Source organism: Archocentrus centrarchus, chromosome 13, assembly GCF_007364275.1.
Source record: "Archocentrus centrarchus isolate MPI-CPG fArcCen1 chromosome 13, fArcCen1, whole genome shotgun sequence".
Lineage (NCBI taxonomy): Eukaryota > Metazoa > Chordata > Actinopteri > Cichliformes > Cichlidae > Archocentrus > Archocentrus centrarchus.
The window spans coordinates 25267436-25391727 of NC_044358.1; the positions used below are offsets into that span (position 1 = coordinate 25267436).

At 41.0% G+C, this 124292-nt stretch overlaps 3 protein-coding genes across 4 annotated transcripts; 2 read left to right on the top strand and 1 right to left on the bottom strand.

Annotated features, from left to right (window-relative positions):
- The first annotated feature begins 979 nt into the window (after positions 1–979).
- On the top strand, positions 980–35914 carry npas1 (neuronal PAS domain protein 1). 2 transcript variants are annotated; one of them, XM_030744713.1, is made up of 12 exons: positions 980–1086; positions 10469–10636; positions 12138–12376; positions 22268–22335; positions 24044–24133; positions 30406–30580; positions 30720–30835; positions 31268–31464; positions 31625–31731; positions 31927–32074; positions 33376–33488; positions 33593–35914. In XM_030744713.1, exons 2-12 carry the CDS (start codon positions 10542–10544, stop codon positions 34690–34692), a joined length of 2448 nt encoding a protein of 815 aa, XP_030600573.1. In that variant the 5' UTR covers positions 980–1086; positions 10469–10541; the 3' UTR covers positions 34693–35914. The 2 variants fall into 2 exon arrangements, with proteins under 2 accessions (XP_030600573.1, XP_030600574.1); XM_030744714.1 differs by having other exon boundaries at positions 30723–30835.
- Positions 35915–39992: 4078 nt separating this feature from the next.
- tmem160 (transmembrane protein 160) lies at positions 39993–49828 on the bottom strand. The gene is made up of 4 exons (XM_030744480.1): positions 49510–49828; positions 49314–49338; positions 42097–42189; positions 39993–41347 (listed from the first exon to the last, which is right to left on the bottom strand). The coding sequence occupies exons 1-4, from the start codon at positions 49729–49731 to the stop codon at positions 41031–41033; spliced, it is 657 nt and encodes a 218-aa protein (XP_030600340.1). The 5' UTR covers positions 49732–49828; the 3' UTR covers positions 39993–41030.
- A 16580-nt stretch (positions 49829–66408) lies between these two features.
- On the top strand, positions 66409–79370 carry egln2 (egl-9 family hypoxia-inducible factor 2). Its single transcript, XM_030745454.1, has 6 exons — positions 66409–66669; positions 67363–68805; positions 76815–76934; positions 77223–77359; positions 78362–78429; positions 78548–79370. The coding sequence occupies exons 2-6, from the start codon at positions 67597–67599 to the stop codon at positions 78598–78600; spliced, it is 1587 nt and encodes a 528-aa protein (XP_030601314.1). The 5' UTR covers positions 66409–66669; positions 67363–67596; the 3' UTR covers positions 78601–79370.
- The last annotated feature ends 44922 nt before the right edge of the window (positions 79371–124292 follow it).

The window sequence follows — 124292 nt, forward strand, 5'->3', positions numbered from 1 at the left end:
TTTTTCCGGTTAGAGTAAAGACAATGCACTGTCCTCCTAAGTGACAATAACAAGCTGTGTGTGTGTACAGGACGGGAGTCATTACAATATGTTTGGATGTGATGGAATCTCCCACTTGTTTTAGTCATCCTCTCCATCTTTTTCCTTCTCCGTCTTGCTTTCTTTTTTTTTTCTTTTTTTTTACTCTGGCTGCTAATCAGCATTTGAAAGGCAGCTTTGACAGTGAGAAAGAAAGTGAGGGGGGCACATGGAGGTGGGGATAAACGAAAGCATGAGACACAGCGAGCTGGGGGGAGAGCTAGCCAGAGAGAGACTGAGGCGAGGGGCTGTACAAGCATGCCTTTTATATTTACTAGTGACTGAGAGGGGGAGAGAGAGAGAGGGAGAGAGAGAAAGGGAGCAGCTGAAGGCAGAGACAACTGGTGTGCACGGCTTTCCCAAGAGGAAATGAAAAGAAAGAAGCTCAGCGAGGAGAGTGAATGAGTGAGCGGGAGAGAGGAAGGGTGGGTGGGAGGGAGCATGCCGGCTGGAGAGAGAGAGAGAGAGAGAGAGAGAGAGAGAGAGATTCTCACACTGGCTGTGTCCTAATCCGAGTCCATCTCAAAGAAGCAGCGGAGCAGAGTGTTAGTGAAGTGAGTCTGAGAGCCAAGGAGAGCTACATCAGCCAGCTCACTCCACTCACACAAACACACAGACACTCATTCTCCCTCTCTTTCTCGCGCTCTCGCTCTCCCTCTTTCACAAACACACACTCTTGCAACGGGAGTCCACGATGTGTCCGGCTGCACGGCCACGGCTTTTGTGAAAGTGAGGGGATTGCCGCTGCCCCTGTCCCAGCCCCCTTGGCTCACACACTCAGTGTTTGTTTGCCGTGTTTAAGCTCGAGGTGCTGGTGGAGGTGGTAGAGGTGTGGAGGGAGGGGGCACTGCCAGGGCAGAGCAGGGGCACCAAAAGGGAGGAGGAGGAGGAGGAGGAGGAGGAGGAGAAGAAGAAGAAGAAGAAGAAGAAGAAGAGGAGGAAGAGGAAGAAGGAGACAAAGTGGATCAGGTCAACAGCGGTAGATTGAATGTTGGAAATGCCTGTCAGGTGAGTAGATAATGGCTCTAACAACTTACAGTCAGAATACACATGCATGATAGTACACACACACACACACACACTTTCTCTCTCTCTTGTAGGATATTCGCACATGAGACACACACACACACACACACACACTCATTGGTCACACTATAAAGTTCTGTGACTAAAAGACATTTATTAAACATATGCTGTCAGTTTAAAATTAGATAATTTTGATCTGTCAATCTGTTGTTATTAAAATTTGAAATCTTCACAAGATTCAGTTTTGTCAAAGTTTTATTGTTTTTAGTTAAATCTGCTCCTAAAGTACTCCCCCCCACCCCTTAGATAAAAGATAAGCGTGGTGGTAGCCATGATGATAACTTTTGTGGCCAGTCTCATTTAGGACAGAAATGTTTTGCTTGCTTTCATTTATGTTGCTAAATTACCAGAGATATTATTATTTAAATAAAAAAACAGAAAAAGGACACAATGGTTAAATCTGACCTTACCCTTTCTACTGGTGTCTGTTTTTCCTGTGTCAGCTTGTTAAAATATACATTTATTTGGAGAAAAAAAACACAGAAATGTGCTTACTTTTTCCAAAAAAAAGTGTAAATTTATAACATTTATTTTGAATTAATATTAATAGGCATCATTTGATCAGATGAGTACTGTTTGCTTTCCTGAAACATTTTTTTTCCCCACAAACTTCTTCATCAGTTTACTTAAGCTGGCAGGCATTTGTCAGATGAGCCAAATAATCACGTATGTTTATGTTTTGTGCTGAGTGCACCTCTTTCTGATAGAATTTGTGTGCTTGAGTGTGTTTGCGTGCGTGCGTGTGCGTGCTGTTTGAGATATAGAGGCAGAGAGTGAGCGGCTGCCTGCCCGTCTCCACCTGCAGAGGCAGAATTGGTCACAGTTTACTGGCTTGGTAACATTCGCTGCCTTCAGGGTGTTTGCAGCAGGTGGTCCAAATTGGCAGAATGACTGTGACAAACGCACAGTGTTCACTGCTGCCGTAAAGTAAATAACAAACTATCACAGAGTGTTTTTAGTTTCGTTTTTTTTTTTTCATAAATTTTCTCTTATTGTGCTCAGAGGCTTGTCTCTAGAAGAAAAAGTCAGACTACCAGAACGAGAAATGCGCATTTATGAGTATGCGCGTCCACGGGCAAGTATGAAAATGTGATTTGTTTGATTTCCTGCCAAATTCTGTTTGTAAATCTGCATTCGTCCATATGTTGATATTTGTCTTGAGTGTTTATTTTGTATACTCTCCTTCAGCATCGCTCTGAAATCAGTGGCATGTGTTTGCTATAAATTGTGCTCTGTTTCGTACGCCACCTACAGCATCATTTGCAGCCACACCTGCTGAGATTGCAGGTGCTGCAGATAAATTCCAAGCAAATAAGTACATTCAGTACAGACTTCCTCATTCAAGTGCCAGGATGAGGTGAGCAGTGAGGGCAAAAAAAAAAAAAAGTTACCATCCACATTCTTGTGTAATCTGGCAGTTTTCCCCACTTTTTCAAATTTGCATATGGTTAATGTTTCTGCTTAAGTGTCGGCATTTGATGAATAAAGACTGGATTGGAACACTGACGTGATACAGGGTCAGGCCGAGTCATCGCATGAGCATGGTACAGTTTATACCCTGACCCACTGAGCCACTAAGCCTCTCCATCCGTTTCAGTTCTTGCATGTGCAGGATGCTTTGGTCATGACCTACCTTCGGGCCTTTTTTATTAGTCCCAGACGCAGGTTTCTTCTTCGGCTTTTGCATTTAGGGAGCTGCAGTTCATGCCAATGGGCAACTGTGTGACAGGACCTTACTCGGATTACTGTGTGAAAGTGGAAATATTGGTAAGAGCCCTGTTTGAAGACTGCAGAAAAAGGCTGAGGGAAATGTCATAAAGGTAGTTCGGGCTGTTCTGAGATTACCTATTTTTCTGCTCACCAAAGATCAGTGCTGGTGTGCGTCTTTGATGCTTTTCTTTGTTCGTTTTGCATAAGCAATGATCACACGAGTGGATAAAATTATTCATTTCAGTAGTGCCACAGCAGGTAGGCGTTTTATGAATTTATCTTGGTTAGTAGACAGAGGCAGGCAGTCACTTTTTGTGACTCATTGACAAGTTCTCAGGTAGACAGACACCTCGCCTCGCCCTCCCGTCCTCTTTCTATTCCTCTCTTGATATTTTTGTCTCTCTCTGTTGCTCTCTTACACACACACACACACTAACGTGGTCAGTGTGTGGCGTGTTGACAGACAGCCGCTCACACACTTCCAGCTCTCGTCGTGCGTGCATGTGTGTGTATGTGTGAAGAGCATTGACAGACAATGTGTGGGTCTGTGACAGAGGGTGTCAGCGCAGTGTCAGGGAGATGTGTTTAGTGTCACACTCTGCTGACCTGATCTCCGGTCGGACTGTCCACTCCGGCCCCGCTGTGGCTCCTTACATAACCCCTGCTGTCATTCACACACCAGCCTGAAGGGATCCACCATTCTTTTGTGCGCAAACACTCGCAGATACAGTTATTTAGTGATATGCACACAATGTATAAATGTCCACATTTGCAGACACTTTCCCTCTAGATTGAATATCAGATCAGGTGCAGGCTTCAGAACTTAAATCCTTCTCATGATCAACCTTTCATTTCTTTCTTCAAAATCTGTACTTTAAAGTATAAGTAGAGATTACATAAAATATATCTGGAAATGTACAAAAAAGCGTGTGTGGAAGTATAGCATGAGGCCAGTGGGTATCCTGGTTTCTCCAAGTGTGCTGCCAGACACCTACACATCTTGTGTAAGTCTTATCAAGAGTTTCACACTGCTCTGAACTCTGACATTTGCACCATGCTAATTGATGTGTCTGTATTAGCATGTGGACCTCTCTACGCTGGTGTGCAGAACGAGAGTGTGCTTTCAAGTCCCGGTTTTGAGTACACACATTGGTGTATTTGTGTGTGCGTGCTGGAGAGATTGAGTGACCCTGTGTGCTGTTCTCTGGCCTGTGGTTATTTGGAGGTCAGTGCTGATGTGGTCTCTGCCTGCGGGAGTGGATTTACCATCTTCAGCCGTATAGAGAGCTGCATCCACTTGGCTGACTTTTCCACAGCGAGAGGGAGAAGTTTCTGAATTCTTTCTACCTTTGGTGTTTGTTCACTATTAGCTTAGATTTTGGGGGCGCTTGAGAAAAAGGAAACGCTGCAGTATGTGGGAATGTTATCAGTATTCCCCTTACATAGAAGCACACTGACATTCTTTTTATAAAAGTATTTAAAGTCTCACTTTTCACCCCAAGCCTTCCCTAGCATTAATGTTGGAGTATTTAACCCCAGAATAGACTGCATTTATTATTTAACCTTGTGCTTGGGGGGTTTCTTTTTGAAGCATATAAATCATAAAGGTTGAAGATGGTTAACTTAATGATAGACTGACTTACTTAATATGTTTTTTTACTGCATTTTTTCCCCAGACATTTATTTTTTTTAATGTTTTGTACACCTATATATACTTTTTAGTTGCTCTGGTGAGCTATTGAAATATCGAGTGTATCAAATTGAAACTTTTTACCAATAGGAGAGCTTAACACCGGAATGCAACATTTTGCTTCAGCTGTAGGTCTAAAGTATGTGGATGTGGTTCAGAAGCAGCACATATGCTGTAACCTGTTAGACCTACATACTCAGTAGACAGCATGCCTTTTTCATTAATTTGATTACTGAGAAAGGAATTGCATTCAGTTCTTCTGATTTAAAAAAAAAAAAAAAAGAAAATCTGCAGGACAGTCTACAGGGAATGTATAATTTTTGCTGTAAATATGGGTTTTAGTGTAATGATAGCTTCAGCTTCATTTTTGATACAGTGCAGGTGCAGTGAAGCACTTCTTTTGTGTACACCAAGGGCCAAGGTAGATGGTAATTATGACAGGCATGGATTGGTTTTTGTGTATCTTCACACCTGTGAGGAGTGGACATCAAAGAACATTCCACCAAAGCCTTCTGTAATAAAAGAGGAGAAAGACAAAGATATTGATTAGGTTGAACCCCACCCCCCCCCCCCCCCCCCCCCCCCCCCCATCTATGTCTTTATCTGTCTATCATTTCACTTCCCCTCTCTCTCTCTCACTTTGTGATTTGCCTCCCTCTGCCTCTACTTATGCTCTCTCCACCCCCAATGCCCTCTCCATCCACCCCCCATTCTCTAATCATTTATTTATCGGTGATCTCTTTATTCTGTGGGCATTCAGTTTAGGAACAGTCCATGCTGTGTATAATGGTGTTTCACTCTCACACACGTGCGCTGCCGTTATCTTCATGCCTTTACACCCGTTCCAAACACTTTCTCTTCCTCCTCATCACCGCAGAGATACCTGGGGGCGGGTGGGGTCATGCTGGTCCAATCTAAGGCCGTATTGATTCCATTAGATAATTAATGATCCAGCCAAGGGCCAGGGAGGAGCAAAGAGGAGGTTATAGGAGAAGGATAGGTGGTGAAGATGATGGGAGAGGTGAAATGGGTGGTGGGGGTGGGGGGGCTGTTTGCGGACACCAAGGCCCTTGAGAGTTGGAGACAACCTTGGGTTGGGAATCATCCAGAGTCGTCAAGGTCAATCGGAGCCGGAGCTTGGATACGGAAGCAGAATGCCGAGCGAGTTGGAATATGGAATGCTAAGCGAGACAGGAGGGAGAGAGATCTTCATGTCCAGAAGCTGTCGATTGATCAGCAGCTGAAAAATTGTACATTAAAAAGTCTTTTGACTTCCAAATCCTGAGGTCCAACCAGGGCCGTAATGCATGATAAGTAGTTTTCAGCCCTCCAACCAGAATACCAAACTTCATCTCCCCAGACGCTCCAGACACTCATTTACAACTACTCAACAACATGAAAGGCAAGATAGAAAACTAGCTACATCAAATATTCTGTTCATGTTATTTCCAACCGTGTTTTCTACATCTTCCATGATATTGAACGTTCCCAATTTGATAAAATTTTATTCACAGGAATACTTGATTGCTGTTTTACTGTGTGTGTGTGTGTGTGTGTGTGTATTCACTTTTACCTTTAGACTTGGATAAAGGAACAAGAGAAGAGAGCTGTCTAGAAAGCATTATCAGTGAATTTTTAATTGCACGAAAACTGGACTAACTACATCTTAAACAGACCTTTTTTTTTTGTTTTTAGTATTTGACTGGAGTAAGCTTTTATACATTGTGGGCATGAAAATAGTAGAGATGGAGAGGTTGAAAGACGAGACAAGACGTAACCTGAACCAGGCTTAAATTTAAATGTCAACACAGCACAGAGGGGAGAAAAGTTTTTCCAAAATAACTTGTGAGCACATAAGATAAGAGCTGTCATGTTTCACAATTGTCTGGCAATTGTATATCACAGGAAAATTTCACTTTATTAAATGGAAAAAAAAATCTAAAGGTGCAAAAAGCATTATTCAGAGCTGCTGGCTGTCGCAGTAGGGCAGAAGGATGCATTTAATTTGCAAGACTTTCATCGGGGAAACTGAGGTTCCACTTCCTTCTGGAGCCATTGTTTTATCACTTAATTTGGTTTTATGTTATACTCTGAGTTTTGTTTTCACTCACTGCTTGGCTACAAAAACTATGGTTAAGTCAACAAAACTCCTTGGTTAGATTAGGAAGAGATCCATATTTTGGTTGTAATGGATTTTTTAAATCATTAAGCACATTAGAAGATCCTTCTCCATTTTCTGAGTTCCAGGGTGACGAGGCACTTCACATCTTTGGTTGCCTGAAAAGATTAGCTGATTGCATTTGTAAAACATCACAAACAAACATAATGAGGGAGAGTTTTGTTTGTCTTTACATGTAATTGAGAATGCAGTGTAGCTGTATGAGAACATCATTTTTAGGAGACAGTACACACAGTGAAACAGAAAGCAGCAGAGAGTGGGAAAACAGTAGTGAAGACTCTCACTCTGAGCCAAAATAAAACAAGTGCACTTAAATAAGGCAATTAACACAAATAAAATCGTGTTTCGGAGCACCGGCTGAATGCTCTGGGTTACACTCTGCCATCTGACTCTTGTCTCTTTATGAACGGGAGGGTCTCACATGCGCTAACATTCACACAACTCAGCAAGGGAGAAAGTCCAGAGCATGACTTTCATTCTCTAAGGACACCACCACTTTACTACATGTTTACATAGAAAATAATTATTTGCTACTATGTTAATACTCAAACCTCTAAGATTGAGCTCTTACACATTTCTATGATATTTTTTGAATCCTAATAATTTGTCAAAAAATCCTCAGGAACCGTTGTTTTATTTTAAACTATAGATTGCATAGGCTTGGTCCTGCTCTTCTCCGGTTGCATGAGTGCAGTGTGCATGTAGTCTCTAGTGGGCAATGAGAGCTCCTCTGCCCTCCACATTCGCAGTCTTGGCCAGCCTCTGTATTGGGCCCCAGGGGTTGGGGAGATGAGGCATAAAACAACCATGTCTCTACCTAGGGGAGCTGATGGCATGGCAGTGGAGCTATTGTCTGTCGGCGTGCTGTTTGACTTAAATGTGTTCATTTGCCTGATGTCCCTGGCTCCCCACGGGGAGGGGCGGCCCGGGGAAAGGAGGGGCACGCTAACGAACCTCTGACAGCTGGAGGCCCTAATTAAACGTCCCTGCTGAAAATAAACAGAGCAGGAGCCAAGCAAGCAGCCAGAGAGAAGCGCACTGCAAACAGCGGCTGTGAGCGCTCGCTGCAGTGCCCTCCTCTCTGTTGCTGCTGAGGCTGTGCCAAGAGTGCACGGCTCTATAGGGTCGGGGTCTCAAACACACACACTCAGGCTCACACACACACCACACTTATGAATATGTAGCACTGCAGCAACATTGTGAACACCTGCGGTCACACTTGATACAAGTTGATCTCTACAGCTGTGGGCACAGTATATTTTTTTTTTACTCCCAGTGCTCTCAGAAGTTACACTTTTCTCTTTCATAAATTTCCCACTGCGCCATGACAGAATAAGTTGACTGGCTTCTCTCGAGTGGGGTTGTTTCACGCTCTCTGTCTAGATGACACTTCTGACATTCAGCCTGTTGTGCTGCTAGCTAGCTGGAGCATTAGCAGTCAAAGTGGCGGGGTCTATTTGGGTGAGTGCATTAATGGGCCGCCCAACCTGCGACAAGGTTATGAGGCTGATTGAATAAATACTGTGGAGGCCCCTGTCCATTACGCCCCTGTGTCTGCCCAGATAGAGAGAGATGGAGAGATAGTTTGAGACAGAAAGATGAAAGGAGAGATTAGATAAGCACAGATAGGGTCAATTAAGAGATAAACATACAGGTATAGGTTGAAGAGAGGCTCGTGTCTGTGTGTGTGTGTGTCTGCACGAGGCAGTGAAAAATTTAGAGTAAATTGTTTCCTGTCTGTGTCTCCTTTTGATCTCTTTGTCCTACTGTACACGGTCCAATTTGGCATGTAGTGCATTTATCCTGGTGAGGCAGAGAAGGTGACAAAGGTGAAGTTGTTATACAGAGGTGCACTGCCCTCTGCTCGACCCTGTCTTCTCTTCAGCGGACTCTTGGAAAAGACTGTCAGTGTTGCAGGTTGGCAACTTGAGAGTATTACCTTGTGAGGTTACCTATGTTGGAATAAAGCTGGACCCTTAAAACTTAAGGCTAGGAAGATTCTGCCAATGTGAATACCCAGGGAAGATGTTAAATCTGGAAAATTAACCAAATTGATTAAATCTGCAGCTTTATTGCTGTCCTGCTGGCTTAAATTTACTTAACATGGCAATCAATTTTAAGGCAAATTGCCTAGATTCCACATTAAAGGACTTTGAAGAACTGCAGCAGATACTGATAACTAATCAGGCACTTAACATTAGAAGGGCACTAATGTATGAACAGGACCAGTTTATTTTTCCATATATTTAAATAAATACAGATTTCCCTTCTCGACTTCTTCTCTTGGACTGCAGTAATATAGTGCAGGTTTACAGGTTTAATTAATTACAGCCACATTCAGGTGGTCAGTCCCACTTTAATTCAGATTGAAATATTTCAGCAGCAGTTACATGGATTGTCTCATTCATGGTGAAGAATAATGCATGCAGATTCTGCTGTCTTCTTACTTTTCCTTTTACTCTTCAATACTTTTCAGGCTCTATTACTGCATGCTTCGTGTACATGCATTGCACATTTGTGAAGAAAATATTCTTAGTAGAACTACCTCTTCAGTTCCTTTGTAATATCGACCTCAGAGCATGTGTGAAATAGAAGTTTTACATTTCTGCTTCACTGTTTCTGCCTAATGCAGAATAAAACTATTAAAGTTGATGACCCACTCTTCTCTTTCAACAACTATTCTGTCTTTGTTGAACTGATTATTGACTCCTCTGCCTTTGAACTCTGTCCAAATGCATTAAATGTTGGCTGTTTTTGCCCAGATTTGCAAAATGATATCTGCCAAACCTGCCGAGCTTCTGCTGACCCCTCTTAGCCAAGGTCAGCATAGCCATGCTCAAACTCGAGACATAATCCATTTTCTTTTGCCCTGGCACAGGCTCTACTGACATGATTGTGCTGACCCAGCCGGGCCAAAGAAAGAGGAAGTGAGAGAGTGAGAGGCAGAATGAGAGAGAGAGAGGGCATCACAGGCCCAAGGGCATGACACTGGGGTGCTTGGGGCCACACCAGCCCTTTAAATGTCAACACAGCACAGAGGGGAGGGGAAATGGTGAGGAGCGGGGCTCTGTTTGAGGACAGGAAGGAATATTGGCAAGTTTTTGACTACAGGAGGGTGTTAGAGGCTGGCACAAGGCAGCAAAAGATCTGGAATGGGTAGCGTGTTTTGTCTTCAGACATATTTGGTTTAAACTCTAGTCACACACAGGTCTGAATATTCTCTCTGGGATGAAGGAAGACATTTTGAGATCTGTGATTTTCAGAGTAAGTGTGACTTCAAAGGAGGGTTAGTGTTTTGTCTTATGTCTGTTATCTTGGGAACAGCCCTTGACCTTTATGTGGGGAAGTACACACAGTACCTAATTACTCTGTGTCAGTCTTTCTTTCTTTCTTGCTTTGCTTTCTTTCTTTCTGAATAATCACTCTTGCCTTCCGTCATTTTCACATACATCAAGTAAGGAATCACAAGATGGGATAAATTTTCACCCAAGCTTTTTGATGCAAATTATAGTCAAAATCAAATTAAAAGCTCTGAATGGAAAGTGTAAAAAGAGAGAGTCATCTTTTTTTTTTTTTTTAAATAGGAAAGGTTTGTGCCCTCTTTACGAGTTTTAGAAGTATTTTGTTAGTGGTTATTGGCTCTCAGGTTCTTGATAGTAATGTTTTTGACTCCCCCCCCCTTTGGTCTCTTTGTCACTTCTCTGCTGTCTCTTATGAAACTCCAGGTCTGAGTCCATCACGTCCTCAGCCAATCAAAGCCTTCGTTAACAGCGGCGTCGGCACGTGATTGGAGGAAGGATGGCAACCATGCCATTTGTTAGTGAGGGGAAGTGTGTGAGTGTGGAGTGGGATTTCCTGCAAGGACTGCTGGCCAAGCCTCCCACCCTGCCCTGGTGAGACATGACACACACACACACACACACACACACACACACACACACACACACACACACACACACACACACACACACACACACACGCTGATACTGTATAAGCCTGCGTGCATGCCCATGAATTAATCTCTGCAAGATGAAATCCATGCATTAACACCCTTGCACTCACTGACAGCATGAAGAAGCATTTTTTTTTTTCACCAGTGAAACACAATCCAGAAGCATACATCTGTTCTTCTTAGTGCTACATATAACCTGTATTGTTGTTCACCTGCCAATCCTGTCAGAGCAGTGAATCCCCTACCCTTTGTGGAAGATTAAGTAAATTTGGCTGGAATTATTAATGGGAAGTCATTTATAGGCGGATATAAAAACTAAGCAGAATCAATGTGTGTGTATTGATTGTTCTCAGTGGCCGGGGTCGAGGCAGTATAATAATGAGATGTTACACAGGCTGGCAGCATGAGTCCACACAGACACACACATACACAGTCACAGACAGACACACTGATTTCACTTATTAGAGACTAACAAGGAGAAATGCAACAGCTGTGTCAGCTGATTAAGACATAAACATATGTAAGCACAATATGTGCAGTGCTTTTCTTTGTTCTTTTCTTCTGTCACACATGTGTGCACACATTCACCCACACACACACACACACACACCACCGGTGGTCTGTCTTAGGATGAATATCAACAACACAGACACGAGGGAGAATGGCTGGTTCTCCTCTCTCTCGATCGCCCTCGCTCTCTCTCTAACACACACACGTACACACGCTTTATCCCAGCGCAGCACCGACACAAATTGTGAAGTGGCTGTGACAACATAATTCCACCACTCAGGCCCCATTGAGGAGAGTCAATACCCAATCACAGAGACAGGCTACCTGAGCCCCGGCCCCCCTCTGTCACTCTGCCCCTCCCTCGCCTATTGATCCCTCAATCATGGCTTCAGCTCACTAGCCCGGGACCAGATGAGTGGGGGCGCGGGGGAGAGGGCGAGAGGGTGAGAGCGGGGTGGGCTGTAGAGAGCGAGGGAAAGCAAGGAAAAATAGGCAGTGAGAGATGGTGTGTATGTGTTCACATATGGATTTTGGAGCAAATGGCATTATTAGGACTCCGCTCGGCCCGATAAAAGAAGCGAGTTTGTCTGTAATTACCAGGCCAATCTGCGAGAGATGGGTCAGAATGGAGATTGTTTCACTTGAATTGCAGGAGCCATTCCCATTATGTGTATTTATGAAATGAGTTTTTCGGACTGATGCTGAGGTCATTTTTACAGAGCACGAATCAATCAACAGGTGGTCAGCAAATGGCCATTAAGTGATAGCCCAACCAGTTTTTCTTGTCTTGCACCGTGCTGATTCAGATTTGTGTGCCCCTCTGATCTTTTCTTGCTTTGTTTGTGTGCTTTCATTTTACTACTTTTGCCCTCTACATCACTTTTGCACCTGTCCCGTTTGCTCCCATACCCCCTTCCCTCTCCACCCCTCAGTCTCCAGAACTTGCGTAAAGAGAAATCTCGCAATGCGGCTCGTTCTCGGCGGGGGAAGGAGAACTTTGAGTTCTTTGAGCTGGCCAAGATGCTGCCGCTGCCTGGGGCCATCACAAGCCAGCTGGACAAGGCTTCGGTCATCCGGTTGACCATCAGCTACCTGCACATGCGCACCTTTGCGAGTCAGGGGGACCCACCCTGGAGCCCTCTGCTGGAGGGAGACAGCAACTGCAGCAAAGGTGAGCAATAAATCACCTGAAAAGAAAGATGGCAAGGAAGGTGAAAATTTTATGTTTTCAACTAAAGCAAATGGGTACCATAATTAAAAATGATTGTAAATGTGGATTTTAAAGGAAAATGAGGCAAATTCTTTTGCACCATGCTTAAAAAATGAACTTACAAACAACTGTTTATGTTTATTTGATTTTAACATCAAATGCAGTCTGTTGGCAGTAGGATACAGGAGCTATCCCAGATGGGCTGACCATTAGAGCTGTAGGCTCAATGTTTTACTTTTTATTCATACTTTACTTTTTCTTACCAAAGTTAAAAATTTCTGAGAGCCTGGCAATGGATGGGATAAGTATTAGGCTTTCAAATGGGATAGCAAAATTGACATACTAGTGAATAATTCCCTAAAATATGATAATCCAGATAATAAATTGTTTAGGGCCTTTTTGAGGGTCTGGTCCTTGAATTTAAATTTTAGATAAAAAAACAAAAAACAAATCCTGGCTACCAAAAATATCTTTATCATTATTTAACTGTTGCTACTTCTTTTGGGTATTTCACAAGTAGATTATTGTTATCTGTTAACAAAATTCAGCCTTGACAAAAGCAATGTGCAAATATGCAGGATTAAATTAAACATGGTTTTGCGGACCCCTTTCTGCTGATGATTTCTACATTTCAGACAATAATAAAATTATATAGCTGAGATAAATGTGCTGCTGTGTTGCCAAAGGACGCAAACCACTAAAATTCATATTTCAACTCACTTTTCTCTTTCAATCAAAAGCAGACCTCAGCTGTCTGCTCTGCCCACGTCCTCCTACCCACAGAGACACCCCATGCCACAAAAATTCAGTTCGGATTAGGGTATTTATCCAGCCTCCTATTAGCAATAGTAATTACTGCCAGTGTCTATGTGAGCAAACTAGCATATGCTTTTCTTTTTTTTTTTTTTCCTAACACACATGCAAATAATTACATAAAGACTTTAAACAGGCAAGTATGAGTATGAATATAATTTATGTTTTGTGTCTGTGTACACATGGATGTTACTCATGTTTTGGATACTACTACGGGGACATGTTTTCCTTCTGTGAACAAAAGCAAATTCCCTATAATAATATTTTTAAGGTGAAGACATATTTAAGGGGGAGGTCAGGTTCAGGTTTAGGATTGTGATTGGACATGTAGTAGTAAGCTTAGAGCAAGACTCCAGGAACTTATTGTAAGTCAAAACGATGTCATCTTCAGTCACAGATACACAACTGTATGTTTGTGTGTGTGTCTGTGAGTGTGTATCTATTAGAGAGAGAAAGAGAAAGGGAGAGGGTACATAATAAAAAAGAGGGAGGAAACTATTGGTGCAATTTGTAATTACTGAAATTAACTATATAACGAGGACAGTGTAATTATATAGCCTGTCTAATTGCCACTATTACTGAGGGGAAATGATGCAGCTACAGTACAGATAGACATGTGTGTTTTTGTGTGTGTGTGTGTCTGCGTCTGTGCTTGCTCCTGATAAATATGAGGAAATACAAACAAAAAAAGCTGTTGTTTCTGTGTGACTACATGTGATGTGCTTTATCCACATTATGCACTGCATTTTCCTGATGGGGTGAGTATCAGTAATGGTGCCAGTACTGTGTGAGTGTGGACTTTCAGTAAAAATACCAAACCACTACTTTTCTCAGTATCCTTTAAGGGACGCCGTAGTAATTTTTCATATTAAGGTCAGTGTAGTTTTCAGTAGCTCCATGGTGGAAGGTCCCACGTTTGAGACCGGGAGAAGACACAAGCCCAGCCTCAGGGAGTCACAAGCTAGTGTACTCCCAGTGTCACTCCCAAGCCTGGGGAAATGGGATGCTTATGTCAGGAAGGGTATCTGATGTAAAATCGGTGCCAAATGAAACATGTGGCTCCATCTACTGTGGGGACCCCATGGGAAATAAAGGAGCAGCTGAAAGTACCTTTAAGGTCAGTGTGGTTTTCATCTGGAGGATCCCTCACCCTGTGAAAACACTCAGGTAATGTCTTCTGTTTGACTTGGAGACTACAAATTTATGACAGTATGACTAAGGTGTAGAGTTAAAAACAGGCTTTTTTACCAGACAGATTCCCTAATGAAAGATTTAAGATAGTTGCATTGTGGGAAGTACAGCCCAATACTATGTAGGTCCCACAGGGACATGGAAACAGGACCTGCAGGGCCATGACATGTTGACCTGAGATGTAAGCAGATCCTTGTGGGTCTGTGGTTTGTGGATCGTGCTTGCTCCTACACAACCTCTGGATGCTCTACAAGGTTGGGAACTGGGCAGTTTGGAGGCTGGGTCAGCCCTTAGGTTTGAGGACCCTGAACAAGAAACCATTCTTGAGCAGCTTTTGAAGTGGTGCGTATGCTTGGCGTACAACAATGTTTAGGTGCAAGGTATGCCAAAACCAAGGCCTCACTGTGAGGGATGTGGAGCATAAAAGTGTGGAGTCAAATGTAGGAGGTTGGAGGCAAAAACAAAATTAAGCAAAAACAAGCTTTTAATGCTGTATCAAGATCACAAATAAATGAAAACCATGGGCACCAACAGCCAACCATGCACAGCAAGGGGAAAACCATTCGGCTGCACATGAGAAACTTGCACTGGGAACAAAACAAATGGGCAAACAGGACTGTTTATACACAGAGGCCTGATTGGGGAATGACAGACAGGAGGGTAATGAGGCACAGGTGAAAGTAATCACAAAGAGGTGAAGACAAACAGGGCAGTTAAAGGGAGACGAGCAGAAGACAAAACAGACACAGGACACAAAAGAAAAAATTTCAAAGTAAAACAGGAAATAACCGAAGGAGACTGATACAGATATGAACGCTAACACTTAACAAGATGTACAAGACAAAGAAACACAAAGTGGCCAAGGCTTATAGACAGGAACGAGACAGAGAGAGGCACAAACGGAAACACAGGGAAGACGATTGCTACAGCTGCTACTCCAAATAATATACAAAATGTGAACAGAACACAAGATATCACAACACTGTAATCTTACGTGAAACTAAAAAATGAAACCAACAAAAGACTCAGCTTAGAGTGCTGGAACGGCAGCGGATGAACACAAAGCCAAAAACTGCAAAGAAACTCAAAACCCTGGGACCAAAACCAGACACCATCATACTCACAGCAAAATCTTATGACTGATGCTTTTGATGTTTAATGTAATGCTGATATCTGTCTCCTTTTTTATTTTTTATTTATTTTCGATTTGGATGATGGTAGAGACTGAAAATCAGTATATCAGTCTTGTGGAACGCACCTATTAACTTTAATGCTCAACAGCTTCTTAGGTAGCACCATGGTCATTGTAGCTTAAACTCAAGAAAAATGTTGCAGCATTAAAGTCAATAACTAAATTATTTACCAAACAAAAGTAGCATGTCTGAGCTGCTAAGTTTACATATTTGTAACTTAAAAGTAGCAAATGATTTTGAGAATTGCGTTTGTATGATGCAGTTTTTAGTTTTGCCCTAAGAATAATTCACTTCACATGTAAACAAATTGCACCTGCTGCTTTCTACACCCTAAGGGGCAACGTTGCAGCCTGAGTCTGACCTACAGTCATAGCATGTGAAAACATATATTGCTATGCATCAGCCCATTGTGGTACATCAATATCTCATCATCCTTGCTGCACGGGACAATCTGAATGTCTGAGTGATATTCATATACTAGCACACGTACACACAGCCGTAGCCTTGACTCCACACATAGTAAATTGTTTTTCCTCAGTGTTCCTGACTTTTTTTTGGCCTTGATAGAAAATGCCTGCTGTTCAGAATAGTGGGTGCGCAGGTAGTTGTGTTCCTTGTCCTGTGTATGAACTGGAAGCATGCTGAAAAGATAGATGTGAGGTATGCTGTTTACACTACAACGAGAGGCACTTTTTTTTACAAATGTGAGCAATAACGGTAAATACGAGTATATAGAGCCCTGCAGAAGCCCGCTGCGTGAAGGTCAGGAAAATTGTGAGGCAGCTGAGGGCCTGAATTATCTTTCACATTCTAACCACTAGGTCAAGATCTGATATGTTAAGTATTTAATTAAATGTTTGGAGATTTCTTACAAGCAGGTCACACAGTCTCCACAGGGCCTACACTGAAAATGCAATGCTAATTTGGACATCAGTTTGAACAAGTCTACCCACAATGCATTGGCAGGGTTTTAAGTGTGATGCATGACTTTAATTCCGTTAGTGGAATGTGGTCAGAGATCCAGCTGAAAGGGAGAGGAGGCCAGAGAGGAGGGGAAGGAACAAATGTAGAAGGAATAAAGACAGAAAGAGAGGAGGAAGGAAGAAGGAGAAGAGTGTGAGGAGAGAGGAGAGGAGAGGTGGGGGGTGAGTTTGCATTCCTCCACATTCCCTCTTGTGCGTGGGTTTTTGGATGGGCAGCGGAGAGGGAAGGAAGGTGGAGGGTGGAGGAGAGGAGAGGGATGGAGCGCAGGGGAGGGGCCGGAGTGGCTTTTGTCTGCTTCCCACGTTTCAAAGCCAGTCTTGAAAAATGAATAGACAGAGGAAAATCAATTGCATGACCTTCACAGAGAGAAAGAGAGAGAGATTGAGAGTGCGCGAGAGAGGGGAGAGAAGGAGGAGAGAGACAGATTATGGAAGGAAAGGAGCAAATGCAAAGGAAAGGCTGAAGGCAGAGAAAGTAAAATGACCCATGCTAAATGTTGAGGTTTGGTATTTGTGCACCTGTTTGCACAGCACATTCAAGGACTATTTGAGATCATTTATATTTCAAACCCTCTATATTAAGTACATTTTGCTAACAGGGAGAGTTTTTTTTCCCACACTTCCCTGTCTTTTTCTTTTTTCTTAAGAGAGGTCTGATTTATTTTAACTAGCGCTATTCCTAAGCTTTCTATCACTTGTGATAAGATTTTAATCAACCACACTCAATCAAGAAAAAGCTAAGAGTTTAACCAGATTCAACTAGTGAAACCAAAAGCCGGTGCTTCAACAATCTATTCACTGGACAGAAAAGGGCACCTGTGTCGGGTTAAGTAGATTAGAAATGAAACAAAAGTCATTCTGTGTATTATGATGATGTGCCATTTTTAAAACTAAATGAGGGGATTTAAAGTAATTTAATGATATAAAGCTTTATTTAATTTTTTAAAACTCTGACACACCCTGTAATACACTATCTACTTCAATAAGATTAAACCACCCACAATCACAGGCCAATATTCATTTTTTTTTTATAAGCAAACAAACAAAAATATAATGTAAACAGACATTTAATAACTAAAGAATTGTTACTGGGATATAAATTAGTTCAAAATGATCTTTTCAAAATTAAGATTTCTGTGTGAAATTAAACTTTCTAGTTTTTTCCTGCTTTGTTTTTTATTTTTAATAAAGCAGAAAAAGAAAAAATCTCAACCTGTAACAGGTGTGCACGGCAGCTGGAGAACCCCTCAGTCTTTTACAAGGTACAGTGCAATGACAAGTCACTGCCAGCAACAGGGCCAGCTGAAGTGTTTTACTGTCTCAGCTAGTGAGGTCAAACACACCTCTCTCCTCCCCAGCGCTGGTGACATTGACTTTTATTCTGCCTCCACTTGCTCTCTCTCTCTCTCTTTCCTCATTTCTTTCATTGCCTTCATCTTCCCTCGCCTCCCTTCTGTCTCCCCCACCTCTTCACAATCTCCCTGCATCTGCCTCCCCTCTAATTCACAGTGTTTAAAGCAGCCCGGGCTTTTAAGGGAAGTTAATTGCACTCAAATTATGTTCGACCGCAAAAGGAGCGAGGGAGCGATGGAGAAGAGACGGAAAGATAGAGGACAGATAGAGGGAAGGAGGGAGGGATGGATGTCAGCGTGAGAAGATAATTGTGCCGGAGAAGGACGCTGCGATTAGGGTCACTTTTTCTCTCACTGTCTGTCGAATGGCTGAAACATCACATTTGGATGGTAGTAAACAACTTGGCAAGTGACCGCGCTCTTGTTTTGAAAGGGTGAAACTACGGTGGTGGAGCCAAACTTGAGAGACAAAGATGAAGAAGACAGAGAGAGAGAGGAATCTGAGAGAGAGAAATGGGGGGGGGGTTCCACTGTTTGGTTCCCATGGTAACATCCTAACCTGGTTAAAGAGGTTGACATTGTGGGGGTGGAGATGGTGTGTCTCCACCCCCGCATGGGGATACTTGTGTGTGGCCATTCCTCTGGACTGAACTGGGACTAAATTATGTATTAGACAAAAGTATAATGAAAATCATTCAAATTTTTCATTCAATCATTCAAATCTTTTCTGCTTGTGAAGCGCTGGGAAGTCCCTGCGAGTTGACCTGTGAGTCAAACTATAATTAACGTGTCCGTTCGCGCCCTGTCCCATTCTGTCTCTTATTCCCACAATGAAATTAAATCGCTTAGCAGGGAGCTGGGAAGCTAATGGAATGGAAGTGCGACAGAACGGCTCGATCAAAGGTGCACAGCCAGCTCTGTGTCCCGATCTACACACAAGTGATGGTGTTTATTCACTCAAACCCATTTAAAGGAAAATTGCAACTGAATACAACTTAACAGAAGTCATATTTTTAGCCTTTTTTGGTAAAAACTGAAGAAATTGATGAGCTCAACGAGCTAAAAAAAAAAAAAGAGCAATCATACTCATTTTAGTTTGACACCCTGACACCTGGTTGGACTGAACCCTTTGTGCTGCATGTTTGACACGCCTGATCTAGACCACTTTTTGAGTTAGAAGGTGAACTGAAGTCCTGTTTCTTTCCAATGCTTCAGCTAGGTCAGTTGTCACAGGTACAGGAATTCTGGCACATTAAACCTTTATTAGACTGAGTGCCACTACTTATTGCTCAGTGCCACCACTTTCTTTTTTGACTGTAGGTGCTCCGTTTGGGGCAAAATTCTCCAGGTTATATTTCTGCTTAAACAAGCCACACAAGGGAACAATGTGCAGCTGTTAGATCTGTACGAAAGAGTTGAGATTCACACTAATATTCCAAGCACCTGTCTGACCATCACCAAGTTTGACTACAAATGACTTTGTTGGGCACTCTAATGAGCTGTTATTTCTAAATCTATATAAATGAATAGCAATTACTAATATTTGCAGTGCTAAATCACTGCTTTCATAATCTGGCTACATTGTTGATTTGTCCTTCTCTTCTGAATTCGTTCTATCGATATGTTGCATACACAGCAAGTTATTTTTTTCTAGTTATGAGGCTCAAAAATCACATTTAAGTTGTTAAAAAAAAAACTTTATTGTTTGAAATGATTTATAATGACATAAAATATTATAGAAGCAGTAATATTAAAGTATACACAGAATAATGCAAACGCCCTCACTCACACACAAGCACACATACAGAAGTCGGGGTTCACAGTATCACTACAGAGGGATCTTTGTTCTCAGAGTGTGATACCATCACCGCTGTGAGACTCCCTCCCTTCACGTGTGCAAGAATACACCACACACATACACACATGCATGCTGTGTGCACACACACACACACACACACACACACACACACACACACACACACACACACACACACACACACACACACACACGCACACATCAGGTCCAGTGTTTTGGTTTCCTGGTTGCCCTATTGTACCATGGCAGTCTTTAATAAATGGTCCTCTGTGTATTTGTGTCTGCGTGTGTGCGCAGGGGTGTGACTCATCTGTCAGCCCCGCTGGCCTCATGTCACATTCAGCGTTTCCTTCGGCCCACTGACACTACTCAGCACAACTGATCACCCACCATCACCTTCGCTCCTCCAGGGTTCTGTGGCATGAAAGCCAGAGCAGATGCCCCCCCCCCCCCCCCCCCCCCCCCCCCCCCACACACACACACACACACACACACACTCACTCATAACAATCAAAGTGTGTTTGTCTTCTTTTTTGATTAATTCTTATATGGTTACCATGGGGGTTTGCTTCCTCCAAGCTTCCTAGCACTACGGCTGCATCGCTGCCCCACAAGGGAACCTGCTAGGCAGGCAAAGAGCGAAATGGGCTCCCCATCCCCCTCCAGGCAGGGACTGACTAGGCTGAAGGGTCCCAGCACCAGACCCCCTTTCATAGCCCTGAATGGACTTGCCTTATTTAAATTCACACTCTGTCGCACAGGGGGACCCCAATCTCACAATGCCACTGTGGCTTTGTCCAGCAACTCTGTATTTGTGTGTGTGTGTGTGAGAGAGAGACACAGAGAGAGAGAGAGTTTGTGTGTGTGCACGGGTATTTGTGTTGTTTAATCGGAGAGCATGTTGCTGCTGTGTTGGGTGTGCATGAGAATTCATTGCTGTGTGTATTCCTAAAGTGTGTGTATGTGTGTGTCTATAGCTCTAATGGAATACCTCCCTCTTCTATTCAACAAACCCACATCACAAGCAGGCAGCTAGGCAATATATATGTGCGTGTGATTGTATATGTGTGTGTGTGCGAGTATTTGTGTGGGTGTGTGTCTGTGTGTGTGTGTGTGTTCCGACCCTCCCTCTGTGTTCAGTTGTAACCCACAGCAGCGCTTTCATTTTCCTGTCATAACGTGTATTGATTTCCTGCAGCCTTGCAGCGACACACACACACACGCACGCAGATATCCTATGATCCTTAAAGTCACGCACACAGACTCACACAAATACAAACATTTATATGCTCTTATACACATACATTTTGGGTAGACACACACACACACACACACACACACACACACACACACACACACACACACACACACACACACACACACACACACACACACAGTTTGTCTCCATCGGATGGGGAACATTGTGTTCAAAAGCAGCCCTGTTGGCGTGAGATTAGTTTTCACATATGGTCCCCACTTTTGCAATCACACACTTGCAGGTGCATAAACACCGTCACACACTCCTTCTGACATAAAACAGTAAATACACCTGATTGCTAAATTAATCTTCCACGTCAGTGCGGTCCGCCTTCATGCCCATGTTTGCTTTGGAGAAAGTGATCACTCTCTCCTTCCTTAAGGTTTTCTCATTTTCCCCACCCTCTGTGCTCCTCTCATACCTATCTTCACCCCCCCCCACACACCCCCTTCCACCTAACCACCTCCAACTCTATTTGTATTGTAATTGCCTTGGTAAACAGCACCACTTTGGCACTGAAGCAGCTCTGATAGCTTGTGTTTGGGATGCATTAAGAGTGGTGATGCAGACACTGTGTGTGTGTGTGTGTGTGTGTGTGTGTGTGTGTGTGTGTGTGTGTGTGCGCGTGTGCGCATTTGTTTGTTTGTTTGTCTGGCAGAGATTGAGTGGTGTGCGTCACACGCACCCCACCTTATGTGCAGTTTTTTTTCTTTTTAAGCCTGGCAAATTCTTCTTTTATTTTAATTGCGTCAAGTTTCACTTTTAATTTCAGTGAAGATTTTCAGAGAAGGCGTGAAAGAGATGCCATGTTAATGCAAATTTCTCTATTTACAGATCAATTTGTGTAATTACTTATTTGTCAAAGCTGTATTAACCCATTAAAAATGCAGTATTGTGCCTTAAATCCTGCAAGCAGTATGATTTTCGTACATATTAAGATGTTTTTTTTTAATTCAGTTTTGAGTAATTAAGTTGCTTCCAAAACAATGACTAGATTGATCAGTAGACAGTGATATTTGATCATTACTGTCCAGTACCAAACACGGAAGTTAATGCATATATTTTTTTTTCTTCTGACATTTTTGCATGCCACAGCAACAAAACCACTGTTAAGACATGTGCTTTACCTGCAATAATGCCTGCTCATGATCAGTTAACAATATCCGCTTACCTGCTAGAATATCAACAGGTAGTGTTGCTGTCAGTCAGCATCTGATGATGATGTTTGTCTCCTTTCCCTCTGCAGTTAGACGTTCATCTCATTCTCTGGCTACTGACATGTTCGAGCAGCACCTCGGGGCACACCTCCTGCAGGTAACGACCACAGCACCCACACCCTGCTTCTTTTACGGCTCTGATTAGGATTATATAGTAGTAACTACATGTGTATAGGTATCTTTTTACATCTATGCTTAAGCTTTTTTAAAATTTTTTTGCAGAGAAGCTTGCGTTTTTTTAGATGTATCACAAGTTCAAGTTAGAAATGTTTATTCTTCCTAGCAATCACATTTGTTTAATTATCCTGCTGTAGTAAATCACTGCTGTGTATGATCACAGCTTGCACTGGCTCAAGTCTTTCTGCCTTGACTCATATTTCCAGGCAAATTCCTAAACATATTCACTCTCAGATACAGACGCGCATTTCGTAAACCTCAGATGCTGCCAAAGAATACCTCCCTTTTGCACTAACAGATGAATACAGCCTGAGGGGTACTCTGGGGCAGGAGGGCTGCTGGGGTGACGAAATGCAGAATGTAGGCAAAGACTCAGAGGAAGAGCAAAGAAGGTAACACTGCAGATTGTACTTTGGATGAAGCTTAGGGAGGGAGGTGGTTAGAAGAACAGGTAGGAGTGGGAACAGGTGGAGAGATAAAAGGAGAGTATAGAGAAGTGAGAAGGTTGTGGTAAAACAAAGAAACATTACATATGTCTGGTCTCCTCTGGCATTATAAAGAGGAAGAGAGGCTTAGGAAATGGCGCTGATAGAAATCAAATTAACGCTCCAGAAAAACTGTATGATTCTTCCCCTCCCAGTCGTTCTCCCACCGTAATAGCCTGATAATTGCACTTTAGTTCTCCGACATTCATGCGGCTGGTTTCTCCTCGCCGCGACACACGACACCCCACACCCCACACCCCACACCCCGGCCACACATTTGCATACTGGATGTGTCAGTTGCATAAATTACCACCGCCACTTTAAGCACTAGGCCGCCAAAATAGCAATCATTTTTCTAGAGCAAAGTGGTCCTGGTCTGTGTGCATGTGTGTGAGGCTGAGGCTGTGTCAGCTCACTCCTGGATGCTTGTTATGACGATTAATATTATTCTCTGAAGCAGTCCCCTCTAATGGGTTGGCTGTATACCTTTCACTTCTCATTAGAATCACTGCAGGCCATAATGACTCTGGTTCTATCTGTGTCCGTGTTTATTTGTGTGTGTGTATGTGGCTGGAGATCCAGGATGAAGCTTTGACTCTGGGTTTATTACGGCTGATTGAAACAGCCCTGGTCTATAAGCTCAGTTTCTCATGTCTCTTTGCTGAATTTGTTTACGTATGCCTCTGTGTGTTCGTGGACGTCCACACATGCGTTATGTCTGTCTCTGTTTTTATTCTCCGTTTGTTCGGTCGCGCAGGTCTCGCTTGCAGCTGTTGTGTGTGTGTGTGTGTGTGTGTGTGTGTGTGTGTGTGTGTGTGTGTGTGTGTGTGTGTGTGTGTGTGTGTGTGTGTGTGTGTGTGTGTATGTGTGTGTATACCCGCATCTATGGGAATTGTTTTACATCTATTCACATTTATGCGTGTTATGTGCATTTTCATGTGCGTATGTGAGTGCGCTCACAAATTGAGAGAAGAGGCCGAAGGGTGATGGGCTGTTTGTTCTCTAGCTCATTGTAATTTGTTCGATACGCGCTAATTGCTCTAATTTGTCTGTCTTGTTTCTGTTTGCCTTTATGTCTGTGTCTGTGTGTGTGTGTTTGTGTGTGTCCCTGGGTGTGGTGTGTGTGTGTGTTTATGTGCACAGTCTCTAGATGGCTTTGTGTTTGTGGTCAGTCAGGAGGGACGGTTCCTCTACATCTCAGAGACAGTTTCTATCTACCTGGGACTCTCACAGGTAAGACAACCTCATCTCACTCTGTTTATGTCTCTCTCTCTCTCTCTCTCTCATACGTGCGGGCGCGCGCACACACACACACACACACACACACACACGCAGGCACACACACACACGAACACATAATCCTTTATTTACAAGTGCATTTGCACACATGTGCCTGTCTTCTCTTTATGCTTTCATATCCCTTCCCAGGAGTGTATGTGTTTGTGCATGTGTGTGTGTGTGCGTACGTGCGTGCGTGCGTGCATGTGTGCGTGTGTGTGTGTGTGAGTGAATATCTTTGACTTCCCTCTCTGTGCTCATCTCTGGAGTACAGCTCTCACAGGGGCAATGCTACTCTCTCTCTAGCTCTCTCTACCGTCCTCTCTCCCCCTCCAGGTGCTCACCTCTGTTGATTGCCTGTGGCCTCTTGTACTGTGAATGTTAAGTCCTGCCATTTTGCCCAGATGCATAAATAATAACAGTAATTACTGGCCTAGCAATCAAAGTGTCGCCCCAGCGCGCTGGGCCTGTCTAGGGGAACAAATCGATAGGCATCTTAAAAGCCACATTGATTGTAGGGAGGGGGAAAAACACCAAGGGGGATGGGAAGATAGATAGAGACAGCCAGAGAGAGAAAGAGGGGGAGGAAAGGAGGAGAGGTGTGATAAGAGAGAGATGTTTCAAACTAAGAAGAATGGGTACAGCACAAGTGAGAGAGAGAGAGCGCGAGACCAGTGCAAAAATAATAGATGAAACTGAGGTTTGTTTGTAAATGTATATTGCTTTGTTTAAGCTCAGTTATTAATAATTTCTAATAATTTTCTTTTTTTTTCTTTCTCTTTTTAGTACAGTATTCACATGTAAGATACATTTATTACTCCTTGGTCACCGTTATAATTCCTATCTGTACTGGCTGTTAAGCTAACACGACAGCAGTGTAAGAGATGGAGGGAAAAAAAAATCCACAATCTCTAAAAAAAAAAATTATATATAATATAGCAGATAAATCAAACGGGTGTCATCAAAAGTTATGAAATCTCTGTACTTTAGGAATATAATATAGGTAGTAGTTTTTGCTAAGCAAAGGCAGAGGGATACTTCCTGAGACCTACATTTAGTTTTGCTAACAGTAGATGACACAGTTCAGAATATATACATATATCTATACACATGCAAGAGGATAACAGGAGTCTTGCCATTAGTATATTCAGCTTAGGTTTTAAATGTTGGCTCACTGTTTCATCTAACTGATTGCATACCATTAATTTATTGTAGCATTGCCATATCTGATGGATATTTTGTACTTTCTGTCTGTATTGTGCAGACTGTATAATTCTTTAACTGCATACTGAAATTAATTGCTTTCAGTCTTTTCTAATTGCTGCATATGCCGTGAATGTTATTACATTCTTTTACGCTGATACGACTTTGTTAAGGTGTACTCAAGTCAGTGGTGTGCTGTCCTCTTTCACTGATGGTTTCCATTCTGCTTAATTTTTGACCTTGGTCAGACCTTGGTATATTTTCTTGCACCTGCACCTAAAACAGTCGATAGTCAGTCATTCTCTAATGTTAATTAGGCAACTTGTAGGAAAAAACCCAAGCTGAGTTTTTTGCAGTATCTATGTCATATTCTGATAGATCATATGTCCTGGTGGTGGTGCATATCACGGACAGCCACAGGCCATGATGCTTAGATAAAACATATTCTTTCAACTTAGTTTCACTCTGTATTGTATTTTTCTTCCTCGTCCATGCCACTCCTGCAGAGGTGCTATGCCTTAAAGCCAGAGGAGGCTTCTGAAGGAGATTGGAGTAAGGAAACACAGGTTCATCCTTTTGCACATCTCTCTCCCATCTTCAGTGGGAGGATTTAAGATGTGAGGAAAAGACGGAAGTGAGGGAAGCTAGAAGACATGATAGCATAATAAAAAGCACCCATTGCTCTTACAGCTAAGATCGATTCACAGCAAGTAAGGAGAAGAACGATTACAGTGCCTAATTACTCTTTTAATGTAGGGCAGACTCTGGAATGGGGGATTCAATGAAGGTTAGTACAAAGTAAAATAAAGACACTGAGTTTTCGAGTCATCTTTGCAAACACACACAAACATAATGCATATGTACACACTCACTTCAAGAGATGGCAAAAAAAGTGAAGTAAAGAAGACAGAACAAAAAGGGAGATACAGAGGGAAACAGCGAGAACCAGACAGACAATTACAAGAGAGAAAGAAAATAAAGCAGAGGAATATGGGGAGAGACAGTGGTAAAGAGGAGCGAGAGAGTCTGAGTGTGTAAATAGAGTTTAAATGTGCAGTAGGAATGAAATTCGCCTTGGGATTGCCTAGGTAAACAAGGCAGCCGAGGCTTTGGTGGAGATGCTAATAAAACAGAGCTGTTCTTATCAGCTGAGCAGATGGCCTAACCCATCACATCTCCTCAAACAGGGCCTAAGCCATCAGCATTCTAATGAAATTATTTATGATCAAAGATTACGTTCAAAACCTTAAACATACAACGCCACGTTTACCTTCCCAAAAAGATGAGGACAGCCAGGCACAGAGCAGGTTTATGATCAGAAAGACACAGCCAGAAAGGGCAGATAGACGGGATTTTGGGGGGGGGGGGGGGGGGGGGGGGGGGGGGGGGGGATATACAGTGTGTTTATGGACACAAGCAATGAGATGGAAAAACACACAACAGGAAAGAAAGGGAAGGTGGGAGGGAGAGGACAAAACACTTCAATATACTTTGCTGGTGAGTGGAGGCAGACACAGGGGAGAGGGGAAGGACAGACATACAATGTTCTGAGTGAAAAAGTATAAGTGGTTGTTTGTTTTAGAGGGCATGTCACCCCTGTGGACTGCCCCTGCCCCGCATCTCCTGTCCCCCCCCGTCTGACCCCTCTGCCCTGGCTTACACCCCGGGCCGCTCCCCTGACAGTGGGGTTGCTTAGCCGACTTAGCCCAGGTCAGGCACCTTGACCAAGGGCACAGCCCTCCGCCCACTCCCCTGGCGCACAGGTATCTTTTTTTTTTTCACTCACTTGGTTTTCAGGCCTGGACGCACGAGGGATAAACCTGGGAGCGACACATAGCAGATGAGGGGGAGAGAAGATGAGGAAACAGGAGAGGGGGAAGGAAGAATGGATGAAGAGACAAAGGATGGAGAAGATGAGGAATCAGAGTGGGAGACATGAAAAAAGATGGAGGAGTAAGAGTAGGGCCAGGAGGAGGGGGGAAAAAAGGGTTAAACAGGGTAAAGGGAGGAAGGATGGTAGATTGAGGGAGGAGAGAATTGATCTGCGAATGGTTAGTATGCAGCCCCCACTCAACCCCCACCCCACCCCCCTCTTCCCCTCCCTCCCTCCCTCCTCTCCTCTCCCATCAGTCAGTGAGGGCTGAGGGCTGAGAGTATGTTGTGGACCACTGCCCGGATGCCTCATACATATTAAAGCCCCCTGCTATTATTTATATCATGTCTCTCCTTCCCCTGCTCGCTGCCCCTCATCCCCACCACACCACCATACATACATGCACGTGCATCTCTGTACGTACACACACACACATACACACACACACACACACAGAGGTTCACACAGATGCGCTGACAGACAACTACTCGCACAAACAGTGACACACAATGACACACGGAGACATAAAAACAGACAGTCTAGTCACATACGCAGAGAAACAGAGGCACGCCGTGTGCTTGCATAGGCACAAACACTCACGCTCACACACACACACACACTCACAGAGATTTGAATGATCTCCGTTCCTCCTCATGCCTCCCTTTGCGCCACATTCTATACCTGTTTTTATGTCTGAGCCTGACTCATCCTCTCAATTGCTTCGTCCCTTCCTCATCTTCTCATTTCTGTCTCATCTTTTTTCAATCTCTCCCTCCTGCTTGTGATGGAGTGATATTATTCGGATAGGTCTTAAGCCTGGTAAAGCCCATAAGGACCTGTTTGCCTCTCTACCTTGTTTTTTCAATACCACTGGACTGAGGGATTTTGTCTCTTTCAAATGGCTGGTCCAGTGCTCTTAGCAAAGTCAAATTTAAACCTTGAAAATAATAATTTGCCTTGGAAAAAAATGCTAATCATTAAATGCACATTGGATAGATAGGTAAACAGACAAGAGAGGTCCCGATATAATCAGTAATATGAAATACTGAAAGCAAGGCTCATCCAGTGTTTAATAGACCAAACCCAGTCATTTTCTTTTTCAGATATTCATCCATGTAATGGAAAACTGCAAACTCTTAATTTTAAAACATTAATGAATAAAATCGGTTTTGATGTCAGAATCAAGAAGGATGCAACTAAAAAGTGCTGACATTATATCAACATTGAAGAGAAGAAGAATCGGTAAACAAAAACACTGAATTTGGGGGGGGGGGGTGTCTTAAATATTCTTGATTTAAAAAGAGTTCACTGAGGTACTTGAAAGTCAGCTAGTAGAGTGCAATATGGGCTGTTGGTCAATACACTTACCACCTTAACTTGTTAAGATCTGGAGGTCATAAGGGAAAATAAGTAAACTAGACCTCAAGCACAATCTTAAGAACTGAAAAGTGAAAAGATTTTGCCAACTGAGGGACACACACACACACAAACACACACACAGTTTGCTGTGTAGTACTCTGCTGGCTACTACCAGAGCCTTTTCTTATCACGGTGGGCGCTGCAATCCAATGTGCTCTTGTATGATGCATGAGGTTAGCTGAGAAAAGAGACATTTTTTTTATGAAGGAAAAAAAATTAAATTTCCCCGTGTTTAAAGGGATATATGTATTTTGATTATTCCCCTTTTAATATACACTATGCAGTATTTGAATCTTGTGTTGCTCAGTGGCCTAGTGGTTAAGATGCAGCAGATTTCATCAAAGCATTTTCATTTCACTTTAGTCTAATTTTTTTTTCTCAGTATCATTATCATTGTCTTGATTGCTGCTATCAGATACTGGCAAAAATTTATAAGAAGAGCATTATATTTTTTAAATGCTCAAATATATAACCAAATATGTTCATAGGTCAGCATAGTCAGCTATTTTTACATGTTTTCAAAGTCTGGCAGTAGTGCAGTAATTTTTAGAGTCTTGTAAGTATGTAGAGCAGTCACTCCACATGGTGCCCACCAAATTTAGTATTATAATGTGTTTATTACATGTGGTGCAATTGCAAAGTATGGTTGCATCTCCCCAGAAATTAAGGCCTGAATGTCTGATGCTGAAAAACATCAGGGGTGATAAAACTTTGTCTGTCCTCCTCCCTCACTCAGTGGGATTTCCTACATCTTTACCCCTCTCTGTTCGCTCATTGTCGATTGCTCTCATTCCCCTGCTCCCGCCTTCCTGTTCCCCTTCTTCCTCTCCCTGGCTGTGATGTCCTTGAGGGCCTGCTGAAGCTCCCATAAAGCCTGCAGTAAATGGCTCTAATCCGGTAATAAATGGCTGTGTCCTACAGACAAGGGTGTGAGGCTGCTGCAGCCACAGCTTTATCAGATGGAATACTATTGGTGCGCGCATACGCGCACGTGCACGCGCGTGCGCCACACACACACACGTGCATGCACATATTCACAGATGTAATAGAACCTGCAGAGATGTGTGTAAGCATGCATGCTGTCTCTCCCCCCCCCTTCTCTCACACACACTCACACACATGCACACACACTTATTCATGCAGCTTCAGATGGAATCACACCTTCTTCAATTGTGCCGCTTTTATGGATGCCATGCAAGAGCAGTGCCATTATTGCCTTTAAATGATTAGAGATGCGACTATGATGCATTATGATGATAGGATCATATAGAGCTGTATGAGCTCTTGCACTGCTCTTTATGCCTGCCTGGATAGACTGTAACTGAATGAAGGAGCCGGGAGGGACACGGGGAATAAGAAGTATAGTAATGTGACCTTTGGAGATAGTTGGAGTTCACCTGTTTTTAATCAGCAAATACAATTGATTTTTATCTCCCCCTGGTTTTATTTGTGTAGTACTGTAGTCACTGGATCCTCTGAGACAGGACTTAAGTGTGTGTGTGTGTGTGTGTGTGTGTTGGAGGGGTGGCAGGTGGGGGTGTCTTACAAGCTCACATTCCTTGTTGAGTTGTAACCCAGCACGGCACTTTCATTTTCCCGTCATAACATATATTGATTTTTTTTTTTCAGTGCACGTGAGTGTGTATGTGTATTTGTGGGCGTGTGCCCGCTCACATATAGTTATTTTTGTACAAAGTGTCTGGTTTTGACAGGTATGTGTGCTTTTCTTCAGGTGGAGCTGACCGGCAGCAGCGTGTTCGACTACATCCACCCAGCGGACCACGTAGAGATGGCAGAGAGACTGGGAATCAGGCCACATCTGCGGGCCGAGGCTGGCTGTCACACTGCCCCTGAGAGCGCTTCTAGCTCTGCATCCACCTCCTCCCTGGCTGGGACCCCCGAACCCGGTACTGTTATGGCAAGAAAGCAGAAAGAAAGAAATTTCTTTTATATTTTTTTCTTTTCCTCAACAAGTCACTATATTCAAATGGCATTATTAAAATAAAAATAGCTGTGGAGCAGGTATTGATATTTTCTTATCCTCAGCAGCTCCGTCCAGTCCTCATTCTCCTGCCGATGATCCGCCCGAGCGTGGCTTTTTTATCCGCATGAAGTCCACACTCACCAAAAGAGGCCTGCATGTCAAGTCTTCTGGATACAAGGTATCAGAGGAAATGATTTACCATAATCTGAAAACATTCTGCATTCTGTACCCTACCTGCTTGTGCTTGGGATAAAATAACAAGCAGACCTGTGCCATTATGGTTTTGTGCTGCCAGTGTTTCACAGCACTGAGAAGCTGGTCCTTTTCTGTATATTTTATGGCTGTGACCTTATTTCGCTCTGAACTGCTGCACATAACACAGTTTACTGCCCTCACTGCTGTAATACCAGAACTACTGCTTTGAATCTTTGTAATGGGTTTATGTTTATTGCATATTGATAAATGTTACATTTTCTGAATCCCTCTGAATTTATTTTTTAACTGTCTTGCAGTGCATCATACAGTTCAGATTCTGCCTGACCTTTATAAAGATCAGGCAGAATCTGAACTGTGTATAAAGAGTGTGTAAGAAAGATATTCTGCTTGTCAGGTAATCCACGTGACGGGACGAATCCGCTGCCGCCCTGCTCTCGTCCCGGGCTCCGCCCGCTCAGTGCGTCGACCGATGGGTTTAGTTGCATTGGCGCACACTCTTCCACCCTCCACGCTTAATGAAGTCCGCATGGAGAGCCACATGTTTGTCTTCCGAGTGAACATGGACCTACAGGTCACATACTGTGAGAACAGGTAATTCATCTATTCTTTTGCCTTTTGGGAGTGCTCCCTCTTTCATGCTTTTTCATGAGTATTTGGCAGAGTACCCAGCCAGTTGGTGGTGTTAGCCTACACATCTGCTTCTGTTTGGTTGACAAATGTGTGTTTTTGTTTTTTCTGCAATGCTTTACAGGATCTCTGAGTATATGGATCTGACTCCAGCAGAGGTAGTGGGACATACCTGTTACCATTTCATCCATGTAGAAGACCTGGAGAACCTCCGGCAGAGCCATGAGGACTGTGAGTCACATCCATATGGATATATATAATATATGATATTCAGACCCATCCGCCTTTTTCTTCACAGTATCTGAACTTGGGTGGGCTCCTATTGAAATCTCCTTCTGTACCGTTGTTATAGGCGCCCTCTGCTGCCACCATCATGAACTGTCAAACCAATAACAGGTTTCTTTTCTTCCTATCTTCCGTCCTCAGTGCTAAGGAAAGGACAGGTAGTGACGGGTTATTATCGCTGGCTCCAGAGGAGAGGAGGGTACCTGTGGATCCAGTCCACTGCCACTGTGTCCATCAACCACAAAGCCCCCCATGAACGTAACGTTATCTGGGTTAACTACGTCCTCAGGTCAGTAGACCCAAAGCAAAGCTAAAACTCGTTCTACACGAGTGCTGTTAGGAAGTCAGTTTATGTATGCAAGCATCACACTGTGTACAGAGATCCTTTGAAGGGATAGCTGATGAAATGTGGGGGGATTATTGGGAGAGGGAGGTTCATTTATTCCAACATGTGAGAAAACTGGTAAGGATACACACGAAACATCAAAGCAAAGCATAAAACCACTGTCTAATTAATTTAATAGTTATTTTTGATTGTGTTATAAATCTTGAAAGATTGCCTTTAAATATCATCATATTCTTCTTATTCTTTAAATAGATTTTAAGATTAATTTGAAAATACTAATATTTCTGACAGTTTCTAGATGTCATGACCAACATGCAGGAAGTTTACAACTTTACAAATCGTTCCTTATTCAATAGTGAAATGTTTATTTTATCTGTGTATTTGTGTAATTTAAACTACTAAAATACCTTTAGCAGTTTCTTGGCTTCCTTAGCATTACTTTATGCATTATTCTGTTGTTATTTAATGTCATTACTGTGAATGAGCAGATGCACTGTTCGAAAAAAGCTCCAAATCAGATTAAGCAAATTTTAAAAACCCATACCTTGATTTCTTTTTACATATAAATGACCTTTTAGATGTAGTATTACCTTTGTTTAAGGCTTTGTATATTTATTACACAGACGTTGTACACATGGCGCGAGCGAACATAAGAGAATGCATGCACAGCAGCACAGCAGTCAGACAAAAACAAGAGGAGTAGGCTGAATTTCAATGCTAATTGGACTGAAGCTATATAATTACAACAAATGGATGTCAGAATTTTGGGGCTGAATGGTGTTTTAGTTAATTAGTGCTGTAATTACAAGAGCTCATTAACTTCTCCAACAGCCTCCTCCTTGTCTGAGCTTAACTGTGTATAGGTGGGCTGCTGAGTGGAGCATTTGTGTGCGTGCGTGTGTGTGCGCGCACGTGCATTTGTGTGTGTCTCGGAGGGTGTGGTTTGCCTGTGTGTCTGTTTGCATGTGCCAATGTTTGCATGTGTGGCAAGGGCTGTTGGAAGGGCCGAGTGTGTGTGTGTTAGGTGGAGGTTAGAAGGGTGTGAGGCAGTTTGGCTATTGGAGGTAGTTATTAGGCTGATTATATGTTGTTTCCATCTCTAGTATTCACTTAAATCAGCATGGTACTACTGTTTTTTTTAAAGTGTAAGTGGCTTTAAGTGGTAGATGATCATTTGTGTATACATCCAGCTTTTCACTCTCTCCCTTTCTCTTGTTTTTTCATTTTTACATCTATCCATCCAGTCGAACAGAGCTGCCCGACACTCCTCTGGATCTGCTGCAGCTACCAGAGAGCGTAAGAGCAGAGCGACTTCGAGTCAGCTCGTCCCCCACCGGCAGCTCCCCACAGGCCCGAGGTACAGCACTATACAAATTGCTACCTTCCTATGATGTCCACTGACACATTTGCCTGTATCTCAATCTTTTCATAAAAAAAAAAAAAAATCTCCTTTCTCCTCAGGCTCACAACCAGTGAAGAGCTCAGCTGGAAAAAGTGACCCTGACACTAAAGGCAGAGAAAAATTCACCACCTCAGCCATTCAATCAGAGGACAGGAGGAAGCGCCTGCTGAGGTCCGACCCGGAGGGTGCACCTCCCGAAACCCGTCGCAGACTGGAGGAGCTCCGTCACGTGGAAGAGAGTGTATCAGCCTCCTCAGACCTGGCGAGCGAAAGCGAGGGGGAAGAGGAAGATGAATCCGAGTGGGACCAGGGGGGCGACAGCGACAGATTGAAACGGGAAGACAGTGGGGGAGGAGGTAAACAGAGCAGAGGAGGAGACACCCCGACGAGAGGGGAGAGGGGAGGGAGGGTGCACAACGGCCGGGCTGTAATCCAGCAACTGAAAAGTGTAGTGACTCCATCTCCCTTGCCAGGAAGCCCAGGCATCAAGACTGAGCATGAAGCCCTGACCACGGGGGGGCGCTGGGGATCACACACGCAAACGTCCACCTCACACACACACACCACCCAGCCCCAGCCCTCTCATGCACACACACCATCCAGCAGCCTCAACGGTGATAGCCCCACCACTCCGATCCCCGACTCATCTTCCAGCAGTGAAGCCCCACCAAAGGGGTTATTCACACCCCCGTCCCCAGCTTTGTCCCCTGCCATGTCCGTCTCCTCCCCGTTACCCCGTGAGGACAGGGCTGTACCAGGGGTGGTCAGTCGGAGCAGTGGTGGTAGTGTAGGTGCAGGTAACGGTCCTGACTTTGAGCTGCTCCAGAGACTGGCTGCTGGTGGTGCAGCGGGCCGGGTCCTCTTCCACCCCCTTGCCCTTGGCCCGCAGGGCCCTCAGAGCCTCTATGCCCCAAGCACTATCCGATACGCTCCACCTGAGCTTCCTCCCTCCCACCACCACAGCACGGGACACAGTGATGGCCTGCAGCTACGCTCGGACCATCACAAGGGACCCCCACCGGCCTTCTTCCCCCACCTACAGCGGCTGGCCGGCCTTCCACCCTTCAGTGGTTTCTCCCCATCTGACAGCCCTTTCTCCTCCAGCCTGCCCTTCTGTATGAATGGACTGAGGGGGGCTGCGGGCACAGAGGAGGACTGAGTCTCAGAGGAGAGGATGTGAGAGGAGAAAATAAACTGAAGGAGAGAGCGGAGTGACAGGACAGAAAGAGAGACATTGAAAAGGGCAGGAGAGACAGAAGTGGCAGTACATTAAACCTCTGAGGACGTTACTAATTGGACAATGAGTTGAATAACTGCAATCTAAAGTGTGTGACAAGCCGCTGCCATAGGAATTTATCGTGTCAGCCTGTTGTGTACAAGTGACAGTGACTCTCAGAGAAACCGGGACATGGAAACTTTTGACTGGTTGTCCCTCAAGACTTTTCCTCTCCGCAACAATAACAAACTCTGCTCTGTGACTTTCTCTAGATGACTGTGTTGATTTATGTGTCTCTTCCACTCAGAGAAGCCATATTGTACATAGAGAGAAAACCATGACGACCCTCAGCTCACATCCTCTTGTCTGTCGCTGCACATTAACCCAGTTAACCCTAAAAGCAGTAGGAAGAGATGGGCACTTGTCTGTAGGAATAAAAGTAACTTTGGAATATAAATTTTTATTATTGCAGTATTATACAAATCATCTCTTTCAGTGGGCTCCAGGTGAGAATTTGATTATAAGGTTTCATTTAAAATAGCTGGAGGCAGCCTTTTGGTGTTTTGTATTGATACTTAAAAATAATAATATAAACAATAATATAAAAAAAAAATCCAAGTATTCATCAGTCAGCCATACTAAAAGCACACTTTTGGGACAAAAGTATGATTAATGTAGTCCCAGACATTCCATTATATATAAGGGAAGAAAATGCAATGCAGACAGGATGCTATTTGTGTGGTTTGATTATAGGGAGGTAATTTGTTTAACTGATTATTACTTATAGTGTATCATGTATGATGTTTGTGTATGAAAGCCATATTCTTTTTTTTAGGTTTATATTTTTGTTCACCAGATGAAACTGATGGAGAAATGGTTTGAAATACAACAGTTTTAGTGGATGTATAATCATCCAAATATCTTTTTATGATCTTAAAAAAAAAAAAAACTGAAAATATTTTGGGAGGGGAAATTGTGCTGGACAGAAGTGTTTTTATCATTTAAACATGTTTTTTTTTTGTTTTTGTTTTTTTTTTCTGAGCACTTACTGAAATTTGTTCTGGTGTGAACTCAAAGCACTTCATGGTTCGGCGTGTGATCCTGTTAAAACAGAAAACAATGCAAGAGCGGCCACTAATATTATAGCCTGACCACAGTGTGTGTGTGTGTGTATGTGTGTGGGGTGGGGGGGTGGGGGGGGGGGAATAAATGCTCATTTGGAAAGGCTGGTAAATAAACAGACCACATGTGGTCATTAAAATGTGACCGTATGAGGTCAATAAAACAAAACAGAATAATTCTGATATTGGTTTCAGTTCAAATAAGTTGACTGGAAATCAAGTTTCAAATGAAAAAGTGAGAAAATGAAACACTTTAAATTTCAGTTTCATAGCAGTTGATTGATGCTCCTCTCAGGAAAACAAAACACTTTTCAGCATGAAGTGAAATATATATATATATATATATATATATATATATATATATATATATATATATATATATATATATATATATATATATATATATATATATAATTATACTCAAAACTAAAATGTTACCCAGCCAAACATGTGAAAAACATATAGAATAAAATGTAACCACTATAAGCAATGAAATAAACTGTGAGAGATAAACATTAAAAACATTCTAGCACTTTGTAATAAGGTCTTCTGATCTGCCATGTTAGCCAAATACATGTAAATTTATATATACAGCAATTTGTTGAAAGCCAAGTCTTCTGGCACTTTTTTTTTCCTTCTAAATTGAGATTATGATCGACAGCCTGATCTGAGGGTTCACTTTATGAAATCGCTCATATTGTCATGTCTGACAGGGGGGGAAAAAAAGAAGGGGGGTGAAGGGTGCACTACACACCCGTACTACAAATATGTGTAAGCGCACATATTCTCGGGTGTTTGCTGGTAATAAGTGTGTGTGGATACGTGTGCATTTGCTTGTTTGTGAGTGTGTGCGTGTGTGCGTGTGTGCGTGCGTGCGCGTGCTTGTTTTAGGATTTTTCTTTTTGTTTTGTTTGGTTTTTTGTTGTTGAATTAAACGGCTAACCCCTTGCCCATCACTGTGAATCTAACATTATCCTCCCATCTTTGTGAATACTCCACCCACTCATCAAATAAAATGGACAAATGTAAAAATAATAACAGTGATACAGATGATGATAACAATAAAATATTCCAGTAGAGGAGCACAACTCAATGTCGGTTGTTTCTTTCTTGCTTTTGCATTCAGATTCAGCAGTTATATTTGAAATTTAATGATGCTTTCGGTTTTTACATATAGTTCCTTAAGGTTTTGTATGTGATTTAAACAGATAATTTGTGACACCAGTTTCCTTTTGCACTCAGATTTGTTATTAATCAGTTAACACATATTTTATTAAAAGATTAGCAATATTTAAAAGACAAATGTCTCAAGTGTCACTGCGAATATTTGTTTAAACAGTATTATCAGCATAGCAGATGGGCAATCTTACATATCCCTGAAATAGATAAAATATTAATTATTCATATATATAATATATATATATACTTGAGCGAGGACATCACTCAAGTGTTAGTTGCTTTGAAATAAACACAGAAGCACAAAGAGTACATGGAGAGTCTCTCACTTATAGGCGTTCATGAATTACCACGTGTGTGTACATTGGTGGTTTGCTTGCATGTCTGTGTGTATGTGTGCGTGTCTCCATAAATTTGTGCGTGTTGTCTGAAGCAGCCCCAGGGAGGGGCTCTGACATTGAAGACGGGTTAAATCCTGTTTTACATTCAAGTGGCAGGCCCTAGTTCATTAGAGTGAGGATCATTCCTCCTCAAGACCAAAGGAAGCGCATACTAAACAAGAGCAGTTGTTGGGGAGAAAATGCCATTGTACGTGCAAAACCGTATGTACTGTATAAGTGTGTGTGTGTGTGTGTGTGCTGATGTGCTGTGAACTGAGTTACAAAATAACCTTTCTTTATCTCTTCTTTTTGTTCGCGTAACATCTTTATATAGGGAAGTAAAGGTGCGGCTTCTACAGATTAAATCATTGTGCGTTATTTGTGTGTGTGTGTGTGTGTGTGTGTGTGTTTGCACGTGCATGCGTGTGTGCACGTGGTGGTGTGCATGAGCATAAGTCAAGACATTTCTCCTGACTGTCTTCTACTCAGCCTGTCACTGAGTCACCCATACGCCCTCTCTGTCACTAACTTTGATGGCTTATCTTACCCCTTGAATTAGAGTCGTGCTCCTTGGGGAAATACCTTAGCACATGTAAATGCATTTGAAAAAGTACAAATATGGAAAGGAATAATAGCGTGAGGGATGGATGAAGACAGCCAGGCAGTTTCCATCTGACACGGGCTCACTACACTTCTGCAGCTCTTTCATTCCCTGATCCTTTTCTACCTCTACGATTTTCATCTTTGTCATTGTTTCCCAACAATCTCGCCTTTCTCCTCTCAGCCAGGAGAAGGCCAATCCATACTTAATGCAGTTCTCGAGGCAGATCCTTTGATCCGTACATATGGCATTTAACACCTGAAAGCAGATGAGCACTCTGCGCTCAAAATAAGCAGAGGTTAAGACTCCAACTTTCAATGCTGAGAGTGTAGATGGGAAGCTAAGGTTTGGAGATGTATGAGGCTAGACCTGGACTTTGGGCTGTGTTGTGCTTGTGTTATGGTTCCTATAGCTGCTCTGGGTCTGGGGTAGATGGTGTTTATCAGTGAGGGCGCGTCTCCTGCCTCTGGGCGCACTGCCCTTTAGACGCGCCAGGCCTCAGGAGCCTCCTGCATGCCAAACAGACCTGTGCAGTCAAATGCAGCCACGGAGGAGCGAAAAGGAGGAGAGGAGGGAGGGGAGGAGAAGGAGAAGGGAACGTGAGGAGGAGTCCAGAAAGAAATGACTTGAGGGTGAAAGGTTAGAAGAGGATCTGAGGAAGAGAACTGAAAGGGACTCAGGGAGGAGGAGGTGGGGGCGCTCGTCACACTGCTGCAGCAGTCATCTAGCCCAGTCGCACCCTGCATGTGAAGCACAATAGCTCCAAAAAGCCCTGGGAATCTGCGAAGGAGAGGTGGGAGGAGAGGAGAGTGGGAGAGGAGGAGAGGAAGAGAGGGTGACTGAGGTGAGTCTCAACAGCAACACTGTGTGTCGATGGCTGGGAGATATCACAGACCTTCGCCCTAACCCAGTCAGAGATTGTAATCACAGACAAAGCCCCCCCATCACTAACACTCCCACACACACACACACACACACACACACATGCAACCACATGCTGCCCATTTGAGTTCATATATTCATGCATGCTCTGCGATGAACAGCTCATTATAAAAATTATTCATGTACAGCATGTGTATGTGGACAGTTTGTACATCTTTTGACTCCTGCTGCAGGGAGAGTTAACTACAGACTCTGACAGCACTTATCCATTACACTGGGTGTTGTCTGCATAAAGCAAAAAAAAAAAAAAAAAAAAGGTATACATGTCAAGATTTATGTGCTGATAATGCCGATAATTTGCTACTGCTGAATATTTTTGATCTCTTAAGATGCAGGAAAGAGATGTTTACAAATTTCTCCATTTTTTTCATGTGTTTGGGTAAGTATTTAATCATGGTGTGTGTGTATTCTCTGTATTAGTGATTTTACAATATGTCCCCATGTTTTTCCCGTTAATCCTGAAGTCACCAGGGTCATGTCCTTCAGGGGATTTATAATTTATCAATTGTATCACATTTGAGTTGGCTGATCATTTAAAATAGAGACGCAGTGGGTATTTTATGAGCGAATTCCTGTTTTGAAACCCTCCTTCGACTGTGTTTAGGCCAAAGAAAAGACAAAAAAAAAGAGGAAACAAAATGCAAAAAGATGATTTTTTCACAGGGTTGGGGCCTTTAGCACATCCCCCAGATGCTGAATCACAATGTGACCTGGCAACTTTAGAGGTTGCGGTAATGCCTTCGGCCCTTTCTCACGTTCTGAGCAGTTTTTGGGGCCTGGCAAAAGGGTAAAAAGCTGCTGCTGCCAGCACATACTGTGGCATTACCTTGTAATGAGATTATCAATGTTACTTACCTTCCCTGCCTTTGTTTTTCACATTTTTCCTGCCGTGAACTGAATGTTGTGTTAAAAAGCAAAGAAAGAAAAAAAAGAGAAGTGGTTCTCAACTATTTTGTCCTATCACGCTTAATTTTTTAACACATATACATAAGGCTTATTGAAGGGGCCATCATTTGACTCAACAGATTACCTCTTTGCTTTATTACTGGACATACAGAAGAATGCACTGTTTCTTATGAAAGTAGTGCTTTAAAAAAAAAAAGTAAACAATGGCGAACCTCATTTCCACATCTGCATACACACTCTTATATGATCAACAACCCTTTACATCCATTAAATAAGCAATTATAGTGATTACCAGATGGTGGAATTCACTTAGAAGGTTTATGGTTACAGTTTGATACTGTACACAAATATCAGCAATACAGAGCAAAAATTTATATATATAAAATCACAGGAAAACCTGTGAAAAATATGTTTTGCTTCTAAAAATCTAGAGTTCCTAAGGTGACAAACTAAAGCTGACAAAAGTGCTATTGCCCTCAGAAAACAAAATAATAAAAACTGGAAAACCAAATGAGAAGCCCTCAGTGAGTTTTAATCACAACAGAACTACAGCGCTGAAACACGCAATCTTTCTACTAGGTCTCACAGTATATCGCATCCCGCTTGCTTATATTCACATTTTCATGAAAACTTCAAGTAGTCACTCACAATTAATTACACTGTATAAGACAAACAGCATCCAACAACAGTTGGCTGTGAATGAGGCTGAAAAATGATATCGGGATGCGAAAGTATACATGAACAAATATACGGTGTTCTCGGTGAGTCTTTGCAGAATGTGTGGATGTGGAAAACAAAAAAAAAAAAAAGATATGAGAAAAAGAATTCATATAAGTCAAACAGACTGATAATGTAAGAGATTCAGCACTGTTTATATGTAATGATAATAAAACTTAGAAAAAGCTGATTTATTTCCCAGAATTGAACGTAGTTAAACTACCAAATTATCAGTAATTTTTTACAAATTCCCGAAAGGCTTTCTCCACCTTAATGACAACAGACAATAAGATTGCATCTACAGACTCACACACGGCCTGCATATGTAGGCTGCTTATACACACATTTACACAAAATCCACACACATAAAAATATGGGAAACCCTGAATTGGAGCAGCACATATGCACAGCTTTCCACTCTGCATTCCTGGAAGCCCTCTACTTGTTTTGCCCCTTGCTGTCACTGTCCTCACTGTCACGGGAGCCCCGGTAGCCCCGGTGTTCGCGCCTCTCCCGGCACTCCCGGCACTCCTCTTCGTCCTCTCCCTCTTCTTCCTCGCGGATGATCTCCACCTCCAATCGGCCGATGTAGAGCGATACAGCACAGAGCCAGAAGAGGGCGGCGCTGCCCACCACGAGTCCGTGGAGCAGCAGTGCTGGCACAGACAGCATCATCATCCTCCGCAAGGCAAGAAGGCTGCCAATGTACGAGGCACCGCCAAACGACACGCACACACCTCCCAGGATAAAGAAGGCTGAGGAAAAACAGATTGACATGGTATTATTGTAGAAACCCAATTAATTTCCTCAAAACTCACTGTAATTAAAGCTGGCAATGAGGCACGCTGAATCGACTTTTCCTTTTAATTATTTAGATGAAAATAAAAGATTAAGCGGAATATTTTCAAACTTTTCAGAAGTTATACAAACTGTTCCCGTGATTTACTATTAAGAATACATCAAGTACGTCAGTGGGCTTTTATTTTGACATAAATAATACCCACTCATATGATTTAGTACCATGGCTCAAAAGGTTTGTTTTCAGAGATTTTCAAATATTAATGTCCATCAGCTGTCAATTAATATTGATTCGATGAAGGTCTTGTTTAATAAAATTTTAAGCTCCTAATCTCACATGTCAGTCACTGATTATGTTGGTTACAGCTAGCTATCAAGGATTTTGACTCGTTTTAAGTCAATTGCTGAAATCCTTGTGTAATTATTTATTTTAAGAGTGCAGCAAGCATCCATTACAAGGTTTTCTACTTCCCAAAAAAATAAATAAAATAAGAGCAGAATGTTTACAATTTAAGATTGAAAGTTAAAAAAGATTTCATAGAGAACCACTGATTTTAAAAATCTCCTTGATATTAAATCCACCTGTTTTAAAAAATTTAGAACTGCGCCGACTGTTTGTTACTTAGCTTAGATTACAAGCCTGTGTTACCAGCAGGTTTAGGCTTAAGTGTTCTGGATTGCATAAACACATAAATCTGTCCTGTACCATATCCCGCTTCACGTCCCACGTCACTTTGGACAAATGCGATGACTCCGATCCCAGTTGCCAGCAGACCGTTCCTGAACCACGAGAGGAACCCTGCAAAATGACCAAAGCCAGAAATAAACACCTGACAGGCTACAGAGAACCAGAATCAATCACACTGTTTACTGTACCTGCATGCTACAGTCTAACTACTGGCCTTACAGCTGCCTCAGTTTAACTACACCTTTCATTAGATTTTGCATTTTTGAGACTTGGATATAAAGGTGTGAATATACAGTCACAGGCATAAAATGTGTAATACTGTATAAAGATTTGGATGTTTAAAAAAAAAAAAAAAACATATTTAAGCAGTATGTTTATGATAAAAGCTGGTCTGTGTGAAAATGCTGCTCAGATCATAATACAGGTGCTGGTCATAAAATTAGAATATCATGAAAAAGTTGATTTATTTCCATAATTCCATTCAAAGAATGAAACTTGTATATTATATTCATTCATTACACACAGACTGATATATTTCAAATGTTTGTTCCTTTTATTTTTGATGATTATAACTGACAACTAATGAAAACCCCAAATTCAGTATCTCAGAAAATTAGAATATTACTTAAGACCAATACAAGAAAAGGATTTTTAGAAATGTTGGGGCTCCTTTTGCCTGGATTACTGCAGCAATGCGGCGTGGCATGGAGTCGATCAGTCTGTGGCACTGCTCAGGTGTTATGAGAGCCCAGGTTGCTCTGATAGTGGCCTTCAGCTCTTCTGAATTGTTGGGTCTATCGCATCTTCCTCGTCACAATAGCCCATAGATTTTCTATGGGGTTAAGGTCAGGCGAGTTTGCTGGCCAAGTAAGAACAGGGATACTATGGTCCTTAAAGCAGGTACTGGTAGCTTTGGCACTATGTGCAGGTGCCAAGTCCTGTTGGAAAATGAAATCTGCATTTCCATAAAGTTGGTCAGCAGCAGGAAGCATGAAGTGCTCTAAAACTTCCTGGTAGATGGCTGCGTTGACCTTGGACCTCAGAAAACATAGTGGGTCAACACCAGCAGATGACATGGCACCACAAACCATCACTGACTGTGGAAACTTTACACTGGACCTCAAGCAACGTGGATTCTGTGCCTCTCCTCTCTTCCTCCAGACTCTGGGACCTTGATTTCCAAAGGAAATGCAAAGTTTACTTTGATCAGAGAACATAACTTTGGAGCAGTCAGCAGCAGTCCAGTCCTTTTTGTCTTTAGTCCAGGCGAGATGCTTCTGACGCCGTCTCTTGTTCAAGAGTGGCTCGACACAAGGACTGCGACAGCTGAAACCCATGTCTGCATACGTCTGTGCATGGTGGTTCTTGAAGCACTGACTCCAGCTGCAGTCCACTCTTTGTGAATCTCCCCCACATTTTTGAATGGGTTTTGTTCCACAATCCTCTCCAGGGTGCAGTTATCCCTATTGCTTGTGCACTTTTTTTCTACCACATCTTTTCCTTCCCTTCGCCTCTCTATTAATGTGCTTGGACACAGAGCTCTGTGAACAGCAGCCTCTTTAGCAATGACCTTTTGTGTCTTGCCCTCCTTGTGCAAGGTGTCAAAGGTCGTCAGCAGTCTTCCCCATGATTGTGTATCCTACAGAACTAGACTGAGAGACCATTTAAAGGTGTTTTGAGTTAATTAGCTGATTAGAGTGTGGCACCAGGTGTCTTTAATATTGAACCTTTTCACAATATTCTAATTTTCTGAGATACCGAATTTGGGGTTTTCATTAGTTGTCAGTTATAATCATCAAAATTAAAAGAAATAAACATTTGAAATTTATCAGTCTGTGTGTAATGAATGAATATAATATACAAGTTTCACTTTTTGAATGGAATTACTGAAATAAATCAACTTTTTCATGATATTCTAATTTTATGACCAGCACCTGTAAGCATCCCAACTTCTAGCCTCCTACATTAACTGTTGACATAAACTGTAGTGTTGTCCCAAGATGAGGACAGAGGAGTTGGAGGTCGTCAAAGATGTCAATACCCTTCCTTACAGCAGCAGGAATGGGAGGGATATCACCCAAACATACTGTGTAGAAATACACAAAGTCTTGTCTTAGATAAAGTGAAGACGTGTGTGTGAGCTGGGACATGATCAAACACTAACTGAATAAGGGCATCAAAGCCTTATCATGGTCCATCTTCATTCAAAAGTGCAACAACTAATGAGGTCTCTACAACAGTCATGCAATAATGAATGTCAGTTTGCAGATATAAATAGGCTGAATAAAATAACAGAAATGTAATATAGTATAGAGCCTTACAGGACAGGACCATAAACTGCAGCTGAATCAGCACTTAATGATGAATTTCATTGTAATTTTGGGCTTTTAATTATTTCTTTGAACTCTCTATTTCCAGGAGGAGTGATTGTAGTGTACAACGACTTAAAAAAAATAACAATTGGGTGCATAAGTTTGAATTCCTTTTGGATTTCCTCTAATCCACACAGGGTCAAATGTATACACACAAGCTCACATTTGACACTGCTCCAAAAAAAGAAAAGAATACTTTTAATCAATAGCATTAAACCAGTTAAACTTCTGAGATACAGTTAAACTTCTGGGTAAGTTAAGTAGCAGAGGGGGTTGTTCATCACTTTCAGCTACTTAGATGTCAATGAAATTAACCACAGGTGCACTAGAGGTCCAACAATGAGACAACCTCTAAAACAGGAATGGTTTTAGAGGTGGAGGCCACTGACATTTTTCCCTTGCTCATCTTTTCTGACTGTTTTTTCACTTGCATTTGGCTAGGGTCAGTGTCAACACTGGTAGCACAAGGCGATACCTGGACCCTACAGAGGTTGCACATGTAGTCCAACATGCACATGCCATTGCCAGAAGGTTTGCTGTGTCTCCCAGCAAAGTCTCAAGAGCATGGAGGAGATTCCAGGAGACAGGCAGTTAGTCTAGGAGAGCTGGACAGGGCTGTAGAAGGTCCTTAACCCATCAGCAGGACTGGGATCTGCTCCTTTGTCCATAGAAGAACTGGATGACTACTGTTAGAGCCCTACAAAATAACCTCCAGCAGGCCACTGGTGTGAATGTCTTTGACGAAACAATCAGAAACAGACTTCATGAGGGTGGCCTGAGGGCCCAAAATCCTCTAGTGTGCCCTGTGCTCACTGCCCAGCACCATACAGCCTGAATGGCATTTGCCATAGAATACCAGAATTGGCAGGTCGACCACTGGCACCCTGTGCTTTTCATAGATGAGAACAGGAATATCCTGAGCACATGTGACACATGTGAAAGGGTCTGGAGAAGCTGTAGAGAACATTATGCTGCCTGTAACATTGTTCACGGCTCAGTGATGGTCTGGGAAGGAATATCCACAGACCTTTAAAAGCTAGGCCACAGAATACAGGCTATGGGAATGTGGGCTAAGTAACAGCACCCTGACTGCCATTAGGTATCAGGATGAAATCCCTGGACCCACAGTCAGCGCCTACACTGATGCAGTAGGTCCTGGGTTCCTCCTGGTGCACAACAATGCTCGATCTCATGTGGTGAGAGCATGTTGGCAGTTCCTGGAGGATGAAGGAATTGATACTATGGACTGGCCCCCACACTCGCCTGACCTAAATCCAATAAACCACCTCTGAGACATTATGTTTCAGTCCATCTGATGCAGCCAGGTTGCACCTCAGACTGTCCAGGAGCTCAGTGATGCCCTGGTTCAGATCTGGGAGGAGATCCTCCAGGACACCATATGTTGTACTTGATCCATTCCACAAACAGTTTTGAAATGGATAAAGTAGTTGAAAAATTTGGAAGTAGTCCTTCTCCCACACACTTTGTTCAATGTACCTGTACCACTGATACAGCAGTGGTACAGCACCACTCCAAACCAAATTTATTTTTTAATGCTGACAAAGAAACTATCAATCATGATCACTAATGGGAAGTTAATAAGCCTTGGCCTTCTCAAGTGAAAAGCCATTGTAGAACCTTCTGGACCACTTATTAAAAGATTTAAATGAGGTTATGCTTATATATTTGAGCCTGCATGTATACTTTTGAGCCTGTATGATTTTATGTTGGATTTTCTCTAATCCAAACTTATGTACCAATCCTTGTTTTTTTAAACTGTTAACTGGCAACGGCCCGCCCGCGGGCCCTCTGCAGCGTTTTCCGACTTTGAAGCCTCATAGTGTCACAGTAACCTGCAGTTCACCCTTACGATGCTTTTACATGACAGACTAGACCCTCAGAATTGGATTGACACCTCATTTAGCCAATCATGTTATGAAATGGATTTTCCAGAGCCAATAATAACCAGACAGCATCATGTGACTTTTCTGGACATGCCCTCAAATCTTCTCCAATTGTTCTGATTGGTTGACTCTGACCCAAAATCCAAAACCACAGATGAACAGCCAATAAAATTCCTGACACGTGGGTATTAGGGTTTAATCCCGGGATCCGGGATTCCCGGGAAATGCGATCAGAACCATTTCCCGTTTCCCGGGAAACGTTAGACGGGAAACCGGGAAAAAAGTCGCGCGCGTCGATTTGACTTTCAGAAAGAAAAGAAAGCTTCAGAAAGTTAAATTTAAGGAAATATTGAGAGAAGGGTTCGTTTAATGCGAAAAGCATTACTCTTCATTTCAGGCACGTTCAGCCTCCGTTTAAGGCTTCAGCCTTCATCTCAAGCGTTTTAATAGAGGTATTAAACAGTTGTACTTTTTTCCTCTTTAATTTGTTGAAATCGTAGGCAATGTGTTTACCCTAAGGTATTTTGTATTATATAATTCTATATTATTATATATTGTTATATTGCATTATATAGCCTATAAAATATGCCTGCCCTGAACAATAAAGAAATATCTGTTTAACTTCGAGTGTTTCTTTTCCTCGTTTGCAGCCGCTTACTAACAATCATGAATTAGGATACGGGCCTAATGGGTGAAGAAATGATCATGAAATAGATTGCTTTAACATATTTCGCTTTTAAAATGGAGTTGAGTAAAATGTATATTTTTTAGGCTATAAGGATTGGCCAGTTTTTCAATAGACGATTCACAGCGAACCTACTTTAACCCTCAGACACGGTGTTATAAATTTGCTGTTGCCAGAATGGCAATGACCAAGTCGTAGTGCATTACTCAAGGCCCTGTGTTATGCCATATTATAGTGTAGTACGGTAGTTCACTTTTCAATGACTGTTACAGCGTTCCACTTGTGGAGATATAGCGCAACAGATGTCGCCACGACAGCGTGGCTGAGCCTTTATCAATGCTGTGGAGATGAACCGTATTGTTTTGCACCAGCAGTTGTAAAATATCTTGGTATAATTCCATGTACAATGGAGGAATATTCGAATTATATTTGTTAAGGGAGTGTGGAGGAACGATACAACACCGCATAGCTCGAGCACTCCAATGTCCAGATGTAGGTTTTATTGCGTTAATCAAGCCGACGTTGCCCCCTACTGGGCATAACAGGACATAGCTGGAAAGCTACCTCTACAGTATCAGAATAGGTTAAGGCCGACACAGGCTACAGAAGGCCTAATTAAAATAAAAAATAAACTTTTTCCCGGGATTCCCGGGAATGGCTCGTCATTTCCCGGGATTTGATTCATGTCATTTTCGGGAAAAATATTAAACCCTAGTGGGTATATGGCGCTATGGGGTGTGTTTTCACATGAAACCATAAACCCCCTGCGTAATCAGTGCGTCCTCCGTGCGTGAAACTGAGAAGGAACTGAGAGTGTGTGCGCCTTCGTGCGTAAACGATGTTTACAATGCTTTTTCTCGCCAACGGATTGTCAGAATGCATCAAAAACAGACTATATTTATTCAACAAAGTGACTAAATGACTCACGAGAGTGGATTATAATTTATTAGAGGATTCTGTCGCTGATTCGACCGGTTTTACGGAATCCCGTGAACGAACAGATGTACTCCGACGGCGATCCATGGTACGTGTTACGTATTATTCTCAGCTCGTCCTCGTATTATATGCCGTTTAGATGTAAATATGTATGTAATGGTGAGCTTGGCATGCACCGTTACACAGAAAATATCACCGTACGCTGTTGTTACGCCACTTATATTCTGTATGTGTTTTACATTTGGAAATTTACAAGAGCAGTGTTGGGGGCAGGGAAGGTTGTTGGTCTCGATAAGGCTTTCACGGGGGTCATTATAACGTTTATTATGGCAGGATGAGGAGGACAATGGCTCAGAGCTTTTTTTGACCAGTTACGTGTCTAAAGTTTTACAAAAAGCTTTATGCTTTGTGTAAGTACTACTGGGAGGATTGTGTTTTTTTTTTTTTTATTTTATGTGAATATGTAGTGTTTACATTTACTTTTGATCAATATACAATTTATTTATTTTGGGTGTGTGAAGGAATCACTGAAAATAGACTGGGGGGTTTTTGTGCATGAAGGCCTAACATTTTCCTTCTTTTACAAATTAGGTCAACCTCTGATTTATATGTCTATAATTATAATTAATTTGTACTATCAGTAACTTTGTGTATAGCAGAGGATTCCTCATGGTAGTATCTTTGATTAGAGCCCTCACTGATGACTGTATGTTGAAGCATTGAGGAGTTACAGCCATTTGAAGTTTGTATAACAAAGGCTGCTAACATGTGGTACTTGGGAATCTCCAAATGTCTCATGTGAGACCACGCCTGAGATCAACACACAAAAACCTTTACCAAACAGTAGGTTTTTGTGCTATCTTGATAAAATTTGAAATACACGGTAAAAAGACTTCATTCTACAGCTTCATTATATTTTCCAATCCATACCTTCTACAATCAGTGTGTAGTTACATGAAAACAAACAGGACAAATCCAGGCGAGGCAAAAATTGTCTAATTTTTCTGTGTTCCAAACTTAATAGCTACATACTCATTACAGTTACAGCATGTTTGACTGCAGAAATGAAAAATAGAGCTTGTTTTCTTCACAAAGAGACCAAGCTTTTGCATGTACTCCAAAGAGTTCAGGAACAGATTTAAGCAGCTGATTTAATTTTGGGTATGCTTTTTCAGGCGTTTTTGGTGATGTTGGAGCGGCCAGAGCGGGTTTTAAAATCATTAAATGTGTGTGCTATACAATCATTCCAGCCTGGAAAGAGAACAGTTCCAAGAAATCATTAAAAGTTTGTGCTGGACTGCAACCTGTATTAATGCGCCAATGCTGCAGCAACGTTACCTGTTTCATGGGACTTTCTCAGCATCTGAAAAATGAAAGAAGAAAATCTGTTAGCAAATTTTACTTTCTCATTAATTTAAAGTTACATGTAGTTCAAAACAATTCAATTTACTTCCTTCAGATTAAGAAACAAAGAAACTTCCACTTAAGCAACAGCAAAGCTCCGTGCTTCCTGCAGCATTAGGACTGAACTCACCAAAGCGTCCGCTTTATCGAGGTCTGTGAGCTGGTACTGCTGCTGCTCCGGCCCCCGGCTCTTCCCCCACGGTCCCTTTTCTACGACCCATTGCCGGGCCGAGCCGTGCAGCCTCCTTAGCGTGACGCCAGCGTCCGGCGGCCGGATCTGCTTCACCAGCCGGGCGTAGTGACACACGGCCTGCGGCAGCTGTCTTCTCGCGAACAAACTCAATAAAGCCATTACATCACTAGCCGCTGCTAGCTAAAATATGAGCCGAAAGAAAAAGCACAACACGACCTCGGCATGCCCTGTGACCCCTCACACAGTCAACAACAAGCCGGAAGAGTCTCCGGTAAAGGCGCAGGACGATGCAGTGAAAGGTCGGAAAAAATAAAAACAGCGCCATCATGCGCCGGAAGAGAAGATAGCACGACTTGAAAATAGACCAAATTTAAATTAGGTAAAGAAAAGAAAAATTAAGAAAATAAAAGATTAGCATGTTTTTCTTTTCTTTTCTTTTCTCGCTAGTGTTGATGTCGACATTTACCCTCGACATCCAGTGAGACGACTTACAACTGCACATTTACGCCACACGAGGGAGCCAGAAGACAAGCTGACGTAAAACCATTGCCCTTCTTATTTATTTTTTAATCAAAGAAGATTGCAAATACTTCAACCCAATACGAAATAAAATTCAGCCACTTAATAATCAGCCAGTGTCAGAAAAGTGTCTGAAAAATCAAACACATGAATATGAAATACATTAATCTTGCCTGTGCAGGAGAACATGCAGAAGAAGAGCATGCTCAGGTCTAAGCAGGTCTTTTAACTTCATCTGAATTGTTGAATGATCATAGCACCAATGATAACATTGGCATAAAAAGGACCAGGAAATCACTGAAGTCGAAAGAGGGGCAGAAGGCAGGCTTGTGATGTGAGTTATGAACTGTGACCAGGTTTTGTTATCGTTATCCTCTGACCCTGGAACAGTTTTTTAACATCTTTGTGCCCATATTTGTAAACTTGCATGCAGTCCTGTGAAAAACTAAGTACACCCCTCTCCTTCATTCATTAGCTGTTAGTCATTGAGGTTTGCAGGCATTTGTTTATGCACAGTCATAAGGTCCTGCCACATCATTTCAGTTGGGTTGACACCGGGACCTTGACTCGGCCATTGCATTGATTCGTTTCTTTTCCAGTTATTTTGTTGTAGATTTGCTGCTGTCTTTGGGATCATTGTCTAGTTGCATGAGCCAGTTTCAGCCAAGCTTTAGCTGTCAGACAGATGGCATCACATTTGACTCTAGAATATTTTGGTATGGTCGACTCACTGACTGCAAGGTGCCCACATGGCTGCAAAACAAATACAAATCAGCACCCGTCCACCACCATGGCCAAACATCTTCATTTGTCTAGGCAGTTTGGGTCCGTTCGAAGGATATTATTCCAGAAGTCTTCACAAACCGAAGTTGTGCTGCCATGTTCTTTTTAGAGATAAGAGGCTTTCTTCTGGTAACCCCTCCAAGCAAGTCACACTTTTTCAGCCTGTGGAGTCTGATATGGAGCTCTTGGAGTTTTTCTTTTGTTGTTGCACTTTTGGAATGAGTTTATTGGGATTTCAAGTTCTGGGAAACCTGTGGCACAACTTGGCTTTTCTCAGGATTGCATAACATCTTGTGAAAACTTTCTTTTTCACATGACTGTGGTTCAGCAAGTGTCCATTATAGCAAAGTCAAGTTCATTAAGTTTTTTATAGACTCCAGAAATAGGCCATGAATATTAGAGGCATTTAATTCCAAATCAGCCTAGGCCTTCTGTTCGAGTGTCTCCCATTTTAATACAAATTTATGATACAGTGTTTGAACTTATATAATGAGTGTTGTGAAATTTTTATCTTTATATAATAAATAAATAATTTTCAAGATATATTTTTTTGAAAAAAATGATCCCTCGCCCTACTTTCAGGCCTTTGTTTTTGGGTTGTTTTTTTTTTTGCACATTGAAATCTGAGGCAATGTTTGAACATGGATATCTCAATCCTCTATTGAGGATAAAATCCTGAAATTTTCAGGTCTTTCCAGCCATCAAAATATATCAAGATCTGTAATTTGGGACAGACACATCAAAAAATGTAAGCGTAACATAACAATTTCTGTATGGTATATAGTTACGTTTCACAATATTGCAAAATGAAGCATGTAGAATACTTTTTAACATGAAATTTTTAGTCACAAAAATTCTGGAATTTCCAGATGGTACTCTAATTATAACTGAAAATGAAAAAAATGCACATATTTAACAAAATTCTTTTATTAGAGGACTTTGTTCTGTTCCAATGAGACTATCTGCTGATATTTTGGTTTTTGTGGTACAGCAGAAATTGGGTCAACAGACCATTTCTTAAAAAAGATTTAACTTGAAAAGTATTTGATATGTGAAGCTAAAATTTCACAGAAGTAATTATACAAGCTCAGACTTTGGACCAAACTTTTTTTTTTTGGTTCAAATCAGAGACGGTTGAGCAGAAAATCTTCTAAATCTTTCTTGAGTTGAGATGGAATGACCCATTAGTGAAATTATTTCTCTTACAAGCAGATTAAAAGAAGACAAACAGTCAAACAGAGAAATCTAAAATTTAAAGAAACCTGAAGGAAACATTCAGGAATTTCTTAATTCAAAGTTAATCTTATAATTCTTCTCCTCTGTTTAAAAATAGGGTCAGATACACACAAATCACCCTACATACCATGCACCTGTGTTTGTGTGTGTGTGTGTGTGTGTGTGTGTGTGTGTGTGTGTGTGTGTGTGTGTGTGTGTGTGTGTGTGTGTGTGTGTGCACTCAGTGAGGATGAGTGGACAGCTTCTTCCTGTGCGTCTTTTGTCTTTTTTGACCTGCTGGGACCAGAAACCACACCTATCGTACCTGATTGTTCAGCACAAGCAGCATAAAGAGCTGATGGGAGTTTGTATTTGTATTCCTCTGCGTGTGTGTGTGTGTGTGTGTGTGTGTGTGTGTGTGTGTGTGTGAACATGTGTGTGACAGCCAAATCTTTGATGTAATTCTGCAGCTGACCCTGTGGTCATTCTCACGCTACTTTGCCTAACACAATGGTAGATTGATGTTTGTGTAAACATATACACAGAGCACTTACACATAGAGCTTTCAGTGAAATTTTCTCTATACCGAAGCTGTAGATTAGAAAGAATTACAGTTTTTCATATTCATTTGTATGCACATTATGTCAACAATAGGTGAGGTAATAATGATTATATTGTATGCATGCTGCTTTCTGGGCAATAATGGATAATGTAGTGTGTAATGTAAAATATTTACAAAGCTCTTATATGTACAATAAGTATATTTTCAACAAAATCATGGGATTGTCTGTACACAAAAATAATCATCTTACTTTTTCCTCCACATCCAATTTCAAGTTTTGTTTTTTTCTCAGAACTTCACAAAGAAAATTGCCTGTAATCCTTTCTGGCAGTGTCGAGGTTAAGCTATATTTTGTGATGGAGCAAAGGCTTCTGTATGTCTGTGAAGAAATGGAGGAGAATGCACATGTGCATGACCCCATTTTCAGAAAAGTTGGGACAGTCCGGAAAATATGAATGAAAACAGAATTTAATGAGTCTTTTTTTCCTTCTTTCAACTGCTTCCTTTAAGAGTCACCACAGCCAATCATCTGCCTCCATCTCACCCCATACTGAGCATCCTCCTCTGTCACACTAACCCTCTGCATGTCCCCTTCACTACAGCCATGAATCTTCTCTGTGGTCTTCCTCTTTTCCTCCTGCCTGGCAGCTCCATCTTTATCACCCTTACTCCAATATTTCCACTGTCCCTCCTCTGCACATGTCCAAACCATTTCAGCCTTGCTTCTCTAATTTTGTCTCCAAACTGCTCAGCATATTTCTAATTTTGTCCCTTCTAGTCACTCCCACTGAAAACATCTTCAGCTCTGCAACTTTTTGTTAGAGCCAGAATTTGATGATAAGCATTTAAATTTATTTTAAAAATTTAAATTTGTTGCCAGCAACACCTTTAACTGTGCACTGAGAACAAATGGAGGTTCCTCTACTCTTTAAGGATATCCTTAATTTACAAATAGAATATCAAATTTTGATTCATCAGGGCACACGAGACAATTTATTATCTTCACCTCAGTCTATTTTAAATGAGCTTGGGCCAAGTTGGGTCTCTGGATCTTGTTTATATACAGTATGTTTTTTCTTTGCATCACAGTTTGAACGTGCATTTCTGGATGCAGCGACAAATTGTATTGACTGACAATTTTTTTTTAAGCCTATGCAGTGAGATATATTAAAGAACAGTGTCTTTTGTTATTAATGTGAATGCCCAATGCATGCTTTGTGCTATAGAAATTGTTCTGATATCAAAATGTCCAGATTTTTCTAGAGAATTATGCTATAACTTTTCTTTTTTGTGACCTTTATGCTTTTTAAAATATTTAACTTTTTATGAATTATATTTTTGCCATTTGAAATGAATAGAGAAAGTTTGAAATCCTCTTCAAACCCACCCTACTTTGACAGTTAACTAGTTCAGCAAATTTTGAACTACAGAAAAATTCAAACTATAAACGGGTCCCAAGACCTTGAACTATTCAGGTATTGCTCAGTTTATTGATATCTTTTATGGTTTTTAAACAGTGACAGTTTAAGTTTGATAAAAACTTTCTGAAATTTCAATAGTTTTCTATGGTGGGCCTTTAAAGTGGTGACATCATCAGTCACCGAAGAACCTGAGCGGTTTTAATTTTCAGATTTTTTTTACCCCAACCAATTTTGATCTTCCCCCACAATTTATACTTCAAATTGATGCTATGGTTGTGCTCTTTAAGAAAATAACCCTTTCAAAACTTTGTCTTTTTCAGCTGTTTTGATTCAGGAAATTAAGTTTCAGCTATTTTTAAGCATTTCTAGGCATCACAGCTCAAATCTTTCAGCATTCACATGCTAGAAAAGGCTTTTTTCCCCCCTGTTTTTGTTTTTTAATCTAGTGCTGCCACATTAGTTTGCATACAACAGCACAGGACCAAGTGCACAACCGCAAATGCAGTGCACGATCATACTTGAGTGATTAAATGCAGATGTTGATGAGCATGTTATGTTGTTCTGCCCAATCAAGTAGGACAAAATAAAACAGATCATATTTTTAAAGAGGAGATTTCAAACAAGCTGGAATTTAACAATAGTCTGCATTTCTGTCCCTTAGGACATACCTGAGTCTTGAGTGCTCCAAAACAATGTAATGGCTGTCATTTTTAATGCTGTTTTGTGGATTAACTTTATGTTCAAGGTCACGTTTGATGCTGTAAAAATGAACATCATAGCCAAAACTGTTTTTACAGTTGATCCTCCAGTTCCTCTGCCTTACCCCTTCACTAACCCTTCTCACTTTTTGTCCTTGCAGCTTTCACTCATTTCCCCTCATTGCCCTCATTTCCCAAGTTTTACTCGACAGCCACATTCAGCCATCCTTCCTATTCTATTTTTATCCAGCAGCTCTGAGGTCTTTTTTTGGTTACATGCAATATTTTTCTTGGTTTCTTGTTTTGTTTGTTTTATTATGATATATTCCTTCTTCTATCTTGGAAATCTTTGTCTTCAATTAACTCCTCCTGTCAGGCCAGCTCATTTCACACACATTTGGTCTCAGCATTTTTCAGATTCTGTCTTCTAGTGTCCTTTTACCAAACTGCCTACTTTGCATAGTCTTCCACTTTATTCTCAACTCTCTCTAAATAAATACAACAGAAATTGTCTGATACTCAAGTCCCACTATCTATTTTTAAATTGCATTTCATCCGACTGGCGTGACCTTCATCATTTGTGCTGTCGTGCGTCCAGCAGCGTTTGGCTCCCCTTTCTCAGTTTTGCCGGCTTGTACAAGTGAAACAAACACAGAGTTTAACAGTGTGTAGGCTTGACCAAGCTGCAACCTACTGGGCTAAATAATAAACCCAACAGAAAGTTGTGTGGCTGTCTGCCAAGTTCTGACCATATTTGTTGTGTTGGTGCCTTTGAGAGCATTTTTTTAATGCTGTTATCTCACAAATAATATGTCTTGCTCTGTGGCTAACTCTACTGTCAGAGCCTCTGAGACATCTGTGCTCAGGTTTTCTGGGTGACTGAAAATTTTGTATTAATTAATTTAGATGTTCATTTCAGGAGGTATCTGTGTTTGTGTAATGCATACTATATATACAAGTCTGAACGCATCTTGCTAAATAATTTTGCACTCCACTCATTCATCCAACTATTGCCTGCTGTTGTTCCAAAATAAAAGATAGCCCCAACTGTGATGCCCTCCATTTTTATATAGTTTATGGCCTTGTCATATTTCATAAAAAACATAAAACAGTAAAGACAAAAACATCAAAATAATTTTAGACTAAATTATTTGGTGTAAAATAAGTTTGCATTTACAGCAGAATTGTTGAAAAGCTGTATCAGATTTTTTTTTTTTTTAAACTGAAAGAACATCAGAACTAAAACAAAAAGCTTAGACAGTCTTCTCGCAGGCCTCAGCTGTGCGTTAACGCTTTGCTTTCTTCCTGTAGCAAAGATTATAGCAAAAAGGAAATAAAGAGACAGATAGGTGGATGGAGGAACAGGAAAGGGGGAGATGTGTATACGTGCAGAGCTGCACTAGGCTGCGTTACGCAGTCTGGGGGATTCCAGCCAGCTGCACTGGGAGCACTGACCTTGGCAGCCATTACTCTGTTTTTCAATCGCCAGGACAAACCAGTGCTAGGTAGAAGTGTCAGCTGGTCAGACATATGATTTACTGACATTTACTGAGAAAGGTTGCAGCTTAACAAGTCAGCGCGCACGTAACCGACTCAAAAATAAATCAGATATCTTTTCTGATTGTACTAATGGGCTGTTTTTCAGCCAGATTATTCATTTCTGCCTCACTTTGTTGCGTAAGCACTGCAATGCAAGTTATAAAATACTCTGTGCCACCGCTACAGGATACAGGATGGGAAGCTGTCGGGGTTATTTAATGGTGCAGGTGTGTGAATGTGTTTGTTTCCATTCTTGTTTTTTCCCCTTTCATTTTGGTGCTCTTTTCCTTTTGATCTCCTGGGAGCCCTGATTTTATTTTGAGGTGAGTTGTTTTCTCTGACAATAACTTGTACGCTGATTCATGGAGCCTGCATGTGTGGTTAATCTTTTATGTATGTGTTATATCACCGTCGTCTGTATGTCCTACAAAGTCAGGGTTAACTGTTCAGACTCCAAAAGCAATGCAGGAACTTACTTCTCTTTTATAGTCAAAGCCTGACAATGATTCATCATTCATCTCTCACTGCTATTAAAGCAATTCTTACAGTAATCTGACTGCTCTGGTTGCTTGCCAGCAGCAAATCTTGGAGCGAGTGTGTTATTTTAGTGTCAACTCTGCTCCCAGTGTAGGCTGTAAGATTTGAAAATGAGCTAAGTCACACACTGACCTGTTAAGTCCCATTAAGCACATTATCTTTTCCTATGTCTATAAGATTAGAGTTAACCTTTGAACAACAACGCTCTCACGGAAAGTCACTCTCTTCCCATGATATCTTGATTTTCCAAATCAACATCAATAAAATGTGTCACATCTCCAGACCAGCAACAGCAAAACATATCGATGGGCTGGTCAATAAAATGACCTTTCACCTTTACATTGTGAGAACTGTGAAGTGATGAACAAAAACATGAGCTACAGACAACAAGTGGAGCATTTCCCAAACACGTGTTGGTCTTCATGCTGATCCTAAAATATTTGTTCTCATTAAATATCGTGAGGCAGCTTTTTATAGAGTTTTACTTCTTGTGAACTTAGAACAGACAGTTGGATTCACGTCATGAAGTATTTATTGGACGCAAAAGCTTTTAGTTGCATTCCATTACTCAAAATATTACATATCAGCTGTTTTTTTCTTTTATTTTGCCTGCCTGATTTTTTTTTTCACTACTCCATGTCTTCCTCCCCCATGAAGTGCTTAAATACATTTAGATAATTTTGTATTTTGCCTTTCTTTCAAAGGAGTAGATGAGAATATAAAACAAGCCTGACTCAGTCCACAGGTTACAACCCCCCCAAACGCCACACAGAAAGGCCCAGGCCAAGGTGGACTCAAACCCAGACCATCTAGCTGTCCTTCTAGCTGGGAGGCAGCAGTGCTAACCACCACGCCACCTCACTAATCAACTGTCTTTTATTTTTGTGGGATTAATGTGGACGCAATGTCCTGAAATACAAAAAAATATGGTTTTAGGAGGGTTTCGTGTCTTACTTAAATCTTCTCTGCCTGCCTAAAAACCAGAGCGTGATGTTGAGCCTTTCAGTATACACAGAGAGTAGTTAATTTAATATAAGCTTATCCAGCTTTTAACAACAAAGGACTTGACTGTTTCCCACAAAGTTAAAACTAAGCTACTAAAACTGACAGTAACTGACTTTGTTTATAGCATATACAGAAGGCTGCGTGTGCATGCACACTGTTATGCATAAACATACATAGGTATACAGTCACATGAAGAAAGTCCTCACAGGACTCTACACAGTCCTGGGAAAACTAAGTACAACCCATTATTCTTGATTTACACTGTAAATAATGTTTCTCATCCCTTGTGTATATAGTGCTCTTGTTGTGTACTTATTCTTGTTGGCTTTTAAACCGGGACCTGTGTGCAAATTTCATTTCACCTGTTGTGAATACATGTGTTGGATTGACATTAAAAACCTTTAAATCCTTGAATCTTTATTCAGTCCAATTTTAGTAGCATTAACTTGAAGCAGTCATTTTCTGTATGACTTTATCAGTCTTTCCCATCATTGCGGAGGAACTTTGTCCCACTCTCTTTGCAACATTACTTAAGCTCATTGAGGATTGCAGGCATCCATTTATGCACAGCTCTCTTAAGGTCCTGCTAAACTATTTCAATAAAATTGAGACCTGGACTTTGACTGGGCCATTGCAACACTTTGATTCACTTTCAGCCATTCTGTTGTAGATTTGCTGCTGTGCTTGGGATCATTGTCCTGTTTCATAACCCAATTCAGCCAAGCTTTAGCTCTCGGAGAGATGGCCTCACATTTGACTCTAGAATACTTTGGCATACAGAAGAGTTCATGGTTGATTTAATGGCTGCAAAGTGCCCAGGTTCTGGGGCTACAAAGCCCAAATCATCACTAAGGCCTGCAGAGTCTGAGATGTAGCTCCTGAGATTTTTTTGTGGGCTTGTTTTATTTCTGAGCATTGCACACTCTCATCTTGGTGTGAATTTGTGAGGATGTGCAGTCCTGGGAAGATTCAAGCATTTTGCCAACACACACCTGAATCCTCCAGACCAGCAAACTGCCACAACGTCTGCTTTTATAAACGTGGTCACAGTTACTTATAATCAATAGGTGCATGTGATTAGCAGCACCTGGCTGCTACTGACAATCTTGATTCATATAGAAACAATAAGGGTGTTTTTCACAGGAATGCACAGAGTCCTGTGAGTGCTTTCTTTTTCACATGACTAAACTGAAAATACTGTGCTGCATAAGCTCTATCATATTAGATACACACATGAACTTTACCACTACTCGGCGTTTAAAGAAGACAATAATCTACATCTTACTATTCATCACTAATTGAAGAAAATAAGAACAACCCCAGGTTTCTTTTCAGCACTGTAGCCAGGCTGACAAAGAGTCAAATATTCCTTTAACCTGAACTAGTGATGACTTCATAAATTTCTTAACAAATAAACCATTTTAACCATTAGAGAGAAAAAAATATTAATAACATCTCAGAGATGTATCTTTGTGTATACCTACTTTCAGTACTGCTGGTATTTGTTTAGACTGTTTCTCTCTGATTGATCTTTCTGAGTTAACTTCAATAGTTTCTTCCTCCAAACCATCAACGTCTTTATTGGACCCCATTCCTACAAGACTTCAAAGAAGTCCTACTATTAATTCATGCTTCAATCTTACATATGATCAATCTATCTTTTTTTAAGTGGCTATATACCACAGGCTTTTAAGGTGGCAGTAATTGAACAATTACTTAAAAAGTCATCACTCGACCAAGCTATCTTAGCTAATTATATGCTAATCTCCAACCTTCCTTATATCTCCAAAAATCTTGAAAGAGTAGTTGTAAAACAGCTAACTGTTCATCTTCAGATGAAACGGTTTATTTGAAGAGTTTCAGATGGGATTCAGAATTCATCACAGTACAGAAACAGCATTAGTGAAGGTTAAAAATGATCTTCTCATGGCCTCTGACAGTGGACTCATCTCTGTGCTTGTCCTGCTAGACCTTAGTGCAGCTTTTGATACTGTTGACCATAACATTTTATTACAGAGATTAGAGTATGCCATAGGTATTAAAGGTACTGCACTGAAGTGGTTTGAATCATATGAATGAAAACAGAGGTTAATTATGGAGTTCCTCAGGGTTCTGTGCTAGGACCAATTCTATTTACATTATACATGCTTCCCTTAGACCGTATTATCAGAAAGTATTGTATACATTTTAATTGCTATGCAGACGATACCCAGCTTTATCTGTCCATGAAGTCAGATGACACACATCATTTACTTAAACTACAGGAATGTCTTAAAGACATAAAGACCTGGATGACCTCTAATTTCCTGCTTCTAAATTCAGATAAAACTGAAGTTATTGTACTCGGCCCCACAAATCTTAGAAACATGGTGTCAAACCAGATACTTACTCTGGATGGCCTTACCTTGGCCTCCAGTAACACTAAGAAATCTTGGGAGTCATTTTTGACCAAGATATGTCTATCAATGCACCTATTAAACAAATATGTAGGACTGCTTTCTTGCATTTGGGCAAAATTAGAAACATCCTGTCTCAGAGTGATGCTGAAAAGCTAATTCATGCATTCATTATGTCTTGGCTGGATTATTGTAATTCATTACCATCAGGTTGTTCCAAAAGCTCCCTGAAAATCCTTCAGCTGATCCAAAATGCTGCAGCGAGAGTACTGAGGGGGACTAGAAAGCGAGAGCATATTGGCTTCTCTTAACTACTCCCCCTGTTAAATCCAGAATTTAATTTAAAATACTTCTTACATACAAAATATTGAATAATTAGGCCCCATAAAGACATCATAGTATCGTGTCACTGCAATAGAGCACTTCGCTTGCTTACTGCTGGCTTACTTGTGGTTCCTAGGATACCTAAGAGTAGAATGGGAGGCAGAGCCTTCAGCTTTCAGGCCCTGTTCTGTGGAAACAGCTCCCAATTTGGATTTGGGAGACAGACACCCTCTCTATTTTTAAGAATAGGCTTCAAACTTACCTTTTTGATCAATCTTATATTTAGGGCTGGATCAGGTGACCCTGAACCCTCCCCTAGTTACACTGCAATAGGCCTAGGCTGCTGGGGGGTTCCCATGATGCACTGAGTGTTTCTTTTTCATTCACCTCTTTTCCCTCTGTTTATTCACCACTCTGCATTTAATAGTTAATTATTATTCATCTCTGGCTCTCTTCCACAGCATGTCAGTGCCTGAATGAATGTCAGTGCCTGTAAATGTGCTATTTCTGGTCTGTTTATGGCATCGTAAAACTAAATACAGTGCATTAAAATGCCATGACATGTGCTTGTATGTGCATTTACATGAAATGCTGATATCATCCCTAGCCTTTCACATGATTGCTGTCCAGATCCATAGACTGATATAGCGCTGCACTTGGAACACAGGATCTATGTGTCATGCCAGTGCTGTGTCAATACACCCTACCCGTAATCCCTCAGGGTGAGGAGTTAATCCAATGCCCTAACCCTTGGCCTGGCTTTATAACAAATTATCTCATTTCCTTTTGCTCTGCAATTAGATAAACAATAATAGGTCAAACTAAATTCAAACTAAATTAAATTCAGGTAAAAATGTCAACCAAATCTTTATGAATGCAGATTAAGAACACTAATAACCGAACACAAAGGACAGACTTTGCAATTATGTGCGTAAGCCTCACTCTTGTGTGTATGGGATATGAGTCTGAATTCATGCAGATATACAGTGCTGTGAAAAATAATTTGTCCTCTTCCTGATTTCTTAGTTTTTTGCATACTTCTCACACTTAAATGTTTCAGATCAAACAAATTGTAATATTAGACAAAAGATGACTTGAGTAAATACAAAATGCAGGTTTTAAATTACGTTTTCATTTAATAAGGGAAAAAGCTATCCAAACCTACCAAACCTACCAGGCCCTGTGTGGGAAAAGTAATTGCTTTGGCATGGCCTTAAACAGGCCATTCATGCTGGAAAACCCTCCATTGTGGCTGAATTAAAACAATTCTGCAAACAAGACTGGGCCATAATTCCTCCACAGTGATGTGAAAGAGTCATTGCCAGTTTTATCACAAACACTTGATTGCAGTTCTTGTTGCCAAGGGTGGCACAGCCAGTTATTAGGATTAGGGGGCAATTACTTTTTCATATAGGGTCGAGTAGGTGGAGATGTTTTTTCTTCCTTAAAATTGTAATCTTTTAAAAACACCATTTTGCATTTACTCGGGTTATCCTTGTATAATATTAAAATTTGTTTGATGATCTGGAAGATTTAATGAGAAATCAGGAAGGGTGCAAATACTTTTCATGGCACTGTATATACTTGAGATATATATTAAAGTTTATTTATTCATTCATTTATATTCACCTTATCATTGTTGTTGTGACAGCCGTTGTTTCACTTTTTTAAATAGAAAAGTTTTAATTAACGTGAGAGACTTATTTTCCATATTACAAAGTACAAACTCTATAGACACTGAGCCTTTAATTACTGATGTTCTCATTTTAGACCATCATTCTATTAAAAACATAATATTACATGGACATTTTAAGGAAGACAATCTACAGTATGCAGAAAAAAATAAAGTGAGCATCTGTGCAATGTCATACATGTTAAAAAGTAATAACACGATTATTGAGATAGTCAAATGAAACTAAATACATTTACTCAGGTACTTTGCTTACTGTATGCATTTTAATGCATTTAATTCTACTTCATAACAGAACTCAAGCAGATTCTGATTTTAATAATTATATAAAAAATTATGAATCATGAATCATGGATGAGCCTTATTTTGTAAATATTTGTTCAACCTCAACAAGTAAAAAATTCAAGTCATTCTATTAATATACAGTTCTGTTGAAAAATATTTGCTCCTTCCTGAGTTTTTTACATATATTTGTTACACATTTAAGTGTTTTGGATACAAAGATAACCTGAATAAATACAAAATGCAGTTTTTAAATGATGATTTCATTTATTAAGGGGATAAAAACTATCCAAAACTACCTGATCTTATATGAAACCTCATACCTAATAACTGGTTGTGCCACCCTTGGCAGCAAGAACAGCGGTTAAGTGTCTGTGATAACTGGCAATGAGTGAAGGAATTTTTGGCCCAGTTTTCTTTGCAGAATTGTTTTATTTCAGCCACACTGGAGGGTTTTCCAGCATGAATGGTCTCTTGAAAGTCATGCCAAAGGATTTCAATCTGATTTAAGTGCAGACGTTGACTAGGCCACTCCAAACCCTTTTCTCTTGTTTTGAGCCATTCAGAGGTGGACTTGCTGGTGTATTTTGGATCATTGTCCTGCTGCATAGCCCAAGTGCACTTGAGCTTCAGGGCATGAACTACTGGCCGAACATTCTTCTTCAGAATTTTCTGGTTGAGAGCAGAATTCGTGGTTCCATCAATTAAGGGAAGTCATCCAGGTCATGAAGCAGCAAGGTAGCCCTAGACCAACACACTACCATCACCATGTTTGACTGTTGGTATGATGTTCTTTTTATGAAATGCTGTGTTAGTTTTACTCCAGATGTAGCAGGACTCAAACCTCCCAAAAGTGATTTTCTCCTTGGAACTCTACATGGATGCCATTTTTGCTTGTCTCATTCTTACTGTTGAATCATGAATACTGACTTTAACTGAGGCAAGTAAGGCCTGCGGTTCTTTAGATGTTGTTGCTGATGCTTCTTCTCCCAGAGTTTATATGGATGACATGATGACAATAACAACAACAAAGCCATGCACAAATGTCTCCTAGAAAAACTCCAGGAAAACATCAACTGGGCATGAATGAAAATCAATTCTTGCAAATCCTGCAGCATATCCATTTTCAAGGCCAACTCACCAATGAGAGATTTTGCATCAGTGGGGAGCCAATACCAACAATCCTAGAGAAACCATCAAAAGCCTGGGACAATGGTATAATGCAGTTCTCAAGGTTGGTGAACAGCTGGAACAACCCAGGCAAAATATAATGCAGGCCTCAAGCAGATCAATGGAACTGCACTCTCAGGGAATCTAAAGTTGTGGTGTTTCCATTTTGGTCTCCTGCCCTGCCTCATGTGGCTAATTTCAATCCGTGAGGTCACATAATCATATGGCAAGTGGCTGGAGAGACTGGTGAATGCTCAACTGAGGAAGTGGCTCAGGCTGCCGAGATGCCTGAGCAGTGTGGGGCTGTGGGAATGGAACGCTCTCTCTGCCTATTTCAAGCTTAGTGGAGGAGTACAAATGTGCCAAAGTTCGGCAAATGACACTCACTTAATCCCGGGATTTCCTGATATGAGGAAAGCAGCTCCTACCTTAGCAACAGGGAAGATGTGGTGGATGCACAGGCTGTGCTCAGGCACCGGGATATAGTGGGTCATGTACAATACGGCGGTGGTTTTGGTTTAGGAAGAACAACAACACCCACATGGCAAACTGCCACACCGACTGAACACACATGGTGTTGGCAGAGGTATGACACCAAGAAGAAGCAGCCAGGTGTGCCAAAGCAGTCTCCCAAGCATAGCAAAGCCAGTGGATGAAGTGGGAGGGCACTGAGAGAAAGAAAATCATGTAGCGAGAGATGTGGGACATGGAGACCAATAGGCTAAGTTTTATCATCAGGGCCACATATGATGTTCTTCCCTCTCCAGCAAACTTAGATCTTTTGATTGGAGAGGATACAGCATGTCCGCTGTGTGCCTCCCCAGCAACCCTCAAACACTTCCTGGTGGGTTGTAAGGTCAGTCTGACTCAGGGAAGATATACCTGGAGACACAATCGGGTTCTCAAGTGACTAGTCTCTGCTTTAGAGAACAGAAGAACCACCATCAATGCCATTCCACAAATTGCCCAGCCTATCTTTCCACAGGCAGCCTTCATCTGGGAAGCGGACAAGCAGCGGACCAATGCCTTGTCCTCAGATGCAGGCCCTCTGGATGCAGCTAGGAACCGGGAAATGTCTGTCGACCTAACCCGGAGACTAACCTTCTCTTTAGAAATTGCTATTAACAACCTGTGCCCAGATCTGGTTCTCTAGTCCAAATCCTTCCACTTTGTTGTCATCACTGAGCTGACAGTCCCTTCAGAGGATACCATTGATAAAGCACATGAAAGTAAAAAGCCGGGTTATGCCAGCTTGGCAGCTGAAGCAGGGGAACGGGGCTTAAGTGTGAAGGTGTGCCTAGTGGTGGTGACTTGCCGGGGCTTTGCTGGTAGCTCCACAGCAAGGCTTCTAAAGGAAATCGGCATCAGAGGACAGAGTCAGAGGAAGACTATTAAAGAACTGGCTACAGTTGCGGAGACAAGCAGCCACTGGCTGTGGCTGAGAAGAAAGAAGACAGCATGGGGAGCTAAAGGACCACCCCAGATGACATACACCTAGGTCTGATCAGTGTGTGGTGGGGCCTGCCCCAGCTGAGGGTGTATTGTGATAAATGGCCGAAACACCCAAAAAGGCTGGGGTGCACAAGTGATGATGTGTCATGCTGGAGTAAACATCGATAAGTGGTCATCATCAAGCTCAGCCCAACTCAGAGGTCTCTTCACAACCCACTCATAAACACTGAGCTGAATCATTAGGGACTGCAACATCTAGTCCTTTAAAACATCTGGGTTCTTTTGTGACCTTGTGGCCCTGATCCTTGGAGTCATTTTGGTAAGTTGGCCACTCCTGGGAAGGTTCACCACTTTTTTCTCCATTTGCAGATAATGGCTCTCACCATGGTTCACTGGAGTCCCAAAACCTTAGAAATGGCTATTTAACCCTTTCCAGACTGATAGATGTCTATGTCTTTGTTTCTCATCTGTTCTTGAGTTTCTTTAGATCATGGAGTGATGTGTTACTTTTTGAGATTTCTTAGTCTGCTTCACTTTGTCAAACAGGTTCTATTTAAGCAGTTTCTTGATTTAGCAGGTCTGGCAGTAATCAGGGTGTGGCTACTGAAACTGAACTCAGTTTTCCAAAAAACGTGGTTGATCAGTTAATTCACGATTTAACAAAAGGAGGCAATTACATTTTCACACAGGGCCAGAGATGCTTGGATGGCTTTTTTTTTCTCTCCCTTAAAACTGTGTTTTATATCTAATCAGATTATCTTTGTCTAATATTAAAATGTGTTTGATTATATGAGACATGTAAGTGTGGCAAATATGCAAAAAAACCCAAAACAAAATAAAAAAACAAGAACTCAGGAAACTGGATTTTCCCCCGCAGCACTGTAGGCCAACTTAAAAAGCCTAACATGTAAAATATGTAACAAATTTTACTTTACATATTTAACCTACATTTTACTCAAAGAGATGTTTCCAGTGCACTTTTACATTCATGTTTCTTGCCTTCATGTATTCCTGCAATAAGAAAATGAATAACAAACCCGCCTGAAAGGTATGCCAAGAACAACAGAAACGCATTCCTTTCGATACGATTTTCTATTATGATACGGCCGATGTATGTTGCAGCTGAAGGTCGGCTATAGTAACAAGTAGTCACATGGCTTGCTTGCATGTAAACGACAGGCGGGAGTGGAGAGAGAGGAGAAAGAGTGCGTGAGGGGGGGAGGGAGGCAGACAGAAACTGGGGGTTCTCATCGGCACAACGGGGAGTGCTTTTTTGGGTGTTTGAGGGCGCCTCGTGGAGCTCCGGGCACCTCTTTTCGCCCCTCCGTTCGGTTTAATGTGTCAGGCCGGCGTTGGCTGCCCTCACCACCTGGATATTATTTATAACCGACAAGAAAATTGGATGGGACGGAGGCACGAGCAAGACAATCCCGGAAATAACATGCGTACTCTCAGCCTGTCACGTACGCTCGCTGAGGATTTGCATTGCTGTAGGCTGCCGTAGGTAAGCAGTGGATCGTGCTCCCCCGGCGAGAAATTTCTTTGCTTTTTTGACATTGTTAGCTGCAAATTTAACTTATTTTGCTCTCTGCAGGACGTTTTAAACGGCTTCAATAAACCGATGCAGTCTTTGCCTCATTTTTTAAGGGGCACTTAACAATAGTGGGCTGCTAAGTTGGTAATCAATAGCAGACAAAGACGAAATCTAAATAATTGGTCTTTTGTCAAAATTTAATACAGTTCAAGTTGTTGAAGCGTATATTAAAAGCTATTTTTTTTTTTGAGTGGTTATTTTATTTTATTTTTCTTCTTTATTATTTGTCCAATTTCGGGAGGTATAGCCTAACTGTGTAAAAGTGACTTGATCTGACCTTTTTTCTTTGTAATGATTAATGATCAAAAGCTTGCTATAAAGCTGCAGTAAACATTAGCCCGAACACTTTCATTTTCTTCACACTAATAACATATAATTATGATTGTGGTTATGAATTTACAGTCTGCATCTCTGTTCACAATGCACTTTTTTCTTGCCCCCACTTAAAATACAATCAGTAGGCCTGTAGGTGTACTGTATAGCCTAAACCAGGAGTTTGTTGCACCACATAAATATTAAGATTAATTTACTTCAGCTCACTGTGACAGGTGGTGTGCAATGTGTTATTTATAGGTCTAAAGTATATCGTTTTACTCTTCACAGAAATGCCCTACACGCTCTCAGAATGTACATTAGACGGGGACAAACAAACACGCCGCTTCAGAGTATTTAAACGAGAGAAATGGGAGGAATGAAGGGCAGCAGAGGAGGACTTGGTCATGAAACTTCTATTGGTTGCGCCAGGGCTCTTCTCCCTCAGAGAAAGCAGCATCGGCTCAGCTAGAAAATGAGGCGAGGACGTGGAGTACGTGCGCATCCAGCAGATGACGAGATGAAATGGAGAGTTTGGAACAGACGGACCTTGTAAACCCATCCCGCGGATCCGTCGCTGTTTCAGACTCGCAGGACAGCGGAGCGAACAGCAAGCAGTTTGTCAGTGGACCGGCAGAGATTCACCACACACACCGGGCGGACATGGGGCTTAACGGCTTACGTACGGCGCCGGTCGGGAGTCCAACCGCGGCGGAGTTACTCGCGGATCTAGCCTCTCAGACTGACTCCCCGGGAATCACAACCCCGACGAAGCAGTCCAAAACCGGCCTACCACTCTACAACGGTAGGGTTGTGTCTCCTTCTGCAACTGTGGAGGGTAACCACTCGGGTGTTTTGGCTCAGACACCAAATGGTTACCCTGCACAAGAAAAGGGGGTGGAGGGGCAAACGGAAGGCCCGGGGTACCCCCTCACCAGCAGAGCTTGCCTAATGGAGAATGGGGACTGGACTGCTTCTGAGAAGTGCCCAGCAGTAACACGGAGACTCAATGGTGACTTAAAAACCAGACAGGCACAACAACAAAAAAAGAGATCTGGGGAGAATAGGGAGGTGGGGCCCGAGACTGTTAATGGCCCGAGTGTGGGTTCACCTGGGCCAGGAAGTTCTGTAGACTCGGTTTTTGCTTCAGGAGACTCGGACTGTAAGCGGAGAAGGTTGTTAGATGGAAACGTTGCAAACAAATCCTCAGAAGCCACCAGAGTGGCTCGAGCAGTTGCCCCTCTCACAGTTGCTGTCAACTGTGGCAACAGTCCCCATTGCAACCAGTCTGCTTCCTTAACTCCCGCTGCCCCTCATGCTAATCAGCACAGTGGACATAAAGTGGCCCCTTCAGGCCCACCAGCTACCCGTAACCCCCCACTTCCTGCAGGAGCTGGCTGGTCAGCAGAGCGCATAGCCAAGCAGTACATCGTCCCATGTATGAAGTATTATGGCATTTGTGTAAAGGACAACTTTCTGGGCACCCAGGTGGGTGACAGGGTCCTGGAGGAGGTGGAGATTCTGAATCAAAGTGGGAAATTTCGTGGCGGGCAGCTGGTGAGCCAGAAGAACATTCCTTCTCTGAACATCCGGGGCGACCAGATCGCCTGGGTGGAGGGAAAAGAGCCCGGGTGCGAGAACATCGGAGTGCTGATGGCTCACATTGATGAGGCCGTCATGTACAGCTCTGCCAATGGACAGCTGGGGAACTGCGTCATCAATGGACGCACTAAGGTGAGAGGAGGCGCAGGGTGTTTTTGTGTGTGTGTGTGTGTGTGTGTGTGGGGGGGGGGGGGGGGGGGTTACAGGTGAGAGGTTTTAAAAGAAACATGCCAGGGAAAACAGAAGATACAACAAAAATACCAGTGTAAGCACGTCAGTCTGACATCGCTTACGTTGTGGTCCGTTGTGTCTTGCCTGCCCTGCTTTATCTTCTATAATGCCAACATGTGGGTAGGCAAACATGCACCATCACACCACAGTGGGAGAGCGCGCAGGGCTCCTGCTGATAGGATGTCAAGATGAGCCCTGTGTTTGTGGCACATGTGAGGAGGAGGGGCTGCAGTCCTTCTAGCACTGGGTTTAGACCTGCTTACATTTACCCCTGTCCCTACCTTCATGCCGCTGATACCCTGAAGAAGAAGAAAACACAAACTCTCTGGGGTTGTATCTCCTCTGCCATCGCTTTATCTATGCCAGCATTTTCTATCATCACTTTGACCCACACAAACATGGCACTGGCATGGCAGAGGAGTGTTTGTTTTTGTTTCCCCTATCACACATCTCATGCCACGTGAGCTGCATTTTTTTTTTCTCTTTAGTTTACTTCAGCCACACTACGTGTCCCAGTTTCTTTTTTCCATTGATACTTTTCAGATGCAGTGCACAAATATCAGAGCATGCCCCTTAAGAAAGAACCTTAAACACTACAAAACACTTTCCTTTATAGTGTGGAAAAACATTGTAGAAGAATGAAGAGCACTCAAATAATTTTGCTAGACTTTTTGCCTGTGTTTATCTCTGTCTATATCTATGTTAGGGGCACTGTATTCTCTCCATGTGTCTCTGTTTTACATGCCAGTCTAGACTTAAAGTCAGTTTTACTCATGTTAACCTGTTTCATGTTGAAAATACATCCAGGATGGCTTTTGATTTTGACCAAGAGTAGGCACAATAGTGCTCCACTACCTGGCAATCACATGTCTGCAGTCTTTGCTCAATCCATAGACCTGTAAGTGTGACTGTGGAGAAATATTAAGAAATATGTGCAGCAGTGGCGTAGCAAAGTAGCCAGGATTTGTCTTTAATCTCTATGCAAAATACAACACACAGAAGTAAAAAGTAGCTAAAACCATCTCCCGTCAGGAGTCTTGTTTAGCTTTTGGCCTTTTATTATATCAAACAACTCACTTTTTGTTTGATATAATAAATCATGGCTGAAAGGATGGCTGTTCTTTTTCCCCTCTGTTTCCCAAGTATTTGCTCCACAGCCTTGTTAACTCTGTTTAACCTCACACAGCACCCTGCCCTAAGTGCACGTATTGCCATTTACGTCAGCTTGAGACAGTGTTTAAACAAGGGCTGTTGTGCTTATCTCACTGTAGTCCCCTTTGCTCCCTTAGACTTGGCCTGACTGTGCTGCTCCAGTAAAGTGAAGCCACTTTAACATAATACCTGGGCAGAGCTGTGTAAGGGTAACACATGCCTAGCCCCCCCCCCCCCCCCCCCCCCCCCCTTTTGAGTACAAAACACTAAGAACCTCTGCCAGCTGTTGGATGGCATACTGCTGTGTACACTCTCACTTTAGTCATGAAAGTAAGCTGCACTTTAAAGTGGATTCATCTTTAAACTCAATAACACATAAAAGGTGTTACTTCGATTCAGCTGCCTGTTTCCTATAAAAAGCAGCTTAATTAAAACGATGAAAAAACAAACAAACCAAAAAAAACAAATACCCTTAAATCTGGAAATTCACTTTCATTGCATTATGCTAATCTTCAATGCAGACCTTAATGCTGTGAATATAAAATGTGCTGATGCCAGTTTTTTTGCAATGGTTTCACTTAAAGAGCTGCTTGCATGAAGTTAGACAGTGGGACGGTGAGTCCATTTTGGTTGTGTTTGCAGTGTTTTATTGTGAAAGATGCAATGTTGCGTTACCGCCTCCTTACTTGGTCACTTATTTTTACTTAGTTGAAGTAACTGAGTGATCCCTTGGTGAAAATGTTTAACACCTAAAACGGCAGTTTTTTCCCACATTTTTTCCTAAAAATAAAAGAAAAAGGTCCACACTGCATAGTACAAAATGTCCTGGCAGAGTGTATTTGTGGATGAGGCCAAGCGACAGCAATGCAATAGGTGCAATTATGGAGTGAGCATGAAAGAAAGAAGTGATAAGGAAAGGAAAAGAGGCAGCACAGCTATATGGGGTCGGTACTGTCTATCTCGTCCCCCGTCTCTTTGTCCAGAGACCATCACCCCCCCCCCCCCCCCCCCCCCCCCACACACACACACACACACACACACACCTTGTATTTTTTTTTCCTTCATGGTGTTTCACTTTTCACCTCATCTTTTATTGTGTCCGCATTTTTATTTCCCACGTTCACTCGTTTTTCTCCTTTCCCGTCTTATCAGGCCCCTTATTTGCTACTTGGACAAAATATTTCCCTGCCGTTACCTTGGTAACAGGCCCATACAGAGTAGAGCTGCGCATTGTGTATGAAAGAGATGGAGAGAGGAAAAAGAGGGGTTGGCAATGCCCAAAATAATGCCGTACCAGCAGTAAGTAGCATTTCTCAAGCCTGTCTCCTGTTAGTCAGCAGAAGCCCGGTTTCGCTGCCTGTGAGACATATGGGGGGGGTTTATAGTGTTAACAAAAGGAATGGCAATGCAGTTTATATGACCCAAGGTGATACTACAAAAGTCTTGAAGATAAGAGATGGGTCAGAGTAGATGTGAAAGTGGAAAGGATCAGGGGGTACAGGGAAGATAGTGATGAGTAAGTGAGAAAGGGCGATGCAGCAGAAGCTTTGGCATATTAAGACTGTCTGCTGCAGCAAAGTGTCCTTAGATGCCCCTCTTAGAGCTCAGCAGTGCCACCATGCAGGCAGGAGCCAGAAGTCATGCTAACATGCAGGCCAGCCACAGAGTTCCTAACATGGGTGGATTTGTAGTTTTTAAGTCAATTTAATTTCCTTTCAGAGAATCCAGAGGGTAAACAGAAACGGTTTTTAGTTTTAACAGTTCCCTGATGTTATAATTTGTGTTTATTAGGGCAATATCCACCTATTATTTTTTTTTATGCATCTCATCTGGTGTTAGGTGAGGCTGGCTACTGGGAAAAAAAAAAAAAAAAAAAAAAACGCAGCCTAGGTACACACATACACACTGCAAGAGGAGCCGCCAGGTGCCACTACATTATTGCTGCTCTATTTTTGTAGTAAATAAGTGTATTGTGTACATGCAAATGCTCACACCTACAGAAAGGCCTTTCATTGCATTGCTTGAGCCTAATATTCAGTGGTGACTCATGCACAATGAGTGCAACTGTGGCCATAGTGTGACTGACTCATAAGGGCACAGCCCGTGAGCTCACCATCTTTTTTTTTTTTCTTTTGTTTTATGATCATCCCAAAAAAAACCCCCACACACAATAATGTACTGTAAACACTAGAGGACATTTGTTATATTAGAATTTGATCGTGTTTCTAATTGCATCATTTATTTCTTACCATGCAGCACCTTCTCCGAATATGATGGCTGCTGGTGCTGTGTTGCTGTGATTCAGCTTTACGTAGAGGCCCATACTTTGTAACGTTAATGATGAAACACTTAGAGAAAAATACAGCCTCCTTCAAAATGCACAGATTCATTGTAACCTTAAGTTTAAACTAGTCTCAGTGTTGTTTATATTGCAGTAAATCCAGAGCCTGGGCACATTAGCCGATATTAGCCGTTGTTAAAAGTGAGAGCGGTGCTCACTTGGATCAAAATCTTGTTGGTTATCATGTGCCCAGAAACAATTATAGATTTATAGTTTGATCTCACCTAGTCCAGGTCACACCACTTTCATACACTTTAAAGCCATCATTGTGCCTATACAAGCAATAAACTAGAGGTGAATCTAGCTGGGCTGTGATATAAAACTGGAAGGACAGCAGAGATGGGAGCTGGGAGTGACGGAGCAGTTCAGCCTTATTGAGTTTAATTCACCCAGGCACTTATCTCCGTCACAGTTTGGAAGAAATGAATAATCTCTTATTCTGCCTTATTTGAAATCTCGTGCTTTCCTGGCTGCTTGTGAGCAATCAGTTATGGAAATGAAGCAAGATCGCTGTGCTGCTTGACAATTAGTGATTCAGCTGGTCTCAACCCCAGAACTGGAAAACCATTTGTTTTGCTGAAGTGTCCTTGAGCAACCCCCTGGCTGACTCCAAACATTCACTATGAAGGACTCGCTGACTTTGACTCATGTTTTCCATTAATCCAAAAGGGCTCAGGGCTGCCACGCTGTGAAATGGGGTGGAGGTTGAGGACTCTCTGTGGCCTGCTAATACACACTTCTTATATGTTTTTCTAGCAGCAGAGTTTGGGAGACAGACTTGTGAATCTCAAAGCTCTTTAGCTGAGCATGCACAGAACATGTGGGGTCCACACACGGCAGTTTGTAAAATACAGTGAGTTTAAAATAGTCATGTTTGCAATGAGTAACCACTGAGTAACCAATGTGTGCAATCTACATCTGTTGCATTAGATAAGTAATACGGCTCAAAGAGCATTTTAAAGGTTAATAATCCTGGAATGTTTGTAAAACACAACTGCCACCAAAACCCAGACTGAAAACTTTTCTCCTTAGTGTTTGGATTCATCACAGACAACCTGCAGCATCCTCCCTGCTCTGCGTCGCACACATAAATATGCCCTTCCCTCTCTTTCAGTCATTCACCTTGGCAAGCCCTAATGCCTGTATTTGTTCAGCCATCCCCTCTCTCCACCATCCTTCCTCTTATCTGAATATGCATGCGGCATTGGAGTTTATTTTTGTTCTCCTCCAGAACAGCTTGTTCTGCCTGCCTGCCCATCATCTGGGTATCTACCCAGAGCTAATTCTGGTCCTGGACAGTCATGTGGTTGGTGCCAGTTAGACTTTAACTTACTGTGGGCACAGATGTTGGCAGAGTTGAAGTGAGGAGGGCAGAAATGACAGGCAGGATCAAAATGTGCTGTGTGGCTGAGCGAGTATTGTGTGTCTGTGGTTGTTTAATAAGCAACTGGCGGGTGTCATGGATGTATAGGAAACTGGTTTAAATGTCATTGGTGTGTATGAACTCACTTTTTTTTTTTTTTTTTTTTTCTGGCCTCAGGTGGATTTATTGTACAAAACATAACTCATCTCCTAAATTATATACCCCTATCTTGTAAGCTTTGCTATCGTGTGTGTGTGTGTATGCTTCAGGCTAGGGCTGAGATGCCTGGTGTGGCATATCACATGTTAATTGTGGTTAATTACAGTTGTTAAGACCATGGACTATTTGGTGGGAATGGGGGTGGGTTATTTGCTGGTAAAGCACACTTCCTTGAATACACGCACACCCCAGAATAATCACATTCATTGTTAAACAAATCAAATTTGTCAGTGTTTATCAAAAATGTTGACTATGCAGTTTCCAAATTCAGATGATCACAAACTGTCTGCCACAATCCACTCTGCTTCAAAGATGGCTCCCATTAAAATACATTTGTTTATAAATGTTATACTTTTAAGTATTCTAAACCTAAATATTTCTTTTTTTTTTTAATTTAGTAGAAACAAGTCTGCATACCTTCATATCATTTGCTGTCTTTTTAATGACAGCGGTAATGTTAAGAGTGCATATTTCTACTTCACACAACAGAACAGTTTCTTGTCTGCACAAAAGGGCACCTACCCCCAGAAGACAGTATCAGCTCTTATCACTGTGGTACAAGGTCAGCAGCAGAAGGTAATATGTGAACTTGACAGTGACAGCAGGGTGCTAAAAGTAGACTCCTGTCTGGTATTTTCTACCTGTCACTACTTGGCATGAAGATGTTGCCAGGTTAGCAAGTAGAGGTTGTAACAGTTGTAACAAAAAAAAAATAAAGACGAGCATTTAGCAGTGCAACAGTTTTTGTTAGCATAGTCAAATTTAGGTTAAAATGTCATTTTCTTGGCGTGTATAGTGTCTTCTTAGCACTTTAAGGGTTAATGAATTTACGCAGACTGTATGTAGAAGATAAATGTAACATTGGGAAGTCACCTGTCTGGTTGGGCGTTGCCATCTTGTTTTTGTGCGTTATTAATTAGCTGCAGTATGTCACAGGATGCTGGAAAAAAATTCAACAGCCACATTTGAAAGTGTCTTGGAGCAGCACTAAATACCAGTCACTCAAATTTACATGCTCCTCTTTTAGTTTTGATACCATCTAAACAAGTTAATTATATAAAAAGTTCTTCAGTACGGTTGTCATGTAAACGGGACTGTGACTGTAGAGACCCAAACCGTTTTTGTAAACGTGTTTACCTCTGCTGTAACGTTCTGCCCCCGCAGCCACATTGAGCTGTGCATACTGCTTGCTCAGCACTAGATGGCAAATAATGTGAGAACTACCTGAAATACAGGTAAGAGCAGGTAAATAGCCAGACCGTTCCCTTAGGAGTGTGTTGAGTCAAAACCTGAGCAAGCATGAGTCCAAATGTTGTCCAATGAGTCCAATGCAATAAGTTGCTCTCTTGTGACATTTTCTAATGACTTCTGAGTAAAACCATGTTTCTGACGGTCTGACGGACACAAAAAACATCAGTTTTTCTTTGTCTACAATTATTCTGCTTACTTTGACGCAGAGACAGCTTGGCAGTTGGAGTCGGGAGGAAAAGTTCTAGAGGTTAATGAGCACTGACTCTGAGTGCTGGCCAGTAATGAGAGCTGACAATTGCCGCTAAGCAGACTCACGCAGAACACAATCGAGCCCACTTAGCTGTGAATGAGGAGGGAAGCGGCACAAGAGGACGAGGACAGCATGCATCAAAGCCTTCCTACGGAAAGCGTTACAGTCACGTTTGTTTGAGTTTCACAAACAACACAAGGGCAGCTGTGTTGGTCTTCAAAATCTATGTGAGCAGGCTCTCATTTCCTACGGGGTACAACTTGCACACTGTAGTACAAGAACTTAAACGATAGCGTCAGCCGAGTTAAATCGATACTGCAGCATTGCAGAAGCTGTTAGCAGTGAATAATAGTGTGCCTCAGCTGAGCTGAAGTGATGCACTGACTTGTGTTGTAAGCTTTGCTTCCCATGCAGAACCGTATAAGTCAAGACAATGACAGTATCTTCTTCTGTTGTCAGCCTGGAGAGATAATAATGAAATTATTACTCTACACGCCGCCAACTACATCACCCACACGCTACTAGGAAAAGCTGGTGTCAGTGAGTAAGTGAATCAGCTGCAGATTTTTCATATACTGAGGAGAGTTAAAGCCAGAGAAGACAGTTTGGAAGCTTACTGAAACACGACCATGCCCCTGTTAATCTGATGGATATGTCACACCCTCTCGTATGCAGTTTATTTTGGCACAGCTCTGTTTTTTAGCTTGCAGTCACATGGCCCTGTAGTGGCCCTCGTCTGGAATGTGCATTGAATGAAGAACTTTTCACGCAGGTCTTGGTTCCCTCTGTCTCCCCAGAGAAGGCAGCGCTCTCCTGCTTCACAGCCTCCAGCTTTCAGACGTCAAACAGGGGAAATACCAGCGTGAGACCATTGTTTGAAAATGGATACTGTATCTGCAGATCATTTCTTTGCTGAACTCTGACATATTTCTTTGCACTACTGGTCTGCGCACTTAATAATATTCCAGAAAATATTAAATATTGAAATCGTTCGCCTATTTTTTTTTTTTTAAAAAAAAGCTTACTTTTTTTTCTTTTTTCTTTTTTTTAAACGAGGGCAAAGACAAAATGTGAGAGAAGGATTAGAGCAGGAGAACAGGAGGAGAGAGTATTTCTCTTTAGTCACTTGTAGCTTCTCCTGCTAATGGCTGATCAGCGGGAGTTCCTCAAATTCAAGACTCAACCTCCAAACGGTCCTGCCCCTGCAGTGCAAATACGACTAAAGAGAATAAATAACTGAAGTCACCTCCATGTCAAACAGCTGTCAAAAACATTTTTTTTGTCATAATGCTGTACCAAGTTATAATTAATGAATCCATTTCTTCTGTTTTTAGGCCATGGTTGCCTGTTACCCAGGTAACGGGGCAGGGTACGTGCGCCACGTTGACAACCCCAATGGTGATGGACGCTGCATCACCTGTATCTACTATCTTAACAAGAACTGGGATGCCAAGGTACATCCCATCTGTGTCAGTTTCATTTAGGAAAAAGAGGGATTGAAAAAAGTTGTGTATCATCATCATCATGTGTATATTCAGTCTACAAATGCAATTCATCCTAAAGTATGCTTAAATATGCATCTGATGTTATTACATATTATTAAAATTTGATATTAGGTAACTTGGGTGATTTAACCTTCAAATGCTCATTTTTAACCTCAGGGAATCACTGTATGCATTATGCATTTTGCAAATAAGTAGCTGTGTTTCTGTATTTATGTTTCTATGCATTTGTCCTTGTAGAAACAAGGGGGGTTGCTGCAGATCTATCCTGAAGGCAAAAATGTGGTAGCCAAAGTTGAACCTCTTTTTGACCGGCTGCTCATCTTCTGGTCTGACCGCAGGAACCCACATGAAGTTAGGCCAGCCTACTCAACTCGGTTAGTAACACAGATGGGCACGTAAATTCTTATAGTCATGTCATGTGGTGTTGCCAGGCAAACATAACTTTTTTTTTTTTTTTTTTTCTCAGTTCTACACATGAAAAAAATTAAGATAAAAGTATTTTTCCTCCCTCTCTCTTGTTTGTTTGTTTTTGTAACTTCAGCCTGGTCATTATTGCTTCTCTACATCGATTGTACAGTTGTGTATAGAAACTAGGATTCACGTGTGTTGAAGTTTCCTCGATGTTCACACGAGATAAATTAGGCCCACTTTGCAGACGTACAGACTGATGTAAGCGCTTGCATGTTTATCGGGGACACGTGAAGCATACCCTTTTTACTCTCCCATCTCCTCTCCTCTACATCTGACTGCTGGGGGGCGAGGTGGGGCCGGAGGCAGGAAGTATGTGTTTCCGGAGGAGGACGGTGGGAGGGAGAGGGGCGGAAGGTTCGATTGCAGGACTCGTGCTGGAGAGGCAAAGACATGAGAGACAGGAATAAACAATACAGCCCCACAGGAGAGATGAGAAACTGTAGGAATTAACCCTATGCTGCCTGCGACATCTGCGCCCCAGCCCGCTCTTTAAGTTGACATATGATGAGAAATTATTTGTAATGTCTCTGTGAGAGTAGGGAATCTCCAGGTTTTTTTGTTTGTTTGTTTGTTTGTTTGTTTTTTTTAAGTGCCATTTTGTGTGTGTGTGTGTGTGTGTGTGTGTGTGTGTGTGTGTGTGTGTGTTTTTTCTTGCTTTATCAATTCAAATATTCAACAGCTGCCCTCCATATCAGCATGTGGAACATAACTGCTGAAATATGAGATATTTTTAACTCTTATATTTAACTGTCATCTTTCTACAGATCACAGCTTGGTCACAGACGCAGTGCATTTCTGACAATAGACCTTTTTTTTTTTTCTCTCTTTTTTTGAGCCAGAGTTCTTTGTGCATAAAAAGATTACTTTCTATTCTTATTTCATTCTTTACCTCTTGTGTCTTGCAGTTATGCTATCACAGTCTGGTACTTTGATGCCAAAGAGAGAGCAGAAGCTAAAGAGAAATACCGATTGGGTAAGTCTCTTCTTAGTTAAATGCCACTTGTTTATGAACTTAATTACTTCTTATTACATTTGTTGTAATTTGTTATCGCCTGTTGATTAATATGCCTCTTGTGTTCTTACATCCATAGCAACAGGACAGAAAGGTGTTCAAGTGCCTGTCACTCAAAACAGCAGAACATAAATCTCATCTAATGACTGAAGAGCACTCTCCAAGCATTACGTGCCTTCCTTAACTGCTAATGGACGTTGTGATCATGAAGGGAGCCGCCATTAAACTGTTGTTCATCACTGCAGCTCCACAGCGCTCTCCGAGCGTCAGCTGTCACATTCGCATCACAGGCTGTGATGTAACATTTTCCTGCCGTGTGACTGGGCCGATCAAAGATCTGGCAGAAATATAGAGCACAGTGGACTGGATTTTATGGCAAAGGTCAGATTCGCGCGTCATGGAAGAAGAAGGAAAAAAAATTACTCGATCGCCTATGAAGACGGCAAGCTGAAAAACTTTATTGCAGTTTTGCCTGCTTAGTTATCAGTGATGGAAGTGTTGAGGTTATCAATGTTTTTACTCCACTCCGGTGTATTTTTCAAGACAAACACAATGAGCATAAGTGGTAAATCAATGGACAGGCAGAAGGGAAAGGGGGTGCAAGCAGTAGAAATCGATGCCATGAGATTCCTTCTTCCCTTCTTGACTGTGAGATGGTGCCCTTGTCTCATGATCCGGACAAGACAAAAGAAATGGGCCTTGATGTGGCAACAAGTGGCTGTCAGCCATGATGCAATGGACAGTTGCTCTGTGGCACTCGTTCAGTCAGTCCTGGCTGAAGGACTAATCCTTGCATGAGGACGGCTCTACACGGTAGTTTTACACTGTATAGCACACTATGTAGAGATCATAAAGTGCGGGCTCTTTTGCAACAGTGATGTTAATGGAGTGAAAATGAGAATCCAGCATGGACTCATATATATATATATATATATATATATATATATATATATATATATATATATATATATATATATTTTTTTTTTTTTTAGTCGCTGCAGTGTCTGTAACAGATTTTCAATAAGTAAAGCTGTTGTCCATACTTGATAAAGAGTCCTCTGTAAATGAGTGAAATAGACAGCTCGCATATGAGAGAAGTGGCAAGCTGTTCAGTGACAGTGGACAAGACAGGGTTTGAAGAAACTTGAGTGTATTTTGTGGGCCTTTGGTGTGTTTCTGTGTGTGTGTGTGTGTGTGTGTGTGTGTGCGTGTGCGTGCGTGCGTGCGTGCGCAAATCCAGCTTGATTCCTAATGGAAGCAAGTTCTTAGTGTGGGTGCTATCGAACAAATCTGCCCAAAAACAAAAGATGGATCGCAAAAAGAATCAAATGACAAAGTTAAACTAAGCAGTAATTAACAGAATGATAACCTCAGTCAGCCCGTATACTCAAGACCATTTAATTTACAAAGCACAAAGTAAACATTTACTGTACAGGTGAACAGTGGGTGTGTGGGGGGGGTGTTGCCTACTCGTGTGTGGGATTGAGTATTTGTGTGTAAATGTGCACGTGTCTGTCGAATTCCACTGACTTGAAGGGGGCCCGCAGGTATTGTCTCAGTGTATGTTAGACTGATTGAAGCGAAGGTTGTTTTTAAAAAGCACTTTATTGTTTAAAAATGCCATGCGTGAATGATGGAGAGAAAAAAACATGATTAAAAATGTAGATTAATGCCTTTATGCTGTGTATAATATGATTCATTCAAATGCAATAGAAACTAAAACAATGAGAATAAATGGAATTTTTTTTTAATGTATTTAATTAAAACCTTTCTGTTTTGTATACAAAAAATTGTAATTGATTTACTGGGAAAAATTTAACTTCAATTGTAGTTTAACTTGCTTTCTTTTCAACTTAGATGAGAGAGCAGCTTCAAATAAATTTTTAAATAAATCTGTTTTCCAATGCAGTAAACTCATTTGAAATTTTGGAAAGTACTGTGACTATAACAAGTGATTTGTTCTCCAAATATATTAGTGTGTGCTTGTATTAAAGAAAATGTCAAGCCCCTTTTTCAGTGTTAAAATGCCACAAGGCCAGTTCACTAAAGTGAGTAGTCTGTGTATAGATAGGTAATCAGGAAACGGATAATATATCTTCCCTTATGACTCATAATGAAAATCCTAAAGAACCCACAGGCTCAGCAGTACAGATTAAAGAAGTGGCGCCGGGCGCAAGAAACCCCGCCCCCGGCAGACATTTTAGCTGATTTGAACATTGTCACTTTCACAGACATGGCTCTCATGATCATGATCTAGTTGTCACTGGCCATCTTCTGTGCAAATTTGGTATGAATCACACTTGTAGTTTTGCTGTAATGTTGTTAACAGACAAAGATACCAAAAACAATACCCCGTAACCCCCCCCTCGGGGTCATGATTAAAGGTAAGTTAGGATGGGTGCACCTGATCCAACAAGAGTCTATAAATGCACTAAGCTTATTATAAAGCACCTTTCACAGACACAAAACATGCCTGACAGCAAAAGGAAAAGCCTTAAATAAAAGAAAAAGCAGCAGGTCAGTGACATGAATGTCCTTAGCTTTATATCTTTTGCAGGGGGGCTGGAGCCTATCTCAACTGACATAGGATAAGCGGAAGAAGAATCATCAATGGCTAGATGGATATATTATAAAATGAAAGGATGAAAGCAAATCATTCCAGAGTGCTTCCACCCCCCAAAGGCCCAATCTCCGTGTATTTTTATGTGGCACCTGCAGTAATCTCTGCTCTGAAGGTCTGAGGAACCAGTTGGAAGAGTACGTCAATAAAAAAGCTGTGAGATGCACTCCGCTGTGTTACCATTCAGAGTGCTAAAAGTTAAAACAAGAATTTTCAAACTGACCCTGAAGGTGACAGGAAGCCAGTGAAGAGATTTTCAAATTGTAGAGATATGAGCTGTCTTCCTGGAATTACTTTAAAGATGTGCAGCTGTATTTTAGGCAATTTGTAGATAACAGATAATTTGTTTAGACAGTTTCAATAATGCAAGTGAGAAAAGATAAAAGCATGAACAATTTGCTCCAATTCCACCTTGGAAACAACACATTTTTAACTTAGTAATGTTCCTCAGATGAAAAAATTAAGATTGAGTTAGCTTCCTGGTATGGCAGTCTAAAGACAGTGAATTGTCCCAGATGACCCAAAAGTTATGTGCAGTACTGTGCAGAAGCACCCATTATTTCTTTATATTTTGGTCTTGAGCAATAGAACTCTCCAGTATTTCTAAAGGTTTTTCTTTGAACATCTTCAGGCACTTTGGTACTAAAAGATAATAAAATAAAATAGAGAAACCGGAAAAAAAAAATCCAGCAAAGACCTGACACAGGACTTGATAGATGTCAATGTCAATGCAGTAAACACATGCCTAGAAAGAACAACACACAACGGAACACTATCAGTCACTATCAATGAAGAGCTTTGGAATGCCCTTCAAGAAGCCTGCAGAACTATTCCCGAAGACTACTTAAAGAAATTATCAGAAAGCTGCCTAAGAGAGGTCAGGCTGTGTTGAAGAATAAAGGTGGTCATACCAATATTGACTTTTTCTAATTTCATTAGAAGTGTACAAACTCTAATAAATCATAGCACCTATTTGCCCATCTTACTAGCAACACATAAAGAAATTTGGGGAGCTCAAGACTTTTTCACAGTAGCGTAAGCTGGATTTAACAGAAGTAACTCACAGACTCACTCACAGTGGAGGAGAATCACTTAGAACATGTCAGAATCTCTTACCTGATTGCAAAGTAGAAGACAAGACTCAAATGAACTTTGTAATATAGGGTGTGTTTTATTGTATAGTGGATTAAATGTTATGTAAGATTATTTAAAATGACAATTTTTGAATAGATCTATATTTTAATTGTATAAGTAATTTAAGCAAATGGAAAGACTACACGCATTTATGTACATCCACACAGTACCAGATTAATGTAAGGTCTCAACTGTATCAATATAAGTACGATCACTAGAGGTCAGACTAGCTTTAAAAAAATAGCTAATGTGCTATTTAACACTTTCATATGTGCACGTTTAGCAGACAGTGCATCATTGGAGTCATACGTTTGACCACCTGACTGCTGTAAAGTCCTTTATTATTTCTTCCTTTATCTTTCCTTCCTTTATTTCTATCTTTATCAATAAAATACCCCTCCCACCCCACCCCGGGCTGTAGGTCACTGATTCCCAAAGTGGGCTGGGACCCCCTGGTGGGCTATGAAGGTACTGCAGCAGTAATGACATGAATTAAGATTGAACTTACTCACAAGCATGTACAGTTAGATATTTATATAAATGTATTTATATATAAAAAAAATAAATTAAAACTGGCAATAGGAGGTGGTTAGTTTGTGGTATTACTTATAACTCTGACCTAAATTTATTGGTCTTGTATTAAAGTGTCCCAGTGGTGGGTGGATCACATATTGGTATTAACAGTTTACATATAACAGTTTACAATAAACTACAGTAACTGAAATAACTACTCATTTACAACCAAGGTATGAAGAAGAGCACCTCTAAACATATGGGCTACAGCAGCAGAAGAGCACAATAGGTCCCTCTTCTACAGTTCACACTTGCTCACCAAAATTGGACAATTAAAAAAATTGTAAAAACATTACCTAGTCTCAATAGTATTTTTTTTGGATGGTAGGGTCAGAATTTGATGTAAACAACATGAAAACAAGGATCCATCCTGATTTGTACCAATAGTTCAGGCTGGTAGTAGTGGTGTAATAGTGAGGAAGATATTTTCTTGGCACACTTTGGGTCCCTTTGTACCAACTGAGCATCATTTAAACACCACAGGCTACCTGAGTATTGTGACCACAGTGTACCCATCTCCTGATGGCTGCTTCTAGCAGGATAGCGTGCCATGTCAAATCATCTCAAAATGGTTTCGTGAACGTAACAATGAGTTCACTTTACTCAAACGGCCTCCACAGTCACCGGATCTCAGTCCAACAGAGCACCTTTAAGATTTGGTGAAACAGGAGATTCACATGATGGATGTGTAGCCATCAAATCGGCAACTGTATGATGCTGTCATATCAATATGGACCAATATGGAATGTTTCCAGCACCTTGTTGAATCTGTGCTACAAAGAATTAAGCGAGTCCTGAAAGCAAAAGGGGGTTCAACCTGTTACTGAAGTGACCAGTTAGCATAACTGTTGGCTAACACTTGATTACTTGCACATTCAACATGTCATCATAGCATAGCATAGCCTATTTTTGCTGCATTAAATTTTGGAAAATCTGTTTTTTTGTGTGTATAGAATACTTATAATTATTTAGTATATTGTATTATATCGTTCAAAAATATCAGTGACTTCTTTAAATAATGAAGACATCTTCAAAAATAGATAAACTGAGGCAAGTACCGAATCTTCTTCCTGGTTTGCACGGGTATATGATGACACATTATGCTGCAAACTGACCTTTGCTTTGCAGTCGCTGTTTGTTTATAGTTTGGAAAATTACACATGGTGAAGCAGCATTTTGTAGCGCATAGCTATGAAGTTGAGAAACAACCTTGGTGTTTGCATGTTTTATATATAACTATTTGGATATATTACTTTGCTCAAACAATTTTGGGTCCTGATTGAATAGTTCAGTGGCTAACACATTTGCTTTACTCCCCAGTTTAAGGCTGGGACGAGTATGGAATTATATTGCTGGTCCCAAGTCTGGATAAAAGGGAGGGCAGCATCAGGAAGGGCATCTGGTAAAAAAACTATGTTAAATCATCCATTTGCTGTGGTGATCCCCTGGGAAATAAGCCTGGTATCAAAATATTGTAAAAAAAAAACAAAAAAATCAGACTTTTCATATGCTATAACATGTTTAGACCAGACACCTATCCCACAAGGGGATATGAGCCATGAAAATTTACCAGAAAATATACTTTTTAAAGTTTCTATAGTGAATTATCAGAAAATAGATTTTTTTTTTTAATTCAGGGTAGTAGTGCTTGTTTCTGTTACTCTATTTCATATCCATTAAAATGCTGCAGTTTTTCTGCTGAAACTACAGTATTTTGTATATCGCATGATATTGATGCTCAAAGGTGGTTACAGGGGGAAAAAAATTATTGCACAGCTTCGAAATATATTTAAGTTGAGAGCATTGTGGGGTCTTTATTCAGATTTGGTTCATTTTAAATGGAATAACCTTATTAACAGTCACATTTACAGTCACACTAGTGAAAATGCACATTCAGGATCATATTCACTGATAATTACTAGATAATGTGCCATTTCTTGCAATTTTATTTATACAGTGCCAAATCACAACAGTCGCCTCAAGGTGCTTTATATTGTAAGGTAAAGACCATACAGTAATTACAGAGAAAACCAGTCAAAATGACCCCCTATGAGCAACAGTGGGAAGGAAAAACTTTGTTATAAAACCAATTTACATCAATATTCAGCCTCATATTCGTTCTTTCAAATCAGGTAGCACCCTGTACTTACAAGTGCAGTGATGACTGATAACCACTTTAACCTTTTTCTTTTCTTATAATTTTGAGGTTTATTCTTTGGTCAATGCAATAGCTTCTGCAAACATCCTCAGAGCTGTAAGACTATCCCTTGCAGAGCTGGAATGCATTGTTGCCTGAACATTAGCGAAGTTAATCACTTTAGATTTTGATAACCTTTGATGTGTTAGTGATTTATCAAGCGAAAAGGCCAAGCATATGAGAATTTTCTGCCTTTCTGTGTATAATATAATTTTGAATTTAATATCCTAAGGACTTTTGACTGTGTTAGAACAAACAAGAGCAAACTGTCACCTTCTGTTCACTTTAATAGAGGTGTACACTTAAAAGAATCTCATGAGTTTATTATTATATGTTGACATTTCAGTGCCATCATAGTTATGTATAAAATAAATTAGATTTTTAGGACACCTAAGGATCAGAGCTGACTCTTTTTTCCTTTTTTTTTTAATATAGACAGACAACAAATGCAGGGACCCACATAATGGCAACACTTTACACGGGTCACCCTGACCCTTTCAGTTATCTTCCTCATGACAGTGTAACCACATGATCAGAATAGACTGTCAATATAAATGCCTCCTGCTGCTGGCAAAGAAACTGTCTGTGGTGCTTATTAGTAAAAACTAGCTATCTAGAATATAGTCTATTATTATAATCCCAGTTTTTATTTATCTTAAGCAAATGTTAAATATAAATAGTAAAGTCAGAAAAACACTTACCTAGACAATGCACTTTGTGACTCTCGCTGCTGTTCCGAAGCACTCTTCCAGCTTCCTCTCCTACCTCACGCAGTCCTGGAGGCTGACCTCAACTATGAATTGTATATCACCCAGGTGTAACCTTTGACATTTACATACCTCTGTTTAATGCTACGCTTTTTGTGTGTGTCAGGTTGAAAATTTAAATCATATGTGGAAATATTAAGCAGTAATTGCAATATCGTATCTGTGTTTTGTGTTTGTTTTTTGTTTTTTTTCACTGATGCAAATAAATAGGATAAAAGTTCCATAGTGACACGCAAAACCATGCAACACAAAACAGCAACACACGGAAAATATCTAAGCTGTGCAGTTCTTTTTTATTTACAGCATCCCATGTGGATGTGTGTGGCACTGGATAAGAAAAAAGTTAAACACTACCCCTAATTTCCTGTTTAAATGCCAAAACACAGCTTTACACCACATGCCCGCTCATCCTTGCCAGGTTCTCATTGGTGACTATGTTTGTTGAATGTATGTGATTGGTTGTTTCATATGTTTTTACTCAATATGTATTCGGATAGTGTCTGTAATGGGTTCTGTCACCCTGACGAAATCCACGGGCCAAAATGCATCAGTCAAGTAACTAAAGTTACTACAAGTGTTTCTGGAGCTTTGACTCTAAAGTCATGTATTAGAGTAATATTTAAAAAAAAATCTTGCACTTTACCTCACAATAACAAAGCAAACAATAGTTTTTGTAGTATTTTGTTAATTTTTTTCAAAAATAAAAAACTGATATAATCTGGTGGATCCCACTTCTAGCAATGGTCCTTGAGAGATTTATGCAGCCTGACTGGAGTCCATTTGTGCTTTAATTACATTTGTTGGACATTATTACTTTTTTGGTCAGATGAAACAAAGTTTGAGCTTTTTGGCTGCAATCCCCCCCCCCCAAAAAACTGTGGAGGAATAGGACTGTGCCACCTCATTAATACCATCCCTGTAGTCAAACATAGTGCAGACAGCATGGTAATGCTTTTCAAATTAGTGACAGGGACTGGGAGACTAGAGAGGATGGAGAGCAAGTAATGCAGAAAAATCAATTGCAGTCCTGAGTCAAAATATTTTTCGTAGTGTCTAGAATCTCAGGTCGGGGTGAAGCTTTACTTTTCAAGTCAACAACCCAAAACCATACCACGGAAAAAAACACTGAAATGCCTTTAGGAAAACTTGGAGAAAGTCCTGCAGTGGCCCAGTCAGCGTCTGGTTCTGAAGCCAGATAAGCATCTCCTCCTGCAGTGACTGAGCTTGGACAACTATGTCAAGAGGAATGCGAGAAAAATTAAAGGGAAAAATGTACCAATTTAGTAAAATTATTTCAAATAACACTTGCTGGTGCTTTAATCAGGCACTAGGTAAGAGACTCGAGGTTGTGGGGATGCCAGAGCCTATCTATCACAGGCCCAGAGGCAGGGTGCCCTGGGAAGAACTTATTGTGCCTTTTTATGTCATTTTCTGAAATCAAAAACGTACCCAATTACTTTTGGGAGGGAAAAAAACACCTTTCATAATTAAGTGTACTGATTGAGCATCCTCATCATTATACCGCTTTTTTTTTTTTTTTTGTAAACAGTAAGGTAATTGTAAATTGCTTTTTTATGCCAAAGCTCAAACCCATAATGAAGGAGATGTGGGATCATGAACTTTGCTCATATTTTGCTTCAGAGACTGAAACACAGCATTTTGTCTTTTCTGCTATTTGCAGATCCAGATTACTACAGACAACTTACTACAGGACATTATAGGTTGCAAAAAACAAACAAACAAACAACAACAAAAATGTGGTAACTTTTTAATTGTTTTGCTGCAAATACCCGTTTGTTGGTGTCATATTGTGCCTCCTTGTGGTTCGTTTCTCTTCATGGGTGAACAGTCCAATCAGGTGTAGTGTCATGTGTAATCACAGGGTGTCAGCACTTGCTATACAAAGTTTTCATGATGACAGACGCTGTCTGCAAACGGCACATTGTGCAGTGTGGTCTGATGTAATCTTCCCTCGCAATTTCTCCCTTTCTCTGCTTCCTTTTTAATGGTGTGTACAGACTGTGATCGAACACACGCACATACATGAGGTACTGGAAAAAAGTACTGGGACTTTGGGGGTGATGATACTGTAAAAGTTGATTTATAGTTAAATCTATGCCGTAGGTAAGGACTAGTGCATACTAATACCCTCTGAATGATCAGTTTACAGTAAAAATAATAAATGTGTGTTACCTTATTTGAAAAAGTTAACAAATGTTCCTTGGCTTAAAAGCACTGTGGGGTTTACATAAACTTTGCATGTGCAGTAAAGTAGTAGAAGGCCAGTCTGCACAAGCAGGAAATCATATGGAGGTAAATGTGTGCGTTTTTTGGGGTTCTTGCATTTTGTTTTTGTCTTTTGGCCAGTGATGTGATTCTTCCAAACTATCAGTCATCAGCTGGAATCTATAATGGAGTCATTTTGGATAACGACTTCAGTATTTTGCATTTTCCCTCCATCTAATCTGTGTGTTTCTTTCTCTTTTGCAAGTTTCAAAGTCTCCATTTGACCCAGTTTTGTAATCTTATATAATCTGAGACACTGTTTTTCCTTTAAATTATTTTCTGTTCTTTTGTTAAGTTTCACTATGCTGTATTGGCTGTCCTTGCCCATACTTTGTCAGTGTCCAGCTGTGTCTTAGCAATCATTTCACCTGGTCTCAGTGTTTGTATGGCTCACAAAATATGACACTGAAGTGAATATAAGTCCTGCAAATATCTTGTTTTTCGTTCTGTAACCTTTGAACCCTTGTAACATTTGGATTGAAGGACATGTTGCAAGAAAACCTACCACAAGAATAGACATCTGACTCCTTAGAGTGAGTAAACAATTAATATTTCTGCACTCATATGTTTACTGAAAGCCATGTTTATGATGTTTGTGATATCATAAACAGGAAGGTGGCAATTTCCATGCAATGCAGACTGCCATAATTGTGCTATTTTCAGTGCATGATGCATTCTCTAAAGATTTTCCTTTATGGTTCAGTTGCAAATTAATATATTATAAATATCCCGATGTGACGTTTATAAGAGGAATTTGTGAGACACAGTAAAAGAAAAATGGGGTGTGAAGAAAGCTGGTAGCTCACTTGATAAGGACGTGTCAGCACAATTGTATATTAACGGTGATAGGATAAGTGGAAGAGAATGGATTGATAGATGGATTTAATACATAGTAGCTTTATTTTTTTATGACAAGGAGAAAGAAGGAAGGAAGTTCTGAAATCCTTTGTGAGCAGGCACGCCAAACAAAACTCTCTGAATATGAGAGTAAAACAAAAATTTTTTTTCTGAATTACTTCTCTCCTGGTCGTCCTCCTTCACTTACATCTTTTTAAGTATGATTGATTTTAAAGTGATCAGTGAGCATTATTGTCTTTATTGAGGAAGTCAGGACCATATTAAAATTTGAATGCTTGGAATGCTGTTGTCACAGAAGTATATCATGAATAGCTTTGTTTTCGTCTCTTTCCTGCCCCTTCCATGACCTTAGAACGTAGGTGCAATAATAACAAATGTAAAATTTCATGGGATATTGCAGAGCTCCCGACACAACAAGCCCAGAATTTTCTGAGAACATGTCATTTTTTATGACAAACTGCAAAAGTTTACTGTGAGTTGGGTGAACTTTACCTAACTTTTAAACTTTAATGTTACTGGGTTAGGTTTTCTTCTATGCCAAGAAAAATGCAAACATGATGAATATGTGTGGTTTTGCACAAAAAATTATTGAAGATTAAATCTTTATTAAAATTGATGTTTCTTAGCAGAAAGCCATTCTCTTTGCTCTCTTTGCTGGCACCATTGGTGTAGAGTAGGGATGGGAAAGAGTTAGGGAGGTCATACTGACAAAGTAAGCAAAGAACTGTACTTTGGACACTAAATGAATTTATGATAGACTAGCACTACATTATGATAAACCACATACATTTTAGACCTAACACAAGAACAGGTTCTTGTTTTAAAAGTTAAGAACTTTCTGTTGAGTAAATAAAATATCTGACATAAAACACCTAAAGGGTGTCTTTGATTTTCCTTTTTTCTCTCACAACACATTTTATTAGTTACACCTTTCTATTACTAGTGAGCAGATGAGTGTAAAGTCTTTCAAAGCGGATACAAGCACCAACATTTGTGTGTTTGTCCCCCTTGAGCCTTTAATTTGAGCAATCCCATTAGCCACGTTTCAAATGGGTCACCATTTTCCAATACACAAAACGGCTATTTGACTACAGAATTCCAGCTGTTGAATCAATTTCAGTGTTTCTTGATCTCCAGATCTTTGATTTTTAGCAAAAATTGTTATAATTAAAAGTCAAAGTATTCGTTCATTCCACAAAACCTTTAATGTTGGCCATAACTCCAATGATGTGAACGAGGACATTCAGATTCACACCATAGATGCATGATTCAAACTAGACCCATTAAACTTGACATACTTGCTCACTGAATTTACTATAACATCAAAGTTTTTTCTTTTTCAAGGAACGCGGCACTTTTTAACTTTGCTCTTGTGTGGCACAGACAAGTGTGGTAAATTTATCTTGTTGTTCATAATGTTTTTGTTATACCAGTCAGTCTATGTATATAGACGACAAAAATTTGGTTGTTTATAAACACTTATGGCAATTATATATACTGGGCCCATTAGCTGATGGTCATTCTGTGCAAGTGCACAGAGTAGTCATACAGTTTGGGTATTTGTATCCCATTATGATTTGCATTTGTATGACCTATGATTTTATCTGTAATGTTACCTCATCTGCTGCCTTATACTGAATCTGAAGTCTGTCTTAGAGCTGCCTCAGATCTTCATGGCATAGAGTCAACAAGGTGCTGAAAGCATTTCTTAGAGACTTTGGTCCATACTGACAAGATAGCATCACACAGTTGCCACAGTTTTGTTGACTGCACGTCCATGATGCCGATCTCCCATTCTATCATATCCCAAAGATGCTCCATTGGATTGAGATCTGGTGACTGTGGAGACAGTGAACTCCGTGTCATCTTCAAGAAACCAGTTTGAGATGATTTGAGCTTTGTGAGACAAAGCTAGGGCCAAAAAAGATGTCTCATGAGGTACCTCTAAGTCACAATATTTTAACTACACTACCAACCCCATGAATAATTTGGAAATGAAAGAGGCTATACATCTACACTATTTACCTCAAAATAAATGATGGAAAATAAATTAGTTGGTGACAACTGCTCCACCATAAATCCTGCAAAAGAAGTGTGTTTGTAATGCATTGTCGTCTTTTAGTATTAAAGCTCTTAACACTGTTATGCTGAGTGATCAAGCACTGAGACACACACACACACACACACACACACACACACACACACACACACACACACACACACACACACACACACACACACACACACACACACAGATGAAAGCAAGTCCGTTTTCAGGAAATTTGATGTCTGGCTTCAACTTTACTTTGATTATCTTGGTGTATGAGTGCGTGCCATCACTGATAGCCCCAGCCCATCTTTATCTGACCTTGCCTCACTCTCCCCTTTATCATTCTGCTTTATTTCTGTTTCCTGTTAAGGCTCATCAAGCAAATTTTTACATTTATATTTATTGATCTAAATATATATTTTATTGAAAGTGAAAATAGCAAGATAATTCTAGAACTGATGGCATTTATTATATCACCATGTAAAACCATTACAGCTTTTAAACACTATCCTTATTTCTGTATCATAAAAAAAAAGACCTAATTTCCTAATCCTAATCCATTTCAGAGTTTAATTTTCTCATGCTTTATCCAAAGCACACTAGTTACTGAATCACCTGTAAATTATAATAGTTTTCATTAGGGATTCACTAGCTTAGTGTCACTACTAGCTTAGCTCTCAGCCTGAGTCAGGAACAGTCTGAGAGCAAAGTGCTCTTTTGTGGTGATATGGCACTATGAGGACTTTAAGATAAGATTGCACCTCATTTTTCAAGGCCTTGTATGTGAGAAGGATTTTAAATTCAGTTCTGGCTTTAACAGGGAGCCAGTGAAGAGAAGCCAATGTGGGAGAAAAAGCTCTGTCTTTCTAGTCCCTGTCAGTACTTTTGAATCAGCTGAAGGCTTTTTGGGAGCTTTTAGAACAGCCTGAAAATAATGAATTACAATACTAACCCTCAAATCAGAAGTGCTTGACTCCCTGATATAAGCTTAATGCAAATAACCTGAAAGCTGGAGAGCAAATGGAGTCTCACTAATTTAGAAGATCTTCATTTAGCCTTGAATCATATTTATCAAATAGACTCCAATTTGTTCATCTAAATGGGGAGTCTTCTTCACACACTGATGTTAATCATGAAGTTCCACAGGGTTCTGTGCTAGGACCATTTCTATTTACATTATACATGGTTCCCTTAGGCAGTATTATTAGTATTATTATAAGGCATAGCATACATCATTGCTATGCAGATGATACCCAACTTTATCTATCTTTGAAGCTAGTTAGTTAACTGCAGGAATGTCTTAAAGACATAAAGAGCTGGATGACCTCTAAATTCCTGCTTCTAAATTCAGATAAAACTGAAGACATTGTACTTGGCCCTACAATTTTTAAAAACATCAGATACTTTGGATGGCATTACCTTGGAGTCACATTTTTCAGTGCATATATTAAACAAATATGTAGGACTACTTTCTAGCATTTGAGCAGTATCTCTAAAATTAGAAACATCCTGTTTCAGAGCGATGCTGAAAAACTAGTTAATGTAAGCTGGACTATTGTAATTCATTATTATCAGATTGTCCTAAAAGCTCCCTAAAATGGCTTCAGCTGATCCAGAATGCTGCAACTAGAGTACTGACAGGGACTAAAAAGACAGAGCAAATCCAGAATTGAATTTAAAAGTAGAACGGGAGGCAGAGCCTTCAGCTTTCAAGCCCCTCTTCTCTGGAACCAGCTCCCAGTTTGGATTCAGGAGACAGACACCCTCTGTACTTTCAAGATTAGGCTTAAAACATTCCTTTTTGATAAAGCATATAAGTTAGGGCTAGATCAGGTGATCCTGAACCTTTCCTTAGTTACACTGCAATAGGCCTAGGCTGCTGGGGTTGCCCCATGATGTGCTGATGCACATGCATTGGCCGAGTCTTTCTTCTTCACTCAACCCTTTTCACTCTGTGTTTATACAACATAATAATTTTATTCTGTGGCTTTCTTCCACAGTATGTCTCCCTCCCTTCACCCCTAACTGGTCGCGTCAGATGGCAGCTCCTCCCTAAGCCTGGTTCTGCCGGAGGTTTCTTTATGTTAAAAGGGAGTTTTTGATTTCCACTGTCCACAAGTGCTTTCTCATAGGGGGTCTCGTGATTGTTGGGGCTATCTATGTGTTATTGCAGGCCCTTTATCTTACTATAAAAAGTACCTTGAGGCAACTGTTTTTGTGATTTGGTGCTAAAACTTGCTTACTGCAAGCTAGTCTGTGCATTTAAAGCAGTGGAAGGAAATTCTACATCTGTGGGATTTGCACATGCATTTTCCACAGTCACTAAAATGGCAGCTCAGGTGGCTTTATAATCTTATGACCCCCAACTCCTCTTTTGAGCAGTATTTCAGTCTCAGTTAACTCTTAGTTTAATCTGTTAGCCTGGACTAAATGGATTCTAATCTGTTTATTGTTACATTCTTTTCTTAAACCATGAGACACAGATAGGCATGCAATGTACTCACATTTATATAGCCCATTTCTAGTGTCACTCACCATCAAAGAGCTTATAACTCCAAGTCACACTTGAACCATACATTCACACTTCAAGTACTTTATCATGATGGCCAATTTAGAACCACTGTTTTACCATTTCACCATTTAGAGGTTCTCCCACAATCCTTCAACGATCAGCAGGTGCCTGTCTCTGTGGAAACCTGGAGAAATGTTGGGAACATAGACAGTTCAAGGGTCAAGAGCGACCTTGAACTCTGTCACCACTGTCTCATAATAAAATATACACACACACACGCCATGTACGGCTTCATAGTTTCAAGATTTCCTAAAACCACTATTTTCCTTGATTTGACCTACACAGGTGGATCTAAAATCCATCTGAATAGTTTTATTTTTGTGTATTTTGGGTCATGTCACAAAAAGCCATCAAATTTCAGGTTAAAATAATGACATTTAGGATATTTTTGCTGCTGTCAAATGTCAAAAGATGTCTGTAGTGGCAATCCAACCACCAAAAGGCCACTTGAGGGAATTTGAAGCCATTTCCAACGTGGTGTGGTGAAATGACTGAGGTCTGCGATGTCTGCTACTTTCAATACTTTATTTATAATTTTAAGTTTAAACAGCTACAAAACTGGAGTGCATGTGACAATATAAAAGGAAAGCTCCAATAACAGTGCAAAAAGGATTAAAGCAGGGCATAACCCTCAGAACCAACCACACACGGTTGAAAAACTGTGTGGCTTCCTCCTGACTCTAATTCCCTACACTTGTGCCCCTAAAGACTTCCTTATATAGAGCAAGCATGCAATCTAAAACTGTGCCCCCTAGTGCCCAACCACTACATACCAAAATTGGCTACAACAATGTCAAATCTAACCCAAACAGTATATAAGAACTAGAAAAAGCATTTCCTGAAGAAAATGCACTGTGAATGCTGCATGCTGAAAGATTGCAGCTGAAATGCCAAGAAAGGCTTAAAACAGCTGAAACTTTATTTGCTGAATGAGCTTCAATGAACTGCTGAACTGCTGAATACCTGAACTGCTGAATTCCTGAACTGCTGAATAGCTGAATCGCTGAACTGCTGAATCGCTGAACTGCTGAATCGCTGAACAGCTGAATCGCTGAACTGTTGAACTGCTGAACAGCTGTTAAAAAAGCTGAACAGGTGTTTAAAAAGCTGAACAGCTGTTAAAAATGCTGAACAGCTGTTAATAATGCTGAACAGGTGTTAAAACTGCTGAACAGCTGTTAAAAAGCTGAACGGCTGTTAAAATTGCTGAACAGCTGTTAAACTGCTGAACAGCTGTTAATAATGTTGAACAGCTGTTAATAATGCTGAACAGCTGTTAAACTGCTGAACAGCTGTTAATAATGCTGAACAGCTGTTAATAATGCTGAACAGCTGTTAAACACGCTGAACAGCTGTTAATAATGCTGAACAGCTGTTAAACAGCTTAACAGCTGTTAAACGTAATGGCATAAAGTATTAGCATAAATCTGCAGAAGAAGCTGAGCATTTTGATACCAGAACGGTTTCTGTAGCATAAACGGTGCTGAAGTTATGAGAGAACAAAAAACAGCTCAACTTTGAACAGCTTGCATGCAGAAGATAAATCCACCAATCAGTTTAAAGTCTTATGAGCCAATCAGAATGCTGCTGGACATTTAGTTCTGCCAACTCAAAACAGCTGTGTAACTGTTTAAATGCACTTTGTGGCAAAGCCCTGTTGAATTTGTATTGGCGCACCTCCCGAACAACTGCTTATAAATCAAAACCCGTAGCGTCTATCAAAATAATTTTTGAACTGTGAGTGTCACAAGGCCCTGCTCTAAACAATGGTATAATTTTTATTTTCCTGGCTTTTAAAATGTGGTCATGGGAGCAGTTTTAAAAAAGGGCTCTTTTCTGGTTTTGAGAAAATCACCTCCCGAAAATTACTATAGAGGCAGATGGAGGAGTTGGAGGGTGCTCCCTCTGCTTGAAGCCTCACAGTTTAAAAAGTTTACATTTCTCAGGGCTGCGAGACACATTGTTTGAAAGTAGAGAAGCGGCTCTACGTTTTGATCATAAAACGATGGCTGTAGAGTGAAGAGTGCGGACACAGCGGCAGTTTAGAGAGAAATTTTTCAGCTTAAGAATTTGAAGTCTCTCACTCTAACCTTTGGAATGCGCACTCTAGACGGCCCAATACACAACCATTATAAACGCTAAAAAGAGCAAAAAACCTTCTTGTGCTTGAACTGTAACTGTTCAAAAACCATAAAAGATATCAATACAAAAAGTAATAGCTGAATAGCTGAAAGGCTTGGCTTCATTTTAAAGCTTAAATGTTTTTTCTAGCTGAAAGTGTGCTGAAGTTATTAGCTTTTAAAGCCTGAAAGGATTTGAAAAGGATTTGAAACTTCCCCATTCATTTTGAATGGCAAAAATGAAGATTATAAAAAGTTCAATATCTTAAAAAGTATAAAGGTTACAAAAAAGAAAAGTAATAGCACAAATCTCCAGGACAGGCTGAACGTTTTGATACCAGAACGGTGTCTGTAGCCCAAACGCTGCTTGAGTTTTTAGCGACTGAAGGTTTTTGGAGTACAAGAACAATACTGTGAATGCTGCAAAGCATTCACAGTAACTAGTGAGAAGATTTGTGTGTTAGAAATGATGACAGTTCACTTGAAACCTCTGAACATTCTGGATCATCCTACCAGAATAAATTTTCCCTGAGTATTTTGTGTTTAATTAGCTTGCGCTTCTAGAAGAATAATAAAATTCCCACACTCCTGAACCTTGTGGAAAGCCTTCCCAGAAGAGCTGAAGTTATTATACAGTGGATATGGAAAGTATTCAGACCCCTTTAAATTTTTCACTCTTTCATTGCAACCATTTGCTAAAATCAAAAAAGTTCCTTTTATTTCTCAGTAATGTACACTCAGCAGCCCATCTTAACAGAAAGAAAAAACAGAAATGTAGATATTTTTGCAAATGTATTAAAAAAGAAGTAAGTATAAGTATTCAGACCCTTTGCTGTGACACTCATATTTAACTCACATGCTGTCCATTTCTTCTGATCCTCCTTGAGATGGTTCTACTCCTTCATTGGAGTCCAGCTGTGTTTAATTAAACTGATTGGACTTGATTAGGAAAGGCACACACCTGTCTATATAAGACCTCACAGCTCACAGGTCAGCTGATCACCTGCTCCTAGAGGTACCAAGATTGAAGTTGAAGCTCAGGGGTGCCAGAGCTTTTAGTGTCGCTGCTCCTAAACTATGGAACAACTTGCCGTTGCATATTAGAAGCGCTCCTTTATTGTCGACTTTTAAAACTGCTCTTAAGACACATTTTTATTCCCTGGCTTTTATTACATGCTGAGACTCATTTTATTTGTTTTATTTGTTTTATTGTGTTGGTTTCTTATTGTCGTTGTTGTCATTGTTATGTGTATTGGCTCATTTGACTTGTATCTGTACAGCACTTTGTTGCAATTAGTGTTGTTTTAAAATGCTTTATAAATAAAGTAGTAGTAGTAGTAGTAGTAGTAGTAGTAGTAGTGCATGTCAGAGCAAATGAGAATCATGAGGTTGAATGAACTGCCCATGGAGCTCAGAGACCGAATTGTGGCGAGGCACAGATCTGGCCAAGGTTACAAAAGGATTTCTGCAGCACTGAAGGTTCCTAAGAGCACAGTGGCCTCCATAATTCTTAAATGGAAGAAGTTTGGGACGACCAGAACTCTTCCTAGACCTGGCCGTCCAGCCAAACTGAGCAATTGTAGGAGAAGAGCCTTGGTGAGAGAGGTAAAGAAGAACCCAAAGATCACTGTGGCTGAGCTCCAGAGATGCAGTAGGGAGATGGGAGAAAGTTCTACAAAGTCAACTATCACTGCAGCCCTCCACCAGTCGGGGCTTTATGGCAGAGTGGCCCAACGGAAGCCTCTCCTCAGTGCAAGACATATGAAAGCCTGCAGTTTGCCAAAAAACACATGAAGGACTCCCAGACTATGAGAAATAAGATTCTCTGGTCTGATGAGACAAAGATTGAACATTTTGGTGTTAATTCTAAGCAGTATGTGTGGAGAACACCAGGCACTGCTCATCACCTGCCCAGTACAATCCCAACAGTGAAACATGGTGGTGGCAGCATCATGCTATGGGGGGTGTTTTTCAGCTGCAGGGACAGGACGACTGGTTGCAATTGAAGGAAAGATGAATGTGGAGTGCGAATCCAGAGTGCTCAGGACCTCAGACTGGGCCGAAGGTTTAGCTTCCAACAAGACAATGACCCTAAGCACACAGTTAAAATAACAAAGGAGTGGCTTCAGAACAACTCTGTGACCATTCTTGACTGCCCCAGCCAGAGCCCTGACCTAAACCCAATTGAGCATCTCTGGAGAGCCCTGAAAATAGCTGTCCACCAACATTCACCATCCAACCTGACAGAACTAGAGAGGATCTGCAAGGAAGAATGGCAGAGGATCCCCAAATCCAGGGGTGAAAAACTTGTTGCATCATTCCCAAGAAGACTCATGGCTGTACTAGCTCAAAAGGGTGCTTCTACTCAATACTGAGCAAAGGGTCTTAATACTTACGACCATGTGATATTTTAGTTTTTCTTTTTTAATCAATTTGAAAAAAATTCTACATTTCTGTTTTTTTTTCTGTCAAGATGGGGTGCTGAGTGTACATTAATGAGAAATAAAATGAACTTTTTTGATTTTAGCAAATGGCTGCAATGAAACAAAGAGTGAAAAATTTAAAGGGGTCTGAATCCTTTCCGTACCCACTGTATCTGCAAAGGGTGGCTGTCTCACAAGTGCATATGTGTGTGAAGGCAGACGAGCAAATATGTGCCTTGCTGTCATTTTTGTTATAACCATTTTTAGACTGGTTAAGCAATTATTTTTTGTTTCCAGCCTTCTTCCATTATTCAGTTTCACACTGACACACTGGTGATAAATATATAATTTGGTTCCTTCCTTATGTGTGCCAACAGTCACTGTTTTACCTTGGAAATGAAATGACTCCTCATTTGTTTTTACCAAGCACTGCAAAAAACAGAGTGTCTAAGGGAGGAATAATGTTGTACCCTCCACTGTTTTGCCATTAACAATAGCACATTAATTCACTGCTTTTGTCTACAGTACAACTCAAAAGTTTGAACACACTTACCCATTCATATCAATGGGTGCGTGTGTCCAAACTTTTGGCTGGTACCATATTTGGTATACAGTACTGTGCAAAAGTCTTAAGCCACCCCTTATTTCTTTACATTTTGCTTCCAGTGAACCAGACATTTCCTATAAGATTTATTTTGGGGCATTTTATTCCTAGACAGGACAGTGAAGCAGAAAGAACAACATTTAGACAGAAGTCCAGGTGTGAACTGAACCCAGATCTTTGCAGAGCCTTTGCAGCATATAGGGTACACCCTGAGTAGTAAAGGTTTTTTAAACTGGTCTTCAGCAATAGTTGTCCACCCTTTCTTAAGATGTTTCAAAGTTTTCTTTGGACATTGGCTGCTTTTTCAGTAATTCTTTTTTTTTTTTTTATTAACCACTTAATACTTACTGTGTGAGAAACTCCGCACGAAAAGGCCCCAGCCAGGATCTTCTTGCTGTGAGGCAACAGTGCCAGACAAACAAAAGGCAGTAAAAATGCATTTATTCACTGCATTGGGGCATCAGTGTGTATGCTGAGCTTCCTTCTTCTTTACTGCAAGGTAGTTAACATTTTGCTTTACCCTCAGTCATTTCATACACACCAACAGGGGCTGTGGAGCAGGTCATCTACTAATTAGAAGGTTGGTGGTTTGATTCCTGGATACTCCAGTCTGCATGCCAGAATATCCTTGGGCAAGATACTGAACCCCCAAGTTGCTCTCTGATGCATCCATTGGAGTGTAAATGTGTGACAGAAAGTATGTGTGTGTAGAAAGAAGTACTTGTATGAATGTGGGTGAATGAGGCATGCTGTATAAAGTGCTTTAAGTGCTCAAAGTAGAGTTGAGCAGAAAAGCATTATATAAGAACCAGTCCATTTACCATTGAGCTTTCACTCTGTACAGGAGTGACTCTGGTAAGTCAAACAGGTGAGGTGGCTTGCCAAGGGCAGCGATCTGATATAATGCCATATCACTTCATACTAAGACTTTTTGTAATCTACTGATTTTAACGTCAGTGACCTGACCAAGCACACTGGGAGACAGAGCACTGAAGAAAGAAAAATAGAATGACATGATCTGATATACATGTCTAAGGATCATTAGATCCCTGGCTATTGAGGGACATATAAAGATTTGCAAATATTTAGTTTTTATCATGAATTTAAACTCTCTATAATGTGCAGATTAGGATGTAAAAAACAATACAAGGTCACAGTAAGGTTCATGTTCCAAGATGAGTAAGATGTAAAGTGACCCGCCCCAGACCTCGCTTAAAAAAGGAAATGAATCATATCTGTTAGATGCTGAAACCTTAGTGTTTCTAGGTGCAAGTGAAGGGAATTCTTTGACTGCCATCATTTCAAATCTTGTTGGGCTCAGAATATTTGACAGAAAGGTGAAGCTACACATACTATCGTCACTATACTATTTGGCGGGGAGGGGGGCAAAGGTAATTAAAGGTGAGGACATGTTATAGATAAAAAGCTTTTTGGGATAAAGACCAATCCAGAAGAAAGGAAGATTAAACCTTACCAGTTTTCATATCTACTGCTTAAAGCCTTAGTGGTGTGGTCACTGTACTGTGGTGTGCATTAAACAGAAATTTATGTTTCACCGTATTTTAAAGGTATGCAGCAACATGATGGACAACTTATTTGAATAGTATTTTTGAGTAATACCATGGAAGGAATCATGCAGCAGTTGCAGGTAAATCAGCATTTGTCTTTATGGTATGATTTTCATTTTGTGCTGCATTTACTGAGACTATACTTGTGTATATTTTCAGGCATATGCAAATATAAGAGCCTTTTGTAAAACATGTAAAACATTAAGACATGACAGATCATTGAAAGAAAAGTGTTTTTTTTTGGAGGGGGGGTTACATTTGTACTAAGGGAACACTGTGTCCTACTTATAGAACAATAACATGTCATTATGGTTTGGTGGAAAACTCAGTACTGTGATCTACTGGAATTTTCACACACACAGGCACTGCTAGAGTTTTCAGAGAATGGTCCAAAAAAGAGAAAAATATCCACTGAGTGGCAGTTCCCTGGGCAAAAATTGATTCCAGAGGTCAGAGGAGAATGGCCAGACTGCTCTGAGCTGATAGGAAGGCTTGAAGAAGACAAATAACCACTGTTTCCAACAGAATAACACACTATGTCTCAAAGCTCAAATAATCTCAAACTGGTTTCTTGAACATGACAATGAGTTTACTGTTTTCAAATGGCTTCAAGGTCACCAGATCCCACTCCAATAAAGCACCTTTGGGATGTGATGGAATGGGAAAATGGCATCATGGACATGAAGCTCACAAACCTGCAGCAAATGTGTGATGCTATTGTGTCAATATGGATCAAAATCTCTGTGGAATGTTTCCAGCATCTTGTGGAATCTATGCAAGGATGCCACAAAGAATTAACAGTTCTGAAGGCAAAGTGGACTCTAAAGTGGCCGGTGAGTGCATATAGTTCCAGTAGCAATGAATAGCATGTCCACCTCAGAATGAATAAGGGATTTCTCATGGTTGTTAGCATCTCTCTCAGGCTGTTACGGTCAAATCAGCAGACAGGCAGACAAATCAATTTATTTCTTAAGTATAAATCAAGTAAATATTGTAGTGTATGGAAACTGCTGAGTTGTTAGATTTGGGTAGATGGAGCAGATATCAACTATCATGGGTGTGGCTGCAGTCTCAAAATAGTGAAAAAAAGGGAGCGGGGGTGCTTTGCTCGGAAGTTTGTCGAAGAAAATTTATTTTTTGTCAGAAGAAAGACCTCGACATTTACAGACAGGAAACTGACAAAGCAACACAAAAGATGTTGCACAATTTATTACGCTCTATTCTCAGAACAAACTGGATCTAACCGGCACAGAAGTGTGATGACTGGTAGACAATTTAGCAAGAGATCAGAGAGCCTTGGTTTGAGAAACAGTTTCCTCCTCAACTGGTATACATAAAACAACTCTCAACATTATCAGTGAAGAACTTCAGGCTCCTCTAAACACATGGTTTCCAAAACCTCTCTCTACTCTTGGGTCTGTATGATGTCAGAAAGGGCAAACATCCTTAATTTGGTCATCTCACCATGTATTAAAACCCTCTGTTTGTGAAGAGCAGCCAATCAAAAGAAATCTGGCTTAAAGAAAGGGTGGCTTATGGGGGAGAGGAGCTAAAACAGCTAGTTTCAGACAGTTGGATAAACTAAGGGGCGGCACCAAAGCCCAGTATAAGATTAAAAGAAAAAGAGTAGTGTATAGAATGACAGACATAGTTAGGGATGGTTGGCTAAGCAAGGCATTATACTCTGATGTGTATGAGTCTGAATGTCCTAGGAGATCCACTCAGTGTGATCATTCACACGGGATGTGGTATGGCTGAGCACCTATCCCAGGGGCATCTCCAAACAGTGAGGGAGCTTTAGACCGTCTGACCCCCTCTGTTTGACCTTTGACTGGTCTTCCGCTAGGCCCCACATACCTTCTGTCTGTTGGTGTCTGAATATAAGCCCCTTGGCAAGATTCTTTCAGGTCTGGTTTATAAAAAAGCTGTGGGAGATAGTTATGTACACAAACCTCTGTAAGATTGCAATATTAGCCAGGCAATACAGTAAAGCTACCCGGATAGTCCAAGCTAAATCCAAATGGGTGTAGTCTGAGACAGATGTTAAACACGGCTCTGCACGTCATGACCTGTAATCCCACAATAACTCCAGGTGTGTCAGATAACCGGTGTCCCACCTATCAAACGAGAAAGACAAACACACACGACCTGTTTAGCATCCCCATGTTAGCACTGTCTACAACCTCCACTAGCATATAGCTCAAAGCATGGTAGTGGATTAGCACAGTCTTAGAGAGCAGCTGTCATGGCCTCTCTTTTTGTTTTTGTTTTTGGCTGCACTCTATTACCAAATTTGTCTTTTTTTTTTTTTTTTTTTGGAATATGCCAGTGCTGATGGTGTATATGGGTAGGCAGTGCTTCACTATCAGTTATAGTTCTCCTAATAACATGCAGGACACCTGAAACTTTAATGATGATTATGGAAATATTAGGTCTTTGTGTACATCTGCATTTCTTGTGGTGGAATAAACAGTCTATGACAGAATAAACTTGCAGCTTGATCCAGTACTTCTTCCTCCCTATAGCACAAGCTTATATTTCCTTCAACACCAGGCTAGTGTTTAAGTAGCTGGGGGTTTGTAGTGTAATCCCGGCCTATAAACCTAACTAGAAACTAGGGCAGAGGAAGAAGATAATGCAGCATAGTGGCTACCGGTGCGGGCTGGCTGTGAGGCATTTACATATCAGCTTCTCAAATCAAGCAAAGAATACATTTTATGAGGCAACAACAGGAAACCATGTCAGTGGGAGCAGGATCGGTTTTACTAACCTTGATGGCAGTGATGGTATTCATCTACTATTGCAGCTAACAGCTCAGGCCAGGAGGCATTATCAGCCACAGTAAGGGGATTAGGCCGCCATGTGGATTCATACGCACTGAGGGGGGAGAAGGGGGAAGGGGAGGCAGGGAAGGGTGGGGGAATTGCATGGGGGAGGAATGCTGGTGGATTTGGAGATTGGGGTTGTAGAGATTTAGAGATTTTCTTTTCATTCATGTTTTTTATATTTTATATGCTCATCCCACACAGTGAAATGCCAGTGAAAACAAGATTAAAGAGACCTCCAGCTGTGTTTTAGTTTAATGCACAATCTTTTTAATAGTGCTGACTACTGAATTTATAGTGAACTGACTGAGCATTTGCCATCATGGGTTTACAGCCTCCTGGTTTCAATTTTGAAGGACTAAGATGGCACTGCTGTTTATGAGAAATGTATCTCTGTGGATAAACTGCATGATTATGAAAGAAATAATCAAGGATAAGAAAATATTCTATTTATTAAGGTTCAGAAGGAGAGGAGCTGACTTGCCCTTGCCATAGCTTACCCATAGACTGTGTTCAAAAGATGGGTAGGGTGTTCTGGATCTAAAAAGCAATGCCAATACTGGAGTGTTTTAAATAGCCAATCCTGCTAGTTGCAAAAATGTCCAATTATATAGAAGTTTATTGGAAAATAATAATCTTGATCTGTAACTTCACCTTTCCCTTAATAGCTAGTTAATTGCTAGTTTCAAGTCTCAACAAATAGAACCTGATTTTAATTTTGTATGTAGTGCTCCGGTTAGAGTCAAAAAGAAGGATAAAGTGGGGTATGCTTTGGGATGGGCCTACTTTGTGACTCATCTAATGTGTTAGTATCTGTTTCTCAATCAGATTAACCCCTCATTGGCTACATTAGGTTTCAGAATATGGGCTATAATGAGACTTCACTAACCAATGAGAGGCATTGCTGTGACTATGTCCATCTTTTATTTATTTATTTATTGCCTATGAGTTTACCCCATACAATCTAGTAAAATAGACGAAAACAGATTTCCAGGGTAATTTAGTCACCGCACCTTAAAACCATATTTTTTTCTGGTTATAATGACAATTTCCTTGCAGCTTGTGCTTTCCCAGGTGAGTAGATAGCATCATTATCACCACGGAGGCACTGATGTGTTTACCTTAGGGTTAATCATGTCTCCTGAGTGAGAACCTTCTTTTTACTTTGTTCATGCATTACTAATACCTTGATTAAACCAGCTTGTTAATAATTGATAAAAAGACACGATTTCTGATCCAAAGGCTGCATTTAGAGAACTTTGAACATGGAAATAAAGCCGGAAAATTCCTTGCTATCCAGCTAAAAGTAAATAAAGACAAAACAATAGTCTATTAAAGACTCGACCGGGAACATTACTACACAACAAATAAATAAATCTTTTAAAGACTTTTATGAAGCTTTATACTCATCACAGATTATTCCATCTAATGCTACCAATAAAGAACAGGTCGTGGCTCTGCATTTGTGATGTGGCAGAAGTAATTTTAATGTTTTGTGTGTTTTATTAGGGTTTTTATACTTGCATCTGTGGTGTCTGACATGCCTATGTGAAACTGCATGTATGTTGTCTGCTAAACTATAGGAGAATTCTAGCAGGGGGCTCTCAGTTTGGGAGCTCATCTTCCCTGTTTATCCTGACAAAATAAGGAAAGGTGTGAAACTGAGGATTCTCCGAGCCCCTTCAAAAACTGGTAGAAACCAGTCTATGTGTGGTAGCATGTGTACCAAATGTTAAAGCCTATATAAGGCTGTAGGTGTCTTTGTTTGGTGTGCAGAACATTGGCTTTCTTTCTCTCCCAGATGTCTCGAGCGTCTGTATTTTGACATTGCCTTCTTTGTAATAAACTTTATGTTATTCACTGAGACTGTGTCAGCGGAGGATTTCTTCAAAACACACAGACCAGAAAAGACACAATACATGTTTTTAATGCATGCTTTTATTGCTGTGGGGTTTTTACTTCCTGCCACACCAATCAGGGGAATTCTTAACGCCTGCTGGGGCATCTTCATAAAGAATGGAGCAGTGCTGTGGTTCATTTCAATCAGGGGTTTAAATACCCGGGCCTCTTCACCATTTGGTTGAGAACTGAAGAAACCTATTTGCTGGTGCGTGAACTCTACGCTAGATTTGACGTCTTTGATCTCCTGATAAAGCATGGCAAGAATATCTAGTTTCTTATTAATGGGCCCTAAAACACTTACCTGTATGTCAGTTGTGATTAAGTACTCGGTGTCGGTTGAGGAATCAGCCTTCCTCTTCTTGCTAGTCCTTCTTAGTCGAGTTGTCTGGGTGCTTGTCGGAATCCTCCATGAAGCACTGGTTGTAATATAAATCAAAGAAATCCTCAAGTTCCTCCACCCTGTATAATGTTGTCAAACACAGTTGTCGTTGTTTATTTGTTTGTGTCAAAATAGAAATTTAACTAGCCTAGTTAATGATCTGATCTAGCAACCACCGCCACAGTTTTGAAAGACAGATCTCACTCTTGTAGTCTCACGATCTCACAGCATCTCGCGACCTCTATCAATCCACTCTGATATGCTTAGCTGATAGAACTGAAGAAAACTTTGGGATGAGACGTGAAACGTCTTCAAGAAACAAAATAGAAGTCCAGTTGCCCTTTTTCAAGCTCCAGAGACTACTATGACCTGGATGACTGAGAATCTACACAGACAAAAGAACTGTTTGTTGCAATGGCCATTGGGAAGTTGAAACTGAAACTAAAACTAATGTGTACAATGGGGATTTGCTGGATTCCGAGCTTGGGAATCCTGTCTGTGGCTTTCCTCTTCCTTCTGCTGGGCATGCAGTTGGCATTGGCATAAGTGGCTTTGGGTGTTCAATGCTCTTGGGGGGCTACCCAGGTTTTCTGGGTTTTCTCTATCTGCCTCTGGCTTAATTTGTGACAAAGATGCAGACATTCACTCTCTTTCTTGCTCACAGAAACAATCGCAACCTTATTGTTGATTTTTCTAGCCATGTTTTTTCTTATATATGCGTGGGTTCTTTCTTGCTTTTGTCCCCCTGCCTGTCAACTCTGCTATTGCCATAATATAAAACTCATGCGAACAATAACACAAATTAATAAATAAAAGAAAAACACTAACAAGTGGAGAATTTATGGAGCTCATCTTGGAAAAGCAAATATGTTTGGCACAGTGTATTTAGATCATAATTCTGATTGCAAAACAGCTTCTTAAATCTGTTGGGCTTGTGCAATCCAGTGTTTTTGTTTCTGAAGTGCTGGGACAGTGTGTTTATCAAGGCCATGTGAAGGACGCAAAGCTGGCCAAACAAGGCAGCAATTAAACCCTTGAGAAAGGAACAATAAACAAGGTGGTCACACCTCCAGCTTCCTTTCATATCTTGTGTAAATTTACTTACAGGTCTGAGTGGCCTCTAGTGTGGTGCTGAGCAGTTACAGCCAGCATGTGAACAGGACTATTAATATACATGTATTACTTACATAATGTATTTATATGTAGACAGAGAGCATTCATACAGCACATATACATGTCCACGTGTATGTATAACAGCTGCATGTGCACATATTTAACACTGTGTTGTCTAGTTTTATGTTTCCATGTTTTTAAAGTAAACTACATTGCCAACGCTTCAGAGATTAAAATACACAGAACTTATTTCCTTTGACAAAGTTCATTCTGATTTTCAGGCTGCTTTAAAGAGATGAACTATGACAATAATCTGCATTACTAGTAATGAGTAGTCTGAAATGGTGAAATGGTGTTCAGTAAAGACTAAAATGACTAAACTGCATTGAATAAACCAGACATAGCAATCATACTATGTAGCAGCCACTTCCTTTTGCTCCCAGACAGCATATTACATATAATATCAGGAAATTACATTTGGTGAGTCCAGAGGAATTGAATAGCCGAATACTTTCAATGTGCCTTCATCTCATATTATAAGTAAACCAGAGAGAATATAAGAGAGAGACATATTTTTATAACCTTAGTATAAAATCACTCCACTCAAAATACTCCAGATCATCATTGGAAGCAGTTTCAGGTTTCCAGTTTGTATGCTGCACACAGCGAGCGCAGAGAGCAGATATGTGTGTAATGATGACTCAGCAATATGTGGTGACGTTGCATGTTTCAACCTAAAATAAAAATGCATCCAAAGTAAGGCACAATCCACTGACAACAACAAAACTTCTAAACCTAAAAGCATTTGTTTTATGGGACTCTTTTGACATTTCACATTGAAAAGAAGACGGAGAAAGTGGGATTAGAAAACAGATCAGCCACACATCCTTCCCTCAGTTTGTTCTTCAGGCCCATGCCATTATCGACACAAAGGGGCTAGTGAACAATAATGGAGTAGGAGGTAGAAAATGAGATACAGAGAGCGGGTTTGCTGGTGAAAGAGAAAATTCTGAACTCTGTCCCATACAGTATCGCATGACTTCCAAACAAGACTGCAAAGGAGCTGGGAAAGGGAGGCGTGGTAAGAAGGGAGTGTTGATCTCAGCAAATCAGAGCTCTGTTCAGTCTGGTTCGTACTGCCCAGACCTGAATGTTCCCTGCAGATGTCCTGTGGGGGAAGATTGGATTCTATCTGTGTTTTTAGTCTACAGGTTGGCTGCCCTTCTAGGACCTTGTATCTCATCTAGCTGCTCTCTAACTTGAACCCCACTGTGACATTCTGGCCAGTGGTTAGAGAGACTCTGTGTCTTAAATGGGACTCTGCAGAGAAAATCATCTATTCGTCTATTTTTATATTTTATTTTTCAAAAAGACAAGCCTTGATTTAAAAAAAAAATTACATGTGACAGAAATTTGCTTACAATTGTTAAATTTTGATGAATTGTACTAGATTTAAAATATACTACAGCCATAACTTCCAATCAGGACCTTCTAACTGCAAATGACTTAGTATAACCTTAGGTGTCTGGTGAACTAACTTGACTTGTATGGATTAATGTTGAATTCATTGTTTTATGGCCTGGACGGCCTTTTATGGATTTGGGTTTGTTTGGGTTTTTTTTCTGCCATTTATGGTAGGTGGTTGTTAAATAGCGCTTTATCCAACACGCTTGCATTCACCCATTCACACACACATTCATGCAAGCACTTTTTTCTACATCTAAGTGAAGCACTTTATATCATTCACACACATTCACACTCCAGTGAACTGATTGGGAGCAACTCGAGGTTCATTATCTTGCCCAAGGATACTTTGGCACGTAGACTGGAGCAGCCAGGGTTCGAACCAGTAACCCTCTGTTTAACCTACCTTCCAAGCCACAGTCACCCCTGTGCCTGTGCACCAAATGTCTGGCATAGGGGGAAAAAAAATGACACTTGACCTTGCATTGATGTACTTTTTTTCTTTGCCTCATTCTGATACATGTGAGGTATTTTCCCTAAGGGCGACCTTCAGTGTGACTGTATGTAAGGGGAAATGTTGTGTAAATAATGAATGTGTCTTAATTTATCACTTTATTCCCATTTGAAAGCATCAGAATTGTGGCCTATGAGTTATCTGGATGATTAAAAAATAAAAAACAGTACAAGATGTATTGTCTTGTTGCAGTGGCTGCTGCACCGGGAAAACATGAGACACAGCAGATTGCTGTCCTCTGTGGGATAATGATTGACCTCAGTCTGATGTGGGTCGTGTATTCAAAATCATAAGCGACACAAATTAAAATTTGCACAAGGTGGTAATGCTTTGCATGCGCATGACCTGTATAGTATTGTGTGTTGTTTAACAGTGGCACAGAAGGATTGCCTGTGTCCGGTGGGTGTGTACAAAGAACTATGACCTTCCTCAAGTAACTCGCTGCATCTACCAAACAACAGATAGACAGAGAGGGGGAGAGACAGGGCATACAGATAGATCAGATGACCAAACTGCGACCAGAGGCAGGGCCAGGAAAAGTGCTACTGTATTCTTATCAGATTTAAAAAAAAAAAAAAAAAAAAAGCAACAAAGTTTAAAGAGGTGCAGGTTTTTGGAAGAGCTTTATTAATGTCATGGTTAACTGCACTACCAAGTCTTTTTCAGTCTTTAAAATACATGATCAAATAACTAAGCAAAGCCTGCCAGACACAGCAGTTCATAGTACAATTATTCTTTAAAACAAGTCTTGGCATAACAGAAAACAAAGGAAGGGGGTGGAGTACATGGTTAAACATTTAGAGCTAAAACACATGGAGCAAGACAACAGCTTCCCAACATGCAATGCATGCAGCCCACATGTGGACACACACACTGTGAAGGTAATTATTTCAAAATGCAGCTTTATGAAATCCATCCATCCATTCACTGCAGCTTATCCTGTTCAGGGTCGCGGGGGGGGGGGGCTGGAGCCTATCCCAGCTGACATGGGACGAGAGGCAGGATGCACCCTGTAAAGGAGGCCAGCCTGTCGCAGGGCTAACACAGAGAGACAGACAACATCTACGGGCAGTTTAGAGTTGCCAATTAACCTAACCCCAGTAAGTGCATGTCTTTGGACTATGGGAGGAAACCAGAGTACCCGGAGAAAACACAGGGAGAACATGCAAACTCCACACAGAGAGAGAGGAAGGCCTGGGTTCGATGCCCCCAGGCCTTCCAGATGGTATTCTAACTGTGAGGCAGCAGCGCTAACCACCCGCGCCACTGTGCTGCCCAGTTTTATGCAATATAGAAGTAAAAGAAGAAAAACATGAACATATGGCTATGTAATAAAATGCAGATGTAATGAAGCTGGCCAATCAGCTTTGTAAAAAAACAAAAAAAAAACAAAGAAGAAGAAGAATTTTTAAAGACAATAGTGGTACAGTATAATTTGGTTCACATGTTACTTAAACTCATACATAGTTTACTCTCACAGAGGAAAAATGTCTTGTGTGAGAAAAAACTATTACTCTAAAAATTATTTCTTCTTTTCCAGCAAAGCAAAGAAACTGTTTAGCAATGCATGTGTGAGGTCCAAGGGCCACTTAAAACATTGGTATTCTTCAGAAATTGCATTTTAGTGGTGAGAGTAAGACATGTTGCTGATAGGATGTACACAGAGCCCTGATCTCTGTGAATGTATAAAGGAGGTATGTTTGGTCTTAATAAAACCCCAAACCCTGCCCATAATCTTGAGCCTAATTCTAAGTAGCTCATTGGTCACCCAGGTGATGTTAAGAGGTTAAATAAATTTTTATTTCAAAATTACATCAAGTAGAAACAAAATTAAAATGCACTGTTTACAAAAACACTCAAAACACAAAACAACAATGGATGAGAAAATTAGAGAGGCAAGCTAACGGCAGCTAATGCCAGTTTACTACCATCATCATGCATAGAACATTTTTAATGGATTAAGATTATCATTGTTAAGTATTAAAATATGTATGCTCTGTGCACATTTCAGATGGCTCTCTTGTTGCAAGACTACCGCTGCAAATTGTTGGTCTGGGCATTCAACCGGGCCTCCTAGTGGTTTGCATGCCTCCATTTTATTGCTGTTGGGTTTTAAAAATGGCACGGTTAATTCTGATGAAGGACTCGCTCTCATGACTCAGCGAGTAACGACACTCCCTGGCCAATCAGTGGCATGCTGTTCTTCGATGCCACATTTTAGAATAGAATAGAATGCCTGTTAGGTTCGGACCACCGTTAAATAAAGAAAGACACAGAAACCCGTAGTTGATCTTTTAACCTGCAGGGAGAGTCTCAGTCAGCCAACATGCGTGTGTGTATGTCTGAGGGAGAGTCTGCACCTTCTTCCTGCTTGGCTCTTTTATTTTAGCATCATGTGAGTTTACACAAAGCTCAGGTAACAACATCACTCACTTCACATGATGAAATCACATATGTTTACACAAAGCTCATGTAACAACATCACTCACGTCACATGATGTAATCATGTATGTGTATGTGGGTGTGTGTGTGTGTGTGTGTGTGTGTGTGTGTGTGTGTGTGTGTGTGTGTGTGTGTGTGTGTGTGTGTGTCCTCAGGAAACAGGCGTTACCTGCTTTCCATGTGCATGTTTATGATAAACACATTGTGATACATAGAAAAACAGTTAAGCGTTTATCTATTCTAACAATGCCTTTATTGTCATTATACAGTATGAGATTGGAGGGCCACTCCTGTTCAGTGCCATGTAAATAAAAGTTAAAAATATACAGAAAATGAAACAGTAAGTATAAAATATACAGAAAATAAAATGTATAAAAATGCATACAGAAAATAAAATGTATAAGAATATATACAGAAAATAAAATGTATCGGATGGCCTCGGCTCACTTGGAACCCCGGCTGAGTGGGTGCTAAAAAAGTACTGGGTACTAGGACCTAATGGAAATGCTTACAAACCGTGGTGAGTCGAGTCGAGCCCCGCTGAGTAGTTACTAGTGGAAATGCAGCATAAGTGTCGGTATAAAGTGTGAAACCACAAAGGGCTACAACTAGAAACAGGCAGACTGTTCATCTGATGTCAAGGGAACACTCAAGCACCGTGAGCTCAGATGGTGATCATTATCATTCATAATGATTATGCCAACTGTGTTCTATGATGTCCCCCTGTGCTCTCTCTTTTCTTTTCTTTCCTCTTTCTTCTTTTCTCTTTCCCCTGACCCCCCAGCCATTCACAGCAGATGATTATATAGCATGTTGTGCTTTATAAATAAATCTGAACAACAAACTGAACAAAGCTCATCCCAGCCATCATAGGCCAAGAAGCAGGGTCGACCCTGGACAGGTCACCAAGTCTGTTGCTGGTCTGTGATGCTGAATACTTTTCCAATATGACATTTGGGACTAAACATTCAGTGGAATACTTGTGTTGAATAATTGAGATAAGTCAGTACATTTAAATGGAAGTCTATTTATCAGACATAAGACACAGCTCTAGGTACAGCATGTGAGCCTGATTGCACAATGCAAATAATTTTGGAGGCCCCTTCTGACCACAGAAGGCATTAAGAGATCAGACAGGGTTTAGAGGCCTTCTCATCACTTTTGGACTGCGGGGCTAATAGAGACAGTGAACCTACCCATAGCACCACGAATAAGGGAGCACCTTTAGTAAGTAGCTTTTTTTTGTGACACACATTTGCTTTCCAGCATTGTGAGGCTGTACTTTGGCATAGCAGTGCTTTGAGTCAAACACTAATGTTGAACATGCATGCAAACTCGTTTACTATGTTAAAGGTGAAGCTTGAGGGTAACATTAATATTGCAACAAATTTCCTGAAAACAAATGTGACAGTTGAGGCAGTGTTTCACTAAAAACCACAACTTCAGCTTTCTGTGGCACTCGGTCCTCTAATGAGCATGGATGTGTAAAATACATGTCAGTCAGGATCCAAGCGCCATCCCAAGAACATTTTGTATTGCTGAGCACAGTGTATGAGTGAACAGCATACCTCAATTACCGCAAAGCAAGAAGCATAAATATTTGCTTCATAAACATCATGTTCTTTCTAAATAAAGTTTTATTAGGTCCCCTTTATCTATTAGCCATTCAATTCTAAGGACCTTAATGACACGGCTTAGCTCATCTCCCTCTGTTCCTTGTTTCCTGGTATCTCTGTACCACAACATTTTATGCATTACACTTTGGTTGTGTAACATTCCTCAGTCTCGAAAGGTGGCTTTAAATATCGTCACCGTCTTGAAATAATGGCCTGAATCCTTTTTCAGTGAAATTTTTATTTTTGCCTAAATCAAAATTTCAATATTTGGTTCAGTTTTTTGTGTTTTCTGAAAAACACAAAAAGTGGAAATGTTTTTGTACTTCACCCTGATCATGCTACATGACTGCAGAGGAAAGAATAAAAGGGCATTCCTGCACTGACACTTCAGATGGGGTATTAAGTTTCAGCCTTTCTCATTTCTTTTCACCTGTTGTTCTCACGATACCTGAGACTGCGACGTTTTGTTGTTCACGTCCTCATTTCATGGGTCACACGAGTTTCCCCTGCTTGTGCTGCTTGTCCTTATTCAGGCTCATTATCAAGCATCAAACACACATTTTAAACATTTCACTGTAGATAAAGAGGGAACTAAACCTGCAGCCGAGAGTCTATAGCCACACAAACCCCTGGGAGGCTGCCTACAAGTTTGTTTGTTTTTTAAATCTTTGATTAGCCTGACACTAAATGGTGATAAATGTTGATGTTTACATCTGAACTGGTGCAAATTTCACCTTGTTCACTGCCTTACTTAATGTGTTAGAGTGGAATTGTCTTTTTTCAACAGGGGCTTTGAATATGTATACAACATTTTATTTTGTCCATCCATCTTTTGTTTACTCCAGCTTTTTTTTATTATTATTATTTGTTTCCACTTGTGGGAAAAAACATCTCCATATTAAATCAGTAACAACTGCCAAAATGAAAGGCCAGAATAAACTTTTGGGCTCTATGGATAAGAAAAAAAAAATACAAAAGGAAGCTGCCAGTATCATGCTGGCACAGTGACATCCAGGGAAAGAAGTGGTTACGATTTTCTAATATCTTATATTTTATGATCAAACTGACTGACTGCTTGAGCAGCCAATATTCAAAAGTTTTTGTCTTCTCCTGGTATGCTCTCCACTTTCTTTATGGGGTCAGGGTGTAGTTAGGCTCACCCATATGTGATTACATCAGTACTGTTGTTCTTGTTGTAATTTCTTGCATTTAGAAGTCAGACAGTTACATTTTGATATGTCACATAACAGCAGATTCATAGCTTCACAGCGTGTGCATTGAGTGTGTGCAGTTGTAGTGTGCGTGTGTTGTTATAGATGGGGCCTTCTCAGCTCATGCGCTCCAGCGAGCTTAGCTATTGAAGTTGTCCTTTCTCACAGGGTAATCCACTTTTTCGTGGAATAACAGTGATTCCTTCAATCATTCACACTGTTGGAGAGAACAAAGGCTAAGCTTGAGATAACAAACTTGGCTCTGAGAGGACAGCTTCCTGCCAGCCTGAGATCTGGTCCTGTGATCATTACTTGGTGTTAAAGGTGTTTTTCCCACAAGTTTCTACCAGTGGGAGCTTTTTTTTTTTTTTAAAAAGGGAAAAAAGCAAAAGGACTTGAATTGCTGTGCTGTTTGAATATAAGATAACTTCAGTATGTCTTGAACCCTGACACATAAATTTTAAGTAGTCAGACTGTAGGCCTCTGTGCCCCAGACAATGGGAGTCCATCTCTTATTACAGCTTGGTACACACCTTGCCAAGGACTGCAGGGTGGAAATCAGTCAGTGCTGTCAGTAACATGCAGCGATGGCATAGTTACCTTGGAAAGTAATCAGATTACTGATTACGCCTTTAAAAAGCAACTTAGTTACTTTACTGATTACTTAATTTAAGAAGTTAGATTACAAGTCACTTTATTAGTTACATTCAAAAAAAGTTTTCATCTGCCATAAAGTGATTCCGATGTTGGCACAACACCGGCAACACCCCCGCTGCCTCAACATAAAAATGACAACCACAACAAGGGCGAGTCAACCATGTTTAAGGGCAGCATCTCCTCTTCTACATACAGTCCGACCAACTTTTTCAACTCTCCCCCACTTACTGGTTTTGTACCGAAGTCCGGATTTTGTTGTTTGGGTGCTGGGGACCTCCTGCATTAGCTGCAGCTCTCTGCTTCGCACCACCTGGTGTGACTTGCTCTGTGAGTTTGACTGTGCCATGCTGCGACTCCAAATGTTTCTTCAAATTTGACATAGTGTTTTTGAAGCCAGATAGCACTTTGTCTCCAGCACAGACTGTACTTTTTATCCATCCATCCCCTCCATTTTCTTCTGCTTATCCAAGGTCGGGTCAAGTCCCGGGGGCAGAAGCCCAAGCAGAGAATTCCAGACTTCCCTCTCCCCAGCTACCTCCACCAGTTCAACTGGAGGGACCCCAAGGCATTCCCAGACGAGCCGAGAGATATAATCCAGCATGTCCTGGGTCTACTCAAGGGGCACCCAAGAGGCACCCAGGAGGCATCCTAATCAGATGCCTGAGCCACCTCAACTGGTTCCTCTCAATGTGGATGAGCAGTGGCTCTACTCTGACCGTGTGAGATGCAGTGATGCGGATGCTGCTGACGATCTCCTGTTCTGTTCTCCCATCACTCGTGAACAAAACCCAGAGAACTCCTCCACCTGAATTTGAATTTATTTATTTGGTAGGGACAATGCACATAAGTAAACAATCTGTAAATGCGCCAGAATTAGCCAAAAGGCTATTTTTCATCTGTTGTCCCTGGACAAATCGCAATTTGTCATGCTAAAAAACAAAGGTTATACAATCAAGGTTAAAATGACTAATTACAATATTTTACAGTAATTGTGAAAGACATTTGAGGAGATAACATAATATTTAAACCTAAGCATTCTAAATCATGCCCATTCAGCCACTGAATTTCCTGACACCGAATGCAATTTTTTATATACACTGCTCAAAAAATAAAGGGAACACTTAAACAACACAATATAACTTCAAGTAAATCAAACTTCTGTGAAATCAAACTGTCCACTTAGGAAGCAACACTGATTGACAATCAATTTCACATGCTGTTGTGCAAATGGAATAGACAACAGGTGGAAATTATTGGCAATTAGTAAGACACACTCAATAAAGGAGTGGTTCTGCAGGTAGGGACCACAGACCACTTCTCAGTACCTATATTTTCTGGCTGATGTTTTGGTCATTTTTGAATGTTGGTGGTGCTTTCACACTCGTGGTAGCATGAGACGGACTCTACAACCCACACAAGTGGCTCAGGTAGCGCAGCTCATCCAGGATGGCACATCAATGCGAACTGTGGCAAGAAGGTTTGCTGTGTCTGTCAGCGTAGTGTCCAGAGGCTGAAGGCGCTACCAGGAGACAGGCCAGTACACCAGGAGATGTGGAGGAGGCCTTAGGAGGGCAACAACCCAGCAGCAGGACTGCTACCTCTGCCTTTGTGCAAGGAAGAACAGGAAGAGCACTGCCAGAGCCCTGCAAAATGACCTCCAACAGGCCACAAATGTGCATGTGTCTGAACAAACGGTTAGAAACCGACTCCATGAGGTTGGTATGAGGGCCCAATGTCGACAGATGGGGGTTGTACTCACAGGCCAACACCGTGCAGGATGCTTGGCATTTGCCAGAGAACACCAGGATTAGCAAATTTGCCACTGGCGCCCTGTGCTCTTCACAGATGAAAGCAGGTTCACACTGAGCAAATGTGACAGACATGACAGAGTCTGGAGATGTCGTGGAGAGCGATCTGCTGCCTGCAACATCCTTCAGCATGACTGGTTTGGCAGTGGGTCAGTAATGGTGTGGGGTGGCATTCCTTTGGAGGGCTGCACAGCCCTCCATGTGCTCGCCAGAGGTAGCATGACTGCCTTTAGGTACCGAGATGAGATCCTCAGACCCCCTGTGAGACCATATGCTGGTGCGGTTGGCCCTGGGTTCCTCCGAAGCAGGGCTGGACTGGCAATCGGGCATACCGGGCATTTGCCCGGTGGGCTGACAGTCCTTTTTCTTCCCCTTTTTTTTTTATGAGACCGGCCCACAATTTAGAGGGGGCGGCCCATTGGCCCATCTTCAATATAGACAGTGGACAGAACCAATCAGGATATAGGATGAAAGCGGCCCCACCCTTTCTCTGCGTGGTGCAGAACACTGAAACTACTCCCGCTAGTAGTTTCAGTGTTGAGCGTGTTAAAGGAGAGGCAATATGGAGAAACCGAAGCAGCAGTCTGTCTAAGATTGATGCTAAAAAGCTAATTCATGCATCTGTTACTTCTAGGATGGACTACTGTAATTCATTATTATCAGGCTGTCATTAAAGCTCCCTGAAAAGCCTTCAGCTGATCCAAAATGCTGCAGCTAGAGTACTGACAGGGACTAGAAAGAGAGAGCAGATTTCTCCCATATTGGCTCATAATACTGTATCACCCCAATAGAGCACTTTGCTCTCAGACTGCTGGCTTACTTGTGGTTCCTAGGATACTTAAGAGTAGAATGGGAGGCAGAGCCTTCAGCTTTCAGGCCCCTCTTCTGTGGAACCAGCTCCTAGTTTGGATTCAGGAGACAGACACCCTCTCTATTTTTAAGATTAGGATGAACGATGGGTTTTATCTGTAATTATTGTGGGTCTTTACCTTACACTATAAAGTGCCTTGAGATGTCTGTTTGTTGTGAGTTGGCACTGTATAAATAAAATGTAATTGAATTGAAAAGGCTGAAACTGTAATATATCCTAAAAAGATTTAAAAAAAAAAAATCAACTTTAACCCTGCAGCATTAATAACAATTACGTTCAGGGGACAATGAAGTGGTATGAAGGGGGCCCCAAATCAAATATTGCTTAGGTCCCCTTCAAGGCTTGGGCAGACTCTGCTGTAGGTGAAGACAACAGCAGTGTGATGAGCAGTGGCGATTGATTAATATCAGTATTTATTTACATTTGCATACTTCCCCAAATCTGGCAGCCATGGCACCTTAATCTGATAAAATAGCAAACGGTCAAGGCCGAGACGTGTTGGATGAGCAGCAAGTGTCCATTTTAGGCTGCATCATAGCATTTTAGATATTTAGGTTAAAGGTGTGTTGAAAGGCTGCACAGTAGTTTGAATTTGTAGCCTCTGTGCTGGTTAAACATGTTTTAAAAAGCCCTCAAGCAGGTGAAATAACAGATTTTAAAAAACTAAATGATACGTCAAAGCTTTTCAATTTAAGCATTATTAAAGTAAGTTTAAAAAAACAAAAAAAAAAAGTATAAAAGTATTATTAGCAAAAGGTATTCCCACACTGAATAAGAGTAAAACAGTGTCAAATGCTTCTAAAACACAGTTGCGGGCTGGTCTAAGCCAAAAATGCCAAGGCCGATTTTTTGTCCCAGTCCAGCCCTGCTCCTAAGGCAGGACAATGCTAGACCTCATGTGGGTGGAGTGTGTCAGCAGTTCCTGCAAGATGAAGGCATTGAAGCTATGGACTGGCCCGCCCGTTCCCCAGACCTGAATCCTATTGAGCCCATCTGGGACATCATGTCTCGCTCCATCCACCAACGTCACATTGCACCACAGACTGTCCAGGAGTTGGCGGATGCTTTAGTCCAGGTCTGGGAGGAGATCCCTCAGGAGACCATCCGCCACCTCATCAGGAGCATGCCCAGGCATTGTAGGTCGGGAGGTCATACAGGCACGTGGAGGCCACACACAATACTGAGCCTCGTTTTGACTTGTTTTGAGGACATTGCATCAAAGCTGGATCAGCCTGTAGTGTGTTTTTCCACTTTAATTTTGTGTGTGACTCCAAATCCAGGCCTCCATTGGTTAATAAATTTGATTTCCATTGATGATTTTTGTGTGATTTTGTTGTCAGCACATTCAACTTTGTATTCAGTGAGAATATTTAATTCATTCAGATCTAGGATGTGTTATTTGAGTGTTCCCTTTATTTTTTTGAGCAGTGTATATCAAGACACCACCACCCTTGGCACCCTCCCTATCTCTCCTGAATGTGGTATAACCTGGGGCAGGAACTCAGCCCTGAGCTGGAGAGGGCACACCACCCTTTTTTGCCTGAGAACTATGGCCTCAAAATTAAAGGTGCTGATTCTCATACTAGCCGCTTCACACTCGGCTGTGAACCATTCCACTGCGAGCTGGAGACCACCACCTGATGAAGCCAGCAGGACCACATCATCTGCAAAAAGCAAAGATGAGATTCTGAGGCCACCAAGGAAGAAGCCTTCTGTCACATGGCTATGCCACCGATTCTGTCCACAAAAATTATGAACAGAATCGGTGACAGAAGGCAGCCCTGGTGGAGTTCAGCACCCACAGGAAACGAGTTATACGGCCCAAGCTCTCACTGCGGTTGTACAGGGACTGAATGGGGGAGTGTGAGCCCCCGGAAGTTTAAGCACACCCTCCGGTCTCCCTTCTTGAAGATGGGGACCACCACCCTGGTCTGCCGATCCAGTGGCACCACTGCAGATCTCCACGCGATGTTGCAGCGACGTGTCAACCAAGACAGCCCTACAGCATCCAGAGCCTTCAGGATCTCAGGGCAAATCTCATCCACTCAAGGGGCCCTGCAACCAAGGAGTTGTTTAACCACCTCAGAGACCTCACCCCCAGTGATGGGAGAGTCATCCCCCTCATCACCAGACTCTGCTTCCACTACAGAAGGCATGTCAGTGGGATTAAGGAGGACCTCGAAGTAGTCCTTTCACCACCTGACAATACCCTCAGTTGAAGTCAGCAGCACTCCAGCCGCACAATAGACCATGTGAGTTACGTTTACTGAGGAAAATGACAAAAATAGTAACACACAGTGATTTGGATAAGTAACTTTCAGCTGATTACTGGACTGCAAATAGTAATGCGTTAGATTACTTGTTACCGAAAGAAGTAGTTAGATTAGTGTAACGCATTACCAGTGATGTCAGTAATGCGTTACTTATTAACGCGTTACTGACTGTGCGTTACTATTTTTGTCATTTTCCTTAGTAAAAGCATATTTTTTGCATCCTTCTTGTGTCTCGGGGAGTGACGTCTGGCTGATGCAACAATAAAGTCCCATTTTCAGCATGAGGACAATAAAGCTGCATTTCCATAAGTAACTACTCAGCGTGGGCTGACTGGACTCCACACGACTCACCACGGTCCTGTTGTGTTTCCATTGCAATTGAGGACCACCTCAGTGTGGGTGGAGTCAATATAGCAGCGTAGGCAGTATGAGGCTCAAAACACAACACAACAATGGAGGCACGCTAACATAGCTAATGCCAGTTTAATATCATCACGCATAAGTCCCCCATTATCATTAAGTATGTAATATGTATTAATATATGTATAACATATATAATATGTATGCTGTGTGTGTGTGTTACAGATAGCTCTCATGTTGCAAAACTACGGCTGCAAACTGTCAGTCCAGGAATTCAACCTGTGCTTTGCGTGCCTCTGCACGTTTGATTCTGGTGAAGAAGTCGCTCTTGTGACTCTGCCAGCGACAACACTCCCTGACCAATCAGTGGCATGCTGTTCTTCAGCGTCACATTTTTGGATTGCCTCGGATCACTTGGCACCCTGGCTGAGTGAGTACTAAAAAATTACCTAGTACCTGGTACCAGGTACCAATGGAAACACCCACTAGCGGAACAAACCAGATCTGGGCCGGGGCGGGGCAAATGACCATTTCCTTTATACCAAAATACTAAAGCTCATCATAACATCATTTTACACCATCCACATGCCTGCAACAGCAGGAATGTGTATGTTATGAAGTGCCACTCATGTTAGCTTAGTCCGTAAAAATGCTCCACTTAGTCTACAATCTGTTGCCAAGTGACTGATGATGACGTTGGTGGACAGTTGGTGACGAGTTTTACACACAATACACTTGGAGAAAATATCGGCGATCCACTCAAAAATTTGCATGTCATAAAGTTAAATGTAAGAGCGAAAATAAAGCCAGTCATGCAGCATGACTGATGTACATATTATATTGCACTGATGTACATATTACTGGATTGCACTGATGTACATATTACTGGAATATAGTTTACATTCTTTTATCTTTTAATTAGTCTCTGCACTGTATATTTTGTAATTTTGTAATATTGTGTTATAGTTATAGTTCTAATATCTCTGTATATTTGCAATTTGTATACTTGTATATTGTCTTATAGTTTTTATACTTATTTGTTTTTTCTGTAAGCATGAAGTACCGCTGCAATTTCCTAATGCTGTGAACCTGTTCACCCATATGGCAATAAAAACCTTCTGATTCTGATAAAAGTCGAAGTACTGGTTCAACTTCTTTACTTAAGTAAAAGTAAAAAAGTACAGGCTCTGAAATTTACTCAAAGTAAGAAAGTAAAAGTAGCTCTTTGGAGGACGTTTCTACCTGCTATTTTTGTGTAAAGCTAACTGAACCTTATTATATATTATTGTAATAATATAAAATAATACATGAGAACACAAACGTTATTCCAATCTAAATTTTAATTCTAATGAATGTACTCAGCTTGAATCACAAACTGTGAAAGGGAATTTAAACACAGCTCTGTTCTCTGTGTCCTCCATAGTAGAGGGTGACTGGGCCTCCACCTAAACACAAACATGAGGATACTCAGGGGTTACAGTGGGATTCAGAAGGTGGAGGAACCCTAAGATCAGCTGTAGTGGTTCTGCATGGAGAGAAGAATCACAACTTTCTATTGTGAGCTCCAGTAAATGATGTTGGTGTGCAGGCTGTGATCAGCTGTCCTGCTGCTGCTGCTCTGAGGTTTACTGCTCTGTGTGGATGAACTGAACTCACAAAGATGTAACCCAGTATTTCACAGCTATCTGAGCTGATCTCCATCCCCTACACTGACAGCATACAGGCTGTAGAAATGTTGGATTCAGTGAATGAATCTCAGCATCAGCAGCTTTGATTCAGACTCATCTCTGCTGCACTGATGTAACCCTTAACTCTGACCATCATCACAAAGTGCACCAACACAGAGCTTTACTGTAAATACAGTACAACAAGATAACCTGTTTATTACGTACTAAACTGCAGTATTTTCATCCAATCTTTGAATAACACAAAGTCAGCATACTTCAGTTTATTTTCCAGTCCTTACCTTTAATTCTAGCCTCTCTTCTTCCTCTCCTGTCCTCTTTCTCCATCTCTGAGTGAACTTCTCTCTCTTTGCTCTCCCTGAAATGCAGCAGCTCTTCTTTTAGCTAGTAGACACACTGTGTGACAAACTGCACACACTTTGTGTGTTTGCTGATATTTGTTGAGCATTTAAAAACGTTGCATTTACCTGCCACACGTTACTCCCTTCATGCTCGCTCCTCTTCAGTAGCGCTAGCTAAGCTGTTTATGTCCTGCGAGCATAACTTACCGATTCGGTCCGGCCCGCTGTGACCCCTGATTATAGCGCTATAAATGAGACATTAATTACATGGGTTTGTGTATTTAATTCCTTTGTACCAGATAAGCCCCGGTGATGGAGGATACGCCAGTACGATTGTCTCCTATATGTTAATATTCCTCCGTTTAGGCTCAGATCGCTTGATGACTGACGGCGCACTGACCGGAAACGCAAACTTCTCCCTGACGTGTTAAAAAGTAACGAGTCTGTTTTGAAAATGTAAGAAGTAGAAAGTACCGATACTTGTGTAAAAATGTAGGGAGTAAAAGTAAAAAGTACTCAGAAAAATAAATACTCAAGTAAAGTACAGATACCTAAAAAATCTACTTAAGTACAGTAACGAAGTATTTGTACTTCGTTACTTCCCACCTCTGGCTGGAAATATAGGCATTATTTTGAGTTTGTGTCAGGTAAAGATGTCAACATCAAGGTTAGTTGTGCACTTTGCTGGTGACAAAGTGCACAACTAACTTCAAAAACGCTATGCCCAATTTGAAGAAACATTTGAAGTGGCAGCACAGCACAGTCAAACTTACAGAGCAAACTTACAGGTGCTGGTGTTGTGCCAAGAGGTGATCATGCCATAAAGTGATGCCAATGTTTCTATGTGCTTTTTATGAGTAATGTCTTTGCTTATGTTGGTAAATAGAGTGCAGTTTATGAATTACACAATTTATGAAGGGCTTATACATAAAATGAAGAAATAACCTGCTTTGCAAGAATCTTTAGTGTGTTATTGTACTTACAATACAATCAATCCAGTGATTTTTGGCCACTTAAAATATCTTAATAGAGCTGTGATGTTATATTTGTTGCAATTTATCCAACCTTCTTAGCCAGATTTCTGTTTAAAAAGGCCTTTTTAATGTCAATGACAGATTTTACCTTGATGAAAAACAAATATATAAAAGTCACTTTGCCAAAAACTGATTAAAGCTTCTACCTTGCGATAGAAATGTTGTTTTTCACTCAAAATGACTTGATATCATTCATGAGAGATATCTTTGACATATATTTCAGAGATTAAAGGTCAACGACCCATTTTTTGGCAAATACCGAAAACCGCTTTTTGACAGATGAGCACTTTTTGGCATAACACCAGCAGCTGTTGATGTAACTAAAAAAGTAACTTGTAATCTAACTTAGTTACTTCTAAAATTAAGGAAGTTACTAAGTTACTTTTTAAAGGAGTAATGAGTAATCAGATTACTTTTTCAAGGTAACTATACGCTAACTATAAGCTTTTACTTCCATCTCAAAGTTTCATTCTTACTCAACGTGTTCTACTCACTTTCATTCTTAATTTATACCATCTCAATTCCAAGAAAAATGCACGGTCCGTTGCTTCACACATAACGTGACAAACGGCGCTGTTAGAATGTGGGTGTAGAGCCCCCCATTGGTCATTCTTTGCATTCATTTATGCCAGATGTTAGATTAATGCTATTACTATTGCTATTACTGTGCTCGTTGCACCGCATGTGTTACCCTTTCATGTTATGTTTCTTCTTTTTTAATTTTTTACTTCAGAGCAGAGCAAATAACCTCACAGAGGAGGGTGGTCACATCAATGTCCAGTGGCAGCTTCCACAGCTGTATAGGCAAACCCTGTACCTCTCCTCAGCTAATGTGCCCTATAGTTTAACTGCTTCTCCAACAAAAGGTAGCAATCTGGGAAGGGATCAGAGCTGGCTGATATTCCAGCAGATCTGCATCATTTTGTACGTACCACACCCTTATTTATGAGCACCAGTATAAAGGAGCTTTAAATCTTTGTGTTTGAAGGATGAAAGTCAGAGACTCAAAACTGAATTTACATTCCAAGATGTTTACGTCACACGTGGCTGCCCTCAAAGGAAATGTGGGGTCACCGCATGATGAAATAGATGTTACTTGTTTCAGTTTAATGAACATGAAACATGAAACATGGCAGTACTGTTAACACCCACAGAATTTCTCTGTCTTGATGTTAAAGCAATGAACTTTGCCCTTTTTTAATATTAGTAAAGCTACTCATTCATAAGTAGTAGCAGTAGAAAGCAATCACTGTGAAAACAATCAGGATTGCATGTTCGCTTGAAAGAAATGCCATAAGTATGTTCAGTTTCTTACTAATGTCATGGAACATGTCTCTGCTAAACAAATGAATGTCTACCTCAGCATAAAAAAAGACTCTGTTGATTTGTGACTTGTTGAATGCAGTGGCAGCCTCCACACCCTGTACCGCTCCTCACCTAATGTCCCATAGTTTAACTGCCATTCTAATGAAAGATAGTAATCTATGAAGGGATTAGACTTGGAAAACATTGCATCATTTAGAATGTACCATAATATATTATTAAAATATTATTAAA

What these genes read in the sequence shown, in the direction of transcription:
- npas1 (XM_030744713.1), top strand. Translation starts at nt 10,542, where the DNA reads ATGGCAACCATGCCATTTGTTAGTGAGGGGAAGTGTGTGAGTGTGGAG. An exon ending in AAGCCTCCCACCCTGCCCTG is followed by an intron (nt 10,637 to 12,137) that starts GTGAGACATGAC and finishes TCCACCCCTCAG; the next exon opens with TCTCCAGAACTTGCGTAAAG. An exon ending in CAGCTCCCCACAGGCCCGAG is followed by an intron (nt 33,489 to 33,592) that starts GTACAGCACTAT and finishes CTTTCTCCTCAG; the next exon opens with GCTCACAACCAGTGAAGAGC.
- tmem160 (XM_030744480.1), bottom strand. Translation starts at nt 49,731, where the DNA reads ATGGCTTTATTGAGTTTGTTCGCGAGAAGACAGCTGCCGCAGGCCGTG. An exon ending in TCGATAAAGCGGACGCTTTG is followed by an intron (nt 49,339 to 49,509) that starts GTGAGTTCAGTC and finishes TTCATTTTTCAG; the next exon opens with ATGCTGAGAAAGTCCCATGA. An exon ending in GAGAAAGTCCCATGAAACAG is followed by an intron (nt 42,190 to 49,313) that starts GTAACGTTGCTG and finishes GTCATTTTGCAG; the next exon opens with GGTTCCTCTCGTGGTTCAGG.
- egln2 (XM_030745454.1), top strand. Translation starts at nt 67,597, where the DNA reads ATGGAGAGTTTGGAACAGACGGACCTTGTAAACCCATCCCGCGGATCC. An exon ending in TCATCAATGGACGCACTAAG is followed by an intron (nt 68,806 to 76,814) that starts GTGAGAGGAGGC and finishes TTCTGTTTTTAG; the next exon opens with GCCATGGTTGCCTGTTACCC. An exon ending in AGGCCAGCCTACTCAACTCG is followed by an intron (nt 77,360 to 78,361) that starts GTTAGTAACACA and finishes TGTGTCTTGCAG; the next exon opens with TTATGCTATCACAGTCTGGT.